General features: G+C 38.8%; 1 protein-coding gene across 1 annotated transcript; it reads left to right on the top strand.

Moving 5' to 3' along the window:
- Positions 1-41,982: 41,982 nt before the first annotated feature.
- On the top strand, positions 41,983-141,323 carry KCTD8 (potassium channel tetramerization domain containing 8). Its single transcript, XM_074154783.1, has 2 exons — positions 41,983-42,826; positions 140,866-141,323. Exons 1-2 carry the CDS (start codon positions 41,983-41,985, stop codon positions 141,321-141,323), a joined length of 1,302 nt encoding a protein of 433 aa, XP_074010884.1.
- Positions 141,324-144,055: the final 2,732 nt, after the last annotated feature.

Here is a 144,055-nt window from a genome sequence, read left to right as displayed (position 1 = left end):
GGCAGGCAGGTGTTTAGCCACCCCCAGGAGAGCAGGGCTCCATCACACACAGTGGTTACCTTGGAAGACAAAATGCCATGACCCTGAACACCCCCCTTCCTTCTTCCCCCAAATTTATATACTGAGCATGATGGCACATGGTATAGGATATCCCTTTGATCAGTTGGGATCAGCTTTCCCGACTGTGTCCCCCCTCCAGCTTCTTGTGCCCCTCCAGCCTACTCGCTGGTGGGGTGGTGTGAGGAGCAGAAAAAGCCTTGACTGCTCAGCAACAACCAAAACCATCAGTGTGCTATCAACACCGTTCTCATCCCAAATTCAGAACATAGCACTATACCAGCTGCTAGAAAGAAAGTTGACGTCACCCCAGCTGAAACCATGACATGAGTAAAACAAGTGAAAATACAAATTTATTTGTTTCAAAAAAAAAAAAAAAAACAGCTTGCCATCTTTTACGATTACTAATTGATAACCAGAATTTATGTGTGCAGGTTGTTTGGGTTTTTTTAACAGAAGACTGAGTGGCCCTGCTTTGTGATATTGAAGAATTTCCAAGAATAAGTAGCTACAACAGAGAAAGGAAACTAGAAATGTCATCTTGTTTTAAGAGGTGTTGCTGTCCAAAACACTATTGTACTGTTTGTAATGTACAGTAAAGTTATATTTTAAAATAGCCACTAAACCACCACCTGCTGTCACTGCAGAAAAGCACCACACAAAGCAAAGGCAACTCCTAAAAATGTCTCCTGAAAGGCAGAACTCTCTTTGAGCAAAGAAAATACAACTCTCCAGGATTTTATCTGTCCCCCCCAAAAAAAACCTATTTGATGCTTTTAGTTTTACAGGAACCTAACATTTTTATAATAGCAATGAAGCACAGAATGCACAAGATGATGTTTCAAAATATAATATTAGAAGTTTCAAGCCATCAAGAGGAAATGGAGACGTGTACTGTCATAACAGGAGCAAAATCCAGCAGGCAGTGGTAGAGAAAATGAATGTAGCTGTAGAAAGGGCTAGGGAAAAGAAATAGATGAAATAAAGGGAAATGTGAAGGAAATAAATGGCAGTAGATTATTTCGTCAATGGTTTAGGCTGTCTTCCTTCTTGATGAATATTTTTATGGTCTTGATTATACTGCAATATATTCACTATTTTGAACTCTTCGGTGAAATGCCTACAAAATATTTCTCTCCCTAGGCAGAGGAGCACTGATTCTGTGAGAGAGGTTCCTGATACAGCAAGCACTTACGCAGAGGCTTAGCGTGGCAAAACTGCTCAAGAATACGCAAAATTAATTGTCTTCTTAATCCTTTTCGGGTCAGAGGTAAATCAGATGATCAGCTTGTCCTCAAGCTACTGATTCTGCTTCTGAATTGAAAGAGCCTTTGGTAAAAATATTTCACATTGTTGGCGTATTTGTTTTTTTAAGAACTCTTGTGCAAACTGTTCTGGAATTCATTTTACTGAACTCCCCTCCGGACTAGGGGTCATGAGAAATAAATAAATGGTCATGTGTACTTAGCCAGTTCCTTAAAAAATCACAACTAATTTATGGAAAAATACTTGCTGCGTTTATCCATTTTTTTGTTGCAAGGCTAGGAACACAGGCACAGAGAGGCAAAGTTGGAGGCATGACCCTGGAGCAAATTGTGGCTATAACTAGGCAGGATCCAGTTGCATGTTAGTGGGAAGTGTGTGAATTTGGAAGATCAGCTTTTGCAAGTATGGCAGATTTGGCTCTGCTGTATCAGGGAGTAAATTTGCCACTAATGAGGCACAGATAAACATGTTAAGTGACTCCAGAGTATGGTTATAAAATCAGGCAGTTTGATTTACCATGCACCAATGGCATTCTCTGGTCTGAACACATAAAGATTCATATGGTTGCACTTCTTCTGAAGTTCAGAAAAGATGGTTTAGAAACATTAGATCCATTTTTGTCCTGCACTTCCCATTATCATTCATACTGCCTAAAATAAGTATAAAATGGCTCTGTTCTGCAGCACTTTATATTCATTTGCATCCCAATCTGCATGATATGAATGGCAGGGGAACCTGTGAATCAAACCATCGGTTTCTTTTGATGTCATAGACAAGTCAAATTATTTATGGGGAAAATGAACACCTTGAAATTTTGCCACAGCACTTACAAAGCAAATGCTAGTCTAATTATAGGTTTATGTTTATACTCTCAGAATTTATCACTTTTTTCTTTTCTTCACTGAGATGCATCTTCATCATTTTGAATGCTGACTTCTTAATTTCAATAACTTCCCTTGCTTTACCATGTAGCCATGCCGATTTCCTTTTACCTGTTCCCAAGGGATTTCCAGCAAGTGGTATGCACTGGTGCTGTGCTCCCAGTATGGTGTCCTGCAGGGGTCTCTATGCTGCCTGTGAGGATTTAAATCTCTTATCCATCCTTCTTCGACTTCTTTTAAACAAGATTCCTCATTTTTACATAGCTCTCCTTTCTGAAGGTCAGCATGGGCATGGTGATGCTTTTGGTCCTGTTATTCCTGTGTGCTTCCTGAATTTAAAAATGTTATTGTCACTATTATAAGCGGTTACTTCCTCAAAAATGAATGCTATTCTCATCTAAAATCATAGAATCATAGAATGGTTCGGGTTGGAAGGGACCTTAAAGATCATCCAGTTCCAACCCCCCTGCCATGGGCAGGGACACCTCCCGCTAGAGCAGGTTGCTCAAAGCCCCATCCAACCTGGTCTTGAACACCTCCAGGGATGGGCCATCCACAACTTCTCTGGGCACCCTGTTCCAGTGCCTCACCACCCTGACAGTAAAGAATTTCTTCCTAATATCTAATCTTAATCTCCCCTCTTTCAGTTTAAAACCATTACCCCTTGTCCTATCACTGCACTCCCTGATAAAGAGTCCCTCCCCATCTCTCCTGTAGGCCTTTAGGTACTGGAAGGGGCTATAAGGTCTCCCCAGAGAGGAGATCAAAACATCAGATCAAAAATCAGATCAAAACATGTATATTTGGTAATATACTCTTGTTCTGCCTCTCTGGAAAAGCCTTCTCAACAACACCTAGCTTTCCTATATTGTCTCTTGTCTGGGCCATTGTATTTCACTCCCTCACATCATTCTATGAAAGTTTAAGTACGCACCTGGCAAGCTGTTACTTTCAACTTGCCAAAGAGAGGATTATAAAGTAGTAATGGGTCACAGACTGATTTTTAATTCATGCTTCCCACTGCAATGAATTAAAAAAAATCACAAGACTTAAACACAAGCTTCAAAGAAAAAGGGGGGTGGGGGGTGGGGGGGGTGGGGAATCATGTTTTTGGTGGGTGAAAGTTTCTTACCAGTCTTTGGCTTCTTGATTTTCATAGCAGGCACATGAGACTCCAATTCTGAATGTGCATTCACACACAAAAATGGGCACTTACTTGGTTCCTTTCTGCTGTTTCAAGTGGTGATACCAGTGTTGGACACAGGTGGTATAGGAGAGGTATAGGAGACATAGTGCCTGCCCGTCTCCCCCAGCACTTCTGGTGTGCCAGAGGTACCCAAGGTCACACTCCGAAATGAGCTTGCAGCATTCTGCTGTAGCCTAAACGTTTTGCTGTTCTATTGCAACAAAATGCAGGCGCGTATGAAGGTGGACATATTTAATAGTTTAACTGTTGGTAAACTGGACTGAGGATTGAAAGCTGCTGACACGCTGAATTGGACACATGCTATGCTTCCTGGTGAAATAGCTCCATTAGCAAAGGGTAATATTTTCCCATTTTTTTTAGCATGGATTCCATAGAAAGCTTATATACAAAACCAGTGAAACCAATTTCATGACTGCATTGTTTATGTCATTTGAGAATGAGAGGTGACAACTCTGTGTCTTGTCTTAGACTTCTCTTGCCACAATGTTTATTTCAGCTCTTTGCTAAACAGCTATCTTCACACGTTGGCATTTTCTGTCCGCTGAATGGTCTTAAGCGAGTTTTGCAGTGATGTTGAATTACTGACCTTTATTCGTATCAGTAACGTGTATAAATGAAGCAAGAATTCAATAAATTCTGTCTGTTTTAAATTTCCTTTTCCTCCCCTATTGTCGCGAGCATATTTAGTGGTCAGGCTGTTGTGGGCTTTTTCCTGCTTTGCAGCCCAAAAAATATATATATATGATATACATAATTATATGTAAAAATAAAAATATACAGATATATGATAGGTTACAAGACACTGGAACTGCAACAAGTTCTGGGCACTACATTGCCACTTTTTGAGGGCATAACATTAGCAATCTGGTGACCCAGCCTGGGAGATGATGTATATCCTTTCAAAGAAATCAGCAATCACAGCATCTGGTAAGCCTTATGGAGAATCACTGCACATAATGGCAAAGCTCACAGTAACATGATGCATTTGGTGGTTAATATATTATCTGACAGATAACAAAAAGTTTCTGGATTGGCAAGTAGTGGGTTACTACAGCATAATAATAATTATTACAAAAATAAACTGGATAGTTGATGTCAACCTGCCTGGATCATTGTAATATGAAATTGATCTCTACCTGTATTGGCACTACTAATGGGTATGTTACTTTTCAAAATCTACTCTCTCTCAAAATTTGCCCTTCACTGATTCCATGTTCATTTAGCCTCCCGGAAGTGTATTCTAAGTAAACTGCAGCAGCGCTGTTAGAAGTACCCATTTTGTAGCTGTAGTCCATAACTTGTCTGCTTAAACAATCTCACCTCAGTGTTCCTGATGGTCTGTTCTTAGGAGAGGTCAGGGCATGCACAAGGGCTGTGTTTTGGTTGTGTTTGCCAAGTGATTTTGGACGAATAACATCTGCGACAATATGTTTGCTGTGATTACCAAGCACATTTATTAGACTTATGATCTCATCATTAGCTTAAAAATGCCTGGTGACCTTGGTGCTGCATCACTGAACTAGATGAATGATGCAATTCACAGTGATCTGCATAGAGTTGCATAATAAAGACCTTGGCCAACACACACCCTCTGCTATGGCAGCATTTTAGTTACAATTGCGAAAAAAAAAGAATCATAATCCTTCTTTTGCCACGATATTAAGTGCAGTGGTAGTGAGTGAAAAGAGGTCACAGAAACACCAAACGTGGATAATTACAAACGTAACAGACCACATGGGAAACCATCGCTTCGCAGAGAACAAGGGGTAGGTTTTTAAAGGCACAAAGGTCAGTCCGATCAAAAGTCACTGAGATCTGAGCTCAAGTGAGTAGTTTGGTGATTTTCCTGACAGCCTCTTGACAAGCACTCTTGAGCAATCAAAGTGCAACGAGCCACCAGACTACCACAGGCAGTCTCCCAGGGGACTGGTGGCACATATAATTCTAGGTAGAGACAGCAGCAGCAGTCAAGCATAAGAAGTTATCCCAATGCCTGGGTGCAAAATGTGATCCCTGGCAACAAAGGTGGGTTTTTTCCAGTTTATTTAACCCTCATCCCTGAACGTTGAGTGGCCACAGCTAGTCTAGTTCAAGCGCTAGCTGCTTCTTATCTCAGCTCTAAATGTATAATATGGAGTTTGACTGGGCTCTGGTGTTGCTCTTCAGCTTAGTAGGTTGTTGGTTGCTCTCAGTTCTGACCCTTAGCCCCTCTCCTGACTACGCTTCTTAGCCAAAATTTCTTCTTGTTCCTGATTTTTGGTTTCCTGGTTCCTGGTTCTGAGATCGTAGCTTTGGTCATAATCTTACCATTTACCAGCCTGCATCCTTGTTGTATTTCTTTGATACTCTACCTACCTTCTATAAAATAAAGCACACAGAGGAAGAAGGAGTGCTAGTGAACAATGTGGAAATATTTCTGAAATAAAATCCTGTCAGCACTTGGCCGTCATTAGTCCTGTCATTCTACGGCCGACTCTGAAATGAACTGTGCAGTTAGGATTATATGTCATCTAGGCAGTGGTGTTGGGAGAGAAACTTCTAATATGTTTTCTGAGTAAAAGTAGTATTTTTAATGCAAATACGTTGCTGAAATCCCAAATATGATCAGGGCCTCAGAAGTGACGCAACTGCTTATTTCAGTGGAAAGGCTCCAGAAAAGAATATCCTAACATTTAAAGAGGCATAAAGTGATGCACTAGATTTTATCTCTCCATTGTAGAACAATATGATAGTCATGCGTTACTGTTCAATCAGTCTTCTGAATTGCAAGCTGAATGGAGGAAGTACACTGTTGATGCACTGCAGAATGTGAAATAGTTTAGGCAGTTATTCCTTGTGAAAAGTAGTAATGGCACTTGGCTCTTCAGAAGAAGTAGGCGTGATAATGTGATCTACTTTAAAGTGCACTTGTGCATTTTGCTTGGTGAGTCAATTTGCTGGAGGAAGATGATACTAAATGACACTAATAACCACAAAAAGGATGAGTGCAGCATAAATTTGCTTATATTTCAGACATCATGCACATGGCGCATAGAGATCTGCAGAGTGTTGCAGAGTAGCAGCACTGCGATATATCTCACCTGCATAATGAGTTCTGCTGAATAACTCTTGGCACTGCGTAGGAAACCCTTTGACTGAGATATGAGCATACCTAATGCTTCCTGCCTTGTAAAAAGGACCACTTCTCAAAAGAGAAATCCGCCCTGGAGACACATGCATTTCTGAGGGCAGACATTGAGGTGATATGTTTAATGGAGCACTATGCAGTTTGCTTCACCACCACCGCTGCCTACAGACTTGTGTTCTCTCCTTCCGGCACAGCGTTCTGGTTATGGATGGGGTCCTGCTGCTAAGGAGGAGGCTCCGATGAGTTGCTAAGGTCAATTTGCCAAGAATGCCCTGAGGTGCAGCAAGGAGCTCCATATAAGTGTCCACCAGAGCCACAACCTGTGTTTGGTGAATAAAGTAGAGATGTTTTTGTTAAGGCAGATCACACCTGTGTTGCTGATGTCTCTCTCCCTACTGCTCCTGGCCAGAAGATATGCACAGCAGTTCAGCTCCTGTGCTATGGCTATGGCTTACCAAAGACGTAAGGTCGCCACTTGACCACAGCCCTTACAGGTCCTTAGTCTGGTTCCACCAGCTGAAATATTACATGTGTGTTATATGATCAAGCAGAAAGAAAGACATTTTCCTATTTCAGACTAACTAAAACTGAACTTTCTAACTGCTATAGCAGCTGAATAATCATAGATTCATAAAAAATCAATGTAGGAATGAACACTGAGAGGCCTTTTAAGCGCATGTTCTGCCTCAGAGAAGGTTTAACATAATTTCTGACACCATGATATGACAGAGTGACTTTCCTTTAGAACTTTAATCTTTCTCTCAGTATACCTTTCAAATTACCATACTGAAGATCTGTGCCTTTCTTTTAATGGTATGTGGCCTATACTGAACAGTGTATGGTTGTTTTGTGTATATAAGAATATATGTGTATATATATGTATGTAGTGGCAGGGATGTTAAAGGTACACTAACACTAGACTGTTGGTTATCTGGTTTTGAGTCATTAAGTTACAACAGAGATGATGATGCAAATCAAACTGCTAGAGGACACCTAGAGATTCAGATTTCACGTACATGCTGCTGATTGCTGGAAACTCAAAGGCCATACCAGGGAAAGAGTCATTCTATATCTGCCCAGTTTCTCACATTTTTCGCTTAAAAATATACTTCTGGCCACTGTCAGAAAAGGGATACTGAACCAGTTGGGGCTTTGGACTCACAGAAGAACGTAATGCTTATGTTTATAATTATTATCCTCATCCTCATGAATATTATGTAGTGCCTAATGGCTAATCTAGAATGATACCTAGGCGAGGTACAAGAGAGAATAGTGCCTCTTTCCCAGAACAGTTTATGGCAGTAAAACACGACTGCTGTAGCACTACACAACTGATGGCAAGATCGCATTAAAACATTGCAAAGCTTTCCCTCTGTATAGCCTGACTGGTGCACCACAGAAAGCATTTTGCTCTGTAATCACTGCAGTATGGTACTAATGAGCTTGTTAGGATTTGTGTACTTTACTGCACAGTTTGCATACTTTGTGTACTTGGGATACTTCAATGTTTTCTAGCTGTGCCAGTGGTATTTGCATTCTGATTGCTTAACAAAACAATGCTGCACATTTAAGGAAGGCCATAATGCAAACACAATGCATGGCAACAATAATAATACCCTGCGTGCCTGCAAATCCCATTGCACACCATGTCATGCATTCAGATGTGAATGAACTGGACCATGTGAAGCTACAGGCATCGTTTTGTACATAAATTCTGTATACGTGTGTTTACCAACATTTTTTAAACAGCTCGAGGAGTTAAGGGAAGAGGATTTTGTCTGTAAGAAAAAGGGGCTTGTGATTAACACACTGGATTGAGGCTTGGTCCACATGGGTTCAACTCAGGCACTTTACTGGATTGCCTATAGGACCCTGGCCAGTGATTTGGGCTTTGAATCCCAAAGGTGTTCAGTGACGTATGCCACTGATTTCCTTGGGAGACAGGCATCTCTCAGGATCTGGCCCTGTGGCTCCTCAGCAAGAATAACGATACTTCCACATTTCACAAACGTGCTCTAAGGAGAGATTAGTGCTTTAAAAATTACTGGCCACTCAAGTGATGCAGCCTAAATTCAACTTATAAAATAGTCATGAAGTGCCATTTCTCAGACTAGCAAGTTATCTTCTCACTGGGACACAAGCCCCTCATATGCTTGGCCCCCAACTTTTTCACCAAATGGACAGTGTATCAGTGTATCTGTCAGTCCTAATCATGAATGACTTGTTTCCTTTCTAGCCTGGTGGAGCCAGATGGCCAGCCTCATGCCAGCAAGGTGCTCTCCTGCCTGCCACGTCGTCCTCCTCCTCTGCCTTTACCTGTCACTGTACAACACTTCACTTCTTCCCAGTGGCTTCATCTCACTAGTGTGGGGAGATTAAAAAAAAAGACCTCAGAGACAGACTGTCTCTCTTTCTAGCTCTGAAAACCATTAAAACCTCCAGGAACTGCTGAAAACCAGACTCCAAGTCTGGGCTACTGAGTGGGTCTCACCCAGACATTCAGCGTCCCCAACATGTGATGGGTCCTGGTTTCTTGTGGGAAATTCAGTATGTCCTGCAGCTCTTCCTGACTTTTGGGTTCACACTCACTGTCTGCAGCCATGGGTCCCAGCGATGCAGCATAAGGCTGGCTGGCACTACTGGATCCAGTACGCTGCTCCCTGTCAGATGGAGCTTGGTAAATTACTCAAGTGTCCTCAACAAGGTATTAGTTCAGTAGTTGTGAGCTAACTCAATGAAGGGCTTTGTTTTATAAATAGTCTGTAATGTTTCAAATAATCAAATGTCTGTAAGTCTGTCAGTCAGTCCGTTTCTGCAGGTAGTAATCTGTTCAATGAGTTCTAGAAATATTTTTGCAGTAAAATCCACTAATACTTTTATTCTGCAGTCCAGTGTGGCAAGGCAATGTGCATGGTCAGCAATAACCCTTCACAACAGTTAATCCATCATATGCTTTTATATTCTGTTTATTACTGACTATTTATAGTAACTTCTTTGTCCTTGATAGGGTGTACTCCATTTTAGCAAATAGATGCACATGTGATTTTTTTGATACATCTGGTGGAAAGTTTTCACCTGAGATCATTTTATCTGACAAGTCTGCCTATTTCTTCAAAGCAGAGATACAAATCCCCATTTCATCTGAAAAAAAAAGCAATGCAACCTTAGTGTTGGGAATTTGAGGGAGAATTAGACTTTCAACAGTCATAGAAACTTTTGAAGAACTGGAAAATCTTTCCCTGGTTCACCTCAGTATGTCCTAAAATGTACTTAACAGGACCACATTTACAAAAAAAAAAAAAAAAAGAAAAAAACCCCAACCAACCAACCAAACAACCAAAAAAAAACCCCACTGGTGGACAGCAATTTTGGTGCAGGCATAGGCACAAGCAGATAAGATGACCAGAAGGAATCAAATGACAAGGTTGGGCTGTTTTCAATTTCAGAAATACAAAGCTGGCTTAAGCTGCTATGTCTCAGATTTCAGTTAACTCAGATCACTGAAAAGGCCTTGCATGGCTTTGTATTACTTAGAAGTATGGAGAAGAGGAAATTGTGCTATTCTCTGTACTTTTGAATACAAACACAAAGAACTGGGTCAATGCCTTAATCACAGGAGGGCTTGTATAATTTTGCTTATCCCTTTTCTTGTGCAGTGGGCATTTTATAAAGTTGCATTCCATTATTAAGTAATTTGAACTGAAATCAAATAGCAAGGAAAAGGGAAGATAAGATTTTCTGTCAGTCCAAAATGTTTCTTTCATACCAATTAATCTGATCCTAGACAAATATTTCTATAACATCAGAGCAATTAGACTGAATAAACTATTTTCATTATTTTCAAGTCAGCTGTTCTTTGATCAATTTCTAATACAGAGCAAGTAGAGAAAATAATTTTCTACCTCATTTGGATCCAGATCCATCACCCATCAAGGTCAATAGAAATCCTTTCTCCAGCATCACTGGTGTCAGGGTAGTGGTTTTATTGTTCGTTACGAAAACTGAGACGTATAAATTCCTGGTAGTGACAGTGAATACCATTTCAACTGTTCATAAACTGCACACCAAACACAGTATAGCAGATATCATCACATATCCCAATATTATTAAAACTTTTGCACAAGAAGAAGTCAGTGAACTTTGGAAAACTTTATGAGAGAGGAAGGGAGGTTTGTTTCTCTTTTTTTGTTCTGCTTGCTAATCAGTCTGATTGGTGGATAGGCTGGGACCAGTCCTTAGCATTTTTATACTGGTGATGACTGGTGACGCTCTTGTAACCCTGCTGTACTGGGTCATTTTGTTCAGGCACCATTAGGCATGCACAGAGATGCCGTCATCAAGATAAGTCTAGTTTCAACGTATAAAGCAATCATTCATTGTCTAACGGATGTAAGAGATGTCTAGGGGATTCAGTGAGCTGCTCGGCTGTGCATGCTCACTATGCCAAGAAGACACCTGAAGATACTCTGCTGGCCAGTCTTTCTCAGTCTCCAGGCTCCAACAATGAATTTCCTCAGCCATCTGAGCCAAAGTTTTGCAGTTTGGCTGATTAGAGCTAAGCATTGAGCCATTCAGATGAGCTGCTGGGAAGGTGGTTATGCTCCAGCTGAAACCACAAGAAGCTGCTGGATGCAAAGAAAATGTAACCATTCTTTTTCCTAGTCTTCTTTTTTCTCTTCTTCTGCAGTCCTTTATCCCCCTACTCTGTCACTACACTGCCCTTATCCACTGTCCTCCCTAGGGCAATGGGTCACCTTCCCCCTACCTCAGCCTACAACCACAAAGAAGTTCTTAGCAGGGTCCTGCGTTATGCTGGGGAGAGATGTGCCACCAACAGTCTGAGAAGGAAGGAAGCATTCCAGCCACGTCCCGTCTCTTCTCCTCCCCACCGCTGGTGGGTAGTACTGGGAAGCCATTTAGGCAGCACCATTCCAGGTCTGGTGAAAAGGATGGGCTGGACAAAAATGGAAACAGAGGCAGAATTACAGGGAGTGTGGGCAGGGCGAGGCTGGGCTCCCGGATACTGGATCATTTGGTATTGTTCAGTATCATGAAGGAGGGACTCTTTATCATGGAGTGCAGTGATAGAACAAGGGGTAACAGTTTTAAACCAAAAAAGGGTAGATTTAGATTAGATATGAAGAAGAAATTCTTTACTCAGGGTGGTGAGACACTGGAAGAAGTTGCCCAGAGAAGCTGTGGATGCCCCATCCCCGGAGATGTTCAAGGCCAGGCTGGATGGGGCTTTTAGCAACCTGGTCTAGTGGAAGGTGTCCCTGCCCATGGCAGGGGGGGATGGAACTAGATGACCTTTAAGACCTGTTCCAACTCTAACCATTCTATGATTCTATCATGTGCATTTACAACAGAAATGCTACTATGGTAGCAATGCCTTACTCACCAGCTGCGTCCTCTTTATATGTAAATCAGTGTATTCTGGTAACTCTGATGAAGCCACACCATCTACACTGTCTGTCAATCTGGCTTATCATTCTAAAGCAATAGGGAGCACTGATCATGTAGAGTGACCTCCAGACTGCTGCAGAACCTACAGTTCCATCCACAGGCTCCTGCAGTAAGGGGCATTACTCTTCCCTCCAAGTCCAAGAATGGTACTTAACACCATTTCTAGTGCTCAGGATCCGCAACTAGTGCAGAGAAGATGAAATTTTACTCTGTGTTACAGTTAAATTTGGAGTAGCATCATTAAAAAATATCAATGGGTTGATTTTAGGAATATCAAGGCCTGACATGTCTGGCCAACATCACATTGCTGGGCAACAGTGGCGTTTAGGTTTAAGGACATAAAAAAGGACAGTTTTCTACTTTCACTGGAATGTAAAACATCTGTGACATGCCTGACAAAGAACAGTTTGTGTTAGCAAAATTGCTTTCACATTTTTAATGAAAAAACTTGAAAGCAGATTCCTTCTGGTTCAGACAAACATTAATCAGTAGAAGCAGGTACTTGTAAATAAATTAACTGATGCCATAGCCTCCTCTACACCTTTTTCTCTTCACAAGCAGAGAAATGACAATATACCTCAGGGAAAATGGTCTTATTTGGTGTTAGAATCTAAAGAGGTCCTTGGGAAGAAATAAATACAAATCAGAGGTAAAATAAAATGCTTGTCTCTAATGAAAAGAGGGAGACTGATTGGTTTGTGATTCTTAGCATCTACAAAATTGAGGTCACTATTGTGAAGGGGATCAGCCAGTTTCTAATCTATTTCTTTAGTGCAGTACTACCAATTCCTCAGAAATTTATAGGGAAAGGTCCAACAGAGCTTGAGGCTTGGGCAGAATTCATTATTCAGTTCCCAACTTTCTCTTCATGAGATGCATATTTAGTGCAGTAACTATATTTTTATCCACCAAAGAGCTCTACTTGGATCCAAAAGCTTTTCCTTGCTAAAGCTCTGAAAGCTCTCTTGGAGGTGTCTACTCTATAGCAAGTCCATATATATCCTTAAGGGAATCATGAAGTATGTTCTTATTTACTTTTAAAGCTATTTTTATAAACTATCAATGCAATACAAAGATTTACAAGCATAGCGGCTGAAGTCAGTTTACTGATCCCATAAATCATGCCTGTAAAATCTCTTCCCCAAGCAATGTTTAATGTAAAAAGTACATATATTTAGTCTAAGGAAAAATTAATTATTTAACTTGATGTTTTTTGCTGTCTTAGTGAATGCCAGCCTTGATGTTTTCCTGCAGGTTTTATTTTCTTCTTCACATGAAACTTAAAAATAATGCACCCTATGCACACCTACTCTGTACAGCACATGGGGCAGCAAACACACACTGCTCCCAGCAGCATGGGCTCAGAGACTGGCCGTTACGTGCTGGGCTACCCCTGGCTGCCTAGTCTATGGAAACAATAAAATATTACATTATATGGTTGGAGGGAGTAGATGTGAGAAAGGAGGGAGACAGAGAACATATTTTCATTGCAGTATTCTCTCTGCCTGCTGCAGTAGTTTGTATTAGGTGCGAATGTAGAGGAAAGGATTTCATTGAATGCTTCTTTACTAGTATTGTCTCTCTTCACCCTTTAATAGAGGGAATAAAGATTTCAGTTTTGCTTAAGAAAGGAATTATGATCATTGACTAATAAGTCAGTCATGCTTCTTGAATAATGGGAGGGTAAGAGGCAAAAGAGGATTTTGGGCAGAGAATAAAACATCCTTCATAAACATCTAAGACTCCTAGGGTTTCAGTCAGTATTCCCTTTAGGACCTAAGACTCCACGTAGCTACTTCACAGTCTCTGCCTTTCCATCATCACCATGTTTTTCACATGCAAAATGGAAGAATGGATTTGAAGCTTTACTGTACAACCACACTCTTTGTTGCTTTTCATGTATGTGCTTATTTTTTGTAGAAAAAAATGCAGTTCTGTCAAACTACTTTAACAATGAGTGTAATAGTCCACTTTAAAAAAAAAAGTATGCATTTCCACTGAATTAAGACGAAAGAACGACAGAATCACATCACAGAGTCATAGAAATGTTGTCTGGAAGGGACATCAGAGGAGCACATTGTTCAGTCTCGCCCTCAAAGTGTTACTATCCCCAGCACTGGTTTATGTCAGCCATGGGTTTGTCTAGCCGGGTCTTGAAAACTTCCAAGTGTGTCCACATCATCCATGGGCAACCTGTTCCAATGCTGCACCATGCTCCTGATGTCCAACCTGAACCTCTTAACCCACAATTTGTGGCTGTTGCCTCTTGTAGTGATCTCTGCCATAGCTGAGGAGAGTTTGGCTCTGAATTTTTGTATTTGTCCTTCAGAAAGCTGTAGGGTGCTATTAGGTTTCTCCTTAACCATCTCCTTGTTAGACAATGCTGCTTCCACATCTCTTCATGTGCTGTAGGCCTGTGAATACATCTTCCATCTTCTAACATCAAGATCATAGAATCATAGAATACCAGGTTGGAAGGGACCTCCAGGATGGTCTGGTTGAACCTTTCTTGGCAAGAGCATGGTCTAGACAAGATGACCCAGCACCCTGTCCAGCTGAATCTTAAAAGTGTCCAATGTTGGGGAATCCACCACTTCCCTGGAGAGATTATTCCAATGGCTGATTGTTCTCATTGTGGAAATGTGAAGATAATTCTCAACATTTTGTTGAGAACATTTTGTTATTGGCAAAACTGCCAATAACTTGACTAAAGCAAACATCTGAGATGAGACATAAGGGTTTAACATCGGGGCCTGTACAGTATACAGAAATATCCAAAGAGGTCTGATTTAATGAGTCTAGCCTTACCACATTTTAGTGAACACTTAAAATTAGATTGTCTACTTTTCTTATGGGAAGTGGTTGTACAACACAAAAGATTGTTGGTTGAACAAAAAGCAAGAAATAAACTATGGCAGATACAGAAAATGTTCGGATGAGCACAAAAAGCAAGCCTCTGTCCCAGGAGGACATTATGAGAAGACTTCAGTTTTATCTGCTTGTAGATAGCAACGTGGAAGCCACTGGGAACATTATAGCAATTCTACAACTGTTTAATTTAGAAGACAATAAATGAAGTGTTATTTGGCTCCCTTTACAAGTGGAAGGGGGAAAACTTAAAACGGAGCTTGCTGCAAAGTATGCTGTTTCTGTAATTTCACAGCAGGACAATCAGAGACCACTTAAAACCACAAAGTTGTGGAAAACCTCAGTGCTTCTAAAGCACATATCACTCACTGGGGCCTTATTACAGTGAAGGTAAAGTAAAACTGTAAACAGCATATGCTAAACTTCTGGATTGTACAACAAAGTCTGTGTTGTGTATTGTCTTGTGTTTCAGAATGGCTGTAAGAAGTTCAGCTGTGATCAGCAAGGTATAAAATTCCTGCAGATTCCAGAAAATGGTGAACTCAACCCAAAAGTTTTCTGTACTCAAGACAAAGCGTCTGGGGTCTTTCACATTACAGCTGGAACTTTAACACGTACAAAAACTGGGCATGTGCTTGAGTTTTGACAATGAAGCTTACACGTTCAAAACTTACATACTCCAAATTTCCATATAACCCTGGCGAGGCTATCTAAGCAACTCTAGTCATAAATAGAAGACTGGTAAATGTTAATTCTGATCCAGTAAGTATATAAGTATTTTGCACAGAATCTCTTGGAAGAGGTCAAGAGGCTTCCACATGATATGCTTTCTTATTATGCTGTGGGAGATGTGGATCTAGTTCAGGTAAGGCACAGAACTGCCCCCGAGTCTCCCCCTCACATAAAACTGTTACAGGACTGAGTAAATATGTGCCATTACTACTTCCAGGCTAATACCCTGAGCGCAGCTAAGTGACAAGTGGTTTTGTCAGCTAACACCCATACTGAATTTGGCTTGGTATAAGGGACTGAATGTTTCTCAGTATTTAGGAATTGCTTGTTTAACTTTCTGGCCTCATGAGCCTATTTATTGTGAGCTTAGATGCATAACTCTGAATATGGATTCTGCTAAAAGTTAAATGCCGCAGCCATTAGGATTAGTCCACTCACTCATGTATTCCCTCATCTTTTTAGGGAAAACACCTCAGATACCCCAATTACCACAGAAAAAAGCCAGGCACACATATGATTAGAGCAATAATGGATTTATTTTCCTTCTCCAAGCAGTGTCAACAGAAGGCTGCCCTACAGGTACCCGTAAACAGCTAGTTAAATGATACTCTTCTGCTTATATTCCCTTTTTCTCCCCTTTCTGGTTCCCATATTCTTCCCTTTGCCACCCTCATGCACTCCCAAATAAACAACCTGTCCCTTTTTCACTCTTTCCTGTTGTCTCTAATTTTGGTACTTTATACCTCTTTAGTATTTGTGATATGGTTGTACTGGTAATTTCTACCTCCATCAGCAATTCCTTTAAGTTAGTGACCCCCGTTTTGTTATCAATCGTATTTCTTATTTCTACTACTTCTTATGTTGCTATCTTGTTAGTGTAGCCACAAGTCAGGATTAGATATCTGCATATATGTTACCCCCTTTTTGCTCTCTAATATTTTAGAAATTCTCATGTTATTTCATTAGTGTAGCTGCATGCCAGGGCCAGCCACCCTAACAAGGGTGCTAGGCTTGGCTGTGTTGAGAGTCCTAGTACAATTTACATACATTCCTTACTGCCGTGGAATATTAATTCCCTTACACAAGCAGTACTCTGGGAGTGCTCAGTTATTATCTCTTGTTGGTTAGCACATGAGATGTTGGTGCACACACCTTCAGAAAGTTTCTGACGGAGACAGAAAGGTTATTATCATCCCAAGGCGCCATGATACATTGAAGTGAAGTTAAAGTTACTTTAAGCTGATTTTCCATATAGAGGCAGAGTATTAATTCATGCATAGCAGAAGATTGTATTCAAAGGCCCATTATCTTTTTTTCTAAATCTCTTCCAGATTTGCCCAGATTGACAAAAAAAAAAGCCTATTAGGTTAGTCTGGGGAGTTAAAAAAAAAAATTGAGAATGTTTCTCTGCAAATAATCAGTTTTTGTGTCTTGGGGTTTTTTAATTTTAATAATAATGGAAAAAGATGAGCAGCTGTCTCTGTCATCATTGAACTGTCTCTGCTTGGAACACTACTGCTGCTAGCTTTGGCTCCCCAAAATTGACTGAATACTTGTGTTCATCCAAGCCTTGGGGCTCTGTCACCCTAAAACGTCTCCTCTGAATTCCCTTCAGAAATCAGTCCCAATGCCTAGCTCCACTGAAATTACATGGATCATTGCTAGAATATATATATATCTATCATACATATACATATATTTTTCTGTAGCAGATGACTAATGTAAATGGCTTGAATTATTCCATATGAATTCAGCTGATTCAGCCCAGATGGTGAATTCTTAAGACTCTTGTCTTCAAGGACAGAGAGCTTCTGAACAGATTATACATGACAATGGAAATCAATTCATGTTCAAAGAGTTTCTATTATTTGTCAAAAGAAATTATATCAAACATGTCACATCAGCTTTTTTACTGTCCTGCCACAAACTGGTTGACTGAAAGATCTACCCAGACATTTCAAGTAAGCTCTACCAATGGTAAAGCCCTCCTGGAGGTAGCTTGTGCTACCTTGTGGTTTGAGCTGTCTCTCTTCTCCTGTAGGAAAGCACTAGATAATTAGACAAATTATGTCTTAGAAGTGTTTTTATAGAGCATAATGTAAGGGTTTAAACATCTGATTAGCAGAGTGAGCAGTGATGTGTTCAACTAACTGAAGAACTGCAGGAAACTGAGTATTGTAATTTACTGGTCCGCTCTCTTGTATAATTTTGACATGGAGAAGGTACATAAAATATGTGGTTATGTTATTGGGATACTTTCTTTTTTTGTAAAACAAAAAATTCTGTGTTTCCATTCTTTGTACAGTATATCGAGTATGCTAAGATATGTGTTGCTATTGCAAGTAACATTGGTTGATGAATCTGCTGCAAATATGTTACGAGAAAAATTTATTAGGGTTTTTTTTGCTCATGATTGAGCTTCTAATTTGTTCACTCTGAACCCTAATATATATGACTTCAAAACGTCAACTCATATGCCTAAATTTTGAAATACTTTTGCTGAACTGCAGTTTTCTGTGACTGCATTATTCAGGATGAGTGTAAAAATCATAAGAATAACATTATGAATAAATGAGTGAATGAGAAAATGAATGAATCATACTGTTCCAGTAAATTAAAAATATACAGTGACTCTCGTTATGTCTACATGCCATCCTGAAGGACAGCTACATTTATGGACAAAAATTTAAGCACAGAGTTAACCAAACTGAATAAAGCAGCTGGGGGATGGGGAGGAGTGGCCGGGGAGGGAATTGTGAATGCTATTTTGTTGTATTTGATTGGCTGCAATAGAAAACTCTGGTCATATTTTATGGATAACATGATAGATCTCTAGACTGAAACATATGTAAGCTGAGCTTTCTTCTGAAGATGAACCTATGACCAAAGATCTCCAATAGCAGAAGAGGAGCCTGAATGCTCTGCTGAGCTATGTCTGCTTGTTTTGAGGTGAGTCTAGCAGATTTACATTTATTCCTCAGGATCTGCATCACCTCACCTTGAGAATGGAGCCACTGAAATCAGCCATATGTCTAAGACCTGCAAAAACAATAGTAAAAAACCCCCCAACCACCAATATTTTTTAATCTTGAATTTTCAAGCTCTATATTCAGTATTTATTAGTAAAAATATCAGAAGATTTATAATTAAAATAGTAATTTAAACCAGCAATTTTTACCACTGTCTATCTGACTATGAACATTAGCTGAACCTGTCTGGACACCACTTGAGCTGCTGAACCATAATGTTTAATGGGGAAGGGGTTCCACTGACTGACTAGAAGGAGAATGGATGTAACATACAGTCTTCTAAGAGCTTATCTGAAATCGTCATGCAGTGTATTTTAACATTAATTAACTGTATAAATACATTTCAGAAAATGGTGTATGCATAAAAGTAGAGTTTTAGTGATTTATAAGGTATGAAGTGTCTGCATTTATGATGATTCCAAAATTATATATTGCATCACTTAGAGTAAAAACAGAAAGGAACCATCTAACCCTGAGACATCAAGCTACTTTAATTAAAAGGAAATAAAATCACAGTTATGTATGATTTCATTTTTTCCAGGCACTCAAAAACTCCATCCAACTATGCACTGTGTAGCACTATTCCATCACTAAATCAAGATACCGAGAGGCATAAGTCATGACACACTCCTCTGCAAACACCTCTTCTCCATGCTGGTGCTTCCTGCAGTGGGAGGGCACGGGACAACGAGCTTGCTCAGTCTCACTGTGGTACTCTAACGATCAGATCAATTTCCATGAGGATCTTTTTACTTCTCATCACTTTTTATCAGGGGATACGTACGCTAATATTTTTTTTTTTTTGGAAAGTTAATCCAATAAGATCTTGGCCTTGGTTAGCAAAGAGAAGTTCAGAGTAGGGAAGAATCAAGTTGGGTATCTCAGGCTGTGTCTGCACGGTGGGATGTGGGAACCCTGCCCAGCCCTTGCATTGTGAGGGGTGACCTCCAGGCTTTCTGACTCCAGGCCAGGATGGGACCTGAGCGTACATCCCCTGCATTTGCACACCTTGATTTCGGCAGGGGCTGGCCAGGAGGGAGCTGCCAAGTGCTCTGCTGGGTGCCTGACCTAAACCCTCAGGGATCTCAGTGGCACATCAACGTCAGCTGCACTGAAGGCTGAAGGGATGTTTCCCTCCTATTTGTGTCCTCCCTTCCAGTGAGGTTTTTAAGTATATGGCTGCGTTCCTCCTTATTCCGAAAAGTCTATGAATATCAAATAGTTGTGGGTTGCAGAAATGGTTTTCTTTGTAAACATGGCCCATCCTTTTGACATCTGGGACAATGTAGCATTCCCTTAGAGGGAAGGGAGATAGTGTCCCATGCAGGGAGGAGAGGCTAAGAAATATTTCTGGTTCACAGTGGAAACTTTATAACATGATTTTGATTGGTTTGATTATAAATTGTCAAAAGATTTGATTAACTAGCTTGGGTCCCTACTTTCTTGATTTAAACAATTTGCTTAATTGCAAAATTAAAAACAATAATCACCTCTTTCTGTAGACAAAAAACTTACTAACACTATTTTAGGGAAACATTGAGAAAAAATAAAGCAGGGTATTTAATAAAAATACAATATTTAATAATATTGTTTTAGAGAAAAACAAACCCAAACAATAATGATCACCTCTGCTGAGAGGTGATTCTTGGTGAGAAGATGAAGTTCTTTTTTTTATAAGCATATTTATACTGATAATATTTGAACATGGCTCAATTCATAAAAGCAAACGTTGAAACCAGTCATTAAAACTCAGTCTCTCTCTCCCCAAAACCCATGTCTGGAAAATGATAATCTACTGTGGGATAATTTTGCATTGTATAATGTAAGGAATGTCATTCTTGTTACAATAACTCTTCATAGAAGTATTTTCAAGACAGTTACTTCTGTCAGTAGTTGCTCTGTCCTTTTTCACTACCAGGTAAAAGAGTCAGGTTCAGAAATATAAAAAATGGCATATATATGTAATTATTCATCTTGAAGTTGCTACAGAAGTGGTACATAGCAGCTAGTTTATACTCATTGGTAGTGGAAACTGATGGAAAGTACATTTAACATGGATAATTAGGTTGATTTGCCATTTTAAATATCTTGCTGTTTTTCTTTTAATCTTTGCAGGAATTATATGAAATAAACGACAAGCTGAAATAAAAAAATAATGCTTATGGCAGGACCAAATAAACAACTGAAAGCTAGTTCAAGGAGAGAAAAATTGTTTGCAATACATAACTATTTTTTAAATTCAGAATTATTTTTCTATCTGTTCTTTCTTCCAGTATAATCTGTGTATTGAATTCTACTCTGCTTCTCTCTGCTTCTGTTACTTTCACAATTGTTTTTTAATGCAAAACCTATGAAGGCACACACTTGTATTGCAAGGGATTAACAAAAAATATAACAAAAGACAAAAAGCAGTAATTTGTGCAGTCGTTTCATTTTGCTCAATAGAGCAGAATGGAGCTACTCAAAAATCCTATATTATTTGTGATGTGTATCACAAGAATAGTACGTGTCACCAGAACTACATAATAGGTAACACTCTGATATTGTGATGCTGTAACTGTCAGCTTTTACGTAACCCTCAATTAATTCAGTGTGTTGCTCCAAGTCATGAATTATTGGTGCTAAAAAAATTAACAAATTAGGTTTTGGATATTAACAAAGCAGAACACATACCGAAATTGTGGTGTTTTTGTTTTTGGTTTTGGTTTTTGGTGTGTGTGTGGTTTTTTTTTTTCCTGAGGAAATGGCATAGCAGGAACCAATCTAATACTTATGCAGAACAGTATCTATTTTTAGGAAAGCAGTTTTCGCTAGATATAATTTGGGCATTCTGAATAGAATATGTGAACCATTGCAAATTTAACTCCTCCGGGTAAGGAAATAAAGCCCATAGTGTATGTGATTAAGGTGATTTTCTAACTTTTGGATATGATCTTGGTTTTTGATCTGTTGTTGCAAGGTCAAAAATTGTAAGAGACTCCTGTATAAGCAAACAAACACACTATTCAGGTATGTACCCTGTACAGCAAGAATACACATAGGTAAACTGTGTGACCCAAATTCGTGTAAATTCACATAATTTGTTTTCATTAGAATAGACTGGTCCCAAATATCTGTGCATGGAGGAGGCATCCCAGCAAACCATAGATATTTTCATTTTGCAGAGCATGAGTGTTCTATGTACTCCACATCTGTTTCTTCCATCCCCAAATATAGTGTAAAAGAAGTGATTTGTGTTTGTCCATTGTGGGTTCAGCCTATTAACTCTTATCTGTTTATTTGCCTGTATACGTAGATTTTTCCTATGAAGCCTGTGAAAGTAGTATCCAAGCAACAGCCTGAACATTTCAGCTTTGTCCTGAGGACTCTATTCAGCATTTAGAATGGAGCATAAATGTAGGCAAGTTGTAATCGCTATGGGGAGTTTAACCACTATATTATCTTACCTTGGTTTGTGCTAAGCAGCTGTAAGCAATGTGTTATTTAAATGGTTACTATTTCCTGCTCGAAACAGCACTCTCGTTGTTGTTACCACTAATGAAACTACCCCAGAGGTGCTCACCTAGAGCAATGTTAGGAGAAAGACAATACTAGAAGCAAAATCACACAAGAAAAAAAGTAAAAATCAATGCTACACTCCGTCTCTGCATCTCGTTGCAGGCATATGTGGGATTTTGCAGGCTTTACTTTTCAGATATTCAAAGCAGGCTAATAAGTTTTGAGAGCTGATGATGGTATTTTGATTTTATTTTATTTATATATATATTTCAAGGATCTGCTGTATTTTTTCACCTATAGACCAGTGTGTTTCTTGGAAGGCTTTCCTTCTAACAGGGAATTAACCCCTGTTAATCCATGCCCCTTCCCCACCAATACCCCAGAGAGTGTGGTCCTCAGGTTTGTGGAGGATCTGCTTCTCTCAGCTAGAAGGACTATGTATGAAACATGAGCTCTTTTGCTTGGCCATACATCATGATGAAGTTATTTGGCAGAACCATCCTAAATTTTTACCAGTTGTGATAAAACACATAGGAAAAAGTTTTTGAAAGATGTCATGAAAATAATTACTAACACTGATGTGCGAAACTGAGTTTTCTGTTGGCTGATTCGGTTGCCACTGCTTTTGAAGAGAAAAACCCTGCAGTATGGATCGGGCAAGCAGCAAAACAATTCCCTATATGTAGATCTCACCTGTATGAGAAAAATCATACCGATTGTATTGCAACTTTGATAGTGCTTCCACAATTTTTGCTGCAAAATGTGGGGATATCAGATATGAAGCATTTTCAGTTTAGAGAAGGACTGAATATCATATTAAAAAAACCACCCTTGCCTTAGGCTAAAGCAAAGCTGAAGTTTAACAATATTAAAAGTGAGGGCATGAACTTAGCGGCTTAAAGCAAGAATTTCTTCCACAAACAGTGGGCTTTTCTGTTGGAAAGCAGTAGAAATACTTGCTGTTCTATTAAATAACTCATTGCATGCCACCAGATAAAGATAAGATTCCAATGTAATATTGCCATGAAAAAGAAATGGAAGATTTATCTACAAGAGGAATCTAAAAGACTCGGTTTGATGTTTTGGCCTGTAATAATGAGCAGCAAGAACTGATGTCCTGGGAATTTTCACCTGACAAATTCCCAGATACTACACACCTCTGGGACACTGGTGATTCTTGGACTCTCTGCTTTAGCCCTTATGATACAAATTCTTAGTTTCTGCATATTCTGAGAGGTATTTTGTAGTTTTGTGGTGGCAGAGCAGTACAGTTGTACATACAACCTTCTAAACTGAATGTTTATAACATATTTATTTGCAAAATTTTCTGAGAGAAAAAGTTGTTTACAAATGACCAATATTTTCAGGACTACAATGTCACCCTTGTGTGTGGGAGAACAAAAGATATTTCAGCAAAGCAGAGCAAACTTAAGGATAGTTAAGAGAAGTAAGGCTTGGAAAATTACTCTAATATCTTGGCAAAGGTCCACATTTTTACTGTGCCTAGTAATGTCTTTGTGTATATTGACAAACTTGGATTACAGCTGTACTCCCCTGTAATAATTAATACTTTTATGGAAGATGTCTGATTCAGAGTTATTGCCTATCCTTGACTATCCTGTACTTTTATTCCCAGATTAGTAATGAAAACTTTGTTATCATTTCAGATATCCAAAGGTAAGCAAGTTACTAGTAATTCTCATTTAATTTGGAATACAGATTGTTATTGTTTTTGTCCTCGTGAACAATTTGAGTCCCTGTTATTATTTTCCATCTCTTTGAACAGGAAAAAAAAATCACTTAAAAGAGATGTGTTAAAACTGATGATCATACTAGATAGCCAAAGACTCTGGTAAATCACTGCACTGATGCATAACGAAGGTTGATGCACCACAGCAAGAAAGTAGTAGTGAGAGGACGCCCCAATAATCTAGAAAAATACTGCTTAAGATAACTGACTCAAAAGGAAAAATGCAGTTAATCAAGTAAAAAAAAAAAAAAGTGTGGCAAAGAATTTATTTGGTACAGCGCAGGAAAATTCCAAGGAATGGGAAAAAATTAAAAATAAAAGGATGACAAGCTTTTCTTATCTTTTTGTCTCTCTGGCAATTGTGCGCCAACATAACACTATTTTAGGATTTAAAAAAAAATATTTCTCTTTTTTCTTCCCTAATAATTTCCATTTTAAGAATTTTTTCTTTTGGGGTTTTTATTTTCCTCACAAATTTTCTATTTCTTTCTCAGTGACTTATTTATCCTCCTGTGCTGTTGCCATATTTCTTTCCTTCTTTTCTATTTCTTTATTCCCTCCTCTGTCTCTCTTCTCAGTTTCTTCCCCTTACTCCAATCTTTTTTTTTTTTTTTGGCTGGCCTCCATAGAAAATACTGCAGTATTTTTTTTTCATACTATTCTTGCCAGTAAAACACTATCCTTGACAAAGAGAAAAAATAAGCTGCTGCTCTGGAGGTGGCTAGAAAACTGGCATAATACCAGTGAACATAATCCAAGCCTGGCATGGGACAGACTAGACGACCTAAAAACTTTTCCTTATATTGAACTTCAAGGCTTTTGTGGAAGTAGTAAGGGAAAGGAACAGATTCCAAAACACTAAAATCTGTCATGATGTTTTAATTGTGAAGGGCTTAAAGGACTCTGGAGATATTCTGTCCTAAAACACACATTTCACTCCCAGTGTTTATTTTGCATTTCATCTTGTTTTAAATTAAATAACTATGAGATGCCTGCTTTAACTACTTCAGCTCAACCCTTTACTTTTGCTAAGCAGCTGAGAAGAGTTTCTGTGCCAGGGGCAGAGGCAGTCACTCTGAAGTAGGCTTTCCTCTGGAAAAGAGCAGTGTAAGCCCCGGATCAGCCCTGTAGCGCACATGGGTAAGGCTTCCGGCAGTGCACCTCAGGCGGAGGAAGGGCAGAGACAAAGATTAAGGCAAAGCCCGGGGAAGTTAATACCTTGGGGACTGTAGCACATCCTTATATTTCCTTTCCTTCCTTGCTCGCCTGTTGTCAAGCTTGGCTGCATGTCCCATGCACCGGCTTCAAGACTGGGGACCTGTGTAGAGGGGTCTGAGGGGTTTCTTCTTGCCTTTGATTTGTGATCCATGATTTGTCTAGCCTTGAGGAAAAAGTACCTTTGGTACTTTGGAAAAAGTATGTTTGGGTACATTCATTTAATGATTTCAACTCGTTTCCAATTTTTTTGAAACACACGCTTCTGAAAGACTGCAGAGATATAATAGAAAACAAAATATCCTCTCTCATCCAAGGTCATACTGTGTCAATTCCTTGGGAGACATCAAGCTCATTTATTAGTACAGGAGCCAAATAAATACATGATAGAAGCTACCGCTGACACTGGCACATTAAACAGTCTTATAGAAAGTTCAACAAACCTTCAGACACAGTGATCTGACATCTTATTTTTCTTTCTCCTTGGTCACCTATCCATCTCTATGTAGTTGAAGTATAAAACAACCATTCGATTAAGAACCCTTATTAATAGAATTCCAAAACTAGAAACTGCAACAATAAAACTAACAGCACTTGAAAAAGTGAAGGATTCATCCCAGATTTGGAGCTAGTTTGCATTGCCATTTCTAACACATAGGGCTGAGCCTTTTATTTTCATATCTTGCTGTAAGTCTTTGCCAGCCTGCTTATATTCTCCAAATAGCTTCTGCTTCACTACATTTCCATCTGTACAGAAAGGGCATGGACATAAACACTGATAAACAGTGAATGAAATCTTCCCTACCTCCCAGCTAAGGCAGGATACTGGCAGGCCGTATTTTTCTTTTCAGAAAGTATTATGCTAGGGATTGAGTCTTTTATTGTGATTTAAGAGGGATTTTTACCAGGAAGCTGGCAGCATGAAGCGCTTTTTGCTAGATGTTGCACTGCCCTATGATGTATAGGTGTGAGGCTTTTGGCTGCTGTAACAACTTTCCTCAAAACTAACAAAGTACCATTAGCTATATCTTCCTCACTTAATCTCTGCAGTAGGTTGAAGTAAATTTCTGTTTTGCATTTTCGGTCTGGGTTTTCCTCTGATTAACAAGACGGAAGATTGTCATATATGTGCCTGCATAAAGGAGGGACCAATTGCACCAGGAAGGTATCATCTGGCTGTGAGTACAAAACAGTAGGGTGAGTGAGTAGGGATGTTATTTCCCACGTTAAATAAGCAAAACACTTGGAAGGTTAGGGTTTGTTGGAATCCTGACTTCTTTTGGCCTATACCGTTACTATACTGGTAACAACCGGTAGAAATTTATCTGAGCCTGTTGAACAATTAACACAGTTACCCCCTCACCCATCTACAGTAAAAATCAAACTCCTAAATTAGCAGAATTTTAGGGCAACACAGCTATGAGGTGTGGTTAGGGAATTATAACTCCAGATAATAACAATTTGATAGAGATTTTTAAAAATCAGTAGAAATAAATGAGTCACTGAAAAAAATCCACGTTGCATCTGCAGCTCTGTTTTCTATGGGAGGAAATCTTCAGTATGAGATCATTCCCACGAGGTACAGGTGTATCACATATTCAGAATCAAAATGTTCCAAGTGATAAGAACAATAAGGAAATAAGGATTGTCCATATTGTATGTTGAAATAAATACCATATTGTGTTTAGCAAGTGTTAGTGCAAACCACAGGCAAATCTATTGATGAAAAAAGGGTACATGTATGTCCTAGAAAATTAGTTAGACCGCTTAGAACAGAAAAATGTTTTTCTGTAACTAAATTAATATCACCATAACTAAGCTCACATAATTCTCATTAATATCAATAGGAAGTTGATGCCTAGAAAGAAGATAATAGAACCTTACGCACTTACAAGAAGCAGATTTGCAGCTGATTAATTAATAAAAATTATTAATCTTGCTTTTATCCTCTGATCCTACACAGCACACTTGCAAATGCATCTATAGTCTGTGTCTTGCGTTCATGTAAGTCAGTATTTATTCCTGTGTCCCGAACTGTCTTGTAACATAGTCTAACGGCAGAAAAGTAGGAAGAAGGGCAAATAATGTTCTCCTCCATTTGACTTTTCCCTTTTGCTTCCAGCCTGTTCATCAGGACTGCTTGAGCCTGCAGGTGCTTCCCCACACATTCTTCAGAGTCCTGTTCAGACCAGCCCTCAAAGAGCCCCACGACGAGCTGGGGAGGCAGCTGCGGGAACACAGGGTAGAACGCGCTGAAGGTGCCTGTAAGAATGGGAAAACCAGGCAAAACTGCAGTTAATACAGCGTTTGAGAAGATTATTTTCTTAGTTACTGTAATGAAGGAAAAACACACTTGGAAGCAGACTGCAAGAAAGAATTGTATCCTTTAATGCATGAATTCAAAAAATATCTATACTTCCACTCTGATTTTGGATGAAAATGAAATTGTAAGTGATTGGAGAGGCTAGGAGAGATAGCTATAGTGAGGGTTTTAAATTGTCTGAAAGATAGATGCCTGAACTGTTGCTGTTGTTGGCCATGACCTTATGATGGAACATGAATGAAAAGACCATAAGCCCTTTAGACATATCATCTTAGTGCTGTCCATTTTTCAAAACCATGGTGACTATAAATCCCCATACCAAAAATCAGTGTGGATCAACCTACCTTTTGGATGTGATTTGTAGTTATTGGGGGTATCCGAATCTCATTTAAACAGAGCTCTGACCTACACACGCTGCCTGAGTTTGTCTGAGCGTTATGTCCTCCTGCAGCTGCACCGGAGCAGAGTGCACGTGCAGTACGTTACAACATGTCATGGGGTGGTTTGACGTTGTGGACAACGGCACTTCATGAAGTCCTACAAGACTTCTGTTACATGCTGGTGAATCTTCAGGCTGTTGAAGCCAAAGAAATTAGGAGTGATCAAAATGCTTCAAGGGATAAAAAAAGCAGAAATCTCCCCACCCACTCCGTGAAATTTTGCATGCTTCACTGTCTGGTGAAGTGCCAGACAAAGTAATCCCAAAGTAAGAGCATTAAAAGGTTTCTGTGAAGGGTTTTTGGCTTCTCAGACTTCCTGCATGTATGTCATGAAGCTGTAGTCTGTGCTAAGAAAAGAAGAATTTCTTAATTTCTTCTTCTAGAACAACTTTCTGTCCTGTCTTGGTTCCTCCTGCTATGCAGGTCCAAAAGGAGGTGGGGATACTGAGGACGAGGAAGGATTTTCCCTTCTTACAAATATTTCCTCCAATTCTTAAAGTGAAGAAGCAAGAAAAATAGCATTTTCACCTGTTACTCCTATAGAAGGTCTCCGGAAGCTCCCGTAAAAGACTGGGAAATCCCTGAAACTTAAAGAAGAGGGGCAGGTAGTAATGGGGGACTGACAGGAGACAAAGGTGCAGAATAGGAGAACAGGTAAGGCAGGAACCAGAGAAAATGCAGAAAGGATCTTCTTATGCATTATATCATGCATCTTCCTGTTGGTTACCATCTTTCAGCATTCATTCATCACTTGCTAATTGATTATTTACTGTACTGATATACTAAGCATGCATGCAGGATCTGCTCATCAGAAAAAAACATATTCAGTTTGAAATTATTGTCTTTAAATGCTGAATTTGGACTTTAAATGGTTTGCCCATTTTCTTCCATACAGTACAACATACGTGCAATAATTAAACTTTTTATTTTTTTAGGTGTTTATGGCGAGCTATATCCTACGCTAGGAAAAATTTAAAAAGATAGGAAGAAATAGACAGAAAGAGGAAACATAAATTTCAGTGATTTACTCAGCAACTCTGTAAGAAAAATTCCATCCAAAATACAGATTTAATTGCCAGATAAAAAGCCCCATGGCAAAATCCTATGATAAAATATACCTGATGGACATAAGGTTCATGATTCAGTGGAGGAAAGGGGCTGACAGTCAGGCCATTTCTGGTAGATGAATAAAGAACATAGTTATTGATGCACACAAAGCAGGGGAAACCTTTTCCAGACTTCTAGAGTAGGGGTCCTCCTATTGGAAAGAGTGATCCATGTTTGTTGGCATCTCACTAGACACTAATTATATTCAGTCTTTATTTTTTATAAAATCTTTTTCCTGTACTATCTTAAAATCTCTCAAAACACAGGAAATTGCACTGCAATTGCAAGAATATCTAAATATAGCAAAGACAATTTTACTTCCCCATTTATCATACTTTTTTTTTTCTATAACAAGAATAAAGAAGATGGACTCATATGTAGTATTTTTCTATCTGATTTTCTAGACCTTTGCTTGATGAGATCTGATAATTAAGTTGGACTGAAAAGGGCTATTTTTCTGTTTAAGTGTTAAACTTCCATTTTTAAGAAGAGACTGTAGATTGTCTTGGTTTCCTTTATTTTTCTTTCAAATGGCTTTGTAAAAGGAGATCAGGCAAAGTGGGTCAATTAGGATTTTGAAGTTAAATACTCCTGGAAGTACATTAATTTAGTAGCTCTTTGGATTTATATTACTGTATAAAATATCCCCACTGCTTAATGATATAATGTTGCTGTAGATACTTTATGTTGATAGCATTCTGGACCATGCCTAAATTAATCCTGACCCTGTTTTTGTAGTTTTGAGAGCCAGTCTAGGTGGTTTTTGTAATTAGACCCTTCCAGGTAGTGGGAAGCTAGAGCTTTGGCTCCTTAGTTAGCAGCTGTGCTCCCAGCTGGGTGTGTTTATTATAAATGAAAAAGACTCCTCAAATTCCCATTCTCGGCATGACCATGCTTGGCTTCAGTCTCCGTTTCTGGACGTCACTGAAGATAAACATTAAAGACAGTCTGAATGCTGCCTCATAAAGATTTGGTTGACATAATGTACCATAATGATATATTTCTAATCAGGCTATTTAGCGCTATCAAAGGATCTTTTAAAAAATGAATCATGACTTGTCATTTGAATATAAATGTAACCTAACTCAGACAACTCTCTGTATAACGAGCCGATGCAGTATAGCAACTGAATATGAAATGAAATATTTGCCTAAAGCACGCAGGTGATAACAAAACAATGGGGCATTGCTGACCCATCTTAAGAGTATTTCACTGCTCGTTTGAAGAAAAAATTACTTGTATTTCAATCTCATTCTAAAAACTGGAAAATGCGCTCTGCGGCTTTACTCACAATAGCACACAGCATTTTATTGTCTCACACTCAGTTTGCAAGGTTTAAGTGAGATTTAAGGAGTACACAGACCCTGTACTGGTTCTTAACATGGGATGATTTCCTCTTTAATAGCTATAGATCAGATATAAGCCTCTATCAAAGCACGACATGGAGAAGCGTAATGTAAAATTAGTTTTCCCTAAAGTCTCTAGAGTATATTTTTGTAGAGCTGGAGGTTTTTGTTTCAGATGATATTTTTACATGTTCAAAGAATGATTCCTTTCTACTCTCCCTTCTATTTAATTCTCTAACAGGCAATCTTTCCCTCTGCACCTCCTAGCACTTTCACTGCTTTTTTGCATGATTCATTGAGCTTTTTGTCTCACATATTTCATCCAAGTGTAACAAATCCCCTCAAGCCAGCATTGGTCTAGAAAAGGCTGAGGGTGGGAAAGCAAGTTATTTCATATCAGGGTTAAAGTCTTTAGAATATTGTTCCGCATTATAATAACTATGAAGTTGTCTACCTAGATTTTTTTAAAAAAATCAGAGTCTAGTTGAGATACACTCTAGATTTCTTAGGCAAAATCCTGTCAGAGTTTTGCAGCCAATTTCAGGGAGGTTAGGTTTTCACTCAATTTCTTTGCTTTTCAAGTCTCTAAGAGAGAAATCTCTCTTCTGCTGTCCTATTTGGCTGCATTCTCCTTTTCTGTCTCCACACGGTTATCCTCATAGATCAGTGGAACACAGAGGTGCCTTCTTCCAAGGTGACTTCCATGCTACAGAAAGCAATCACCTTCTTCTCTAGAAATATGCCTCCCAATGACCAGGTAGTCTCAATCAACTATTTAGGAAGTATTATTACCCATCAGTATGAAAATGTATTTGATGCATTGCTCTATTAGGGATACATCTGGTCCACCACATAATTTATTACCTCTCCTCAATAGTAGGCTCCTCTGGGAAGTGTCCATTCTGATCTATGTCCTGAGCCCACTATCATCACTGAACTAATAGAGGTAACACTAAGCATAACCACAAGAAAACTAAACTGGGAAGCTTTCAAGAAGACCAAAGGTATTTTGTCTCTACCTCTTTCCAAATAAAAGAGTTTAAAGGTGTTGATCCTTTGGTCATGACACCGTTAAAATGTAGTGTTATGTGCTCCTAGGTAGGACACTCTCAACTAAAGATATTATGAATTTGACACCATCAATAAATTTTCTTCTAATGCAGTAAAATGCATGGATGGCAGCCAGTCTCTCTACTTCATCTGAAACCAGCCTCTATGATTAGCTATGTAGTAGAAATCTAATTATATGTTACAGCATAATGCTTAAAGGATGAATAAACCAGTTGAGGCCATATTCCTTCCACACGTGCAAAGTTTGGCCACGCTCACTCCTTGTTTAACATTACTGAAGAAGGTGTGCTTTTTCTCCCAGAGATAAACATGATTCCATAGGCCAAATTCTCCTCTCATTTAAATGCAATGCAGTGTTTCTGGGCTAAATAATTAGAATATGCTCTCTTATCATATTATGCCTTAGCACAATTCTCTTTTTTGCATCAAACATCTTAGAAATAATATCATGTATATCATTTTGGAAAAATGAAGTTGCTCTTGTGTGTGCCAGCAAAACCTGTCATGAGCTTGGCAGATAGGAATTAAACCAAGTAAGTGTGTAAGTATTCATGTAGGTCACGGTCTGAAAAATTAATCCGCAAAATTATACTGAAGGTTTTTTTTCTGTTTCCTTCTCCAACTCAGTTACAAAAGGTGTTCTTAGTAATTTGTTTCACAACACATGAGAACTAAAGTTAGTTTTAGGTCAATTTAAGCAATTGCACAATTTTAAACAGCCTCTGCACCACTCAGAATTATGCTACCCTTAAGGAACTACATACCATATCCTTGCAAGAATAGATGGGAGCAGTGAAGAATTGTCCAATAGACTCTTCTGCATAGAGTTGCCACAGCTGTTGCTACAGTACCTTTCGTTCCCTGAGTGGTGCGGACAACCCACAATAGAACTGAGGACCTTACTTGATAATTTTGCATTATAAAAAGCTCTGAAATTATAAAAATAGGCCACTTAACACCTGTTGTGAGGAAGACAGATCTTATATTCAGCTACAGTGGTGGTTTCAACTTCTTTTGATTAGCATCCCCTGCAAGGGAGTATGAACTACTATGTAGTAAACTTCAACCTCATAGCATTAATTCTTCTTATATTAGTTACCTTTTGGTGACCCCAAGAGCTGACAGAGCACCGGCTGCCAACCATAGGTCTAAGACACATTTGCATCATATGCAAAAACTAAATAAATAATGTATATAAAAAAAAAATGTCAGTTTGACAATTTGAATGTTTTATGGGTTTTAGGAATATGATCCTTCAATGCCCAGTTTCCAGCAGATGGAGAAAGAGCAACACCTGTAATGTTTCATGATTTATAATATAAGGGGCACTTCATAAAACTGAAACCAATGTTAAGACAAGGTTTATTAGTCAAACCTAAAATTATGTAGCCACGTTCTTAATTTTGTGTTAGTACTTCATTAGTATTTTATGTATAGGTATTTATATTACATTTATTACTTGCTTGAAGCACCAAGCACCTTCAGTATGTTTGATACATTGAAATGTGTTCTGTATTCCCAGGTACCTCAACCCATTGGATTTTAATTATTAGTTCCTGAAACATGTTGGTTTGATATTTAATAGGACATACCTCTGTTTCACCTCTATTTTTAGTTTTAATCTCAGGTTTATGCTTGACATCCTCCATACTTCTCCATATTTGTGGGTTTTGTCATTCTCAGCAGTATTTGTGCTAAAAGTGTTTTGAAACTTATTATGTAGAAAATAGCGGCTGTGTTTTATTTCCACATACGTACTACCAGCTTCATTTCTTCCACTTGATTCTCTCAAGCCTATGACTAGGTTAAGAAAATCTCCCATTACTCCTACAGCTCTCTTGACCTTTCCATATGCCTTTTCATTTACTCAGTCATTTCACACTCGAGCTGTTCTTTCTGGAGAAGGCTGAGTAGAGCATATTCCTGTAACTAGTTTATTCTCTGAAACCAATTCAAATTCAACCTCAAATGACACTGCAGCCTTGGGAATGACCAGGTCCCCACTGTCCTAAGCTCAAGAAACAAGCAAATCGATGGCCGTACGAACATGTACCCTGAGAAAGCATGAAGAGGGGAACCCTTTGACTCCCCTCTGCCTTTTCTCATAGCACGCAGTGGACCAGCTGGAAGAAAAACCCAAAGATCTCCTCTTCATATTGAATTTGCTGGTTGATTTAAGCTGATATTACAACACGGATTATCATTCTCCAGGTTCTCTGCCCCAAAGTAAATGGGGATGAAGTAACCTCATTCCTATGGGCTGTTGCTTATAAGGTGCAGGCTTCCCATCTCACAGACTTCCCATTTCAGATTTCTGCTGGCTCCATCTAACCTAACCTGTATCTTTTACTGTTAATTGCCCAGTTAATGTAATCTTCAAGCCAGATTTAAGTTATGCCCATAATATCATACTTTTCTTCATATGACTGGCTCTCTCATTCGCCTACCTACTTTGGTAGACTTCTTTCCATTTTTACATAGGCATTTTAACAGCCTTTTATTATTGTTGCATTACTGTATATTGATGTCTATAAATTCCCCATTAATCTCTTATCTAGCACATTTCCACCACAACAAAGAAAAAAACAAAAAAAAGCCCAACCAAAAACCAAACAAAAAACCCCAAACATTTTCCTGTTAGCATTTACTCTATCTTTTTGTTTTCATCTTCTCTATGTACGCATTTGTCAGAGAGGCCCCATTCAGGAAAGATTTGGGTTTGCTTGAATAGGTTTATCTGACTATCAGATACTACCTTACTGATCATAGGGTGTTCTTCTAACAGAGAATACCACAAACAAACCTGAGTTACTGGTGCACTCAGATAATTTCCAGAAGTCTTTCCTCCCCTATTCAATATATTAAATCGGAAAGGGTCAGCAGGAATTGAAGGATAATTCCCAGTAGACAGGGCAGTTGGGTGACTCTTAATATCTTACATATATAATTGCCTATTTTGATAGTAAAATCTTATAACAGTGAAGTAGTTATTTACAGGTCATTAACAGCATTTTACATCTCATCCTTTAATATAAAGAATATATATATCTATTTATATATGCTTATTAATATGTTTGTTCCTTACAAAAAAACTCCAGTTTGTCAATCACAACAGAGGACGGTTATAAACTATCCACATGACAGTAAGGAAAAAAACATGGTACAGCCTTTCAACTGAATATGTTTTTTACGGTGTTATGTGTTCATGTGTCTGTTTTTGTCTATTTTCCCTGACAGCTGTGAAAATCCCTACTTTTTTTTTATTGTCTTCTCAGGCGTGGGAGGCAGAATCTGTAAATCCTTTTGGGTAGTCCACCACTACAAATTTTACTTTATTCTTTTTCCGTTATGGCTTTTATGAATACTATTTTGAAAGTCACAACAATCTGATTGGCTGCAAAATCAAATGCATGTTGTTATTAGTACTTAATACTGACTTTTGCATTCACGTGTGTTAATTTACTGTGCTATTCTTTGGAGCCTTGTCACTTTCATAATTTTTCTTTTAAAGCTATCATTAATTTATCATTATCATGCCTTCTGCAGCTTTCTTTTGTGAATGCAGCCCCCTGCATGACAAAGAACTTCTATCTTTATATTCTGGTTTGGTTCTTCAGTGGAACATCCAGGAGAAAATATCAAGTACACAAAGAAAGAAGAAAAAATATATGGAAGTCACAAACAAATATTCACATTTCACTATGCTATTTTGTCTGTCGCAGAATGAAATGACTAGACAGTAAGCTCTAAAGCATTACAAATTATTATTTAATGCTCTATATAAATATTGTTTCATACTAATGAAACATTAGTATAACTGACACAGAAGCAAAGACTGGGTATAATCTCCGATCCCGCATTGCGTGTGAATACTTTTACATTGATCAGTACTCTCATCATACCCAATGGGGCTCTTCACAGATTGCAGAAGTGTTTATATGTCCAGCGCCAAAATGGTATTGAAGCACTTACCTCCCGTTTAGGCACTTCACTCACATTAATTTCAGAGAATCAGGATAGGTTCTTATATATCCTATTACAGATCTGGCCTTAAGTGTTCCGCAGAATCAGAGCCGTGCCCGACATTTCCTCTTCCTTTTTCACTTAGCCAACAGAAATGTTGACGTACAATAGGGCAAGTTACGGTATTACCAGAAACATGACATTTCTTAGGGTCGTGCATTTAAAGACTCAAGCATAATCCTATACTGAAAAAGTATTATGTATTATATTTTCTTTGATATTTTCTTCCTTAATGAAGAAGGAAAATATCATTATGATCGTCCATTCCAATACTAGATAACCTACAGCAAACAGGAAAAATCTATACTGAGTTTAGTGGAGCCATAATTTGTACCACTGTAGGGAGTTCCTGAAATAAACACTGCTGCATTAATTTCTGTGTGCTAGGCTGTAGATATATACCCACTCAGGCATTAAGTGCCTACTTATCAGAACTCCCGAATACCACAAACACACGGTGAAGCCAAAGGGAGCTGTGATTATGTAGACTCCATCAGAAACAGGAAAATCAACATTTTTATTAACAAAACAGTTCCAGTCAGACTGTAGCCGCTCCAGCACAAGTGAATACCACTACATGGATGTGCTAGCAGTACCTGATGGCTCTGGATTTGATTCAACTTAGGTTCATAAGGAAGTGGCGGTGAGAAAATATGAGGTTCCTTGTTCCAATGAAGGCAAAAGGGTGCATAATTACATAAAATCTGTTGCTATAGCAAGTGACCATTTCATATGCCTTAATATTCAGGAGCCAGGTGTTAATGAAATATAACTTAACTTAACTTCGCTATAATGAAACAATACAGTACCAGATATATACATTTGTTCCATCGAGCTGTTCATTTTAGCAGGCTCTGGGAAATTGCTGCTTGAGAATCAGAAAGAAATGAGCAGCTGAGCGGAACATCAATACGCAGTACTTCTATGGAGATCACTTCACATTGATCAACATTTAAAAGATGTTTTTTAAAAAGATAAATGAATGAAGAAGGAAAAAATAGTACATTCAAATGCTAAATACAGCCTACACTGAGAAAAGTGAGAAAAATGTCATTGTCATACTCAGGATACTTGCATAACTGTTCAGGCTATTAGGCCTAATTAACAGCAAGCTAACAGATTCCTGCTATGGGGGTGTTTATATGCAGAATATGCCAAATGTAGAGTTTGATACACTGAAGTTAAAATTTAGTTAGATTTAAGTTAGTGTAAATTCACATAGAAGACACATTTTTGCTCTGAAAAGGGACTATGAGCCTAAGTACTTCGTGAATGCTAATTCTGAGTGCTAACCTTAATGATGAAAAAGAAATTGTGCATTCTTCATTGAACAAATCCAATAACATAAAAAATCAAATTATTCTCATGTATGTTAGGAGAAAATAATATAATTCAAATATTTTAATGAAGCTGGACTGGCTTATAATTCCTGGGGTTGATTTTTCTATTGTTTTTGCTTTGGTGATGTAGCGTACTGTAGGGAATACTCCAGACAGCTACAGTATGAAAGAACAGGCTTTATTTAAACTTTCATAAATGATTCTGGACCCAAAGAACTCGTCAGGTAAAGCTAAGGCAGCTGTTGCCGTGAATAATTCAAAGAAATCACTTCAGCCACAGAACGACAGAGCTGACTTCACAGTGGTAACCTCCGTAAACACTGTCAGAAAACAGGTACATTAGCTATTAGTGACTCAAACTTCCAGTCCTTGAGAATAAAAACTCAGTATATTCTTTCTTGATTATCCTGACTGGGAAAACCTTCTCACCAAATTTTTTTTTTTTTTTTTTTCCTGAGAATGCATAATCTTTGAAACCTTAATAACTACTAGCTGTCTTTCAAAATGCAACTTAAATCAGAGCAATGAATTAAGGTAGACTGGAAAGAAGAAAGTTCCCACATTCTCAGAATCAAGCATGCAGACCAGATAATTCTGATTTCAGTCCCAGCTGTGCAACTAAATAATCTATAATACTAATCTAAATGTATGTAATGTTGTTTAGGCTCTGAATGTCCAAATTCCCACAGCACTAACTTTACACGTATGAGTGCTTCCATTTGACTCCGAGAATTAATTACATAAATAAAAGCATTTCAAATTCTTGTAGGACAGAGTTCCAATCATTTTGGAATAACGCAATGTTACATAGAAATACCTTTAAGGTTTAAAACATTAATTTGGGGACTAGAAGGAAAATGTAGAATGGAGAAGAGCTAATAAGTTGCAAACATTACATATATATTGAAATGACAACTGTTAGGTGGATGGAAAATTGACAAGCTCAGAGTCTTTAGAAAATCTGTTTCTCTGTGATGATGCTTTGTATCCAACGGAGAGTAAGATGTAAAGGAACAAGTAAGGTCTAAGAATTCTTAACAGGAATATTAATAACTGGGAAAATAACAGAAACTACAACCAAAAGGAGAGAACCATGAATGTGGCCAAGACTTTCAGGGCTTCCTGAGCCAGACTACGGTAGTGTTAGAAAAACGATTCTGCTGGCAGTTTGTCGCACTCTTGTCTACAATTTTAATGTCATTTTTTGGGCTGATGACTTTTTGAAAGACAACATAATAATCTTAAATGCTTATTAGGTGATTTCTGTAATTATTGCAGACCTGCTCATAGTAATCATCTGGAACTTTTTCTGCATGATGAACTACTCTTCCTGCCTGATCCTGCAATTCAGGACAGAGGAACAATTCCCTTTGACTTCACTGGGAGTCTGCCAGAAGAATCTTGTCCTTACTAAAAAAGTTCACCTAATTTATTCACTTGTCGTGATTACAGAGCTTTCATCATTCTCCTTCTAAGAACCTCCAATTAAGTGTCCGATTTCAGTGTTTGTTCTTCTCCTACACATTATCCTCTACTTTGTTCATTTCAGTAGAGAAATAAGATGTATTTTACAACTTATATTTGAAAAGTGATTATGTATCCTTCATTTCATGTTATCCAATGACATTAAAAAATAAGATTGTAATGGCAGGAATCACCTTGGATTGTATTTTTTTTTTAATATTTTAATGATACTGAAGTGTGTCTTTAAAACAAGTCACTTGGGAAGGAAACTCACTTCCGCCTCTCTCTTTCTCAGAAACCTTAAATGTTTTATTTAACAGTTTTTACCAAGTACAATTTCACAAGAGATTACTGAAACATTTTTAAAATGTAAAAAGTTACCTGCCAGGTATATCAGTTCAAAACTTGACTGAGCAATAAGCCAAGTAAATGTATTAATTCCTGATATCCTAATTTCCACTTCAGAACTGGACAGTCTGAGCAGCAGTAAATGCATACTTTTATCTACATGAATTTTTCATAAGGATGACCTGGCTGATCTACATGATGTGGTCTGGATGATCTTCCTGACCCTCCTTTCTGTCATTCTCCGCCCCCCCAGCATGATCTTCTCAGACAAATCTATATTTATCATGCTCAGACCAGCACACTGACTGACTCCAGGGCAGGAAGGACTACAGTGAAATGAAGGGTTTTTTTGCTGAGGAACATGTCCTGCCCATGCCCCTCCAGGCTGCTTTACAAGGAGGTGGTGGTGTTGCCTGCTGCTTGCACCAATGTGCCTACCCAAGGAGCTCTCTAAGAGAAACTCTCCCTTACATGAAGTCTTCAGCCCGATCTCAAAACACTCCCACAGATAAGGAAACAGATGATGGCAGATTTTCACCTGCCTTTTTTTTTTTTTCTCTGCTTTAAGCATCAGAAACCCTCACATAACTGAAGCTTAAGGATATTTACGTAGGTACTTGCAGATTTACTTGTTTCCATTGTACCGGCCTTAGACTGCACTCAAATGGCACTGCAGGATGAGGATGCTGTTATGCTGCGCATCATATAAGCGTGTCAGAAGATGCTTCTTACCCCACATAGCACAAATATGTTCTCTCTGGCTGTTCTCATGAAAAATTACCTTTGGAGCTTACATGAGCTTTTTTCAACTCAGACAAAGACATTGTTGGGCTTAGCATATACTTATTCATAGAGGAGACCATGAGCTAGCCAAATAATAGGAAGCATACAGGAGCTTAATACAGAAGTGGCTGCAAGCATTTGGTATAAGGATTTTTTAATTTAATTTTTTTAATTCTTCAATTTTAATTTCAGACAAAGGCTGCTGAGCCATTCTGTTGAGCAGAATGAAGTACTGATTCTCCCTTCTTTCCCCTATAATCCTGAGAAGAAATTCCTTCTTTTCCTGAGTAATACGTTAACATTTATTTTATGCATGACTTCTATGCAACCTGCCAAACTTGGGCAATCCTATGTGGTAAATGATCTCACTCTAACATTTGTCAAGCTACGTACCCTTAGATTACATATCTTACAAACACAAGTTGCTAGAGAGAAGGTTTAAGATACAGTTCTGCTGCAGCCGTGGGCTTCTGGGGGTGAGAAAGAAATGCAGTTGTCCCCTTGCTAATGGCACCGCGCTGGGTATGGTGGTATCTCAGTGGGGCTCATGGGTGCGATGCTGCAGTATCATGTCCATGCAGTGCTCTGGCACGAGTTGTCTTAGACATGGGCAAACTATCATTCCGTATTACAGAGAAGAGGGTGAATGTGAAACCTGTCCTCTTAGAAATCAGCAGAAATATTTCAGCTGAATCCTCAGGAGAAATGATATCCCCTGCAGGCAAGAACAAGACAATGAATACTGTCTCCTCTCATGCCTTAAGGATTTGAGCCTAAAGAAATATATGACAAAATGGTCAATAAACAATGATGCCCTGCTTTCTTGGTCCCCAGCAGTTTGAATGATTTTTCTGACCTTTAAGAGCATTTCAAACAAAGTAACCAAGGAAAGAGAAAATTTTGCTTAGTTTCTAGCAGTCATCCTCCTTTTCAAAACTATTCATCAGTTTCAGTGAGTGGTAAAGAAGAGGCATTGCAGAAATCTTTCCCGCACTTTTGTTCTGTGTTACAAGCCCTTTTACTCTCCCGTAATTCTTACGTTTGAAGCACAACCTATCTAGTTTTCTAGGAGTCTCTGCTCAGTCTTTCCAACACCCAATGGGTGAGCCACATAAAAGCTAGGAGTTGTCTCTAAGTGTAGATTTAGGGTTTGTCTACAGCAAATGGAGGGAGGAAGGTAGCGCCAAAGCGATGTCTAAGACAGGTGGGATGAAGTGCTGTAGAGACATCTATATTACTACTTTGAAAGTGAGAAGTCTACGCCAGCAGTTTAGAGAACGTGATGAAGCTTTGGATGACTGGTGGTTGTGATCGCCGCACACCAGTGAGGAGGTAACAGACTGCAGTTGTATCTGCCTGCAAACCGATTAAGGGTTTAAGCCTTAATTTTTAAGGGGTCATAAAACCCAAAGCTAAAGCATTCCCATGCACAAACCACCCAGCACAATGGAGTCACACTTAGATCTGGCACTGGTAGTCAGAGAAATGCAGCCAGGTTTAGGCCTCAGTTTCTACTGGCAAGAGCAATCCTACATCTCCCGTCCAACACATGGGCACAAGTCTGTGCTCTAATACATTCCAGCAGCACAGCCTGAAAGTACATGCATCAGAAATCTGGACGCAGGTGACTTGCGGCTCTGGCTAAAAACAAATAAATAAAAATTTAAAAATCTACTGCTTAAATAGAGTGCAAATTTAGTCACTTCATGGCCAAGAATCCAGACGCTAACGTGTTACAAATCAAAATCTGTGTCTGGCATCTGGATCCTCGTGGCAGCTGACTTTCTCTTCTGCTCTGAATCACCCCAGTTCCATTGTCAAGCCGGAGAGCCCATTAAGCTTCTCTGAAAATCAAGATCCCAGCGTGCCGTGCCCCAGCGAAGCAGCTGGACATCAAGTAGAGCATTTGTGTCCCACCAGGATCTGTTAGATTTGTACCACCAGCACAGCTGAACACCGGTTTCTTCTGTGCCCTCAATCAAATCCCCCTCTTCCCTCGTGGTAAAGGCACGCTGGTATTAGGGAAGATGGTGAAAAATGTTGTCACATGCATCCCACAGGATGCTGCTTTCTGATGAGCAACCATCACTCCGGCACTCCGCAACCGCCGAGCGGAGCGACTGCGTAAGGGAGGCAGAGGCATTTGGGAGGTTTTTAACGGGAAAAAAAACCAGAAATCCAAAAAGCCACCCAGCCGAGGCGAGGGGAGGAGCCGGGGTGGGGGCTTGGCTCATCCCTGGGCCGAGCCTGGCAGCGCTTTGCCAAGTGGCCGCCGGCTCCGGCGAACGCGCTCGGCTTTGAGGCCAGCGCGGCTGCTGGCCCCCTCGCCCCCCGCCGCCGGGCGAGGCGGGGCCAGGGCAGCGCTCGGGTCGGGTCCGGTGGGGGCAGCCCAGCCCAGCCCGTCCCGTCCGGTGCAGTCCCGCCGCCGGGGCAGCGCGGGGGGGCCGTGCCGGAGGGCGGCGGGAGCAGCGGCTCCGTCCAGGCGCTTCCGGGCGCGGCGGGCGGCGGGGGAAGGAGGAGGAGGAGGAGAAGGAGGAGGAGGAGGAGGAGGAGGGAGGAAGGGTGGGGTGGGTGGAGGGGAGGGAGGGAGGCCGGCTTTTTTAGGAGGGAGACCCTCCTTCGCTGCCGCCCGCTCGCAGCCATGGCTTTGAAGGAGGCGGGCGGCAGCATCCTGCCCATCAGCGACATGGTGTCGGGGCCGTCGGGCTCGCCGTTCCCCGAGGTGGTGGAGCTGAACGTGGGGGGCCAGGTGTACGTGACGAGGCACTCCACGCTGCTCAGCGTCCCGGACAGCACGCTGGCCACCATGTTCTCCCCTTGCCGGGGTGGCCCGGCGGCCACCCGCCAGCTGCCCAGGGACAGCCGGGCGCGCTTCTTCATCGACCGCGACGGCTTCCTCTTCAGGTACGTGCTGGATTACCTGCGGGACAAGCAGCTGGCGCTGCCCGAGCACTTCCCCGAGAAGGAGCGGCTCCTGCGGGAGGCCGAGTACTTCCAGCTGGGCGACCTGGTGAAGCTGCTGTCGCCCAAGGTCACCAAGCAGAGCTCGCTCAACGACGAGGGCTGCCAGAGCGACCTGGAGGACAGCAACTCGCAGGGCAGCAGCGACCGGCTGCAGCGGGCGGCGCTGGACAAGCGCTCGGGCTTCCTCACCGTGGGCTACCGCGGCTCCTACACCACGGTGCGGGACAACCAGGCGGACGCCAAGTTCCGCCGCGTCGCCCGCATCATGGTGTGCGGCAGGATCGCCCTGGCCAAGGAGGTCTTCGGGGAGACGCTCAACGAGAGCCGCGACCCCGACCGCCCCCCCGAGAAGTACACCTCCCGCTTCTACCTCAAGTTCACCTACCTGGAGCAAGCCTTCGACCGGCTCTCCGAGGCGGGCTTCCACATGGTGGCTTGCAACTCTACCGGCACCGCCGCCTTCATCAACCAGTACAGGGACGACAAGATCTGGAGCAGCTACACCGAGTACATCTTCTTCAGTAAGTGCTGACACCCCCCCGCCCCCGCCACGGTCCCCGTCCCCGGGGGGTGCATGGCGGTGTGCAGTTAAAAGTACATCTGCACACCCCCCCCCCCCCCCCCCTCGGCACTCCGACCCTGGCTGTCCCAAAGCAACATGTAGCTGGAGAGAAATTGGGGGCTGCCCCCTTTACCCCCTCCTTCGGCGCTGGTATCACCATAGTTCACATTTTTTGGGGGGGAGGAGTGGGGGGGGAGGGCTGCCAAATGCCCCGTCCGGAGCGGCTCTCCTCACTCCTTGCAGCAGTCGGGGGCTGCCCCCCCACCTTTCGGTGCCGACTGTGCCCGGGGTGTGTGTGGGGGGGGAGAACCAGCCCCCCCCTCCCCGCACCACCTGCCCCGTGTCGGGGTCTCCCGAGTGGACCGTGGGGCTGCGGCGGCGGTGGAAGCGGGGGGTCCCGGGCCGGGGGTGCGGGTGAGGTGGGGGCTCCGCGCTGGCTCCGCCGCGGAGGGTTGCGGAGCTGCGGTGCGGAGCCGGGAACGGCGGAGCCCGGAACGGCGGAGCCCCGGGCAAAGCAGGGTTTTAATATTTTATGGCCGCGTTTCCTTGCCAAGTGAGCGCACTGCGCCTGGGCACCGTCCCCGGGAGGGAGAGGGGAGGCGAGGGCACAGCCAACTTCCCGAGGAGCGAGAAAGAGTCTGGCTCCAGGGTGGGAAACAAAACAAAACAAAAAAAAAAAAAAAAAAAAAAAAAGAAAAATTAAAAAAGAAAATAAACCGCTCCGTAGCCAGCACGCAGCTCCAGCAACTTCGCTGGTGGGCTGTGGGTAGCCTTAAAGGTTTCAGGTCACTCGCGAATAGGAAAATCGAGCGATGACGAATGAGTTTCAATCTGGCAGAGCATGTAGTGCTATGTAGGGCACTGGCTGGGCAGCGGTTTTGGGCAATGAAACCGCAGCTGGATGGAGAACAACCGGCCCCTGCCGGAGATTTGTCTTTGAAAGGCAGAGGCAGCCTTAACCATCACAGATGTGTGGGAGAGTCTGTGGAAGAGAGAGGTGTTCTCCATTCACTTCTTTTCTTCTCCTGCCGCTGCCTGGTCTCACGCTCCCTGAGCGCAGGAGGGAGGCTTTGGTGGAGCCATCTGCCTGCCTCTGGGGTGAGGTGGGAGACACAGCCTCTAACTTCACCCGTAAGGACAGCTAAACCGAAGCAACCCATCTTGCATGCGAAAGTGGACCTAGGCACGGTATTTAATAGAGGAAGGAAATATGAATGGTCTTCTACTCGGAGAAGAACTATTAATTAAAAAGTTTACGTTGCTGTGTATTATATAGGTGATGACGACCCTTTGCTGAGCAGGCTTAAGTACTTCAGATCAATCTTCGAAACTCCATTAGAGCAGTTTTTGAAGATTCATTGCGTAACCTATCGCTGGTCACACTTCATTAGGAAATGCAAAACCTGAGCCCTAGAGGAGCTTTACCTTCTTCTGGGTGGACTTTTACCAAGTATTTTACATGATTATTAAATCTCCTTTCTGAGAAAAATGGACGTACTGATTTTCTAAATAGTAGAAATTCCTTATTGTTATTATCAAGACTATGAAATAGTCTGTTCTGTTTGCTCAGAAGTGGATCTGTAGGTGCATAATTATCTGTGTGCATTTGTGATGCTCATAATGTTTTGGGTTATTTTTTTATGTGTGGGTTACGATGAGGTTGCTGTATAGAACAGTGCTCTAATTCAGATCAGTGTTCCAAATTAATCCCTGGTGTAATACCACTGATTTACGTGGAATAATGCCAGGGATGAATTGGATGTCATACATCATGATTTTTTGTTTTGATTTTTAGTCTTCCAGCTTACGATGTTGTGAAAAGTAAAACAGTTAATTACTTAAATTGATACACTTAACTGAAAATTTATGTTGTTGCCTAATGTCTTTGGGTGTGTTTGTTTTTTTTTTTTTTACTTCTGAATGCAAAAAATGGCTAAGATAAAAGTAGGCTGAAAAGATGAGGAGCATATTTTAATTTTGGTTGCTCGTTATCCATTTAGCAACCTCTTTGTTTAACAATTTTATACATTTCTGTATGATTAGGTAGATTTTTCTGAAACATAGCAATATGGAGACAAAACTTGAAAAATCACCAAAACATGAAGAGAAACAAGCAAAACCCAACACCTGAAGTAATGCTTTAGGGTTTTTGTGGGTTTTGGTGGTATTTTTTTTTTGAAACTGACTAAATATCCAATTGATGGAGACCATTGATAAAACAGTACTTTACTATTATTATTAGTAGTAAATGCCCTGGATGGATTGACGTTGCTTTGCCGGACTGCTGCACAGGAATCCACCGAAGGGAGAGGAAACCTTGGAAGCCTTAGTGCTCTGCACCAGGGGTGGGAAGAGTAGTCAGGGTTACTGGCTGTAGGCTCTCCAGCAGCATTAGCCAGGACTGTATTCCTTCCTCACTCACAAACAAATCTTAATACGCAAAGAGAAAGAGCAGTCACTTTTCAATTTGTTCCTTGCCACATGTCCCCGTGAACCCCAGAAAGGAAACAGTTTGGGTGGTTGCTGATTTCAAGAGCTCTCATGGTGAATGTCCAACCCTGAACTGTGCCTTACAGACAAAAATATCAAGACAAAAAACTTTGGGGAGCCTGTTCCGGTTTTGGCCAGCACCTGGGACTTAATTCGGTGCTAGCAGAGAAGAAACCTAGTTTTATGTTCCATTGGAAAAAGCCCTACCTGCATTTGCATGTTACTCGCAGCATGAACATCTGCAACCAGCAACTGTATTAGTTGTTGGTCTGTAATTCTGTAGCAGCCACACAAACTTCTCTTTCACCCTTTTTCCTGAGGACTTGTGGACAAATCTGTTTTCTAGTGACGGTAGATAGCAAAGTGATTGGAAAAAATAAATGAGGATATATATGAGGATATATTCCATGCATTTCCTTAGGTAGTTAGTAGTAGTTAGGTCTTTAGTAGTTGAATGAATTTCTCATTGAGAGCTACTAAGGAATGTCTGAAGGCCAAAGGTTTAATCTATGGTTTGTGGAACAGATTTCAGGTCTGTTTCTAGTATCTTTCAAACTTCGGTAGGTATCTTGACTTGAAATAACCCTCCATTTAAAAAAATTGAAATGACTTTATATTCTTAAACGTTCCAGCGGATGAAATTCACCTTGGATACTACATATATATTTAATTAATTTATTAATTGCTTAATATCTAGGGGTGGATTAGTTGTTGCAGACTAACTCTGATTGAAGAACCAGAGGTCGTTTGAAACTGCTTACTGGGAAATAATGCTTCAGCCTTTGGCAACATGTCCTGACAAGTATACAGAGACAGACTTTCCTTCTTAGTATGCATAATTCCTATAAAAACCAGGAGACTCTGTGCCCCCAGTGGTGTACAAGCTATCATGTATGCAATGACAGCTTCATTTGTCTACACAATTACTACACGGTCAGAATTGCACCTTGCATCGGTGGCTTAGTTCTGAAAAGTGCTCGCAGATCTGTTCCACGTGCCCATTACAAATCCCCTCTCTTAATGGTCAATAAAAGGAGTAAGCTTTTTTTTTTTTTTTTTTTTTTTTGTGGTAGTGAAAAGTCTCTACCGTAGTGTACCACAAACTCCTCCTTTTTTGAGGATGACTTGGGTCAGTTAACACGACATGAAATTTATATGCAGTTTGGGAAAGAGGCTCAAACTCTTTTGCTGCTTAGTTTCAGGCTGCCGTAGAGGACCCCTGATTAATTACCTGCTGGTGCACAATAGGTGATGGCCTTCACAGAAGTTGCTTCTAGCTGGAGCCAGGAGACCAGGAGCCAGGAGACCTTGCTTCTCACGGCTGCAGGCAATGTAACATACCTTCTGTTAGCTGGTCCCTTTGTGAGGAAAGGGTGCGACTTACATGTTTAAGCTTTTGTCTTCACTGTATCTCTCAGTCCTGTTGTGTAATGCAGGATTGCCGGTGCGTGCTATTACTATTTTTTTTTTTTTTTCCCTTCTGTAGAATCTAACTGGTCTTAATGGATCTTACATTTAACATCTGCTACGCAATCTGACTTACGGATGTTGGGAGCATCGTGCTCAGCTGGAAGCTTTCTGTGCTGAGCTGACATGTTTATTGTAAGAAGAATGCAGTAATATTTAATGAAAAAACTTTGACATGTATTCTATTTTGACACCAGTGTTTCACATGTGACAATTTCTTTGTGTCTTGGTTTTGTTTGTAACAGGTGACATTTGCATGAATTTATGGTGCTTATTTTCCACTTGAAGTCACAGCACTCTGAGATTATATTGGTTGCTGTGGTAATTCTCATAAACAAGTGATAATAATTTTGTGATCAGTGGGGAATAAGCAGTTGGAAGAAATGAGCTTTTAGGAAACAATATGGTGTTTTGAAAAAAAAACACTTCAACCCCCCCCCCCGCCACTCAATCAAAACACCACCACCAAACCCCCAAAAAACAATACCCACAACAACAACAAACCCCAACCAACATTGTCTGTGTCTTTGCAATGAAAAGGAGAAAAAAACAGAAGGTGACAACTTGAAACACGGGGAACAAACATGTGCGTACGATACTTTGAGGTGTTAGTTGCTCTGTGAATGCCAAATCCAGTTCAACATCCCACTGGACAGTGAGGGGATGGAGGGTCAGCAGATAACCCTAAACTGCTCTTCTGAGGGCACAGTTGTACAAAAGCCATCCTGCAGGTGGTTTCTGTGACCACGCCAAGCTGCTCTCCATCCATCACTGCTGACCTGGTGGAGTTTTTGCTACGTGGAGTGTGTCTGTGCTATTTTATATGGAACAAATATATCTGAAATATGCTAGACTGAGGAGAGAAAGGAGACCAAGAAAAAACAGGGGTATTGCTTTTCTGTGGAACGTTGAGGTGAAGTTGCGCAACTTCTTTGGGCCTGAACCAGAGCCTCAAAGATTAGAATACAAATTTTTGGTGGTAGAGGCAGACGTGAAGGATTAAATCAGTATCACAAGCACAGTGAAGAAAAGCTGCAGGTTTCTGATGGTATCAAGTTCTAGGAACGTTGTTTCTGTAGGACGACTGTGCAAAGCCTTTCAAAGAGAGATTCTGTAGGCATTCCTGTGACTTTGGGAAACTGACATAAAACTTAAGGATATTTTGCTTTATGATTCCATCTCAACTCTAATACAGTTTAAAAATAAATAAATAATGGACTACTTTTAATCTTGTCATTCCTCCAGAATATATGTCCCTGAACATAAAGGGAAGAATCAAAGTGTACTGTCATAAATTACTAATAAGAGAATATCTTTCTTATGCCACCACTTGACATAACGTGTGATAATCCAGACTACTGAAACTGGTACTCTGACTTCAGTCATCATTTCAGCCAAGAGACTCTACTTGAGCAAGATTTTTAAAATGTGAGATTAAAAAGACGTTTGAACAAATTTGGCTTTTTAATAAATAAATAATGAAAGCAAGCTGTGTTCCTCTACAGCTGGTGTAAAGACACTGCTGCAGTGAAAAACTGTGCCAGGAAGCTTTTGATTTTTCATGTGCTTCAACAGAAATACGCAAGACTCAATACAATGATTTGAGATCAGATTTTAATCATTACATCCAGTCTCTGCTCTTACTATAATGAAATTATATTTTTAATTACTGTGGAGCTGAGGACTGGACTTGTTGTACAGCATTTTAAAAGTAAAAATTAGAGATTAACTGAGAAAATCAACTACCCTGGATATTATATACCAGGATCAATACTAGATAAGCAGTAAGTACCTTCATACAAGCAGCTGTTATTCCTGGTGTCAGGGAAATGGCAAACACTGGTTTTGATATTATCCCAGACCTGTACTTCTTGTGGATTACTTGGGAACAAAGTTATAGCATTGGAGAAGCTGACTTTGCTGGATCTGTAATATTTTGCAGGAAAACTGCTTCTTGGTGTCAGATCACTTCATACATTTTTTGGATTTATGACAGTAGTTGCAGGGAAGTGTTTACTTTTCCACAGTAGGATGAGCAAAACATATTTTTTTTCTTCTTTATTGTCAACATGAACTTCTAGTTATCTGCTGTTCAAGTGCAGAATTTATGTCTACAAAAGTTTTCCATATTTCCATGTGCCATTTCGTCCAGGCACATGATTTAAAATTAAGACACTGATGCTAATAAAATAAATTTTGCAATATATTTGCTTCTCAGCATGATATGGCTGGTATTTCACTGCTAGTTTTCTCCTTTGCAGCAAATACGAAATTTGTTATACTGTGATGGGAATTTGTGTGGAAAACAAAAATTAACTATGCATTGCACCAAGAGGGAGTTCATCGATTCTCACATTATCCTCTTTCTGCCACAGTTCCACATTTAAACATAAGTCTCCAGAAATGAGAAACTGCTCGGGCAGCTCTCATGGATGTCAAAAGTAAAATGCTACGGGCATGAGGAGAGAAGTGGCAGGAAGAATGGCCCCGCTCTTGGTTCAGCTAACAGCAACGTGGCCTGAAAAAAGTGACCAGAAGTAATCGGTCATGTTTAGGTGTGTTATCAGTTTAAGGGTGAGATCTTCGAGTGCTGTGTCCAGCTTTGGGCCCCTCACTACAAGAAATACATTGAGGTGCTGGAGCGGGTCCAGAGAAGGGCAACGAAGCTGGTGAGGGGTCTGGAGCACAGGTCTTATGAGGAGCGGCTGGGGGAGCTGGGGGTCTTCAGCCTGGAGAAAAGGAGGCTGAGGGGAGGAGACCTTACCGCTCTCTACAACTACCTGAAAGCAGGGTGTAGAGAGGTGGAGGTCAGTCTCCTCTCCCAAGTAACAAGGGACAGGAAAAGGAAATGGCCTCAAGTTGCGCCAGGGCAGGTTTAGATTGGATATGAGGAAAAATTTTTACACAGAAAGGGTTATCAAGTATTGGAACAGGCTGCCCAGGGAAGTGGTGGAATCGTCATCCCTGGAGGTATTTAAAAGACGGGTAGATATAGCGCTTAGTGTATGGTTTAGTGCTGGTTTTTCTCAGTGTTAGGTTGATGGTTGGACTCAATGATCTGAAAGGTCTCTTTAAACCTTGGCGATTCTATGATTCATTGATCTTTGGTGAGCCAGAGACCTAGATGGGCGAAGAAGGAAAGCGTGCAAGGTGGTGTGCGCCCACCTCATGTCTCTGGCATCCTGGGCTGCTCGAGCATTCCTTTGCTTTTTTTCTTTGACCTAAATGGGATTAACAGTATAAATAGGGACTAACACTGTGTGAAACTCATACTCAAGTCCCATTCACAGCTGCAAGATAGACCTTCACTGGGACTGAAGCCGCTGATAGTCTTGGGCTAGTCTTTCACATAAAAGTGAAATTTCTGCCACATGAGTGATTATTTGGTGTCATAACTGTTCCTAGTACACATAATCCTGGCAGGAGGTAAGCAGTGATGTTTTGTAATTTTCATGGCATTTGTAGAAACTAATGGCATTCCATTTTGGTTGCATTTTATCAGATTGTGGTAACAAAACTTGCCGTGTTTGTTGTATTTTGACAGAAGACATATAAATTGAGGAGTGCGTCTTGCTGCAAGGTGTTGCTCCATTTATATCACCCATCTCTAAATAATTTCAGGACTTCACCACACATACGTAAATATCACAGTGATGTTAATGACAGTTTCGTGGTTCTAGCAACAAGATGAATAGAATGCTTTAAAAAAGTTTATGCAAATATTATTTCTTCTTTATGGAATGACTTCTATCTTGATACTGTCTTTCCCAAAGTTGCTCAAAATGGGATTCAAAGGTAGGGAGCAGCATGCATACCCATTCTTTGCCCTGTGGGGCCTGCCTGGCCATAAGCAACATCAGGACTGCTCTGTTACAGCTGGTGCAATGATTCCTTCATCAACATTTTGCAGGTGGGTCAAAATTTAGCTGTTGCTCCTTTCTCGTTGCTCCCCTGAAGGCTGTGGCAGGGGCTCTGAGCAAAGGACTTGACGAGACAGGGGCTGCTGCCTCCGGGTGGCTGCCACCGCCTCTGGGCTGTGCGCACATCAGGTTTGCTCTCTGCTGCTCCAGTCATGCTGCCTGACCTGTTTTCTGTTCCAATGACATGCATAAAGAATATTAGAACAACTTATAGAATAAAAAAACAATGGTACTTCCTTTTGAAGGGAATACTACAACAGTTTTTACAAAAAAAAAAATTTTAATAACTCAATCCATAGACAACAACCCATAGACTTGCAAGTGAAAGTACACACAGCAACAGTAACTAATGCATTGAAGTAGATGTGCTGCACATCCCCTCTGGGGGACAAGGAGTGGGTTGAGAAACTGAAGGGAGGAATCAGCACCGTCATTAATTTTTATTAATGACATTAAATACTGCAGGACTTCACTTAGCATATGCATAGTCGTGTTATACACAATACATGCGGAAACATTCTCTTTGCATCAGCACAAAGATAGGTTTCAGAAATGAAAGAAGTCGGTGTATTTTATTTTTTATATAAGTCAACAACAGTAACCTTCAGATGCATTTTTATTTTCTATCTTTCATCCTTACTGGGTTTTACCCTTTAGTAGTATTAACAAATACTCCCAAAGAGAGATGAGTTGGTGCTCAGGGACTCTTGTCACATTTTGTTGTAAACAGTCTCCTGCAACTTAAGTTAATAGTGAAATTGTTTTATATTTTGTTGAACATAGATGTTTGTAGGTTCTTGTAAAGATTATGACTACGTCAGTGTGTTCCATAGAAGTTCTTAAAAGTGTACTATCATTCCAAAGGCTTTTTATCAGTGAATATTTTATATATGTTTCAGGTATATGTGAAGGTCTTTATATTTGTTAAATAATAGGAGGAAAAAAGGCCCAGAATGGCATATATGCGTGATTATATAAATAAATTGTGTGCAAAACAGTTACTTTCATAATCTCTAACAGTTTAATAAAACCAGACTTTTTTGTCCTGCCTGTTATTCAAGCCTCCATTAAAGCCACTATACCTGCCAGTCACTTCTCACTATTGTTCTCTTCAGACAGCTGTTACTATTTCTGTTGTTAATGCCTACTGTGGCTTTTCAGCTGATCTGAAACAAAGTGGAGGCATGGCTACTCTTGCCTTTCCACCTGTTTTTGTCTCTTTCCAGTGTTTGGGAAACTCATTTTGTCCTTCTAAAAACACCAAAATATAGCCTTATAAAAGTGTGATCAATATTGCTGAAGCTACATGGATTTTAGGGTGTGTGTGGAAAGAACAAAGTAATTCAGCTTTTTATGATGCAAGATAGAGTGGGACCGTTGTTCAAGTAAGGTTGTGTCTGTCCTCTCCTACTTCCAAAATTTTGGCATCAAATCTCACACCTGCCTTTCCGAGTGACTTACCCATTCAAAGTATTGCTTCTTCAGAGCAGGAACTGTCAGCATCTGTACGTGTAGATAAGCCTTATCATATTAAAAAGAGTAAACCAAAACTACATGAGGAATATAACTAAGACCACTGTAATTCTCAATCCTGCTTGGAATTTTTACTTTCCCAGTAGTTGTAGACTTTAATTTTCTCAGTTGGCAATCCCTCAGAAAGCTGTGCATATTTACCTGTTTCAGTGTTGTCATAGCTTGCAAACATCTATTTCTGATCATTTTGTTTCCTATGAAATTCCTTCATGCTGTGGGTTTGTTTCTGAGGATGTAATAAATTAATATAACGTTATAAATATTGTAGACAGAGATAGACAAAGTCTATGTGTTCTTGCTACCAGCCCCCAAAAAACATCTGGAATAACAGATAGTGATATCCTTTGGCTTCAAAATAATCCTGTAATCCTTTAGGATGGAAGGGACAAACTTTTCAGAAATGTTTCAGTTATTCAGTATGTGATATTTTGAGGACTGTTGAAATTTTTGAAGTTTTACCTCATAAGCTTCTAGGTTTCTAGTATCCTGTCACTTTTAGCTGCCTAGTAGTCCAGCCTCTAGTCATAAAAACACTCACATTTTTATTCCTGCCCTTTCAAAATTTACCTTTTCCACCTGCAGCTGAAGTAGTTTGGTGTCTAAATTGGTGAAATTATGCCCCTAAATAATTGCATCTGTGATCACATTTAATTACAGGAGGAAGAACGCGCTCGCGGTAGAGGAGATTAGGTTAAACGCTGCCTGTCTAATCAGATCCCTGGTGACTGACTTCTGGCAGTGCTTTCTCCCTAAATCCCGTCGCTGTGGATGTGATGACTAAAAGCTGCGCTGCCTGTGTGACTCCCATGTCTTCAGCAAATGGTTTTTGCTTTTCTGGTTTGAGAGGTACCTCCTCAGGGCCTTTGGGGAGAGCCCGAACGTCCTCCATCCCTGCCAAAAATAGGCATGGGCCTCATGGTGCCTTTGGCCGGGTCTGGTGTGGCGGGCCCCATTGCTGGGCAGGGCTGTGGGGAGATGGAGACCAGACTTGCTGGGGCCTTGGGGACTGCCAGGGGCTGAAATGGCGACCTGGGCAGGGTGTGGGGAGCCCCACAGGGTGTGTCAGGGCCAGTGCAGCCTGGAGGTGCCGCCTCAGGGCCTGGAGCTGTAGTGGCCATGTTCTCCAAGGACCCTTGGGCCAGGCGCCATAGTCACAGGTCGGTGTCAGGGCCTCAAAATACCAGAGCAGTGATTCAGGGTGGGGCCTTTTTCCACAATTGCATGAACTTTTTGTAACATAAAATGCATGGTAAATAACATCTTGAGTTATATTTATACAGGAAAAGCAAGGGGGTCAAAGACAACAGTAAGGCAAGAGTGGCATCTAACTAATATTTATTCAGTGGCACACGTGACACAATATTTGTCTTTCTGCACCATGTGGCTGAAGCGGTGTAAATTTAATAGTAGTCTTCAATTTAATACAGTTAATCCAAATATTCTTTAAATTTGGCTGCAAAATGTGGAGGGGGAAAAAAGCACCTGTTAGAAGCAGTTGGTAACCTGGAAGAAAACACATTGGAAAAGAATGATTTGCTTTTTAGACTATGTAAAAATGTTTAATTTTTAATTATTTTTTTATTATGTGACTATATGCAAGCCTTTCTATGTTGTCACACTTACAATGCATAAAAGGTACAAAGGAGCTTGGGGGATTGCTTAGCTGCACTTTCTGAAAACAGTAAAATTATTCTGAAGTTTGAGAAGATGCACTATTTTGTTTTTTAAATATTTTAACACGTTTTTGGAATCAGGGTTATACTCTATCATCAATAGTGAGGCTACTAGCAAAAATAGTTATCCTTTTTAATGGACCATATAACAAATCACATTTGAGAATAATACAAGTCTAAAACTGACCTCCAAATCAATGCTTGCGATTTTGACTGTATCTTCAGAAAATCTGGCCAAGTTCAGTGAGAATTTGCATCAGCACTTTGAATATTGGGCAAGCATCAGGAACTGACAAATTTAGATTTAGGCTGCTGGTTTGGAAAATTTAGTTCTTCTTATCATCTCCATGACTGGCAATAAACTGCACTGGTTTTGTTTCTTCCTTATCCTGTGGTTATATTAGAGGTTTAGCAGTACAGAAATTGACATTTTACCCAAGTTCACCTTGATTTCTAGCAGTGGTTAGCAACTCTCAGTCATTAATTTGCTCAATTAAATCAGCTTACAACAGTGAAAGCAATAGTGATAAAAGCTATTTACTGTATTATCAAGCAGTCATATAGCAAGTTACTGGATAATTACTGCTGGTTCAGAGTGGGTTGCCATAATTTCTATTCAAGAAGGTATGTGGTGTTGGTCTGTGGATCAGTAAATTAAGACTATTAAATGTTACATGTGGTGGCTGTATAACACACTCTGCTTTCAAGCTTCTTAATAGATTTACAAGTTCCTTGATAAAAGGAAAAACACTTCCCCCATTAAGGCAGTCAGGTGTTGGAACAGGCTGTGCAGTGATGCCATGCACGTTGTCCATCCTTGGAGATTTTTAAGACTGGTCTGGATCAAGCCCTGAGAACCTGGTCTGACCTCGTAGCTGACCATGCTTTTGAGCAGGGGGTTGGACTAGAGACCTCCTGTGATTCTCTCTCTGATGTGATTTAACTTGGTATTGGCTATTTGAAATCACTTCCCAGGAAAGGAAGAGTAAACTGCTGCAGGTAAATGAAGTAGTATGTGCTAGAGAGCTGTAAATTCTGATCATTTTGAAAACCATAAGCTTCAAAGCCTTAATTTTTATGTTATATTTTTACTTAGTTTTGTGTGTCCTACTTGTAGTAAGAATTGAAACAAATGCGTCAGGAGGAAGTTTCTTACAGTACTTTCTGGCCCAAATTCAAAACCATAGAATGTTAAATAGGCCACAGATAAGGAAGTTTCTGAAAAAATGTTCAAAATTAATTTTGGATAGCATACTGTAGTTGTTGATGACATATTGCCTGAAGAAAGAAATCTAAAAAATTTAGCAAGTCACCATAATTTGAACCTCTAACCATTTTTATTCTCATTCTTTGGATAGATTCTATAGGTGCTGTGTGTCACAAAGGTGTCAGACCACCTTGTATTTCTTTGGGTTTTCCCCATTTTGATATTTTTCATCAGTGTCGAGTTTCTTTAATGTGACATATTCTTTTGCTTGAGCTTTTCAGGCTCTGTATTTTTCCCCCAGCATAGCTTGAATCAGTTTACATAGCAACTGCAAAAATGCTGAACAGAATTTTTTTGGTAGCCTGGAAAACTTAAAAAAACCCCCATAAAGTAAATATAAACAATGCTGAATTACTTTTTACTAATTAATTGCTGAATGAATGCATGACATAATAGGAAGATAGTTAATTATTAGGATATTTAAACAATTTGCGTTTTTTTCTTCTTGAAATTTTAATGTATGAATGGAACATAATGCATTAATAATTATAGGATTAGTAGGATTATACCAAAAATGCTGAATGTACGTCTTGCTTTTGCCACATTACCAAAAAGATTGCTGAAGTGATCTGTCTGGAGACTCTTCTTACTGTTTAAAAATTCTCTTGTGACAACAAACTAAAACAGGAGTATTGCTTGCATTGATTGACACCTAATAGATAAATATTGTATAGTCATATGTATATGACTATACATATATAGTCATAGAGAAGCAGCATAATAGAAAGATTTTGAGACAGGTCTTATGTCAGTTGTAGATTGTCAAAACACTTTTGATGTCAATGAAATTCTGTCATTTTTGCCTGGTAATATGTTTTCTTCTCTAAAGTTATTCTCCTGGGCAGGGCATGTGTTGTTAAAGTACAGTATATTTACACTGGTATTCGTGATGATGGAGGGATCAGGCAGATTGGTACTAATATCCTTGTTATGAGCGCATTTACATCCACTTGGAGGAGGTTTGGATGTCTTGATTGTGTTAACTAGTCTGTCCCTTTATGTCCACACTAAATCTGATACAGAACTTACATGACATTGTATTCAAAACCCTGTGGCTTGGCTGTATTTTGCTTCTGGGAGAGTGGTGGATATGGCTTCCCTAGAGAGGGGAGGAAGGGATCCTGAGGAACAGCAGCCACAGGGATTCAGCACATCCCTTCTTCTCCATCTAAGCTGGTGCAGTGACCTAGAAGCAGCGGACCACAGAGCTTAGCCCCTCTGTGATTTGCATGGGCGGCCTCGTCATTTCAGGACTTCTTTCAGGCTCTTCTCCAGGCATTAATTGGTCTCATAACTCTGCTTATGGCTATCTCATGAGCTACAAGCTTTTCTTCACAACCTTGAGGGCCAGATAATTGCTTTATATTTTTAAAGTTGAAGGCTGAAATTCATGTATGATCATGTGAATCAGGAGCCTAGTATCTGCTGTGCTATGTTTTCACCATCTTTTCAGCACCCTCTTTCCACCCTTATTTTAGACTACCATTGGAACGACATTAGTAATTTAGCAACACTGTATTCCCAAATATTTCTTAAATCTAATATATCATAATCTTAAATCTATGTATCATATGTAATGTATGTATATCTATCTATAGTTAACAATCAAATCCCAAACAAAGCTAGTTTGGGATATCCTGGCTCAATATTGTAACCGAGTCATATTGTGGTGGCTTGGGAGGCCCATAAATATAGGTTTTTACGAAAAGTATTTTCCCCTATAATGCTATTGACAGGCTTTGAATACTTGGCAAGATACTTTATTTCTTTTTTATAACATCCACAAAATAGATGGTTGTACCAATATAATTCAGAATGGTATTGGCATATCATATATAATTGTCATTATTTTGTGCATTTTTTTGAAGTTAAACAAATACCTCAGTGATCCATGGCGATTATTAGAATGTTTAGAATGTTGAAATTGTTTGTTTTACAGTATGACTTGAAATACAAAATAATTCCTAAATTATTTTGCACAAACTAAGAACTGTTTATTTCATCTTGGTTCAAAGCTTCTTGAAGTCTTAGCATTCAGTTCAGTGATTTAATATGTATATGTAAAGATCCGGGGTATATACAGTTACCAAAATATAAGTATTGATTTAGTAATCATTTTATGTAGTGCTAAATCCTACATCAAATACATAAGAATTCTGTTATCAAGTATAGAAGATTATAGTAAAGTAACTCTTCTTTTTGTATAGTCTTCTTTCTCGGTTCTACTTTTTAAATAGGATTTTCCCTTTACATGTTTCTCTTTTAAGATTGTGATGTTCCAATCCTTATTGGCTAGGAAAGTAGTCTCACTGTCACATAAAGCTATTTTCTTTTAACTGCCTTGTTCTCCAGATTAGCAGTTTTTCTCCAACATTATTGGAGACAAAAATGGCTGTGTTTTTATCAGGGTGCAGAATCTTGCTATATGGACTTTCAGAGTCATTGATACAGTTTATATTCTAAACAGAGCTTTGTTGTGATGAGGATGATAAGGAATATCTGCACCAGCCAAATAATATATAATGCTATTGCTACAGTTCTGGAAAGAAGTAGACTACAGTCTTGGATACTTAAAAGCCTTGATTAGCACAGTGGTAGTAAAGAGGTTACAACAAGTTATAGAAAATTATAAGTAATAATAATAGAGGTGTTTATACTCGTTGATCTTAATGACAACTCTGCAAGTTTTGTAAAATTCTCATATCTGTGCTCCATTGGCTCATGTCACTTAACTTCGTCTGTACAAAGTTGGTCCAAAGGAAACAGGTCAGATCCTTCGCATGTTCATTGACCAATTGTAGGTAATTGCACAGGACATACAACCATGGAGACTTGGGGCTGTATGGGCAGAAGTGTTCTTGGAAGACGAGACAATCTTCAGCTAGTACAGATGCAGAGGCAAAACTCAAAAGTTCCTGATTTTCTGGTCCTGCAGACTGTCTATTGCAATGCTTTCCATATAATGTGAATTAGAGAATTAAGTCACAGAATCATGGAATGATATGGGGTTAGAAGGGACCTCTGGAGATCTAGTCCAACCCCCAAGTCTTGAAATTGTAAATTTGCAATAAAACAAGTGGTAATTAAGAAAAAGCTCTCTTCTACCAAGAGATTCCTTCCATTAAATACTGTAGAATTTTATTTTTAGTTTCACAGAGTTACTTCAAATGAGGCTACTGGGACAAAGGGCTCTGCTGAGCCCTTCTGACGTGACACAGTACAATCTAATGGAAGCCGTTGCAGTCTATCAAGTCAGGGAGTTTCCTGCAAAAGAGACGGCTTAGGTGTGTTTTCATAAAGTAGAATGACTGATGTTATGAATATGATGTGTAGGTGTTAAAAACGTTTGATGGAAGCCGATAGAATTTCATCTGCCATGTTGAAAATACTCTTTTTTATTTTTCTCTCTTTGTTATATTGATTTCCCACACTAGATGGCAGTGCCTTAGCACTAGTGCATGATAGGGGAATTGATTTAATTTGTCCAGGGGGGACAAAATCCTTCTATTTCATGTTTCCTTTTACATACACAGCTCAAAGAATTGCAGATAGGAGACTGGGTTATGATTAGCTGCGTATGGACAGGCAAAGAAAGATGCAAATGATTTTCCCTCTTCCTTTGTACAAACGAAAATCTATTCAGGCTGATCGAACCAGGCTTGCATTGGCCGTAGGTGATATGAATGGGGGCTGTCTCTCTGTGCTGTCCCCAAAGAACTGCGCTCATAGAAACTTCACGTGAAGCGCTGTATTGAGTTAGAGCTGAGAGTGCATCCAGACTCTGAGCAGATTGCCTCACAGTTTTAAGCCATATGTTGTCTATACTGAGAAGTCAGCAAGAGAAAAACACAGCTTCCTTCTCTTTCCAAGAAAACCAGGTGCTAGAGAGGTGGGGACGGAGAGCTGAAAGATGATGGGGTGCACCTAGATGTTGCTGTGTTAGAGCGAGAAGACAGCCAGGGCACATACACACGCCTGGGAGCTGGGATGCACTCCTGGACTGTGTGTTATGTGAATGACTGCAAGTTTACTAACTTGGAAGTATTTTGACTAACTTAAAAGTCTGTGAAACCCTGATGGTGAGGACTGGGGGAAGATCACAACTAGACAAATGGGTCTGGAAGTGTAAATGTGGCAGTAACAGGTGAAAGCTAAAAGCTGGAAGGTTGGAGTTGAAATTCAACTTCCAGCTGGAAGGCTGGGGTTGAAATTCAACTTGGATGAGGTCCTTGAAAACAAATGGTTATTAAAACAACCAACCAACCCCCCCCTTTGTCATTAGTTTTTTTGGGTCTCTAATGTTAATTCTTTCAATCTTGTGTTTGTAACCTTGAAAGAGAACCTCACCCTAATCCTGTGAAAGGAGGAGACAGGAGTTTGAAAAAAAGCAAATATCATTAGACTCTGCAGTTACAATAAGAAAAAAAATAGTCATGTAACATTATCAGGACAAATTCAATACCTTAAAAGACAAGTAGTAGTAGAAAAAAGAATATAAAGAAAAAGGAGGCCTGACATGGAAACAACTGATTTTATGAGAAACAGCTGAAAGAAAGAAGATACAAAAGAGCCTGAAAAAAAAAATATATGTCAGGAAGTCAAGAGCTGCCGAAGAAATAACTTTCTCTGTGTAAAATTCCTGAAGAGTCTCTTCATGGTGAGGTTTGCTCAAAAATAAGATCATTGTTTCAAGCTTCAGTCCAATTTATACTTAACACGAGGTAAATTTGATGCAATACCTTTATCTTGCTCACTGGAGTTAAACATTTTAAAATCAGGAAAGTTCTTGCCTGAGGCTGGGAAGAATACTGCCATGAATACATTTTCTTAAAGAAAATTTAACTAAACTTGGTGTCTCCTGGGACCTCGCTGTTTGCAGCTTCTGCCTTATTTATTCAGTTTTATTTTATTTTTTGCTACATCCCTACTGAATGAGCTGGGTAAAAACAAATTGCAATGCAGGAAAACAAATTTTCTTTTACTGTTTTTTACTGGATCTGCCATAGTAGCTGGAACTTCATTAATGCTGCTGGAAGGCAGGCAGGCAGGCCAAAGGAATGTTTACCTGTCTTCTACCACAGCATTCACAGAAACAAAATCTTTTTGCAAAATACACTGCTGTTATTTGCTGTCATTTTTTGCATGTCTGAGAAAGTGATAGTCCTGCCTATAATTTATTACATAATTCTGCCAGAGCAGAAGATGCAGGTGGCTTACCATAAAAATGCAATGCAGATTATATTTGATAGTGCCACTTAGGCAATTCCTTATTCATTAGGGGAAGCAACAAATGGTGCTAAGTTGGACTTTGTCAGGAATTTGGTGCTAGAGAGTGAGCCTTATGCTTGGGCCAGTTATGTGGGAGGTAGAAGTTGCCAGTTCTTTAAATCAGAGAGAAGAAATGATTCAATATAGACCTCCCACCTCCCAGATGAATTTTCTAATCACCAGGTTAGGTTGTCAAGGGAAATACCTATGCACTTTGCAACAATGATTTTTTCCTTTCTGAATTTGGTTATAAATATCTTGCCTTGAAGGTTTTCATGAAACAGAAGCTTGTTTTCCAGTTGGTCTTCTTCACGTAGGCAGGAAGTGTGAGACGGAGTTGTTTGAGGAAAAAGGTATGAGGTGTCTGGAGAAAAAATGAGTATTTACCTGAACAGCATTATGCAAAAATTTGAATTTGGGGAGGTTCATTGTTGGGTTCGGAAGGTTTTTTTGATATTCTGTCTTGGTTTGTTCTCTTTCATCTTGTGGTCAGATGATAAAGTGGGATTTTCCCTTTGTACAGATCTTGGGGAAGTCTGAGAAAAGGAAGTCATATGGAGAGTAAGTGGATTCCTTACAGAGTTTCAGTCTTCCTGACCCCACAGTTTCACAGACTGGATGATATACAGTATTTACAGATATAGGGGCCTACTGGGCACTCCAGTGCTAGAGTTTCTTTAGCATTAACATAATAGCACTTTCAGAGAGTCCTCTAACCAATATGCATAATATGCAGATCAAATTCCGGTTAAAAAGAAGAAAGGTAATTTGTAAACTTTTAATTTAAGTTCCAAAGGAACGTGTCATCTATATTTTAAAAATAATTGGAGAGTCTCATTAAAATCTGATTATCTCATCAGTCGTTCTGTAGCCATTTTCACTTTATTTAACAGCCATGCCCAGCACTTCAGGAAGCAACAGGAAACCTCTTTTTTTTTGTTCATTCAAGCCAAGAGCAACTCGCTCTAATGGGAGATTTTTATCTTGCTCGCATGGCAGTTCTGATTAAATCTGAAGAACAAATGAATGACAGGAGGCTTCAGACCACTCAGATGACTTGTCTTTACTCATAGCTGTGATTTAATTGTAAGCAGTAGGTTTGCCTTCAAGAATTGGGCTGTGTAAGCATACGGACTACCCTTATTTGTTAAATGTTAACACCCATAATTCAAACTTTATTTCCTCAAAAAGGCAATGTGCTCTTCCAGACTATTTTTTTGGGTTTACTGTGGCTGTGTTTTTGAAAAAGAAAAACAAACAAAATGTTAACTCTGTCCAGTTTTGATAATCTTGGCATTCATGAAGAAAATATTCAAGGTGTTCCCTTTAGACTGTTGTTTATGGGTTTGTACTGCTGGTTCCCCTCCCCAATATTTTGCTTGCCTCCTTCTGATACTGAAATGTCATCTCCACAACAGGAACAACAGAATTGATACTCTTGCTAAATTAATGTTAGCATTCCTCGTTGCAGCTTTTATGCCATCCAGTTGCTTATTATTCAAGTTTTGTGGATTGCACTTGAAGTACTCCAACCATCATCTGGAAGATATCCTTCTGACTTGTTGGACTTGGAAAAAGAATCCTGTCATAAATTCAATTTTGAATGGCTTTTCTTGTCATAGATACTCTTCCAAAACATTCATTAGGCACTGCTATCATCCTCCTGATTTTTGCCCTTTTCTTCCTTACTTGGACCTATACAGCTTTTTTCTCCTTTTGCCATCATCTTCCTCTTCATAGACTCATAAATGAATTCATTATCCTTTCCACTGTGATACCATTTTCTTTTACCTTTCTTTTCTTAGTTTTGATTTTTTTGTGTGCATTTTGAATTTTTTTTTTGGCTGTTACTATTAATGTCCACCAGTGTTTTGTCCTAGCTCTTCTTTTTCTGTTTCTTCAATTACTTTTAAGGGTTTTTTTTAAATTTAAAAATCTGTTTCTTTAAAAAGTGCTTCTAAATGGAATACATTGTTCTACCAGCAATTGAAGACTGTGTATTCATGTTTTTTTTTAACATGTAGTCCACTTTATCACATTTTATTTCATTTCTAGTGAAGTTAAAACCCTTACAAGACAGTAGCTTTGGTTGTTTCTTAATTGTCTGTTTTCTCATCTCCATCCTGCCAGACATATGGAAAACAGCTGGTTCCCTTGTTTCCATTCCTTAACTGTTACTTCCTATGGTCACATGCTGTTTCAAATCAATGCAAGTTCTTTGGGTGGCATAATAGAGATAAGAGATTGGTATTTTCTTTATAAAATGCCATGCTTCCTTTTTTTTTCCTCTTTCTTTCAATTCGTGTGTTTTAAAATAGGGGCTGAAACGCATAATTTCACTGTTTAGTGCTTTCTTATTGTACTGCATTCATGAGTAAAATTCTGCAACATCCTTTGCTTCCATTTATTGCGTTTGGTTGCTGCCGTAGATTCAAGTCCTCAGTCCAGCTGAAAAGCCAAACTGGTGGCTAGAGAGAAGGTTCAGGTGCAAGTGGAGAGGTGAGAAACTTCTGCTATAGTCTGCAGAGCTTCTGAGAATATGTTCTGCCAGGGGATCTACGACAGTAGCCAAATGGGCATTTTTCACACTATCATTTGAAGGAGGCCACATTAGTGAGGACTCACACTCTGACATTTCATCAGAGAAAGGTGATAGACGTTTAGAAATTACTGCTAGAGAACAATGGGAAAACCCTTTCCTAGAAGGGGAAAAGGGTACTAGGCTAAGAGTTAACAAAGCTCACGGACAGAGCTTTAAGCCAAAAGTTAAGGGGGATGGGGATAAAACCAGGCCCGCTGGTAATGAACCTGAGTGTCAAGGGCCAAAGATGGGGGTGAAATCAGTAGCCCAGGTCAAGTGCATCTACGCTAATGCACGTAGCATGGGCAACAAACAGGATGAGCTGGAAGCCATGGTGCGGCAGGACAACTACGACATAGTTGCCATCACGGAAACGTGGTGGGACGATGGTCATGACTGGAATGCTGCAATAAGTGGCTATAAGCTCTTCAGAAGGAATAGGCAAGGAAGGAGGGGGGGGGGTGTGGCTCTGTACATTAGGGAGTTGTTTGACTCTATAGAGATAGACTCCAGTGATGAAGAAGTGGAGTGTTTATGGGTAAGGGTGAAAGGGAAGGCTAACAAAGGTGATTTTGTGCTGGGAGTCTGCTATAGACCACCCAACCAGGATGAGCAGGTTGATGAGGTATTCTATAAGCGGCTGGCTGCAGTCTCGCAAACGCCAGCCCTTGTTCTAGTTGGGGACTTCAACTTACCAGACATCTGCTGGAAATATAACACAGCAGAGAGCAGGCAGGCTAGGAGGTTCCTCGAGTGTATGGAAGATAACTTCCTGACACAAATGGTAGGTGAGCCTACCAGGGGAGGTGCCTTGCTAGACCTACTGTTCACAAACAAAGAAGGGCTAGTTGGGGACGTGGAGGTTGGAGACAGTCTTGGGCTTAGTGATCATGAAATGGTTAAGTTTTCCATTCATAGTGAGGTAAGGAAGGGGATTAACAAAACCTCCATCTTGGACTTCCGGTGGGCAGACTTTAACCTGTTCAGAACCCTGGTTGGGAGAGTCCCGTGGGAGGTAGTCCTGAGAGACAAAGGAGCCCAGGAAGGCTGGACGCTCTTCAAGAGGGAAATCCTAAAGGCCCAGGAGCAGGCTGTCCCCATGAGGCGCAAAATTAAAGGGCGGGGAAAATGGCCGGCCTGGATGAACAAAGAGCTCTTGATGGGACTTAAGGAAAAAAGGAAGGTTTACCACCTTTGGAAGAGGGGACAGGCAACTCGGGAGGAGTACAGAGATTGTGTTAGGTCATACAGAGAAAAAATCAGGAAGGCAAAAGCCCAGCTAGAACTCAACCTGGCCATTAATATAAGGGACAACAAAAAAAGTTTCTATAAATACATCAACAAAAAGAGAGTGACAGAGAATGTCCATCCCTTACTGGATGCGGGGGGAAACCTTGCAACCAAGGATGAGGAGAAGGCTGAGATACTTAATGCCTTCTTTACCTCTGTCTTTAATAGTCAGACCAGCTACCCCCAGGGTGTTCAGCTTCTTGGGCTGGAAGATAAGAATGGAGAACAGAACAACTCCCCTGTAATCCAGGAGGAAGTAGTTAATGATTTGCTTATGCACCTGGACACGCATAAGTCTATGGGGCCGGATGGCATTCACCCAAAGGTTCTCAGGGAGCTGGCAGGAGAGCTCACCAAGCCTCTCTCCATTATTTATCAACAATCCTGGTCAACAGGAGAGGTGCCAGATGACTGGAGGGTGGCCAATGTGACGCCCATCTACAAGAAGGGCCGGAAGGAGGATCCTGGAAACTACAGGCCTGTCAGCCTGACCTCACTACCGGGAAAGATCATGGAGAGGATCATCCTGAGTGAGCTCTCAAGGCACGTGCAGGGCAGCCAAGGGATCAGGGCCAGCCAGCATGGGTTTATGAGAGAGAGGTCCTGCCTGACCAACTTGATCTCTTTCTATGACCATGTGACCTGCTTTCTCGATGAGGGGAAGGCTGTGGATGTTGTCTACCTGGACTTTGGTAAGGCCTTCGACACCGTCCCTCACGGCATTCTCCTGGAGAAACTGGAGAATCATGGCATAGACAAGTGTACCCTCCGCTGGATAAAAAACTGGCTGGATGGCCGTGCCCAGCGAGTTGTGATTAATGGAGCAAAATCTGGTTGGCGGCCGGTCATCAGTGGTGTCCCTCAGGGCTCAGTTTTGGGGCCAGTCTTGTTCAATATCTTCATTGATGATCTAGATAAGGGGATTGAGTGCACCCTCAGTAAGTTTGCGGATGACACCAAGCTAGGTGGGAGTGTTGATCTGCTTGAGGGTCGGCAGGCTCTACAGAGGGACCTGGACAGGTTGGACCAATGGGCCAAGGCCAACGGGATGAGGTTTAATAAGGCCAAGTGCCGGGTTCTGCATTTCGGCCACAACAACCCCAAGCAACGCTACAGGCTTGGGGAAGAGTGGCTGGAAAGCTGCCCGGCAGAAAAGGACCTGGGAGTGTTAGTGGACAGCCGGCTTAACATGAGCCAGCAGTGTGCCCAGGCAGCCAAGAAGGCCAACGGCATCCTGGCTTGTATCAGGAATAGCGTGGCCAGCAGGAGCAGGGAAGTCATCGTGCCTCTGTACTCGGCACTGGTGAGGCCTCACCTCGAGTACTGTGTTCAGTTTTGGGCCCCTCACTACAGGAAAGACATTGAAGTGCTGGAGCGTGTCCAGAGGAGAGCCACCAAGCTGGTGAGGGGTCTGGAGAACAAGTCCTATGAGGAGAGGCTGAGGGAACTGGGCATGTTTAGTTTGGAGAAGAGGAGGCTGAGGGGAGACCTCATTGCCCTCTACAACTACCTGAAAGGAAACTGTAGAGAGGCGGGGGTTGGCCTCTTCTCCCAAGGGAATAACGACAGGACCAGAGGAAATGGTATGAAGCTGCGGCAGGGGAGGTTTAGATTAGATATTAGGAAGAATTACTTTACTGAAAGAGTGGTCAAGCACTGGAACAGCCTGCCCAGGGAGGTGGTGGAGTCACCATCCCTGGAGGTATTTAAGAAACGTGTAGACGTGGCTCTTCAGGGCATGCTCTAGTGCCCGGGATTGTTGGTTTGTGGTGGGGTGTTGCGTGTGAGGTTGTGGGTGTGGGGTTTAGTTGGTGGGTGCTTTTTTTTTTTTTTTTTCTTTTGGGGGGGGGGGGTTGTTGTTTGTTTGGTTTTGTGTGTTGTGTTTTTTTGTTTGTTTGTGTGTTTTTTGTTTTTTTTTTTAATGTGGTTGGACTCGATGATCTCAAAGGTCCCTTCCAACCACTAAGATTCTGTGATTCTGTGATTTTAACTGTCCTGGATTAATCACAGAGCCAGTAGGCTTAGTTGGTGATACGTGCAGATGCCTCATTGTGTACATGAGGACAGTTTCTCAGGGGATACAGCCTCCTTTCTGAAAAATTGAAGGAAGCAGCTGATGGGCAGCAAGACCCCTTGGGATGTCTGAGTTCCCACCAACCCAGGCAGATGCTGGCAGCAGGTCCAGCAAGGCAAGTGTTTGGCCCTCAGATTTCCCATGCTTGCTATGGCTGCTCCTGTCATTCGAAAATCCACATTTAGCTGTTTTTTTATTTAGCAAATGCCTGTCTCCTACAGATGGAAAGCAGTGTGTCACCCTTCTATGTGGAGACATGAGCACTGACAGAACATACTGCTTAAAGGGTGGTACACGTGGTAAATTGTGGCTGCCCTTACACCACTCAAGTACTAAAGCTTTATGCTTTTTTATATCCTAGACAGACACACACACAAAAAGGCAAAAAGTTGAAATAACAGCTAATAAGATTTTTAGAGTCTATATTTTTTGTCCATTTTATTGTTTGTTGCAGTTTTTAAACTTTCTGCCTCATTTCAGAGATTCACCACAATTCATGCAAATATACTATATAATAATAGCAGTAGAGGTAGTGAGGTAGATTTATGTCCTTCCCACTGTTAGAGGCAATAACTTACAAAACTGAAATGCAATAATTTCTGTGTTAATATCACTACATAATTATGTAATGAATTTTCTTCTCTTTAAAGATGTCTCTAAGAAATTAAAGGGAAAATGGCTGATTTTACCCAACTTGAAAATTATTTTATTAAAAAAATTCACAAAAAAGACTATCCTAAAAATTAATATCCATCAGCTTTTTTTTATTCCCCACCCTGTATTCTATAGACTTGATTTTCCCATTTTAGGTGTGTAATTTTAGCATTGCCTCACTGTCATTTTAACTTTGTGAAATTTAATATTAAACTGAGTGTTTATGGAAAATACTGTTCTTTACGAAGATGGCAAGAGAATCATAAAGCATTAAAATTCAAGAGGAATTGTTTGAGGAGGAAGGGAACATCATATTCAATCATGCCATTTCTTAAGAAGCTGACAAGAAAAGACAGGATATTTATCTGGAATGATCACAGCACTGTATACAGACAGGAGGTAAAACCTGAACCAGCAATTTAATTTAAATATCCAAAATTGCTGGTCCTGAGGAACCCAGTTATCACTATTAAAATTATTCTTTTTCTTACTTTTGAAGCTCGTTACTGGCAGTCTTCAGTTTGGGATGCTGAGTGTTGTCATCGGCTGCACAGCTCACACTCCTCCATTTCTGACAGGGGAATACAGTGGGTAGCTGGCAGCAGCGCTGTTTCTCCTGGGGCTGGCACGGGCAAAGTGAGCTGGCGTCCGCAGGAAGGGAGGCGAGATACTTTTTAAAGACGAAAAAGTCAGAGCAGACATAGGAGGCTGAAAACGAAAACAAGGCAAGGTGAGAGCAAGCTTTTCCATTTTCTAAGTGGCTGAGGATGGTTTAATTGAACAACTGGTAGTACAAACCCCAGAACACAATGTATTCACACGTACATTCCTGCTGGATTTGATGGACATGCCTAATATTTTGTCATCTTGGTTCTTAGTGTACTCGCTTCACTATTTGACATTTAAAGTATCGGTTGAATTAAATCTTGTAAAATGGAACATTTGCCCTAAAACATTCTGTTCCGTTAGCTTCAATCCATACCTTTTAGTACGAATCGCTATTTATTTAATGTATCAGAGAGACCAATTGAAAATCCCTCTAAACAGCTACAGATTTTTGTATGATACAATGAAGAAAGAGACAAAATCCCAATTTCCCTATATTCTTTCCAGATCTCATCACAGATTTCCCTCCATTTGGAAACCATATATCATATATTTTTCCGCCTTTCTGTTTACATTTATTAAATCATTTGGGTGGGGGCGTGATGTTAATTTTTATTTGAACTATTTGCTAAAAGTCTTTAGGCAGAGGTTGGAGGTTGCTGAATCTCTGATCTGGTCAGTACCCTGAGTTTGTAATTCTCCTTTCCCTGGCTGGAGGGTGGAACTTGTTTCCGAGTATGATGGGTTTTCGAAAAGTCAGAAATGTTACCTCATTCTTCCAGCTTACAAATCATTTTGGATCTTCCTGAGGGACTTTAAAATACAATTTTCTAGCAAATGAAAATGGACTGTCAGAAAAGAAAAAGAAAGAACTGCTTACTAGGTTTCCATAGTAACACGTATAGAGTATTTGCAAAAGTTTGATTTTATTACGTGGTGCTGTTGTCTGGTATGAATAGATCAGTTTGGCATCATGAGTTTTGCTTCACGTTCTACTGGGTTCTGACTCGCCATGGCAATATAAACAGCAATCAGTGTGACGTGCAGATGAAGGCAGTAGTGTTTGGTGGTAGTCTGTATAGACAATTTAACTTCTCATTGTCATAAAAGTTTTATTCATCTACTGTATTTATTGAGTGGAAGAGCCTAGTGAAGAAAGCTGCAACCTTTAGCTTCATTTTGTTATAGACTCCATATGAAAAACAGCGTAATATATAGGGTTTGAAATTCTGTTTCTTTTCCTTAACTATTGGTGTTGCATATCTTCATGTTTTTAAATCGCCAATATATGTTGCCTGTTTGGCGACGTAAGGATACACCTTATTGATGTTCTGTTCTCTGGGAGTGAAATCTGTGAAAAGTAATGCCTGTGGGGCTGGTGGAATTCCTGGAAATGGAGGAGTGCGCCCAAAACCTGCACATTTGCAATTGCTTAAGTAGTTCTGCTGAGACGGAGTATGAAGGATTGGATCCAACTAAGGTCTGACAAGGAATCAGTCACAGTTGGATGCATTTATTTACATACTTTAAAGTGTATGTAAATTAATGGGATACAATAATAATAATTTTGTTTCTGTGAGCTGAAATAAAATTGATCACACTCATTATGATGTGGTCTGCAGAGATTAGAGGTTCTCAGTTCTTTCTAGGGCGGATGCACGGGAGTGGTGACAGTGCCTTTATTTCCTCTTGTCGCAGGGTCAGTCTTCCTGCAGGTTAGTAATGAACCTTAATGTTTGTATATAGTCTTGCATCCCCTTTTGTAGGAAAGGTAAGGTAACCCAAATATTACCCAAACATTTCATTAAATTAAAAAATATAGTTAGTAATCGAATATCACAAGGAGTTGGATGAGGTAAATTATTTGCTCTCTCAGCCTTCATTTAGAAATACATTCTGTATCTTAAGACCAAAGGTAAAAACAAAAGAAAGATTTCCTCTAGTAACCAGTTGAGACATCTTTAGCCTTCTGTTTTATTGCGCTTTCTGTGCAACTTTCTGCCATACTGGTTGGCTTGCGGGAAAGTAGGATATAAGCCTGGGAGTGACATCACGGGTGCTCAGATCCAGTCCTTTGCCTTAATAAATAAATGTACATCATCCTGCTAAGACGTCTGTATCAATTTAAAACCTATCACTTTGTCCACTATGGCTACTTCTGTTGGTTAGAAACCACTTTGAAATGTCCAGCCTTAGCTTTAGTCAGAGTCAATTTATTCTTCTTGTTATGTGCTGATACTGCTTTAGTTTAAATAGCTCTTCTTGTTCCATTATGAAGAACAATCACATTTTTTCTGTGCGTTGGTTCGGTAGGATGAGCAAGATATGATTTTGTCATGTACTATTATTTGATAGTGTTGCCATTCCTCAGATCTTTCTAGTAGCTTTATTTTCTTCATCTGATCCCGTTTAACTGTACATTCTCTGAAGAAGATAGCATTGTATAGAGTACATTCAATGAGATTTTATCATTGCTGTGGCATTTGCACATTTCAGGATAACATTCATTATTTTCACAAAGCCATATCCTGCAGACATTAGTTTACCAGATCTTTCTCTTCCTTTGTTGTCTCCAACTGAGGATTTCCTTGTCATTAGCCCGGCAATCAGCTCACTTGGTAGTATTGCATTTCACCCCATTACATTTCACACTACTTCAATTCTTCGTTTATGATATTCTGATCTTAGCTTATTGAATTGCCTGAACCCTCTAAACCCTGTATTGTCTGGAAGGTTTTTCTTGATCTGTTCTGTTTCTGCTTTTTTTTAAATTTTTTTTTTCTTTTTTTTTTTTTTTTCTATAAGCTGTTGTGTCTTTTTGCAACCGTGTTGCAACCGTGCTGCTGCCTTCACAACAACCAAGAGACCCAGGATAGCATGGCCAGAGTGAATGCAAAGCTTCTTCTCTTAAAAAAATGTTGCCTTCTACAAACTCTTTGACGTGTGGTTCTAGTGGTTACGGACACGCTGCTTTCAATCCAGTCTTGTTTGTCATCCTGTGCAGATGTTTCGACAGTCTTCGTTTTTTTTCTTGGCTTTATTTTTATAAGAATATAAACCAGATATTTTTGAAAAATATAGGGAATATGTTGGGGAGTAGAGGCCTTTAACAATAACTGTTGGATGTCTTTTTTATCTATGTATCTATCTATCTATCTGATCTCAACACTCGCTAACATTACAAAAGGAATTTTGGGAGGAAAGATTCTATAAAAGGCAACACAAATCACTGACTGTGGGTTTTTTTTGTTGTGCAGCAAAACATCAATATGTTACGATACACAGGCTCTACTCTCTGTGGTGTGTTTATTCCATCAGCAGATAATACTGACAGGCAGGACAGCTGACATTCTGATTAATCTCATTTTATTTTATGTAGAATTAAAAGCAACTGTAGATAAGACCAGCTGACTGTGGGATTTCAAAAGTTTCTTTTTGTCTATTCTGGTGCATAAACTGCTGAGCACTCCATAGCTATAAAATTTCCTTACACTTTGAAATTGCCGAACAATGTAAGAGGCGCTTTTTGAAAAAATGTAAATACTGTAAAACTAAATTCCTTACAACGTGATCATCATAAACATCAGAGACAAAATCAGTTTTCAAATTTTGAGTGCAATTTTGTTTTTCCTCAGGAAATACCATTTTCCTCTTTTGAGTTTTTCAGTGCACTGAACCGCTGATCTTGTATCTCAGGTGTTAACAAAAGGGGAAGAAGAGCCATGATGAATGCCAAAATGAGCTCTGGGTAAAGTTAGGCTGAGAAAAAAAGAACAGCATAACACTTAGTGGCATTTGTCACAGCTTGCTAATTGAATATTATGTTAAGATATGAAAATCTCATGATAAGTACAGTTTATTGTTTTTGAAGAGAATGCCTTGGTTATACAATTGGAGTAATCTAGAAGTTGAGCAGAGTGGCCTACTGTGCGTTACATTTGATTTTCAGTCTGTTACCAAACAATGTGCATTGTCACAAAGAAAACCTGTCGTCTTGTAGTGTAGAGTGGTGATGTTCAAAAGTGGAAGAAATAGCAGTGTGAGGCACCCTTTCCTATTCACAACAGCGTTGTTTTCTTGTTCTTCAAAAATCTAGAAAGTGCTTAAGATTGTCACTGATACTTTTTAGAGGACTTCTTTTTAAAAAAAGTAGGTTATCTGTGAGACCATAGTATATAATGGAATTTGATTTATAATCTCAGCATAAACTGAACTCATACACAGGTGTTTCCCCAAGTCTTTGTGCATTTTTTTCATTTTTTATGTGCTTATTTGTGTATTGCTGGTAACTAAGAGTCTTGCGTCATACATGTGGCTTGAATAATTTGTAACATTTTTGCTTTTCGTGATTTAATATTTGCTGCTCAGTGGATTGTTTTGTCCTTTAGCTTAATATGAAATTACTTTAATTATATCTTGAACTCTACTTGTTCTTCTTACTTGAAGCTAAAGCTACCCATTAGAAGGGAATGCTACATTTCCAACAGAAATTGAGCAACAAATTTGATACCTGCTGTGAGTGCTCAGAGAACTGCTCCCAACTGTGATATTAATATTGCATTGTTTATCAGGAAGGTAACTTGCTGAGTTATTTCAAGTTAAAGGCCAGGGTTATCTCCCACTGAGATAATAGCAGCATATTTCTTTCTACAAAAGTATTCGTCTAATTATGTTTTTAACTGTGCTACTAACTAGAGTGGCCATACAGCTACATACATTAGGGTTAAAATGACTTTACATTGTACATTTGGCCCTAAATTATCCTGATTTAAAAATATATTTGTAAATTTTTACACAGTAGCTTGTTGTCTTGCTTTTGAATTACTGTACTTAAATGTAGTGATTCAAGAAAATTAGCTGCGTAGATTTCTGAAAGATTTGAATGTTTTAAAAGGAAAATATATTTTTTGTGTGTTAAAGAACAGTACTAATTATACAATTTATTATATATTAGTAATTTTAAGGGAAGTTACAAATTTAGCATGTGCTATAGTGGAAAGAGCATTCTCAGTTGTAGTCTGTCAGAATTCTACATTTTGCAGAAGTGATAAAAAGTAACATTAAAACAGTCATCAGTCAACTAGGCAGGAAACTCAGCAGCACCTTTTGGTCATATTGTATGTTGGATACCTGTTTGCAAAGTCTGTGTTAAAAATGTTTCTAGATCCTTTAACTGAAGCTGCACAGATGGGTTGCCAGCATAGTTTGAGACAATGGCAGTATAATATTATGAGAAGGTATAACAGCAATTAGTCTTATTTCTCTTGGTGACTATTAGTAATAATATTTTAAACTTTTATAGTCCCTCACACCTGAAGATTTTAGTGTACTTCAAGTATATGATTTACGGCTCACATTTACTGCTAGGACATATGGGATTACCATGTCTTTAAATATAGTGTAATACAATCAAAGAAAATATGAATCTGCAAGGCACTTATAAGGGCTACACAGACATATGAGTAACTGGAGATTATAGTTCATTGCAAAATTAAAACTAAGGTAAGGAGTTACATGAATAAATTTAAGTGTTTGAAATAGAAAGGAAGAAAAGGAGAGTAGAAAAAAAAATGCTTTCAGTCAATTTTGTGCAAACTACTTCTCCATGCTGAGCTTATGTAAAAAAATTAATACCTAACAATAGCAAAATGGCAGGCTAAAGGAACATCCATAATACTGGGTGAAAGTTCGTTATGAGAAATGTTAACTTAGTCTTTAAATTGACTAAGCAGCTAATGCACTGAAGATCTGAGCATTTGAACCCCGTTCAATAGACAGCATATGGCAAGGAAAAACTTGCCTTCGCTTGCTGTAGCCACAGTTCCAGGTGACATGTTTAATAAGCAGACTCAGCTCACGCAGATACAGTCAACTCCTGATTATCCGAGGATGAATTATTCAGTCTCAGGGTTAGGTGTGCCGCTGATGCGCAGACAGGGGAGCGGGCTCTGCGTGAGCTGGTTTCATGTCAGGAGGAGAGCAGGCATGCCCAGGCTGAGCCCGCAGTATGTTCTTGACTGCTTGCCGGGTGCCAGCTGGGGGATGTCCCTGCTCCATGCTCATCAGCAACGCTGCCCTTTTCCCACTGCACCCTTGCTGTGTGTTCTTACAGCCAAATTTCACGTCTGTCTTCTATTGTATGTGGGTTCAGGTTACCCAGGTTATCCAACCCCTTCAGAGTCTGAGAGCGTATAATCAAGAGCTGATTGTTGCCTGCTGTTTCCTCCTTACGCTTTTTTATGTACTAATTTGCTAGGAAACGATATTAAAAGTAGGAATAAAATTAAAAATGCTAATTTTAAAGTTATAACTTCTATGTGACTTCAAAATTAGGCTTACTGCTGCGTTTTAGTAATAGGATTCATTATCTGTTCTAGTGGCAAAAAGACATTCCTACTACTAACTTAGACATTTTGCTTGCCTTGGGCTTTTGTTGCAAAGTGAATTTAAACCATTGCTGCAATGTAGTTGTTCTGCACAAAATTGATAAGACTGCCCACTTCAGAATTTTATGTGAAGTAGGTGCTCTCTGCTTACGTAGGACGTAGCATGAGATTTAAATTTCGTACGGTTTTATTTCACATCCCTTTCACAAAAAGTATTAATTATGTCCTACTTTATGGTATTTTCACATCTACATTCAGAATTTTAAAATCTTCATCAGTTGTTTTCAATGCTTTACTGTAACATACCGTAAGTATTGGAGTGGCAATTATACACATATATTCACATATGTAATTCTTGGCTGTGAACTATATTTTATTCTAACAGAAGGCATCGTTGGCACTGCCAGACCCATTGATTCTCAACCGCAAAGCCCAATCTGTGCTTTGTGGGTTGGCTTTCTATTTATAGACTTTATTAGACACAGTCATTTGGGAATAGTATAATGGAAATCAACTTATAGTCATGTTGCTTTTAAATTAAATTAAATTGTAAATTGTACTACTAAGATGTAGTTTTTAACTACGTTAAGAAAAACCAAACCCAACAAAAAAAGCAAAACCCAACAACATTTTAAATGCTTAGCATAGTCATTTATTCAGGATACTTGAATTATTTTCCAGATTTAATCAAGCTTCCACTTCTTGTAAAAAGCTTTAAGTTTTTCGGTTACTTCCATGATGGAAATAAGAACGTGTCAAAACACTCTGCCCAGGATGACTTTACCTACCAAGTTAAAGCTTTGAAATCTTCCAGATTTGCTCTGTGAAACTTCCTTAATTGAATTCTTGGTCAATCAGTGGCATTACCTGTGTAATCATAAGATGCCATTTGTTTCATCAACATCATCAGTTGCCTCACAGAGAAATATGACAGTGTAATATTACACTCAGTGAAATCATGTGAAGTAGATATCTGAAAGGTTAAAATCTACATTTTCACCGTTTCTGCCAGAGAGTATCTGAGTAAGAAAAAAAAAGAAGAGCATTTTGAATAGTAATCTTTTCCTCTGGCCTTTAGTTCCACATAATATGCTAAAATGATAGTTGCTTTTAAGATACCAAGCAAATTTTTCTTTGAAAGATTTCCAACTTTTTCATCTAATATGTAATATCAGGCTCCTGTTGAAACGGAAATAAGCTGGTATCAGTATTTTTGCCTATTAGTCCACCTGTAATTCAATCTATTGGACTTGGCTATAATGTGCAAGCTCAACTTTTTGTTAGAAGGCCAGGGCATTTTCTTATTAATATATGTAACTGTGCTTGTGATATATTCCTAAAGGCTTTGAAGAGCCTTCCTCTGTGTCTTTGAGCCAAATGGAAAATGGAAGACTTCCACAAAATTTTCAAAAGCTTTGATGTTGCTAGTAAGACCATAGGTAGCATTTGTTTTTGGAACATGTGGCAAGAAAGATAAGGTGTTTCACATTTAAATCTTTAGTTTTCAGAATTCCTCATTACCAGCATGCAACCAGCAGTAAAGTCAGTAAAGTTTCTGCTCTTGAACTATTTGTCTTCAATTTCTTAGACACTTTCATTGTCATCTTTAGCAAATGATTATATATAAAAGAAGAATGGAGGGAGGATATATATACTTATTTGTGTTATGAGAGCACTTCAGTGGTATTTCGCACTCATACATCTGCTCAGATTTTAGACTTCTGACTCTGCCTCACAGTAGAACGTGCTCATCTCATTTTTCCTGTGCTACTTCAGGCTGTTGCAGTTGTGACCTATTTTAGCAGTTGTTACAAGCAGATTTTGAACAAATAATAAGTTCATTTGAGCTGTGCGTTCGCAAAGATTGTCTCTTGCTGAGTAGCTCTCAGTCACTGAGTCATTGTCCTTCCCAAGCATAACCAGCTGCCTTTCATCTATCCCAGTTTGTTTAATCTGCCTTTTCTCTTCCATCTCTACTTAACAGCCTGTCAGCGTTAGTGACTACTCTTCCAACCTCAGCCTTCTCATTCCCATTAACTGTTGGTAAAAATAATTGTTTTACTACATTTTATGCCTTCCTGTGCCCTTCCCTCCTGTTAAGGTCAATCTACTATCACTGTCCTCAGCAGTACCCATCCAGCACACGTATTTGCAACTCCTGTTGACTCTGTATTTTAAGATCTCCTCTATGTTGATTTTGAGAAGGTTTAACTTGCTTCAGTCCGAAGACAGAAATATGGGAAATTAACTTTTAGTGATGCAATTAAATACCTCATGCAAGCTAAGTGCCTACATTTGATCATTATGCAGCTGCTTCAGACCAGGGGGGCTAATTTCACTGTAAACAAGATGTACTTGAGAGACCTAGGCATCCACCTCAAGTAATACTGCTTCCGTTAGGCTCACCAAAATGTGTATGCTGCTACAAGCATGTAAAGTGTTCACAAAACACAAAGAAAGCAGAGATGCAGCTCTCTGTCTCAGCAGTTAGATGGGGAAGGGCAGACTGATCAGCTTCACCTTATGGACACTGCCCCACCGGATTGGTGAGCTCCATACCATGAAGGTGTCACCATAAGAGTACAGGGCATGGCCAAGCTGGCAGGAATAGGAGAAGCAGGGTGGAGAAAGAGGAGGGAGAAGGCAGAGGTGGAATAAGAGCTCTGAAGGACCCTGGACCATGATCCTCACTTTTTTTCCCAGTCTTTAGAAGCAGCCCAAAAAAATTCATAGAGATATAAATCTTATCAAAAGTTTCCATCAATAACAACCCTTCCAAACAATGACTTTTATTCCTTCTTTCTTGCACTCAGTCTCAATACTTGTATCTTCAGCTTTCACTGCAACTCCTCAAGACTGCTACGGGGTTTGCCACAGGTATCTTGATTTGCCTTAAAGCCTGTTGTTTCTGTCTACTGATTCCTGCAATGATCTCCTGCCTGCCAACAGCTGGTAGAAAGGCATGCATTAAACTCCGCTCATTCCTCCTGGCTCTGAAACTATATGGGGCTGAAATGTGTATCTCTCATCAGCACACGTTTGGCAGAGGCCCCTTACTGAAAGAAAAAGTGGGTGGGAATTGGAATAGATGGAGTTCTCTCTGCACTCGCCCCAAGTATTTCCATGCTCAACACCATAAGCACAGAAAAAGAATATGAATCATCTGGACAGTCTTTGGTTCCCCTAAACTGTGCTCCCAGATTCTTTGAAACCTGTAGTGCACACGCTGAGGGGTTTCCTGCAGTAGTGGGAATAAAACCTCTCCACCTCTAGTCTCTCATATCTTAGCCAGGACCTTGGCCATTGACGACAGGAGTGGCTCTGCTGCAGATCCACGGAGCTGCTTTACTAGAGCAACTTGGTGATTAACCCATGTGCAGTGAAGCTCAAACATCTGCACAGGGTGATTCCATGCATAGCCAACTCTACACCACCACTGAGATGGTCAGCAGTTGTACAATTGCTCACAGCATGCAAAACCATACATACTAGGTAGGCATAACTTCCTATCTCCTGCCTCTACTGCCTGGTCTAAGAAGTTTCTGGGACAATCTTTAAATCCGGTTTCACCTCTTCTATCTGCCTCTCCCTACATGCTGTATAAACTTTCATTCTATCAACCAAAATTGTAGTCTCCCTTGCATAGATACACTCCTTCTCCTTATATAAAATACCCATCTCTACAACATGGACATAGAGCATATATCTAGAATAATTCTATCTCCTTCAACTGGGCACGTTTCGTGGGAGATTGCAACTTCCCATCTACTCCAAGCACAGCATCAATGTGTCTCTCCTGAGTAACAAGAATGAGGACAGTCGGGCTGTGAACTGGGGCCGCTCAGTGGTGGAATAAAACACTCTACATTAAACAGAGGTGCAGGTGGAGTCCACATTGTAGCGCTGCTGCTCAGAGATTGTCCTTACCCAGCTGTGGACATGACCTGCTGCTGGTGAGGGATCTGTCAAACCTTGTTGGCCAATCTCCCTTGGGAGTTCTTTGTAAGGCACTTGCAACTGTCTGCATCATTTATTCAGCCTGACTGTTTGATGGTGATAGCTTAAATGAGTGAGATTTTTGGCAAAGTTCTCAAATTCATTAGAAATGAAGGTCTGTTGCTGGATATGACAGGACCTGGGAACTCATTAGTCACACCTGACAAAGAGCAGAAACTGCTACAGTAGGTGTTTGTGATCTTGACTCATTTCGAGTCTGCCACAGTCTGGGGGTTCTTTTTTGAAAAACACAGTGGCATGAACACAAATTCGAGACAACAGCTTCTTGGATGGCATCTTGCACGTCACACAGAATAATCTGTCTAGTGATACACTCATTTATCACTTTATTCTGGATATGCTTTCAAACTCAGAATTTTTTGGAAATGCTGCAACAAGGCTGAGATTGCTCAACATTCTTCTTCAAGCATAGTGATATGATTTTCCCCTTCTGAATAGTTTTTCAAACAGTTTTTCCTCTTAGTGTTCTGAGAGAACATGTTCTGTGGTGGATATGTGGTGGTCATTTCTAGAACCTGGTTGGCCAAGGAGGGAAGTGAATATCCAGAATTGCTACAGGTAGAATAGCATGATCTGGCAGCGTGTTGCAGTGGTGCATCACGAGGATGATGATGATGAAGTACTTCACAGGTGAACCACAGACTTCACAACATGTAGTTGAAGGAATAGCCAATGTTGTAGCATTCAGTGATTGATCAGAGCTCAGCAGTGAGGGCAGCAGTACCCTCATCAGTTTGCTGAATTTGGGGAATTGAAATATCCAGTCAACGGCAGATGATACAGGTGGAAATGTAACTGGCTATGGGATCATCTTAGGCCTTGTTCTTCAGCACAGCAGGCGCAATAAGCACTTATAATGGCCAACATGGGCGGCTGAAAGAACAGCATGTTTTGGTTTGGGAATAATCTCTCTTGTTTCAAAATTATTCTTGAATTCAGAGAATTCTGAAAATGAATCCCATGATGCAGAAGCACTTATGTTGAGTTGCTCAATGCATCCCAGCTGTGCTGATCTAACTTCCAGGCAAGGATGTTGTTGCAGTGACTGCAGCAGCCCTTGACGCTCTGAGTGCTTGCTGCTTGTCCTCAGGAGCACAGCTTCCTTCTCTGAGGAGCAGTGCCACACTCCCACTGGTTGCGCTTATTCTTCCACAGGATTACATCCTTTCTGTCAGAGCCCCGGAGTTGTGTCTGTGGACTGGGACACCTCTTGCAGAAGAAGCCAGCAGCAAACAAGTGTGACTTTTTGTGGTGAGCAATGTGAACAAAACCACACCAGCTGCGCCTTCGCAGGGAGGAACTGTGCCTGACGTTATTTCCTCGTAGGCCAGAAACAATATTCTGCGTATACAGCAGTGGCATCTCATCTGGATATTCATACCTCAAATAATTTAAAGTGGCCTTTTATGCATACATCACATTTTCTGCCTCCTGCCTTCATTTCCCCATCTGTGTAGGAGTCTGCTGTCTTTTTCTGAGAGAAGATCAGCAAGTCCAACATTATCACTTTTGCCTTTTTCTTTGCATTTACCAATACTAAGGTTTCTTTTCACTTTTCCTTCTTTAGTCCTTGAGTCTCTTCAGAAACCTATCAACAGCCTGACATGGCAAACGCTGACTTTAATTGTTATAATGTTGTCCTCTTTATTGCTCACTTACCTGGTTGCCAGCTAGCAGCCTGTCTGGTTCTGTCCATGTATCATTTCTTGATTGGCACTGAAAAGCAAACTGTTGGCAATAGGTATATTTGCTGCTTACTAATTACCTCTTGTAATTCTTTGAAACTTGGCTGGTTTTTATAAGTTCATGAAAAAAGAATATATAGTGTTGCAGTTAATATTACTGACGCTGCTTTTTTTTAAAATGCTTAGCTAACAACACCAGTAGATCATTACTATAGCTGGGCACATGCTCTACATCAAAAGTAACGCTATTAAATTAAACAATATACAAAATATAGCTAAGATAGTACACTATGTCATTGTGAATATATCACCAACAGTGATCCATAGTAAAGTATGTAAATGTCAATTCTTGCCACTGAAAACTACACTCTGTTCCTAAATAACAATATTTCTGGAAGGTATTATATCTGCTTTGTTGAACTGTTGTTACAGACACCTGGGTATCATGTGGTCATGGCTGTTTGGAAATACCCTGAAATAAACTTAGTGGCTTTTTCCTTTAGAAGACTAAAATTTAAGATACTTGGGTGATTTTACTTGTTTATATACAAAATAACATTCCTAGGTGGGAATAACTAATGGTTTCTGTTTCCAAGAGGTCCATAATGAATAAAAGGAAAGCTTCTCATTTGAAAAGTATGAGATTCCTGGGGAAATTTGCAAAATGTCAGGGCTTAGTAATTTAAGTCCACTCAAGAATTAATTTCACTCATGGTTTAGAAAACTGGAATGCCAAAGATGTTCAGTTTAGTAGCTTCGGAGATGAGATGTAAGCTTTAGTGACAGCAGTGTTACTAAAGAACAATTTACTAAATTGTTTCAACAACAGTCTCTGTTGCCTTCATGAACTGTGTTTATAAAGATTTACTTTTTATTCTGTTTACTCCAATACATTATTGTTTTTAGCACTGCTGGAGCTGTCTTTTTTACTTGTGACCTTTTTGCTATATCTTTCAATATGTAAGAGTGAACCAGCAGAATAGGGAGAGAAATGGGAAGTACAAAGGAAATCAAAAGTTCAAAGCTTTCAGAGAATGCCTCTAGGTTCTTGAAATCTTTCAAGTAGAAAAGTATGATGAAAATTAATTACTTGCTGGTGCCAAAACATAATTAAGAAATAATAAGGGATAGCACAATATACAAAATTTAAACAACAGTCATAATATATTATTAATATCTAAAATACTTATCTAGAAGCAGTTTTTCAACCACATCCCAGTATTTTGTTTTTGGGTACATGAATATAAATTTAATGATCTGAAATAAAGGCTTGCTAGTGAGAGCAGATGGCCTTGGTGCTATGATTGGTTAGCAACCCGCTGCACCACTTAGACACATACAAGTCTGTGAGGCTGGATGGGATCCACCCAAGGGTACTGAGGGAGCTGTGGAAGTGCTCACCAACCCACTTTCCATCATTTACCAGCAGCCCTACCTAAATGGGGAGGTCCAAGTTGACTGGTGGCTAGCAAATGTTAATGCCCATCCACAAGAAGGGCCAGAAGGAGGATCCAGGGAACTACAGGCCTGTCAGTCTGACCTCGGTGCCGGGGAAGGCTATGGAGCAGATCATCCCGAGTGTGACTCTGCAGAGTGTGACTCTACCGGTTCTCTTTAATATCTTTATCAATGATCTGGACGATGTGATCGAGTGCACCCTCAGTAAATTTACAGAGGACACCAAGTTGGAGTGGGAATATGACCTGCTTGAGGGAAGAAAGCATTGCAGAGGGATCTGGACAGGCTGGAGGGATGGGCCGAGGCCGATGGTATGAGGTTCAACAAGGTCAAGTGCCGGGTCCTGGACTTGTGTCACACCAACCCCATGCAGCACTGCAGGCCTGGAGAAGAGTGGCTGGAGAGCTGCCCCGGAGAAAAGGACCTGGGGGTGTTGGTCAGTGGCTGGCTGAACATGAGCCAGCAGTGTGCCCAGGTGGCCAAGAAGGCCAACAGCATCCGGGCTTGTATCAGAAATATTGTGGCCAGCAGGATGAGGAAGGTGATTGTCCCCCTATACTCAGCACTGGTGAGCCCCCGCCTCGAGTGCTGTGTCCAGTTTTGGGCCCCACACTAGAAGAAAGAGATTGAGGTGCTGGAGTGTGTCCAGAGAAGAGCAATGAAGCTGGTGAGGGGTCTGGAGAACAAGTCTTATAAGGAGTGGCTGAGGGAGCTGGGGTTGTTCATCCTGGAGGAAAGGATGCTAAGGGGATGCTTTCTTGCTCTCTACAACTATCTGAAAGGAGGTTGTAGCGAGGTGGGGGTCGGTCTCTTCTCCCAAGTAACAGGTGATAGGACAAGAGGGAACAGCCTCAAGTTGCACCAGGGGAGGTTTAGATTGAATATTAGGAAAAATTTCTACACTGAAGTGTTATCAAACATTGGAACAGGCTGCCCAGGGAAGTGGTTGAGTCACCATCGCTGGAGGTATTAAAAGATGTGTAGATGTGGCACTTCGGGACGTGGCAGTGTTAGGCTAGCCGTTGGACTCAATGATCTTAAAGGTCCTTTCAAACCTAAATGATTCTATGGCTCTATGACATTGTTGCATTTAGGTGACAGTTCAGATGCAGTCTTCGTCACTAGTAAATTCTATCCATTGAAAGTTTGCTATTCTGTTTTAATTTGGATTTTAAAATCTTTTTGTTGTATCTGAGCTTGTCCAGTCCTCAATTTTTGCCAAATACCAACAACTGTATCTGGAATAATGTTCAAAGACATGGTTATGGCTTGAGTGTGTGCATGGTGAAGCTTCACACTGCAAATTTTAGGCCACCTTTAAGTACCTTATCTAGGTAAGGTTTAAAGCATCCGTGTTTACTTTTGTCTAGCCGATGGAAAGAGATACCTCCAGAGGAACCTGGAAGGATTGAAGTTGCATGCCTATTTTAAGATTATGAGATTAACTCCTTTAGTTTTAACTTGATTTCAACTGGGTGTAGGTTCACGCTCTCATGTGTAAAACTTTGTCTGAATGAAACTGTAATTTTTTTAATAGGTCTTAAATATTTCTAAGAAGTGGTATGAAACTAATCACAATGTTGTAATACAGAATGAGCCGTTTAGACATTTAGAAGAGACAGTTTGGAAGTATCGAAAAGGAGAAGATCTGCTGGCGAAAAGTGTCGTGTAGGAAAATGAAGTACACCTTTGAGTGACCTGGTCTAGTGGGAGGTGTCCCTGCCCAGGGCAGGGGGGTTGGAACTAGATGATGTTTAAGGTCCCTTCCAACTTGAACCATTCTATGATTGTGTGATTAAAGCTTATGCTACAAAAGAGCATAGTGGCTGTGCTGCCTCAAACCAAACATCAGTGTAGGCCAAGAACAGCAGCCAGTAGCCCCTTTTTTGTGCACGGAGAGGGTATTTAGTCAGAGATGCATATGGATGGTGCAGGTATTTAGAGAGAGGCATGAAGAACAGGTAAGATCAATGTCTAATAGCAAATGCCCAGAAAAGCGTATGAGTACTGGTGATCCCATAGTGATACTTCCTCTTGTTATATATAAAGACAGAGAAATATTCTGCAGTTCATTATTGAAATGTAGAGGCTGGCACACCAAATCACGAGGCCTGGAAGCAGATGTCTGGATATACTTTGGGAAATAATTTTGCAAACTATGTATTTTCCCTAGAATTTAATACATCTTGCCCAAAACAAGATGTCTAACCAACAAAAGGTAGACGATTTTGTTGGTTAATGATAAACTACTTATTTCAAAACCAACATTAAACTTTACCTACCTAAAATACTTTTGAGGTAACTGTTATTCACAGATCCTTTGTAACATCTTTATGACTTCTTCATTAAATTTTAAAATATGATAATGTTTTATGTTTAAAGCAGAGAAAACTTTGAGACACCAAAGCACATCACTTGGTGTCCTGAAAGGAGCTGAGAAAATAATTCATAATTTATTTTGCAGGATTTTAATTTTTTTTCTCTCCTTCATGAGTACTTCACATAGAACAGTTCCCTAGTATCGAATTTTTAGGTGTTGAGAACTGGGTTAGTTTTAAGTTAAGTTCATAATTTTTAGTCAATAGGGGTTTTTTGTGTCAACAGTCATTGAATTTACAAATGCTTCATATGTTTGGACTGATAGGATATTTTTGTCCCTTAGCTCTAACTCTGTACACCACTCTTCTAGTAAAATGAGAATAAATAATGATTTCTTTTTCAGACATTAGCATCTCAGGCTTCACATGTCTCTCTGATTTCCCATCTGGAGTTCTGCAGACAATGACCAATGATACTGAAATTCTGTCATTGCAGAATGTTAATTAAAAATGGGATATATCTTTTCCTCTAAAGATGAGTAAACACTGTAATGTTTGTGACAGTGAAAAAGGGTGTTAAGTGTAGATGCTTATAAAATTTGAAAAAGTTTGTTATGGGATCAGTGACAGCATGAAAGGTAGCAGAAGGGAAAAAATTATAATCAAATTATAGAGACCAGTAACAGGAAACTACAAGTGCTTTTATAGAATTCAGGAGAGATGACGTTTCCCACCCTCATGTTTTCTCCATAGTATGAAAGTGAATCCACAGTCTGAGACGTTTATTCTCACAGAGCAGTGGTGCTGATTAAAGTCTAGTGGGTTGTAAATAAACATCTGACCTTGAGAATGATAAATAGTCTCCTAGTTCTAAATAATATTGCTTGTGTGCTTGAAAGTTTTAAATGGCAATAAGGTGGTGAAGGATATTAACATAGTCTGCATAAGAAAAAAAATTACACCCCTTTCTGCATTTGATTGTAAAAATATTTGTAAGCTCTCTGGCCTTACTTATATAGTTATTTAAATTGTGTGTATCTTTTTTCAGGCACCTACTTTTATTTAGAAAACTAGGCACATAGTGTTTGCTCCTGTGCAGTGTTTCCACTAGCATTGAGTATTTCTTCACTTTGCTACCAATCAGAGATTTATTTCATTTATTTGTTTTGTTCTAAATGCTCAAGGGCAAAGTGGGAAATAATTGTTTCTTGCTTCAGCTGGTTGAAAATCTCTGACTTCAGGGGCAGCCCATCTGCGCTGAAAGGCTTGCCCAGAGCGATAGCTTGCACTTTATACCTTAACAATGATTGCAACACCTCTTGCAAGGACTACTTCTAACATAAACTAACCCTAGTGTTCTTGGACATGTGTGATCTTACAGCATGAAATACTTTGTACTACGGGTGATCTGAAATATCAGTAGCATGCACAGTACTTGTTCGTTTGTTGAAGTGCACTTACTTAAAAACTAAACCTATTTTGAAAAACCCAGCTTTTGAAATAGAAGACGCGTAATGGACAAAGTGACTTGTAAAGAATTAGCTGTGTGAAGCAAATTATGCATGGTTTCCCCTCTCACAGATTAGAAAACATTTGCCCAGGAAAAATGTATGCCTTGGCAACTGGATTCAACTGACAAGGTATTAAATGCAGAGCGGTATAAACCCCAAGTAACATCTACTGTTGCAGTGTTTGAGAGAACCTATTTCTGAAAGCTGTATAAATTCTGTACCACTTTAAAAATTGTGTATCATTAGAAAGAATAAAAAATCTGGGATTTAATACTGGGTGGGAAAATTTTTTTTAGCTAAATCTCCCTGTTAAAAGAGTGTTTCTGGGATAAATCGGATGTGAAAAAAAAAGAATGAAGCAATCTAAAATATAGAAGTGCAATTATTTTCTTTGCAGGTACAGGTAAAGATGTTAACAAGTTACTTTAGGGTAGATGAAAAAGATGAAGTAGCTTTTTCTTCTATTAATTCTTGTCATGGTCATGCTTATGGGAGTTTGATGAAGATGGTGCTGATGTGTTGTCCCAGCTCACTGGTACAGGCGGTTCCTTTGGGACCTTGCGTTTCTGTAATGCGCCACAGCTAGGTCTGGGCTGGTGCCATGCAAACATAGGAATGGGGGGCTGTCATCAACGATCGGAGACTTCTCTGTCCTCTCATTCTGTACTGAGCCCACTTAGTTTCACAGTTGATTTCAATGAATGTAGAAAGAAAAATCTCATGCAATTAAAGGTTATGGCTTTGGAAATGTGTCTACAATTACTGTAACAGAGTTTTCCCTAAACTTCTGTGGGTGTATATTTGCCTTACTATTGAAAACTTGATGTCTCTGAGTATTATCTCATGAGACCGTATGCAGAAGACCCCCTTATGACTTCTGAATTGAAGTCGGTGGTGCTTTGCACCATTGCAGCTTTACATTTCATTTGTTTGTTTGTTTGCATATGCTGCTTTAATATTGTCAGACCAATGCACTTTTTTACCCAAACCTTTTCTTTGCTGTAGGTGACAGAGATTATTCCATCATTAAAGAAATTTTCAGGGTGGAAAGAAACCCAGTGCTTTATATACCTTGTTTCTGTTTTCAGCTGCTTGTTTTTGTTATGGCTTTGCCTGCTGTAACTAAAAGCATAGTGTTGTCAGCGTAATTATTCCATACACCTCTTTCCATTTTCTGTAATTTTCAAATTAAAACACATGAAAACTTTCCTTTTGTAGGATTTCATGACACCTCATTTCTTACCCCTAGAGCCAAATTCACCATTGTGAATAAGCTTATCTGCCAACGGTGAATTGCCTGCCAGAGTCTTTCTATCTTGACTGAGCTTCCCAGCTTAATTGCTGTGAGTCAGCAGTAGGAAATTAGAAGCACACTCCATAATGAACGGAAGCTGTCTGTGAATACCGTCTTTTTGAAGGAGAGTTGAGTCTTTACAAATATAAGCTGATTTTTATGCTTTGGGTATGCTTCCATTCAAATGTTTTTTCACTTTCAGAACTTAACCTCTTGGCATATGTGATAGGTCGTAGCTGGGCAAGAGTTATTAAGGCCTTATTTATTCTATTTTGAAATGAGTACTGGCTTTTGTAGGTTACAAAGAAAAGATTGACAAGTACACCTCAGTAGGGTGAACAAAAGGAGTCAAATCCTATTCTTTTCTTCCTGTCAAGACATTAAAGTCATAAATGTTATAACTATAGACTTACCATTTGAATTTAGATGCTTGTAATTCTAAGTCTAATACTTCACTGGTGGTCAGTCACTGGAACAGGCTCCCCAGGGAAGTATTGATGGCACTAAGCCTGTCAGAGTTCAGGGAGTGTCTGGACAACACTCTTAATCATATGGTTTAGTTTGAGGTAGTCCTGTGAGGAGCTGGGGGTTGCACTCGATGATCCCTGTGGGTCCCTTCCAACTTCAGATATTCTATGATTCTGTGGTTCTATGAATTAGTATTATTTGTTTAAAAATCCTTTGTCTATCCAGACTAGTCATTAAATACCTGACTTCTAGGTACGGTTTGCCTTTTTGAACTTAAGTCCCTCATAGATGAGGCAGAACCTAAAAGTTCACCTACAGAGTAATTCTGTCGGTTAAAATATACCAGAATAGCTCCATCATGTAGGGACAATGTATTGAGAATTGAAATATATATTCCATAATATTTTCATAATCCAGAATGGTCACACCACTGTGGAAAAACAGTAATTACTAGGGAGTAAATACACTTTAAGGGAGAAAGACACTTTCAGATGACTAGAACTAATAACTAGTTTCTAGAACTAGAAACTAATGTTTCATGTTATGTTATGTATTCAGTCACGTCTGTTTCTGCAGAATTGACAGATTCTACATTAAATTGTAAGAAGGGTCATAATAACGCAGAGCTATATTTTCATTGTTTCCAAAGAAGCATCAGGTAATTGACCTTTCTGGGTGCTACAGTTCTAAGGCTTTTAGCTTCACTTCCTTTTTTTGGCAATGCGGTGAGCTGTGAGTGGTATCAGCTACCTGCAGACCACTGAAAACCTTGGTGAAATTGGGCTGAGTTGCTTCAGTGTGTTTGCTTGAATGCAACAAGAAGCAAAATTTAGCTGCAGGCATCTGGTTTTCCTTTATTTCTCTTCCTTCTCTTTTTACTTCTGGCTTTCACTCGCTGCAGGGGTGGGGGGGCCTTTAATTGTGGTTTAGTATCTGTCCAGGCCAACACCAGAAACTTTAAGCAACTTGACCCAGGCTGAAACAGCAAACCTTGCTGTGAAATTTTGTAATGATTACTGAACTGAAACTTACTTGAAAAACAGCCATATTCATATGACTTCTGAAACTTTGGGGTTTCAGGAAAATCTGTGTGCCCATGGAAACAGAAGTGGATACATATACTGAGAGACAAAAAAATGGTATAAAAAATTTTTCTTGAAATGGCGATCTAAAACTGGAAAAATGGCATTCCAGAAACCCTACTTAAAATCAAGGCGATTATACACAATCCTATGAAAACAAGGAGGAAAACAAGTCATCACAAGCTCCCACAATGAGTGAAATTTACGGTACAAGCAACAAGTTCTGAAGTCAAAGGCAGGCTTTTCCAAATTTAGTAAAATTTATTTGAATATTCCATTAATGTTAGAATCTTGAATTGACACAACACTGATGCTCCTGTTTTTACCGAGGTGGAACCCAGCCTCCTTTTCTTGGCAACTATTTCATGCTAGATTCAGTTCTTTGTAATGAGGTTTCATTAGAGGTGCCCTCTTACTCAGGCTTTGGTTCAGATCAAAGCATTTACTCTTTCATGATCTGTCCTTGCCTGTGTCAAAATGTGTCCATTTGGCTCTACTCATCTTAATTGGCTCTCCTGAGCTTCAGTTGCCTGCAAGTACCACAGATACAACTTTTTATGGCGAGTATGTGGAAGTCTGAGGCATTAAAAAGAAGGCTGGTTTCATTTGCTGGCAATTAAGATAAGGTTATTCATGCATGTAATAAATTGCTTTTTTTACTTCTTCTAACTAATTATCAAAGGTCAGTTTTAGCATCAAAGTCCTGAGTGTCTCCATAGTCACTGACTTTCCACAAAGTCAAAGAAGTTCACGTCCTCGCAGGCAGTGATCAGCAGCACTGAATGAATGGTCCCAAGGCTTCCCTTGAACCTCTCAGAAGAATAAATCTTCCCTGAAAAGGGAATATACATTCAGTTCCATTTCTGTATAGGTTTGTTTCTAACTTGAGAACTACTCAAGAGTACATCAGAAATGAGTGATGAATACATGAACAAGACTTATATTACTTTGGGAAGTTTTCCAGCCACTAAAACGGATGAAGGCAGCCATTCTTAGGTATGTATGTGTTCATCAGTTCTATCTGCTGTACACTGATAGTAGGCCTTTGGGATTTGTTTCGGAATAAAATATTAGCCTAATGGACAACAAAAATACAGTGCATGTATCTAATGTATCGTAAAGAAGCATCATTCATTCTTTAGAAAAATAGCAAAAGGAAGTGGCTATATTAGCAGAAAACGATGTTAATAAAAACAGTAAGTGTAACAAGATTAAATGAGATATGAGATTTGTCATTTGTAACTATCACCAAAATGTTTGGCTTGCATTGAGGAATTCTGCAGTAAGGTTGCTGTCAGTGGGACATGGTTTGTAGGCATTCCTGGCTAGTACTGTTACCTATGTTTCTCCAATTTCTTCTTAATTCTAAGTTTTCCATCTTTGGAAGAGACCTGCTAGTTGTTGCTAAACCTTGCTCTCCACCCTACAGAACGGCACAAAGACCTGTTTCAGTGTAATGATCCGTGTATGGGAAAATATATATTCTTTCTTGCAAACTTTTTCTAATGCATGTTTGGAATTCCGTGATTTATAGAAATGCTGCAAAGAACTTGTCAAAATTGAAAAAGGTGGAGTTTATGACCATTTGAGATAGTTAAGGTATCCTAAGTGGGAAACTAAGGATTCCTCTTAACAGAGATTCCCAATTTGACAGGGAGATGACTCTGGTACAGCTAAGAATTAAATCTCAAGTGTTGTAAAAAAGAATTAATTATAAAATTATATGTACTTTTTTTTTTTTAGAATGCATTTCAAGTATTTGTATTCATTTCCAAGAGACTGAAAACAGTCCAATGTGTTTGTACTTTCATGTATATGTATTACACCAGATGTTTCTGCATGCACGCAGAGACAGTGAGGATGAACCAAGGAAAAGAATTGATTTTGCACTTTCTTGTCGCTGTGACCCACAATCATTTTCTGTTTCTTCAGATAGTGAGTTCATTTATCTTTTTCTAGTTCCAGTGAATGTGTAGTGTCTTGTATTCAGAAGACTTCTCCTCTTAGTGTACAGTTGTCCCGGTTTGAGGTAGAACCGAACCAATTTTCTGTTCTGTAACTTTACATCCTAGCTAGGCCTCCTCTAACTCTCTGAAATTAACGGCATAGTGTGGAGAAAACTGCTCGTTCTCAGAATGATAAGACCAATGTTTGTGCTCCATGCCAAGGGATGGTGTGCAGGGAGGCCCTTGCTTATACTTGTTGCTATAACAACCAAGGTCAGCCAATCTCGTTATTTGCCCCCTTAGGGGGTCGGAAACGGAAAAAACGTAGAGGGGTCACATCGGTGGGGAGGAGCGGACAGGACAGGTGACCCAAACCTGACCAACTGGGGTATTCCATCCCATCTGCCCCAAGCTTAGTGTAAAGGCTGAGGGATCAAAGGGTCAGTTCCCTTCCTGTGATGGCCGACGTCCAGAGAGGACTCTGTCTGTTCATCTGCCTTTGATCCCGATCCGTGTGTTCCTGACTCCAGAGCTGGAATCCAGTTCCCATTCGTCACTGAGTCCAGTCTGGGACTTCCCCAGTGCCTGCGGTGATGTGACTGTCATCCTGGGAGCTTGATACGGTTTTGTATATATTGTATCTATTTCATTATTTTCTTCTTTATTTTTATTTTAATATTAATTCTTCATTAAAGTAGTTTAGTTCATTCTAAACTTCTGAATCTCCTTATCTCTTTCTCCTCCTCTCTCCTCTTTTAGGGGGAGGAAGGGGGGGGAAGGGCCATTTGCCGGTCCGGTTTTGGTAAATTCAGCCGAAACCACGACAACAGTTTCACCATTTCAGTGGAACAGAGCTATTGTGGAAAATCACCATGCTTGGGAAGGGAAGAAGGGGAACAGTGGGAAAAGTCTTACAGGGCTGCTTAAATGCCAGGAGACAGCAGATGACTGAGACAATGTTCGGTGAAGACAATACACAGGGAGCAGATAATTACCGTAGCATCTTCATAGTCTTATGTTACAATGTGAAGTTTTTATATGAATTGGAATAGCTAAGTCTGTAGCCCGCAGCTGTGGTTGATCACTGTCTCCAGCAGATCATGTGAGAGATGAAGCATCAGTTACCTGAGCAGTCACGTCTAGAAATGAGCACCTTTATTGCTATTGTGGATGTCTAGATGACTTGTTAGCATGCTGGAATCCAAAAGATTGAGCTGATTGATGTAAAAGTGGATTTGTCAGTTATTTGTCAAAGTATAGGAATGATTATGTTCTGTTCAAACCAGTTTTGGTAGGAAAGTAAATAGTTGTATTAGAAATTAATGGGAACAATGATATTTGCTTCCTATATAAAGCATTTTAAAAGATGTATTTCATACCTACTCTGGAACCTTATAGAAAAAACCTAGTGATTAATGAATTACAGGGAAGTTACAGTAGATTGGTACCAGTATAGCTGAGGTCATAAACTAGTCGTAAGATTTTTTTAAAAAATATTGCATTTAATAATCCATTAGTTTATTATTGAATTAGATAGTTACCTCTGTATCAGGAACTATATTCAATTATCTGTTTACGGGATACCCAGGACAGTATGGCCTGAACTGTGGGGTTCAGAGCCATTAGTATTCAGTGCTGTAGTGACATATTATCAATTTAAAGCTCTTTTAGTGGCCATAGAGGCATCATGCCTCCACAGGTGACAGAAAACCAGTCTAACACCACGTCTGTGCTTCTAAGCTTAGGAGTGCTGGGGGCTTTCCTATACCTCATTAACTGTGAATAGTTTAAAGTTGCTGACAGCTATCATAATTGAGAGGGTGAACCCAGTCCACACCAAAGCAAACACTGGGAGAGTTCAAGGAAACCTTTGCAGATGCTCTGTGAAATCTTAACTGGATTTATTGTATAGAATGAGTGACAAAATTTTATATTTAATATTGGCTTCATGTCTTTCTGTTGCAATTATGCAAATGCTCTTTTGTATCAAAACATCATTAAAGTTTTAATCATATATATAAAGTTACTCAACAAAATGAATCATGCTAGGACTACAAGATGTTTCAGCCATAAGGAGAAAAAATCTGGGGAGAAAGCTTGTTTTGGGGGGAGACAAGCATTGTACATAGTTACAAGTTGGTTACATGAGAAATTTTTAAGCCAGACTCCTTTTATATTTTGTCCTGCATCTCAGTGAATGCTATATGAGAGCTCATGGGAGGCATTTTGATTATAGCTTTATCCTATGGCAGATGTGGCAAAGAAGCATTTTGTACTGAGCAGCATTGGCCTGTTGGGCAAACACACTGCTCGTGTTTCTGGGCACAGCATCTCCTGAGACTCAACAATTTGCTAGTATCTGCTTCCTGGCATCTGTGGGCCCAGGATGACTGCTGAGTTTATAATTATTTTTTTTGATGGGAAAGAGGAAATACAGAAAGGAAGGAATAAGAAGAAATTTAAAGACATATGAGAACCTCCTCATCTTTTACTTCCTTGCCTTCCTTGCCTTCTTAACTTCAGTCACAGTACTTCATAACCTGCTCTGACTTATACTTTTGACTGGAGAAATGTTGCCTGCATCAGGAAAGGAGACATATGCCAGGGGACATGTAAACACCTAGGCAGAGAGGGAAGTATTCAACTGTAAAGTGTCCGCTACAATGATTGCTTTTAATTGGGTTGTAAAACTAGTGTTGCTTTGTCCTGGAAAATGAAAAATAAACCTGACTTTTAGGGATAAAACGCACACAAAATATTTAATTTAAATGTCATTAGATAAAGTATGTTAATAGCAGAATTGCACATTAGCATCACATTTTTTAATTCCTCAGGCACAATTAGGGGAAATTCATAAGCTTTGTAAATATTTGAGGCCAAGACAATAAAAACAACTTCAGTTTTAATAATTGATTTGATATCATTAAGGAAAAATTTTCCCCCATGTTTTGATCTCCGATGTATAATTGTATTAGAGGCTAAAGATACTGAGTGGAAATATGAAAATAAAATAGCTGTTCTTAATGAGCAGAAAGGAAAAGATGAGTGAACTCTGCAGTCCCAATTCACCACTATATCGCCGCAGGCTTAGTCCACGGAAGTAAGAATTTTCCTGGTTAAAGCAGTTACTCAGATTTAGAGCTACTTCACTGCAACTCATTTTTAAGAATGCACTGGTGCTTTCTAGTTTCTTGTCTTCTTCAATAAGCAGTAGTGCTGTATATTTTTGGTGGTATAGTGCCAATCTGCGATATAACCAAAATGGAAATCTGTCTGGCACTGTACTATGAATACACACATACCAAAAAAATATGGCTAGGGACTCAGCTGAAGGAAGTTGATATCTGGATATTCTGGCAAAAGAAGTGCACAGAATATGAAAGAGCAGCGTTAACCTTTCCTGTAGTTCATAACAAATGAGAAATTGTTAAAGGGTGCTACATAGGGAGCTATGGGATGCGCAGGGAATAGTTATACAGTTAGGGATATAAGTAAAGTTTAAAACGCCTCCATGAATAAAAGTTAAAGCTATAGTGGTGTTATTTCTATGTCAAAATACTCATTATCTGTGATTACACAGAAACTTTCCAGTTGCATGTGAAAAATTCTTGAGACTTAGGAATATTTTTTTAGCTTATTAGTTGCCTAAAATTCATATCAAAATCACATTACTTGTATCTGTTATTCACGATACAAAGTTTGTACAGGGAAAAATGCACATCTTAAATCTTAATCTCAGGATGTGTGCATTTTGGTAGGTACTTCTCGGAAAGCAGTTACATAGTCTCATTCTGTATTTTCTGCTCCTTGGTTTTATTATTGACAAATATTTCCAAGAATTATGCCAAAAATAAGGAACAAAAACAGTCCAGGTAGGCTGTTCATTATTTTTTCCAGCAAAAATGTTCTCAGCTAAATTGTCTGAATAATGAAAAAATGAACATGTTTGGAAAATGTACACCAACAAATGCTTCATTGCCTCAAAAAGGGGTTACTTACATTTGTAATGCATTTATTCTCTAATGAATATTTAGCTCTGTGGTTTCAGCCACCCAAAAGTGTCAACGCACACTGCCTGTGAGAATAAAAGCACAAGGTAGCTTTTTTCCCTTGACTCAGCCAGATGTGGCTGTGTTTATTTCCAACACAGGGTGTATGAACACATTTAGTTTGTTGCCCATATGATATGATCTACTATTCTTCTGGGGGTCTACAGGAGACAATTTTGTTCTCAGCTCATCGTTTTTTTCTCTACAGTACAATCTTTCATTCATTCTTCTTTAACGCTTTGCCATAGCTGACAGATGCTCTGTGATTGTGAGCTTAATTAATAAAACCATTGGCCTAAAATAGCATCCAAAAGTGACTTGCTCTCCCTCTGCTTGCTGTGTTACATACTTGGCTATCTTTTCTCACTGTCCTTAAGGTCTTTCTCTTCACTGTAAAAGTTCTTGGCACAAAATTCTTTTTGACATAGGAAGATGATATAGATGCAAGGGTCCATTCAGAAAAAAATGAACGTACATTGTTGCTTTTCTTAGAAAGGTTTGAGCATTTGTGGATTTTCATTGTAATCCTGCATGAGGAAAAAAGCTGCCCTACTGCCAGCTTCAGTAAATTTTTGATGGATCTTTTGGGTAGGCAGTCCCAGAACCTGTGTCCTAAAAATGCTGAACCTGTATTTGCTGGTTGCTGTGAGAGATTTTCATTGTCAATCTGAGCTGTCTCATTTGCCTTGAGGGTAAAGACTGTGCTAATATTTGTAACGTATTTAGAAGTGATGAATTGTCCTTTCTTTCACTTAGTCATGAAACAAAAAATTGCCTCTTTCCTTATCTTCCCAATTTTCTTTCTCTTTTTTTCATGTAGCTAGAGATTTACTTTTCTCCCAGATTCCTTTACACAGGAACATCTGAAAGGGGGGAGGTCAGATATATTTACACTTGGCTCTTACAAGAAACAGTCTTTTAGCAAACCCAGCTTGCCAGTTTACTTCCCTTTCTTCTTTTGAATCCTGCTGAAAAATCCATGTCCTTTCAATGACCTCCCAAAGGCACAGCATGTAGATAATGTGCACCTCAAGCAACATCTGTTAAAAGGGACCAGAAAATGCACTTTCTTCTGCCTTCCCAAGGATTGTCCAAGCAGCCCAGAGACTTCGCTCAGGGCAAAAATGCAGAAGGGACAGCTGTGTTAGTGTTGGAGCTGCTCTTCTTCCCAGATGGGTGCACAAGAGAAGATACAGAGGATTTACTTCTGCACCTCTATGCAGCTTCACAGAAGCCAGGCATCATTTGACCCATAATTGCTCTTAAATAAAATATATATGTAATGTAAATTCCTAAGAAGGTGCCACATTTTTGTTTGAAATGTTCGTGTGTGTCTCCTGAAACATCTAAAAGCAACGGACAATACAAGTCTGCATTAAAAGAAAAAGCTGTAAGCATTAAGATGGTTTCATTATCAATACATCTTTCCCCACAAATTTTCTGATTACGTGTAATGACTGGCGAGTCAGTCAGGCAGCCTTGGCCTCAGGTTGATCACAGATCTTAAAAAAAAAGGAGGAATCTTTCTTATCTCTCTATGAAATGATTAACATGATTAATGATTTTTTCATGGGACTTTCTTTTCATTTTATCTCACTGTAGGTAATAGTCATCTTTTCTGCTTCAGAGTTAGGGAAAAGGTCGTAAAATTGAACAGAGAAGACCTTGCCAGAATGAAAATACAGAAGACACTCAATGGATGACTAAGTTTTTAAAAATTAATTGAATTTCAGATATTTTTATTTAAATAAGTACTGTTAACAGGGTAGCATGACAAAGCTGTTTCCTGAGTAGACATCAGTGTGGTAGTATCAACTATAGCTGCAAATAATTTTATCCTGTCTTCGTAACTTCTTGGCATTTTACATGCCCCCGAACCTCTCCAAATACCTATCGGTTTATCCACTCAAGAACAAAAGGCAAACTCTTACTATGTTAAATTACAGCATTTCAGAAGGACTGATAAAAGACAAATTCATAAAAATATAACGATTGCTCTGAGGTGAACTAAGAATATGATTTCTCCTAGGTGTTTCTGACAAGTCTCACAGGGACAAAACATGAATATGAATAAATATATAATGCATAGGTTCCAAAATAGCTTTGTATGAAGAATTAGTGTAGCTTAATTTTTTTTTAATTGTCTCTGCTTTATATACTTCTAATAGGAATAGAGAAAATAATATTTTGCATAAAGTAATCATAATTATGTTTTTTAATATATCATTGATAGATTTAAATTCCATGGACATCAAATGAAGTCTCCATAATTATTACATTGAAATTTATCTTTCCAAGCTTTTGGTTCTTACATAATTACACAGCAGTTTCTAGAAGGGATGAGATATTTATTGGCAGATTTATTTATGGAAAGAGAATAATTTCAGAGATTCTTTTGAAAATATTTCTGTTGTAAAGAACTTTCTAAGTAGACAAGAGAAAAGGAAATTCATAAATTGAAATTGATTGAATTACAAGCAAAATTATCACTTGCAAAAGTTCACTGTCCTGCCTGATGTGTTCTTGAAGATTTCCTTCCAGGCTGAAAGACCTCTGTCCATTTTTGACTATTCTCTTGAACAAAGATTTCTGTAAGAATTACAGAAGGCATAATCCTTATTACTTAAATTCAAGTAGTTGTTCCTTGAATGGATTCTGAATCTGCTACATATTCAAGTCTCTGGAGTTGCATGAAATAGCCATTTCTGTAGCTCTGTCAGTTGTGTTGCTTCCTGTCCCATAAGACTGAGTAATTACTTAAAGGTTTTTTTTTTTTTTTTTGAATCAATAGGACAATCAGAACAGTGGGTTATAATTGATGCTTGTGTCCCAAAGACTTTATTGAAATTCAGGACTGATATTTTTATATTGTAAAAAAACAAACCAATGGATCAAAATTTTAGAACTAAGGTTTAGCTCTAAGTACACAAAAAATATCAATACTGTATACAAATACCTTTAAGTGCCTATCATGGTAATTTCAAAACAGCGTTCAAACTTAAAATTTAATTGAAGTTATATCCTTTTGGGTATATATTAATTTCTTAACTTTGTTTGACTTTTCCTATTATTACAATTAAATTTTATGAAACACTCTTTAAACCTATACTCTTAAAACCTGTTAAAAACTTCTAGTGCTTGTCCCATAATGTTATATATATTTGAGGTGAAAGAATGTTCTTTTTAATCCTCATTTATGTTGCTAGATCTGCAATATAGTTCAGGCATGACATTTTAATCATCTGATGGAACATAAGATTTATTTTTCATTAAAGTGTTACTCATCAGCAAATTGACTAAATCCTTTAGTGACCTTTCTTTTTAATTTTTTTTGAGTTTTCAGAAGCTTTAAAGAGTTGCAGTTCATCATCCTGATCTACCAAGATCAGATTCATCTGACCTTTACTCTGTTTAACATTACTTTAATTCTTTGATTCAAAGAATCCTGTATTGCGAAATACTGCTTTATTTTTTTCTTTTCCTGTCAGTCAAAGCTAATATCTGCAAACCAGATCGATAAGAAGACAGAGGTCTTTCCACAGAATTAATTTGTTCGTGTTCGTACTGTTATTATGTTAAGATGCTCCTGTGCAATGGTTCTCTATTCTGCTTATGCAGAGTGAAAAGTGGGGTTTGAAATAGCCGTGTCCTGAAATAACCTGAGATCCGAGAGTTGCTCGGTCTTATCTTACTTTGGTAAGACAGTCTGACATTAGATACTGATGTTAATTTTTCAATTTACTCCCACCGTTAAGTTCCTTGATTGTTTTACAGAGGATAATGAATTCTGTCAGACAGTACTTTGATAAATCTTCAGCTGAAAACTACTGTCTACTGGCATAACGAGAAAGTCCATTCAAAGGTCTGCCATTCTCTCCGTAGCTTTTGACATGAGTATCAAGTCAGTCTAAATTTTGTGTAAGTATTTGTTCTTCCACCTTCCCTTGTTATTAGTAAGAAAAGTGGATAATTTAGAGTGAACAAAAAGAATTGTAGTGAACAAATTCCTTTTGTATTTGTTGTCCTGGTTGTCAGGCACTAATTTCACTGCAGTCACCACTTCTACTGTTACCTGTTGCAATAACTTCAAGGGAATCTGCAGATAGCACCGGCTCTGAGGAGCCTTTATTTTTAGCCAGTAACCTCCTTGTAGTTGTTAGCATTAGTTCAGATCACATTCTGCATTATAATTTTGTTCAGCATGCAGAACAAAACTTTGGTTCTGGGTCAGGAAAAAAGTATCTTTTCAAACTGGGTATCTATACCCGTTCAAAGAGTTCTTGCAGGGAAATCACATTAGTATTATCAGTGTTTGATGAAATGCAAAAGCGGTACTCGGTCCTCCATGTCCGCTTGCTCTTCCTCAGGCATCCTCAAGCTGTCAGAGCCATGTGTTACTGAGCATGGGAGGGGGAAAGCCAGTCTGTTGCTGTGTATTGAGCCCAAAATCCAGCAGATGAAGTCTTTTAGGGTGCTAAAATAAAAGAATGTCCAATTCAGGCTAAACGCGTACCAGTGGATCTGAGCTCAGAACAGTGAGTTTAGGCATCCTCAGTCACCAAAGAGAATTTTTGGGATGAAGCGTTGGGTGGAAACACCTCCACTGTGCTCAAGTCCCATTCTGGAGGACCATTTTCATGGGAGAGCAAAACTCCAGAAAACCAGTCCAGCTCTATCATTATGCTTGTATAATGAATGCACACATGAAAATGTTATACTTGCAAGCTAGAAACAAGTATGACCAATCAACAACCCACTAGAGCCAGAGAAATGGTAAACAGCGGAACAGGCTTATCAAAGATTTCTGAGAAGGATTATTGTGATTGTCCTCTGAGCCCTAAACATGGAAGCTCTCTGGGATATAGAGCAGCAGTGTCCCCAGGTTTGTTCCCAAACATCCTTAAGGTGTACCTTGGCATTGCTATTTCTGCAGCTGAGATTAGGTCCTTTCTATCTTCCCTTCTCTTGCAGTAGCTAACTTTCTGTGGTAAAGAAATTTATCTAGATAGTGGCCAGCTGTGGTGGTAGCCCAAATGAATCTGATTATGGGCTGCCTTCTCCACATTCCCTTCCCGTACCTGTCTGCTTCTAGATGTTGTTGACTGTAGTATCCATTTAGCTACATGTTAAATCAGGAGTGGGGAAGGATTAACTGTAGAAGGCCATTTCAGTTCACTTCTAACCTTAATGCAACAGCAGTGCTTTCAGAGTGTAATGCTTGCAGACACGGGTTTCAAAATTACTCAAGGGAAAGCCTGGGAATTGTTTAAGAAACAACTACAAATCATCTGCTTTGTTTTAAAAGCAGAGTTGCTGATTTTTTTAATTCTTTTGAAATTCAACCTGATGGTTCCCGGAATTACTTGCAAATGAATTCCACTGTGGTTTAGTATCATCAGTGGGAAGAGGAGTGTGAAGCTGAGCAGATCTCTTGCCATCTGGAATGTAACCCAAGCACCTGATAGTTCCATTCTGAGTCCCCTCAGGAAGCTTACAATTATATAAAATGTTTAATCAAAGCTGTTATGCCAAGTATAACTGCAAAGCTGACATCAACATAGGAAAAGAAAAGTTAAATGGCTCCACATGAGCTGTTCTTTTCACTAGAATTTTTAAAAGACGGGAAGAAGAGATAATCCCAACTTTCCTTCCTTTATCTGTGAGTTATTAAAATCACTCTTTTAGTAAACATTGTCCTTCGGCTACTCCACGTTGTTATTGTCACTTATGTTAATTACAGAATTAATGCCCATGGATATATGGCTCTGTTTCATGAAGACTGAATGTTTATTCAGTTGCTTACAAGCGTGCTAATTTCTCTGTTCTAACAGTTAATCATGCAAAGTTGACTTAAACCCAACTGGCTTAAAGTGCATATTTTTATTTTTTCATTTCAGTTCTTAAACAGAAAAGACTGAAACATTAGAAGCAGTGATTAAAAATGAACACATCTATTGAGCAATCTTCATGTAATATGTATTTTAATAGAAAATTGATATTTGGGTATTACATATATTTTATCTGAGGGGGGAGAGAAAAAAAACACTCCTTGAAAAAGTTCTATGTAAACCCTACTTTTAATGTATTTCTTAAAATATTTTGTTGGAATTTATGTATACTTAGAGTGAATTTGCATTTATAAAAGTGTTGGAATGTAGGCTTGTCATATTTGGGGATAGCGTTTTTTTCATAACAGCCTGGAAAAGTGTGCAAAAGCAAGTGATATTTTGAATAAATTTAGTTGGAAATTGCTTGCATAAGCAATCTTTCACTAAAAAATTTGTTAAATTTGTTAAAATTTGTTTACTTGATAGAATCAAGTTCAAAATATTTTTAAAATATCACTTATTTTCAAAAAAATAGTTCTAGATTTCCAAAGCAAAATATAAATTAGTGGAGAAAAATATTAGCGAAAGAGAAGTGGTCTTCTGAATTATTATTCTTTTCGGAATGGAATTCTATGAAGCTTGTAACTTCATAACACGTTAGACGTGCTTCAGGGTATTTAAAAATTGCTACTACTTAACTGAAAATGCTTCAAGAAAAGTCAGAATCTTTTAAATACTTGCTAAAATAATTGTAAAATATAATATATATGTCTTCTGCATTTTCTTTATTCTTATATTTGCAATGTTTGCCACAAAATCTTGTGGTGCTAAAGTCTCTCCACAGCAAGAGACTGAAAATGCAGAAAATCATTTATGTTCAGTAGTATACATAAATTTCAGCTAGGCTATTCAATGAATTGTCTTTATTCAAATTTAAAATAGGGATAAATGTTCCATAAGATGGGGGTGTTATGCCATCAGCTGAGGCTTTGACTACCATATTATATCTAGTAATTGTTAAAATATGGCTATGAGAAATTCCAATTTAGGAAAATAAAATTCTCTGTTACCTTTTTGCACTGTAACACACTGTGGCACTGATGATGGTTTTAAAAACATGAGAAAGGAATGCAGATTTCTCAAACTCACTACGGGAGCTACAAATTCCTTAAAGCTAAAGCTTTATTATGCTAACAAGCCTAATAGCCCATTATCACTGTTTGATGAATATCAGGACATACTTAAAGGACCTAGTTAGAAATAAATCCATAATCCCAAAGGTCCCACAGGTAAGGAACAGATTCATATGCCTCTGTACTGTTTGACAGTTTGACAAATGTGGTTCCATTTGTTGCCTTAAGGCATCCAACTTGACCTCTCTAGGTGTATAATGCTCACAGAATGTTAGAAGTATTGGTTGGAAGGAACCTCCCGTGGTCATTTAGCTCAACCTGCTGCCTGAAGCAGGACTGTCGCCAGCCGCATACAAGGTTTGTCCAATTGAGTCTTGAAAACTGCAAAGAAAGAGGTTTCACAGCTTCTCTGAACAATGTGTGCCAGTGCTGCCCTGTGCTCCTGGTGCAAAAATTTCTCCTCGCCTGCAGTCTCCCAGACTGCAACATGTTGCTGCAAGGTTACAGCATCTTATTACACTATCTGTCTCTATCAGGAGGGGTTTTGTTCCATCACATATATACCTAACCATCAAATAGCTGTGGGGTCAGTCATTCTCTTCTCCTTTATAGGTGATGGAGGAGATGACAGCTATTGCTAAAGTCCTTTCTCTCCTCAAACTATAAGTGAAGGCATAGCACCATGACTTTTATAATTCTTTGTAGGAAGGCAGAGGAGGAATCCATACAGAATTATAAGAAGATGGAGTAGTGACTCTGGTTTTGTGGGATGTTCTTTCTTTCCATCAGGAAAAAATCATTTGTCCCAGGCAGCAAGGAAATCTTCACCTTCGTCTTGAGACTGTTTCAGAGGGAAAGGAGCATGGTTAGATCCCACCATGTGGTGGGTGGAGTGTTCCATCTGTGCTTATTTTGAATAGGAGATTGAATTGACATTTTCTAAGCCCTTACAGCTCCCTGGGAAATTACATTAGACTAATTAGAGCTGTACCAGAACTTCACCTACCACCATTTCTTTCTACCTACCTCCATTTCTTTTTCAATAAGCAGGCTGAAATTTCTGTTAAGCTAGTCTAAAAGCAGGTTTATCCTGCTGCTTGAAGGATTGCTTGCATTTCAGCCAGCGTGAACTCTGAAGACAAACTAACAGCTTTCAGATCAGCTGGAGAAGGTGCATTAGGACATCTGTACTACAAGGAAGCGGGCTGCTTTAATGGGCTTACAAAGAGACCTATGCATACTGAAGGAATGTAGGTTAGCACCCACCTGTCGTGAAGCTGTATTTGAGAATTACCAATATTAATAGAAACTTTATATAATTCTCCTGTTGTTACCACCTAGAATTTGTGTCTTTTTGGTTTGTGTCTGTTTGTGGGTGGGTGTGGTGTGTGGTTGTGGGTGTTTGTTTTGTGTGGGGTTTTTTTTGTTTTGGTTTTGGTGTTTGGGTTTTTGTTTGGTTGTGGGTTTTTTTGTTTTTTTTTGTGGTTGGACTCGATGATCTCAAAGGTCCCTTCCAACCAAGAAGATTCTGTGATTCTGTAATTTGAAACATTAAACTAGTTAATTGGAAGAAACAGAAGCGTGGCTTGTGGAATTTGGGCAAGAAAAGTGAAAAAACTCAAATAACATCTCTGTCTTATTTTTTAAAATGTGAAACACCTGATCCCCATGCTAGTAAATATCCATTAAATGGTGCAGAAGGTAAATGCTATCATTTCTCTCTTTCATGTCTATGTGCCCTTTCAGAAACTCTCCAAAGATTTGTGAAGTGGCCCATTCATCTTAATGAGATACTGCCAGGCAAATGAGAACATCTCAGGGACGTGGGTACAGATAGAAGCCAGACCTGGGATGCCTCTCGGCTTCATTCGTTTTTCCCTACTCTAGTTTCATCTCTTGTGAGCTTGCTGGTAATTAGAGCATAAAGCTTTATATTTAGATAAACAATTTTACAGCATTTTGATATTTCTTCTGCTGTTCCAATAAGACTGATGTGTGCATGTGCATGCATTGGAGAGAGGAAAAAGAACTGGGTTTATTTACCATTAACAAATCAAATAAAACACCTGAGACAATGTTACACAGTATTGCACAAAACCCCTCAAGAAATTAGTGGAAAAATCAGAATTTAAGCTACTCCATTTTCACTTGCATGATGTCTTCATACAGCATCATTTTGCTGACACTTATACAAGGCCTTGTGAGCTGTGTAAGATCCCCTACATGTTTTCTCAGAACTTCAACTACTAAAAGAACCTCAGCTTATAACTGAAATATTGTTTGCAGGCTACCCCATCTTCTTTTCTAAGTATTTTGGTTCTTTGAGTTTCTATCTTTCAATTCTCCCTTTTATTATACTGTTAATAACTATTTTATCCTAATTGGCAATTATTTTTTATTTGTAAAATACTGGAAATGTGCTAGGCCATCAAAGAAGTGATTAAGTGATTTTACATCTATCTCTAACTACTTTTGTTTCCATTACCCTTTCTTTTACCTAGGGTTTTAATCCTTCTCATTTAACTCTACCAACTGCATTCGATTCCTTAAATTCTATTCAATTTGCTTCATAGCCTTGTCATATTCCTTGACAGTCCTTTGTATAAAACATTCTGTCATTTAAATTAAGAATGCTTCTATTGCTTCTCTGTAGCACTTACTCTTTTGAGTTTTACAGGCTACACCTTCAGGTAAAATAAATTCAACCTTGTTTAGTGTGATCAAAGAGCAAGCAAGGCTTTAACTGGAATTAAGATCAGCTTCATCACTAATGCTGCCAACAGCAAGGTTAGACCATCTGGATAGTTCCCTACAAAATAAAGTCAAAGAAGTCAACTTCTGAGCCAATAATGAAACCTCCTCTCTGCTAAAGAGCTGAGGTGATCATAGCAATTAGAAGGAGTTGTTTATTTCATATATATCTATATTTAAGGAAATAACATCAAACAAACTAAAATCTCGGCCAGGCATTCTTTTCTGCCTAATCCCACCAATCAGTGATCATAGGAGTTGACTCAGTCTTTTCTAAACACACTGGAATCAGTCCTGCAAAGACACATAATTGAGGTCATAGGATCAATTCAGTTTTTTAGGAACTTAAACTCTCTGATCATCCAAAGTGGTCATCTGCCTATGTGAATCGTAATTAGCACATGACGGCCATTTGTTTTAAGAGATTTTAAGAGATTATTCAGACTTTACAGAGCAGTTGTTAATTACTAGTCTCTTCATCTGGGTAGTGTAACAGGACTTTAAAATTGGAATTTACTTATGAGGATTTTGCTATCATTAACTTCAGAGACCCTGATAAGAGCTTGAATTCACCTAAAACTTCCTTGGAAGTTTATGGAAATCCAGAGCCAAATGGTAGAGATTGAAAAGCTTGAAAATCTTTAGGCCATGATTTTCAAGCAGCATATACTTTTCTTTAAAAATTATTGCAGTGTTGTATTCCAATATGTAAAGGATCAGCTACCTCTCTCAAGCTTACAAGGGGACACAGAAAACTGCTGCCCTGTTTTATCTTTTGCCTCCATCAGCTAATGTCTAGATTTCCCAGGGAAAATCCTGAATTTTCAAGGGTACATCTTGCCTTGCCTTCATGAAATATTTTGCAATTTTAATATGACATCGCCAAATGGAAGAGGTTGAAAAGAAATTATATAGGAAATCTTACCAAAAAGGAAATGCAATTCTAACAAAGGCTATCATAGGTGTTTTTTTTTAATACAATGAAGTATTGTTGATCCTTATCCTGAGGAAATGTTTTAAACAAAATATTCTACCACTTTAACATGGAAATACTTGAAAATGCATTGCAGCCTACACTGAGCACTGTGTAAAGAAAAACATCAGAAGTAGCTATCACATTAAAAATATAACTCTTTAGGCCAGATACGTTTAGAGACTGTCTGGTTTTTTTTCCATTTTAAGGATTAAGAGATTTTGCACTGCATGAAAGAATTCTTATTTCAGGCCATCTGCCCCTATTGCTTTTTTGGTTTTGATTGAGTGTCTAGACTTGTATCTCTTCGCTTGTAATTAGGATTCTAAAATTGATTTGTCTTCTGGTTCCAGTAGATAAAGATAGAATTTATCTGAACATGATATTGTTTCTTCAAGGGTGCTCATAAATCTTCTTATAAAATAAAACGAAACATATTAAGACTTTAGTGAAATAAAACACGTGAAAAATTTAGGGTTAGCCTGTTAGGCTCCTTCTGTAGCACTTGCTGCTGTTCGGTTGGACTTTTTAAAAATCTTCTATGAAGAAACACTTGCATAACTTCTCTGACAGAAGAATCTTTACCAGTATGTATTTTGAGACTGAAAATTGCACAGGTAGAGTTGCTGATTTTCAGAAGTCATTTAAAGGTGGGTGGTGGTGACTCTGGGGTATCTTGAAGTGAGTAAGATTGAGGCCATTAAAGAGCCCGTTGTCTGCGCATCCCTATTGCAGGTGGTCTCTGTATCAGGGCAATTTTCCCTCTTAGACCACAGGTGGTAGATTTCAGGCTGATGCAGATGGATGCTTCCTAAGTTCTGAGCAAGCTCCCATCCAAACATTGCTCAGCGTTTGGCATTGCAACATGTGTGGAGTCTGGTTTAACAGAAATGCACACTCTCAGCAAAGCAAAGATCGTTATCTTGGACACATGTTCCTCTGACCCCGCAGTTTCCCCTCTGGTTTTGGCTCGAAGCACAGGTGACAAGTGCAATGGGTGTGTGCGCCTGTGTGTATCAGTAGGAAATCTGCCAGTCTGCCATTAGTGGTTCTCGACCTTTTGCAGGGAGGCTTCACATGACAAAATTGGCAAAGTCATATAGTGGATTGAAAATCAATATCTAATGCTACATTCCTATATCTAGCAATTTATACTGCTCTGACTTTGCTGGAGGCCTGCTTATTATATGTCGTTCGAGTTTAGCCAACACTTGAATAGTAAGATATGAATAGATTTTTGCCTCCTTTACAGGCAATAAAATCCAGAATCATCTATTTAAGGGTTATGAATATAACCCTGTCCATATTCCACTTTGTTCCCTGTTTTATGTTGTTGGTTTGGTTTGGCGTTTTTTGTTTGAGTTTTAGCTCCTTCTCTCCAGCAAATTCCTTCCTTGTGGGTATATATTGTTCCTTTAAAATGTTTTTGCATTTCATGATACAGCAGAGATGTGAAATATTTCTCATTCCACTTGAAGTACAGGTTATTTTCAGGCACACTCCATAGACTCACCAGTTTTTATCAAACTGTACTATGTTAATCTTCTTCCTTACAATGAAGTGGGCAGAAAACTATCAAAATATTATTTGGAGACATCCAAAAGGGTTATTGTTAAGCTTTATTATTACATTATGTGTAATCATGGGGGGTTTTAACTGTATAAATAAAAAAAAATGGAAACCCTTTCCTGAAGTTTGCCACTTAATTTCTGTTTCTATACTTTCTTTAAAGAAACATAATACTAATAAAACAGGTTATAGAAAGATATAAGTTAAGATACATTTCTTGTGCTGGTAAAATGACATCATTTCTTGGTTATGTCAATATTGGCTTGGAATTCAGAATTTTTTTTATAATTTGAATATGTATTGACTGTTTTTGTAAAGTGGAAGTGACAGCAGTAAGCATTCATGAAGCCTCTGGTTTAGGAGGGAAACGTGTCAGCGACCTATTGCTGAAAGACTGTCCTGTGTTTGGGGCTGAGGTGCAGTGGGGAACAGGAAAAAGAAGTTGAGAGAAAAACCCTGGAAACACTGTTTCAGAGCTGTCTGCCAAGTACTTGATCATTTTGGGTTATAAATTGTACTTTGTAATTCCTTTATTTAGCATATTATATAGAAAAGAAAAGAAAAAACTCGATCTATCATCTGCTCTTCAAGACCTGCCAGTCTAAACTAAAACTAATCAAATCTATTTCTTTCAAAAGATGGTTGATTATACTGCCTGATCTGAGAGGATGCTTCCTTATTGCTTGAATAGCAAGAGCCAATTTCAGCACTGCTGGGATGGAGTGGACGAGTAACTATTCTTCCTGAATCAATTCTCAAGGGAAGGACAGCCTGAAGCATTAATGAAAGTGAATTATTCCTCTTTTATGGTTTTTATTTACTTATGATAATTTAAGCGTTCTTGATCTATCAGTTTTCATTCCAAAAGTGTAAATCTGTTTTGAATTACTGTGTTTTGATAAGAAGATAAAACTTAACATACCCTCCTAGCAAACAGTGCTCCTTGAGAGTTAAATCTCTCTGACAACTATTTTGCTTCTGACTGCAACACAAGTTGGAATTTACTTCAGAAAGTGCCATTTCATAGACCTCAACTGAACCACTCATTCATTTATCAGCACTATTAAGTCAATAGTTGTCTCTTATGCACCAGAAAGGAGAATAGGAGGAATTTCAGGGTGAATTAATATTTTTTCCTGCCTCTCAAACTGACGATGTTGAGATGATGCTGCAAGATTTATATACCTCTTCATTGCTCTAGTAAATTTAACACCTTCAGTGCCTTCTTCCAGGAATAGGGTCTATTTCTTTTGCAGCCTTTGCTGTTCACTGCCCTGACTGTGATACAGGGTTTGTAGCTGTGGCGTTTGCAGCATCGCTCACGGAACCGAATAAATTCTGTGGTGTGAGGCTGGGCTGAGCTCTGTGCTAATGTAATTAGATGTCTAACGGAATATGATTTCAGTAGCTTAAAGTTAACTGAAGCTAAACTATGTGCTTCTACGCTATAGTGCAGTCAATCATTGACTTTTGTATTGATATCTAATGGCGGCTTTTCCATTCCCTTGCAATGTTTAGCATCAGTCGTTTATTACGCAGAGTTGGTTGGGTCAGCTGGATAGCTCAATCTGGGTCACACGTCTGTTAGGTTACATCAGGTAGAAAGCTCTTTTTTTTTTTTTTTTTTGATCTGATGGATATATAGTTACAAATTTAGTAAAGGAAATGTGTTTTCTCCTATTCTGAAAAGAGTGTTCCACAACTGGAGTTCATGGGATTCACAAAACTGAGAATTTGAAGCTATATGCAGAAAATTCGGACTCTCAGGGACTGCTTTTATAACCTGATTCTGAAGAAGGCAAAGTACTATTTTGTCTCACTTGTAGCCACTCTTCAGGAAGTAGTTCAGTATTCAGTCCATTTCTGCTGGTTTTCTTCTATTTGTGTTCTTGTCTCCTGAAGCCTTAGCTTACCTGCTGCAGGTGAGTGAACTGTGGCAACAAGTGGGACAGTCAGGAGAAATGGGGTATCTAGCATTAAGCATTTTGGTGGCTGTGAAAAGCATAAGATTATTGTGCTTCAGTTCCCCGTTACTGCTCTGGTCTAGCAGGAGACTGGTATTCTCTGACTCTTCATCAATAAAGCCCTTTGTGTCCATGTGCTTCCAAGAACAAATGATGCTTTATTTTCTTGAGAAAGTAGAAAAGCTTCACCTCTGTATGGATGACAAGGTTGTCAGACCAGAAAAGGGTTGTATTTCAAACAGTCTCATCATACAGGCTGGAAATACATCTGTATCAAACAGAAACAGAAAAATATGATTGCCGCTGCTGGTTACTGGCACAATATAGTGGCAGCCATGAAGTAGATGTGTGTATAACAGAGATCACTTGAACAGGATTTTGAATTGCTCTGTTTTATATAAAAGTGAAATAATTCTTTCCAAAATATGTCTTTTTTATTTTGGTGCTTCTCATGCTACTGACTTCAAGTATTATAATAAAGGAATTAGCATTCCTGCCTTTTATTCCAATTATATCATATTATTTTGCTATTTTCGGCATCCAGAATATAACCACAGTAACTGTAAAATTCCTGAGGAGGATACTTATAATGACTAGAAACTAGATTTTTTTATAGTTAGTATTCACTGTAAAATTCAATAAGTTAACTAGGGTTCTTTCTGTAAGTTTCTATTATCAGACAGTTTATCAGTCCCTTAAAGGAGATTTGGTTATTGGTATTATTAAGTATTGTTTTGAATTAAAAAAAAAAAAATCAGTATCAGTTTTTCTTGGTCCCCACTATGGGGATGGAGATTTCTTATTTATTCTGTTCAGAAGCTTTTTAAGTAAATAGACTGCATCAGAGATGTAAGGACTGCCTGTGCAGTATGGCGCTACCCATCGCAATTGGGATGGGTGGCATCTGGCTCAATAAACAATTATAATAACTTTTCTGTAAATATCTATAAGCAATCTTTGTGTATTACATTTTCACTTTTCAAAGGTTAGGATGTTTAGGATTTACAGGCTAGAACATAGCCTGTAAAATTTTGTTTATATATCAAAGCATATAACTGTTTGACTTTCAATAGTCAAAGGAGTTTATCCACAGCAGAGAAATTCCAGCTCAAGCTTTTCCACACAATTAAGTTAATAATGAGCCAGTTAGCCTGTCTATGTATAATTAGTAAGAAGGAAGGAAACACACATTTCACCAAATCAGTGCTCATTTTCTGGTGTTTATTCTGCACTAGTTGTTGAAAAAATTTGGATTGAGGTCCTAAAAGTCAGAGTGCTGATACCCTAGTCCTGTGACTCCTTCGATCTGTAGTCACTGGGGTAAGTTCTGTAGACTGGAAGGTGTTCAGTAAATAGCCTTCTTCCTTCAAAAAGGACCTTTCTAAATAGTTGTAAATTTAAATATTTTCTGTGTCCAAAGAAGAGCAGCAAAGCTAGTGAGAGAACTAGAGCACAAGTCTTATGAGGAGCGGCTGAGGGAGCTGGGATTGTTCAGTCTGGAGAAAAGGAGGCTGAGGGGAGACCTTCTCGCTCCCTACAACTACCTGGAAGGATGTTGTAGCAAGGTGGAGGTTGGTCTCTTCTCCCAAGTAACAGGTGATAGGACAAGAGGAAACGGCCTCAAGTTGCACCAGGGGAGGTTTTGGATGGATATTAGGAAAAATTTGGTCACAGAAAGGGTTGTCAAGCATTGGAACAGACTGCTCAGGGGAGTGATACTCCACCCTGGAGGTATTTAAAAGATGGGTAGATGTGGTGCTGAGGGATATGGTTAAGTGGTGGTTTTGGCAGCGTCAGGTTGATGGTTGGACTTGATGATCTTAAAGGTCTTTTCCAACCTAAATGATTCTATGATTCTATAAAACTATTTTCTCATTAATCTTTTTGCTCCTTGTACTTGTAACTTTCTCTATAGAATTCAGTCTATTACATCTAGAAAAATGGACCTATATCTATATATTGTTTGTGCACTTGATTGCGTGCTTATTAATATTTTCTCATTTATTTGAAAAGGCACGAGATACTGAGACTTTTATAAAGTCTGTATTTGATTAACAGATTAAATGAAAATATCCACAAAGTATAATGATTTATCATCAAAGGGTACAGCTGTCAACCTTTTTTTACTCCTATATGGTTGTGTGACTCAAAATGTTTAAAAAATTGAAAGTATAAAAAGCAAGCCTCAAAGAATTCAAAATATTAGCCTGTACCTTGTACATATAACTTTGAAGTCATGGTCTGCAGCCTACTTCATGTCATCCAGCCTAAAAAAACTCTTTCAGTCTTCCTGTACCTTGCAATTTTTTATTAAAAATTTCTTTAAGCTTTAAAACCTTCAAGACTTCAGAAAATACTAACCTTCAGAAATCATCAGTTTCTTATAGAAGGAGCAGTACTGGGAAATCAATGTCTCGTATCTATAAAAAATAGTATTCAGTCACAAATTACAAACTTTACACCACATATGGGTAATATCAATTTCTCTTCATGGAATTTGTCTGGATGCTGATACTAGTTAGGTAGAACAAATGAATGACTACGTGCCCCAAAGGAAAAGCATTTTCCTTCTGAATATTTATAGGTATTAAGTTTAGTTTTATTAGAACATATTCATATTATTTAGATGAACAGTTGATGAATAAAAGAAATGAACTGTTATGTGTAACATAAGTCACTTATTTTCCATTTTCTAAATAGATGTTTATCACCCATGTTCCTCTAGTAGTAAATAAAACACTTCTCTTTACAGTACAGTAGTGATGCCATAATAAGCAGTGATGCAGCGACACACGGGTACCACAGATAGCAAAAAAAATACTTAAACCAGGGATACTTTGAACTCTTTTCTGGAGCTCATATTTCTGATGAGCACATGCAGGGTTGGAGAAATACATAATAATTTGAAAGAAATAATCTTAGGTACGAGGTTGTCCACATGCACACACTGTTCCTCATCTTTGTATTTATCAAGTATGACTGTTAAGAATGGTTTCATATTTTGACAGAATTGACAAAAGTTTTCCTTTCCTTTTTAGAAATATCAAAGCCTTTGCCTTCGTCTGAAAGAATGGTTAAGGAAAGCATAGGTGATAGGGAGTACACTAATAGAAGAATAGAAAGCTTTGAAGCAAACACAGTAACTGTGACAACATATTAAGTTGTAAAGTTTCTTGAGATAAATAACGTAATAACCTTTTAGGACACTCCTATATCTCCTGCCCTTTCCCATGTTCTCTACTAGAAATGGAGACTAGAATAATCTGCTCCTCCTTACTCTCCCCAAAGCTAATTTACCTGGTTCGTAAATTTTGATGAATTGCCAGCAGCCTGACAAATGGTAAGAAGCAGCTACTTTGGTGGCCGCCTCTGTCATGAATCTCCATGAGGAAGTTGTCAAGAAACCTCTTCCTTCTCTCCCCCATCCCAGCTTTTATATTAACATGGGTGCAGCTTCTGCGCTGGAAATAGAAAGGTTTTCTATCTGTGTGCATGCTGTCTGCTAAGGGTGGCCCAATGCTGACTGAAAACCAATGTATGTCACTGGTTTTCACTTCAAGCCTGTAGAAACCACTACAAGCCTGTAAGCCTCACCTGAGTGCATTGGCTTGTTGGCACACGTGCTTTCTTATCGTCTTCTGAGGCACCCTCTGAGCAGAAGGTGAGCAGGCTGTGGAGAACAGGATGCTTAGAGCTACTCTGGAGGATGGTCTCTAAGTGTACTAGGCATTCACCTGATTGCTGTTGTTGATGTAACCTACGCAAAAGCAGTGGAGAAAATGTATTCTCCACAACCCGATTCAAAAGAACAGTCCTGATGCAGGGGGAGGTTGCACCCTCCTCTCACAGCAAAGCAGCCCCTTTTTTAAAGGAATTTTAGTAAGCCGCATTCGGATCCAGGAGGTGATGGGGAGGCACTAACTAGGATTGCATATTCCGGGTGGTACCTGGGTGGTTTTGGCAGCTCTTCTGTGAGTCCCTTCTGGTTTTCTGCATGGTTCTCTCCATAAAGATCCATAAAGAAAATTTAATTTAAAATTATTTATCAATTATGAGAAATAGTTTGCATGGTATTTTATTATTCCCATTCTGAGTAAGAGAAGTAGTGCCCTTGTACCTTTACTGCTTAATTCAGAGGTTTTATAGTTTTCTGCCAGTGTGATACAGAATTCTGGATACACAAGTAAAAGTGGGAATGGTTGAACACTGGCACAGGTTGCTCAAGAGAGGTTGTGGAGTCTCCCTTGTGGGAGATACTAAAAACCTGACTGGATGTGGCCCTGGACAACCTAGTGTAGTTGATGCTGCTTTGAGCAGGAGTTTGGACTAGGTGATACCCAGAGGTCCCTTCCAGCTTCAGCAATCCTGTAAATTTACTTCAGTCTTGCTGAGGATTATGAAGGTAACCTCTAAGGGTTAGCTAAACAGCTCTGGATCATACAGGCGCACCTTATATTCACTCCTCTAGTTTTTGTAGCCTAAATAGCTTTTCTTCCGTTACCAGCAAATGCTTCGAAGGTACCACTGGAGGTGCTTTGGGTGGTACATGCTGTTCATTGTCTGAATACAGACTCACTTTCAGAAAACACCAAATAAGCTTTCTTTTGAGGTAGCTTATTAAAAGGCTCAATATATGCATCAACGGAAATGTATGAGCAATTTTCAGTAACCGTGACCAAAGTGCTTTCTCAGCTGGGTTACTCTATCATGTATTGATCAAGTCTAATGGTGCTCTTTGTTTACGTTTTTTCTTCTACATAAACAGCTTGAAACAGAATTTAAATACCAAATTCTCCCTTAAATAGCCAATTCCCACTACACAAATAATTTTTAATAATTAATATATTTAATTATTTTACTGGATAGTTTGCAAGCATCAAATTATACTTAATTCTTGTTCTGTAACTTTGTCAAGAAAAGTTCAGTGCAAGATTTTTGCTAGAACCAGAGACTGATTTAGGTGAGAATTTAATGTCCTTTTGTCCCTCAAAAGTTATAGACCAAATTATTTATCTCACAAAATGTGACAGTATTGGTAGGATTTAATAGAACACTTATGAAAAGACATCACCAAACCTAGGCTACTGTACATAATTTTAAACTGAGCAAATATAAAGCACTCTATCACAGCAAGGTCAAATCAGCAAATTATTCTCCACTGAACTGGAATTAGATAATCAAACTAATTAAATCCTCAAGTTAATACCACAAATATCCTATCTTTATATGTATTCTAAGTGCGTCTAAGGAAGTGGCTGCATGTGTGTGTTGCAGATCCTAACTAAAGAATTTTCCCAGAATTGTTTCACTGAATAATTTGAATAGCTAATTGCTTAAATACTGCCAGAAGGCTATTCTTTTAACATCCAAATTGCATTCTTAAAGGTAATAATAAAAAAAATCCATCAAATAAACTTTGGTGGAGATTTAAACCTTTCCCATATATTTATCCAATAAGAAAAAACACCAACTTTACCCAGAAACTTATTGAAAAATAGAAGTTTAGCAGACCTTGTTTATCAGAAAATGCCAGGTGACGAGCTCCAGTCTTCCAAAAACTGCACGATACCAAAGTAATCATTGAGCAGATTTTACCCCCCTGTGTGGACTCACTGGTTGCTGGCACAATAGTAATGCATATAAAACATAGTAACCATGCAGAGGTTGCATGGACACACTTCCATTTCTATAAATTGAAAATATATAATAAATCTCCAAATTATTAAAAAAAAAATGAAGATGAATGAGCTGCTTAAGGCATAGCGGAGCTCGGACACTCTTTCCCTCCCGTAGGACAGGTCTACACAGTGCAGTGGAGCACATCTCCAGGCAGGCGCTGATGAAGCTTGTCTGATGCCAGAAGCGATACACTTGATGCGTGTTAGCACTGCCCCGGTGCTCAGGTGTAGCACTGAAAATATGCCATAGATAATTCTCGGTGTAATGCGTTAGCTGTCAGTCACTTGGATAGTCTCAAACCGAAGCACAGCACAGAGCTGGTGGTTGTTACAATGGTGAAAGAGTTTAGTACATAAGCTAACAAAATAAATCCGTATTCCTGTGTGGAGCACATTGCATTAATCACTACTTTTGCTCTTAAAGTAGTGTTGTAGACTTAGTGATCCATGTGGTTTTGACTTCTGGGTTTGGAATATGGGACTCACTATGTGAAGTCTGGCACATCTGGAAAAACAGCAGCCATGGGAGCCTGTTCTTCCGAGCAGCCAGAGCATATACTTTGTAAAGCATGGAGTTAACAGTCCAGACCTGCTCAGTGTACGGGCTACCCAGTCCACATCTATACTGAACTCTCCAGGACTGCTTTTTCCTTGGTAAATATGGCTTCTTTTGAGAGGTCAGGGTTGCACAGAGGAAATCACACTGGCATCCAACAGAGAGAGACTTGGTGTTTACAGGAAACAGATGAAAATTTGTTCATTATTTTAAAAACAGGGTAAAAAATTTCTCTTCCTTAATTGACTTTATGCAGACATCAAGCACAACTATTAAAAAGGAAAATATTCAACTTGTTTTTACAGCAGCTAAAGAAAGTTAATAGAGATGGGTTATTAACCTTCAGTTTTAAATATTTTTGATGTGACATTAGGCAGTCTCACACAGAGAGACACAAATTGGGAGTTTACAAGATTACAAATGGAAAGCTTATTTGCTGCTGCTTTTTTCCATTATTCACTGCTAATCACTGTTCCAGTTAGAGCTCTTACCAGTGAGCTAATTTCATAGAATATTAATATACAGTTAAAAAAAGGCAAACACAAAGTAATAGTTAAATCCATAACCACTTGTAAAACATTGCCTCTCCTTCTCCCTGTAATTTCACAGAGGGCAGATTTGGACCAGAAATGTAAAAGAATATAGAATTTTTCCTGAAAGCCTAAATACCCAGAAACTTCTCTTCAGCCTCCCTCTCTCACCAGTCCGATCCTATTTGTAACGTGAAGACTAAATGCCTGTCTCAGAGCTTAATGCAAAATGTCATGGCATCACTTTTGAATAAATGAAGACTATTTATTGTGCTTTGCATGTGACTAGAGCAGGTCTAGCTTATGGGAAATGGTGCTCTGTGTCAGTTCTCTCCTACCCCAGTTTCACCAGATCCATTTTAAATAGAGCAGAAATGGTGACTATTGCGATTAGTTTGTAAAAAAAAAAAAATTAAAAAAAATCAGTTGCTATTTTCAGATTTTATCAGAAGCTGTGTTTTCTTGTGTCCTCATATTCCTATCACGCCTTGTCTTCCACCAAACAGTAACACAAAACCTCACCTTTTTTTGTTTCTGTGTGGCCTGTGTTTCATTTGCTTTTAAAGCTTTTTAAAATGTCACATGCTCCTTTTCAGACATCTTTTTAATGAAGAGCTGAGAAGAGCCATGGAAACATAAAATCCCATCATTGATCTCAACCTAAAAGCAGAATTTTAATTGAGAGAGATGTTTTAAAGTCTGTGAGCCTTTCACTCTTCTGTGTTGCATTAATCCAAAAAATACTGCTTTTATTTTCTCATAGTCATGTCCCCTCTGTCTACTTGGTTTTGTGTGTTCAGCCAACGTGTGTTGCACTTACTGCTCTCCTGCCCCGATTCTGCAAATGAGGCCACTGATTCATTTGCATTTCATTTTCCATTCATGCCCTGTGAACTATGGGGTTTAATCCAGTTGATGGTGTGCACGGAGGCAGCTACAGGGAGCCCTGCTGAACACAGGGTGAAGCTTCGGCATCCGCGAGCTGCACACTAATTGTTATCAGTTTCTAGAACAGGGCTGTGCATAAGCAGCCCTGTTTTCCAGTCTAGTGCTTCCTTTCATTTGAATCTTTCTTAATACTGTTTTATGATATCAATAAATGAGATCATAATTAAAACCTGAGCAGATCAACAGTGCCTTTAGATTTTCATGTGTAATCTCTTAATCCTGTGCTAATATTAGACATTGGTCTTTTTTTTTTTTTTCAAATCCTGTGTTTAACATGTCTGTGCTAGTTCTAATTTACCCAAAGATTAACTTTGGTAAACCAACCCATGAGTGTTTCACAGCAGTCAGCTGATTTCCTTTTCAATTCGTCTTTTACGTGATTTATTGCCTGCTGAGAGACCCTAATTAAAACTAGTGGACCGCTTGTATACATCTATTGGAATATTGACATTTTATCACCAATTATACTGTATTCCTTATCTTATTATCCTGTTGGCTGCCTTTTTATCACTTTACCTTACAGGATTAGGAAATGCTTCTTCCTCTGTTTTTCAACATATTTGTTTTCAATTAAGGTGTTGAGGTTTTTTATTTGGAAAATAGAAGCTTTACATGTCAGAAGATAAGTATAAAGGGCATGAAGATGTAGGTAACTGGAAGGCATAATTATATTAAATAGCCGTCTCTTTTCCTCCACCTGTATTTTCTCTCTTTCCAAAATACATCCCACAGTTTGACAAATTAAGCTCCTGTATGGAAATCTGCTTTCATGCTAGAATTGCTTTCTTTTTTCCAAACCATTTTGCACCAAGAAGCTTCTAATGATTTCAGCTGTAAGATCTTGCTAAACTGTAATGCACACTTGTTTCATTTGGAGGTAGTGCTGCAGAAAAGACTGTCCCCTCACTTCTCATCCTGAGTGTCTTACACCAGTAGGTATCTTGGGGCTTCAGAAGAGCGCTGATGTGGCACGCTGCACTGTTAAAGGCTTGGGGGGGTGCTGTGGGAAGCTTAACCCAAAGCAATAGTTATATCAGAGCTGCTGTGGGGTTGCTTAATGCCTGTTAAATATCTGTCTCTTCAGCTGGTCAGTAGAGAAAAACAGCATCAAAGCAGACATGGGCAGATGTGCTTGTACAATGCCATTTAGGTGGTATGGTTTTGATCCCTCATGAAGTATTTCTGAGGCTCCTCAGCAAAGGAATGGAAGAAAGCTAAGCAGAAGTGAGTGCTCAGTCAATTTTGGACCTCTGGACTGCGTTCATTGTACCAACTAAGAAAACAGTAAGAGCTGTGCCTGGAATCAAAAGTCCCCATTTATACACCAAAGTTTCTTCACCCTGAACCACTGTGGCCATGTGCAACCAACCTGGTGGGAACAGACCCCAACCCATGCTCTTTCCAAAACCATGTCCAAACATTGTCTGGAAAAGAGCTTGTTGGCATTGGGTATAACTGTTCAAAGAGGACTGCTAGCAGTTATACACTCTGCACAATCCTTGACCAGTAGCTGAGTTTTCTTATATTTACTAGCATGTATTTATCTGTAGAGGTTTTCTTCGCACAATTCAACCTTATACTACAATCCGAAGATTGCATTGTGTTTCATTAATTTAGGCTATAGGGTGAAGAAAATCAACACTGAAATGTCTGTGCAGATTAGTAAAAGTGGGACTGGGCTACATAAAAATTTGAAAAAGAAAAATAAGGCCAAATGGATTCCTGCAACAAACAGCTATAACAGCACTGATATCTGTAAAACTGAACTATTTTACATAGGCACTATCCAATATTTAGCAGCCTGATACAAGTCATAATAGCTAATCTTCACAAAATCTTTCAATAATATACAATATCTTGCATTTGTGTGGGGTTTTTTGCACACACTGCGGTCCTAATTAACACCTTTCTGCATTTTCTCTTAATTTTCAGTAAGTGTTAATGATGAAATTACAGCAAATGTGAAGCCACTATATTAAATATATTCTTTTAGGGTTAAAGTATTTTCTACATATCAGGAGACTTGCTTACGAAGATTGTTATCTATGGACTACAGAATTATTGAGCAAAAGAGCCTGTAAAAAATAGAGGGTATAAATTAACAGGCTAGACTGTTGTTTACATTAGAAATACATGGCATCTCAGTGACACAAGGAACATCTCTGATGTATGATGGAACCAAACAAGAATGATACTTATTAGTGATAATTACTTTAAACCAACACTGAAATTGTTTTTTATTAATAGATTTGGTTATTGGACTGTGATCTGAGGGAGCTGAAGTGCCAGCACATTATTTTCTTTACTGTTTCAGGGGGCAATAACCTCTTCCAGAGGTGCACAGAGAACAAGAAAGAGTTTTAGAAAGAAAGTTTTAAATCTTCTGTCTGTCAGCATGTCCCCCCTCCCAGGATGTACCAGAGGATGTCTGTCCTTGTTACTTTTATATGTCCCTTGAATTCTGCCCCTGCTGATGACCGCTTGTGTTGATATATGCTGGCAGCTGCCCTAAAAAGAAGAGAAGAATTACTTTGGCTTCCAGAGGGATTGGGAAGTCTAAGTTTCCCCCCTGGAATCATACCACTGGTGGATAAACGTAGGGTTTTCAGGATGAACATGGAAGAAACCTTTAAGGTTCCTCTCCCATAAACAGATATTTAGGATCCAGTGGCAGTGAATATTGTATTCTACTCGGTTGCTGCTGGAATCTTCAAAGGAGCAAAGTATGATACATTTTGCCCCAGAAGTGGACACAGTATACTACTATTTTTTCTAAAGTAACTGATACCTAATGCAGATAAACCAGTAAAATGTACAGGTTATTAACATAACCAAAAGAGTTACTTTACTGAAATGCAAGAAAGGTTTTCATACGTGTTTATGAAATAACTTCATAACCTGTAGCACTAATGACATTGGAATACAATTATTTGGTTTTGTTCTAGACTTTCAGCTGGCTCCGTGCAGATTGCAATGATGACGGGAAATTAACTGTACATTAAAAATACCATTACTGAATAGTTCTTATATAATATAGTAGCCTGCTTCATAATGTGTTATTATTCTCATGATGATTTAACAACTTGTATCACAGATGCGTTAGTTGAAGTAGCAACAGCAGCAGAGATAGCAGCATAAACATCATGCTCCACTGCCTGCCCTGTGCTAAAGAAATTAGAGTGTGGGAGGAAGAAACATAACATTGCAAGCGCTGAGACTGACAGCCATGGAAGTGATGAAGTCTTACAAAATCAACGGCATGTAGGATACATACTCACCAATTATGGTGACAGGGTTTCACTGAAAGGTGGACCCACTATCATTACACCCAAACAGAGCTGTTAAGAGAGTTTCCAAGAGATCAAGAGCAGCACATATAGATTTAAATAGAAAATAAAAGTTGGTTGAATCCAGCAGCTCTTCTAGTGCAATCTCATGCTGTGTCCCATCAGTATGAAGTTTGAACCGTGAAATTTTTTTTCCATTGTGGGTTTGGATTATTATTCTTCTCTGGCTTCAAAATATTTTGTAGACCCTTCTTCTCAGGGGTGGCATGCTGTCTTGCTCCCACATGCAGTACCGAGAGCTTGGCTGGTATCGCCATGTTCATAGCACCACATGTGTAATACGTCTGCTACTGCCAACTGCAGAGCAAATTATCAGGAAGACCAGTTGGGTAGGGATTTTTTTCTTAGTTTGTTTTTCTGAGCAGAATGCAGGATTTATAAAAATTATTTTGTGTATAACTGCTCAGCTTCCTTGTGAGGTGTGACAGAGTGCACGTTGCATTTATTTGCTGAGCTCTCATAAGGGGCTGGGAGAAGGGAGGAAAGATTGCTGCTGGCTGGTTCCCTTACTGAGTGTCCTGGGGGTGGAAAAGGTGTGAAAAGTTGCTAGGTGTGCAATTCCCAGAAAAATTGGTAGCCTACAGCACAAGCGATTCAAGGAAAACCTGGTTTTGTTTGTTCTTTTTTCTTCTCCTCTCATTTATCAAAAGCCTTTGAGAAGTACCTATAAGGAAATAAGGAAATCATCATGGCAGATCCACCCCAAAGCTGTACCTGATTTGGGAGCCTCATCATAGATGTGGCTGGAAGACAATTCCCAGTTTACTGAATTACTGAATTTGTACTATCACAAGCAACCACACATAATCCTGTTTATAAACCTATCAAAATGCAAAACCTTGTTGTTTTGCGTGTTAAAAAGGTTCTGAATTCATAATTGGTTAAAATCAACTTATTTTTGTACCAACACTGTCATTTCTGTTTGCATTGCTTTTTCTTCTTTTGGGCTTTCAAATTAAAAAAAAAAAAAAAAAAAAGAAAAAAGCTAGAAGCGCTTTCTTTAGTTTGAAATTGTCTTTCATAAGCGTGGGAAGCCGTAATTAAACACAATATTCTGGGTCAGGTCTTACCTTTATCTTGTAGAGCAGTACAGTATTTCCTTCTGGGTATGCCTCACTTGTCATGTTCTGGAATCGCATACAACTTTTTCTTTAATGACTGTATTACTTTGTTCAGAGGAACTGTGATCAATTAGCACAAACAATTCTTTCCTCTCCTTCTATTTCCACTCAGATCCTTAAAGAAGAAATTCTTTTTAATAGTGTCCAAGATGCATTTTATACCATTACATGTCATAGAATCATAGAATGGTTAGAGTTGGAAGGGACCTTAAAGATCTTCCAGTTCCAACCCCCCTGCCATGGGCAGGGACACCTTCCGCTAGAGCAGGTTGCTCAAAGGCCCATCCAGCCTGGTCTGATACCACTTCAAGGGATGGGGCATCCACAGCTTCTCTGGGCAACCTGTTCCAGTGTCCCACCACCCTCACAGTAAAGAATTTGTTCTAATATCTAATCTAAATCTCCCCTCTTTCAGTTTAAAACCGTTACCCCGTGTCCTATCGCTACACTCCCTGATAAAGAGCCCCTCCCCGTCTTTTCCATAGGCTTCTTTTAGGCACTCAAAGGTCCTGTTTCTGTCATTTAGGGCTTCAGCACCATTTCATTTCTCTGGTATGATATCTTGATCTTCCCTCTTAACAGTAATATCTTACAGCCTTGTGTCAACACCATGTCATAGCAGCATGCTTCTGTGCAGAGGTCATTGCTACAGACATTAAAGGAGACTCATCTCAAGAATGATTCCTAACAAAAAACACTTGGAACTTTTCTCGAACTCAACAGTTCAATTTTCAGTGCATCTTCACCTCCCATTTACTTAAGTCTGTAGCTACCTTTGTATTCCTGTATCTGTCCTCTTCTTGTCTGGCTTTTTGCAGATCATTGCTGCACAAGTTTCACAATATGAGGGAGAAGTTGTACCAATGTCTTAGCAAAATATTTATTGCTCAGAATTCTGCAGCTGCAGATTCTATTCCCATCAAAGTATTTATAGCCCACCCATCAACAAAGTCCAAGAAACCCGTGGCAAGCAGAAAAAAAAAATACATATTTACACAAAACCTACTCAGAGGACTACTGCATTTAAACACTGAAAGTTTTTCCTTCACATATATAATTTTGCAAAGCACTTAAGGATTCTTCATACTTAAATGCCCAAGGAAAGTAAAGGATTATTTATATTAGTTCTTGTGTTAAGCAGTAGGAAAATTCAGTGAAATCCTGGAATATCTCAAATGGCTTTGTTTAATTTTTGCTTATACCAAGCCACACACGTGAGGCTGTATTCATTTTACAATCACAGTTAAAAAAAGTTCAATCAAAAACACTTTAATAATAATAATAAGGGAAAATTAAGGGAGTTTAAATTTTTAGGCTTATCTTGTATTTTTAAGCTCCATGACAAAACTGGTTAGTACCATTTTACAGCACAGAGAATAACGCTGCCACTGTTTTATATACAGTCCCAACTGAGAAGCAGCTTTTTTCCCCTTTACTTGGTGACATTTTCTTTTTGGTTATTAAAAATAGAACAGGACAGCTGCATACTTAGATGTGCATTAACTTCATAAATTGTTAATCCTGAAAAGACAGGCCGCTCACAGAGGGGGTTAGTTTAATGCTTCGGACTGCCATTCAGTGACTGTTGCTGTTTCTTACATCTGAAATTGTTCACGTCAGGCAATATTTGCTTCTTTATAAATTGAGCCCATTCTCAGGGTGTCCCTCGATGCAAGGAAGACGTTCATTTATTTTTAAAAAAAAAGCTGGAGTGAAAACACTAGACATAACTGAAATGGCTGTCTACCTTGTGTCCCTGAGCTGAAATGAGTGGGAAGCAGGTCTGAAGGTCAGCACCGATGCTACTCCTTAGGGAGCGTTAGTTCCCATCTCTCCCCTGAGAGGGCTCTCGCCTTGGGTGACCCTGTCCCCGCACCCAGGCTGGGCAAGCATGAGGGCATCCAGCCACGTGTTGAAGATGCTGAGCAGGACGCCTGGCCCTGCCACCCATACGGCCAGTGCTGAAGTGGACCTCTTTGTGGGAGACAGGGGCCTGTTTTCCTTACATGGATGCTTCAAAGCAGGGTTGGACCTGCACCAAGTGATGTTAGGAACCTGCAGTGGTGGGCAGGATGGGAAAGGAGCACCACGCATTCTTGGGGATACTTATGTCCCAGTTAAGAGCAGGATTTTGTGATGGGTTTCATCCCATGTTACTTTTGTTAGCTTTGTCTCTGGTCAGCTACTGCATATACTACTATTTCCAAACCTCTGTCACTCATTCAGTTTCCAGTCATAAGCTTTTGCTTGTATTTTTGTTAAACTAAAATGCTCAGTCTGCTTAGCAAAGTCTTTGTCAAAGTAAAATTGCATGGGGAGACCTTGAAATTTTTCATTGCTTACGTGACAGGAGAGTAGCAAATGTCCCTAAGCTGTGTTCCAGCTAGGGGAAGATCGAAAAAAGAAGATTTAGGTATATGCTGTAACTTAGACAGCTAAATCCAAAATGTCATCCTAGGAGACCTGACTCAGCTATCACTTCACTCTGGAAACACTTGCAATCTCTAGCAGAGTTTCCCACTTTCCAGGCTTTTAGCTTTCCATGTGCGTGTGCCTGGGCCACCTCCTGAGGTTGTTCCACAAGGCAGAATATAATTCATCATCTAAAAATGATGAATCCTTTCCTAGCAGCTATGTTTTATAAAACATATCTAAATACAGGAACTGTAAGAAATGAACTGCAAGAGCAACACAATGGTTCCAATACAGAATATATGACTGTAAAAACATTTCCAAGTTTTTGGAAACCAAGAGTTTTTAGAAGGTGCTAAAAAGAAGAGGAGCCGAGAACTTGCAGGTCCAACTGTAGCATTGCTGAAAATAGGAGCGTGGCTCCCTTGCACATATTCAGGTTAATACACACGAGTAAAGGGGATGTGCTCACTGAGCCAAGCTCCTGTTCTCTTGTGAACGCCGTGAAAGACCAGAGCACCTTCATCAGCACAGCTAATGTGAAGCTGGATTCACAGCCCTGTGACTCCGCTCCGAATCTGAGCCACGCTATCAGAAATGTATCCATATGAATGTGCCAGAATTGAAATTCTCGTTATCCAGAGTGACAAAAGCAGTAGGAAGCAAAGGAGATGGTGATTGTAAAATAATTGCCTGCCCCCACCTGCTGAGGAAAAAAGCGGTATTTTTTTATCTTACATGGATATATTATATAATGTCTTGCCATTAGTAGAAATGTATTTCTATATCTATATTTTTAGTACTGTATGCATTATCCATAGATACTGCATAATCCGTAGATACTCTTATTCAAATTACTTTACCATACATGTTACAATTATTCCTATTTTTTGTCCCTTTCTCCCTTTTATTCTTTTGTATAAAGACATTAAATAGCTTCAGACAAATACCATAAAAGTGATCTGGGGAACTATTGGTTTGGTTGTGTCACAGACATAGGGTGATGTAGGATGGGGAGGATGTATTTATAGCACTGACTGTGTTCAGAAAAATCTGCTGAAATATTTTTTCCGTGAAGAATATGGGTTTTATCCAAAGCTAAAGGATTTTAAGCATCTGGATTTAAATATTTTTTTCCTAGAAAAAGTAATTTTAAGAAGAGAAACAGGTAATTTCCAAAAACATTGGAAGTTAATTTAATAACTTTGAATTATTTTTTTTACTTATATAGTTTTCACCACTTTCTTTACATATATGAAAATACAACAAGCATCCAACTTGCTGAAATGGCAAAGCTTATGTCTTAAAACAAGAAACAAAATCAAAAAGCCATCCTGAGCAAGAATAGAAGCAATTCTGTTCTAGACCTTTATATATTTTTAAAAATGCAATATCTCTACTATGATTAGAATATTACAAATACACCCGTTTTCTGATTTCTTATTATGAACATCAGCTGAAGATGATAAATTATAAGCAAAAAATATCAATGGCAGAAGGTTGAAAAGTAAAGCCACAGAAATAATTAAGTTTACTGTGAAGGGACTTTCATTTTATTTTGCCTTTTTTTTAATACAAGGAATGGTGGCATTTGTATCAGAAAACGTTTCACAACTGATTTAAAGAACCCGGTTTAAAGTCTTTCTCTGAAGAAACAGAACAAGATTGTGCCTCTTGATTCATGTTAATATAATTACGAAGAGTGCACCCAGCTAGAATAATGAAATACCACCGTATTACAGTCACCACTCCCAGTTCATAAACCCCCTAAGCTGCAATTGTGGGGAAAGGGAATAATATATCAGGAAAGGGAGCTCTCTTTACACATTTCCTTTTTTTTTTTTTCTTTTTTTTTTTTCTTTTCTTTTTAAATGCAGACAGTCTCTTTCAAAGGAAATCTCTAAGTTTTTGTTCTGTCAATAAAATTCCCTGCCAGTGTTCATCTCTCATCTGTGACCTTGCCTGGAATACAGGCAGCTCTAAAGCTCTGCCGTTCGTGCATACTAAGGATAACACAAAAGCTAGATGTTAAGTAAGTTACAATATCCTGTGTGAAGAATGTAGGACTCTGTATCTGCACTTTTTTCTTCCTCTTTTCCACATTTGTTTACACTCTTTAAGGCTAATAAAAAAACCAAGAAGGGATAATTTCATAAACTTTTGACTGCAGAGTGAAAATCAGAGACAACCAGAAGGAGCCAGAAGAACCAACATTGCGATCACTGGATCTTCATTCAACTCTTCCACTAAGGACTTTGATTTCCTTTGCTTTCCTAAATTTGTCAAACCACAACAATACTGTGGCACACCATGCAGCACCAGCCCAGAAATACTAGTAAGGACGTAAAGGGGGGACCTCTTCTACAGTCTCATCAGAGAAACCTGTTACCTAGTTTATCATCTTGATTTTACTTTCTCTTGCCTTGTACTTTATTTTCTAAGCCCAAAATAAATTTGGAATTCCTTTTTCAAGAATTCTGTGGGACTTATTCTACTGTATTATTAGTTTTTAGTTGTCATTATATTTTCAGCAGTAGATCTTGAAGCATTTTAGACAAGGGACGACTCACGTTTTACAGATGGGGAAAATCAGGCACTGAGGTAGAAGCACCATGACTTTCATATTGACATTGAAAAGCAGAAGAAAATTACATTTTCAGAGAAAAAAACCAATTTGTTCAGGGTAACTGCCTTGTTTTATTTGGAAGCTCAACATACAGCTGAATAGGAAAGATACCCTATCACTGGTAAAGCTTGCTTAAATTAAGCTAGTTTATAAGGGAATCAACATAGTAATAGTAGGAGAAACAGGACATCAATGAAAGTTACAAAAGAGGGGTGTTTTGATCCTGAGTCCCTTTTTGAGAAATAAAAAATGCGAGAAGAAAGGGCACACATAACCCTTTCCCTGATTACTAACGGTACAGATACCACTTGGAAATCTCTCACTAAAGTCATGTCATTGGCCCCTGACAGTCCTTACACATATAGACTGGTCTTTTTTGTCAGCCCTGGATGGTGACAGAAAAGAAGGACCATCTCAGCTGTCATCAGAAGCAGGTTTCAGTTTGGATTGCTGTTGGAAACTTCCAGATGCGGAACTGCTGCTGTTATTGTTGACTTATGTCGACATCTGTAAGGCAACAAATGAGTCTTGCAGTCTGAAATGTAAATATTCCCAAGCCTTATGGCTATTAGAAGAAAGATGTGTTTTCATATCAATTGCCGTTTATCTTTTTCTTAATTTTCTGCAGTTTAGTTTTTTGTACAACTAAGATATGATAGCTTTTACATGAATGGAATGAAAATGCCAATTAATACAGAACAAGATTATATTCATCATAAGTGATCAGTCGCTAAAATGCATCAAATGCTGCTTTTCTATGTCAATGACCTTTTTTTGTGATAATATTCCAAAGTAATTATTCCATCTGGTCAATCCTCTGTTGAGCTGGTCAAAGGTGGGAAAAGAAAATAAAACAAAGTAAATTACTTTAGCTTTAATGAAACAGTAGTAAAACAATTATTGACTGTGCCTTTGGTCAAACTGAGGCAGAACTATTAGCGATAATCAGAGTGAGGTTATTACTTTATGTGTAATGTTTTTACTATAAGGTAGGTTATTATAATGAAATGAAAATTGTGCAGGTTTGGCAAATGAAATTTGATGTAAAAATTTTCGTTAGTACTGTCTGTTCACTCTCCCAGATGAATTTTAATACATTTTTCCTTCATGCTCTCATTCTTTTTGTTACTGTTCAAAGCTACAAAAGCCATTCAGCTCCTAATTGAAACATTCTCCAGATAATTTACTGGAATGTAGGATTGTGGTGAAATGTATAAGAAAATGTGTATTTCTCCTCTAAAATTCTCATACTTTTTCTTGGTTTTTTCTCATATTTTTTCTCATATTTTTTTGTTGTTTTCGCTGTCTCCATTAGGGCTAAGTTAGATACCAATTAATAGTACCTATGTTTCAGTACTGCTAAGACATGTTTTATGAGTATCTCAAGATTTGATATATTTTATTTTAAAAAATTATAAGAATAATATAAGAAATGAAATTTTCACTAAAGAACACTGTCACCCTCTTCTGTACTCATCTGATATTCAAATTGCAGGATAATAGAAATCAGTCCATGTTTTAATATTTAACATTTTTATTATTTAAAAACTTTGCAAATGTAGTTAATATTTCAAGAAACAATTGAGTCTGAACAAACACATTTCAGTCTGAGCTGGGCATAATTTATTCATTGCAAACTGTAGTAAGTGATTAAATATCTCAGTTATGTATAGTAATTGTATTTCCTGATAGATACCTGAAACATTCAGAATAAGAGGAGGATGAATTCTTCTTACCCTTTCTAATGCCGGTTTCACCTGGGCTGGGATCCAGAGTCTTTGTTACTTGGTCAGGGATGGAAACATCATATGTAAATGCAACTGTTGAGCACAACTAGTAGTCACCTTACAAAAAATATTTCTGATGACGGATTTAAGGAATAAATAAATACTGCAGGCAAGGTCTCTCTGCTTACAAATTATGCATTGCATGTGTAAGTAAATTTGGATTAGAAGGGTATATAGTATCTGCAGGACTAATCTTACAAGCCTAAAGTTGCTCAAAACAGGTCTGATGTCATTTGTCCCTTCATTTCTGCTGCAAGAGGATAGGAGGAGTTAGTTGGGAAGAGTTAGGGTGAGGCAAGAAAGTGTTATAGGAAGTGTTGAGGAAAGCATGGAAAAGCCAACCAGGACCTGGCTTGCTCCATAGACCTGTGTAGCTGCTTGACCGAGGACGCGGAAAAGTCTTCTGGAAAATAGTGTTTTCAGCTATATCCGAATGAGACTCGGATACACTGAAGAAGCAGGGCCTTGGGTTGGGTGGAAATTGCTCTTGGGCGCTTTTGTGTACATTGAAAGCAATGTGGATTTTTAAGTCTTAAATGGTCTTTCTTGGAAATATGAAAAATTAAATATTTCTAAGAAAGATCTTCATTTCCATCTCTTCCATGCAGACTTTTGCTGTGGAAAACACAACTTTTTCTCCTTCCAGACCATCTGCTTTTTGTTGATAAAAAAAATTTAAAATTTTGTAGTTTATTGCTTTGACCCTTGTTTCTCAGTCCCTACATTAAATCGCTCAGTTTTATGTCAAACATGGGTTGCTGATCTTCACGCTCAAGGCTTTTGGTTGCCTATCCTCACTTAGCTCCTATCATTTGCTGTTGCAATGTTACCTCTTAGCCCCAACCAGACTGTGGTGACTTTCTCCATTGCTCACATTGATGTCACCTCTGATGCTGCTTCTTAATTGAGGGAGAAGGCACCACTAACAACTGCAAAGCTATTGTGTTATTATCCTTCAAAATCCTCCTTAAAACTCTCTGGTTTTCTGCTGCTCTTATAAATTTTGACAAAAGATTAGACAGCTGGAGGTCTGAGACAACCAGCCTATCATGCTGACCAATACTGCATTTTTTGATACTTTCCCATCTGTCTGTCTCTTCCCATCTGTTGTTTCATGTCTTGTTCTTAGAGTTTAACCTGTTCAGGGCAAAGTTCATCTATTAATTAATGATGATGCCGTTCAACTACATTATGCACAATGCAGCCTATTACTAGAGCATATAGTCTGCAAGAGAAATAGAATGAATACTAATAACAACAACCACCTCAGTAATAGCAGTAAATCCTTTTTAGATTTACCTTTTAATTACTCTTATAGGGTTAAGTGAAGAGGAAACATTTAGGTTAGTTCAAGATTCTTAACACCACTTTTGTCTTCAAGTATTATCTAGGAAGCATCTGAGGAAATTTTGCAATATTTCAAATATTGCTGTTACGAAACCCTGTGTGATTTGATTTTCTAAATATGACCAGTGTAGTCCTGTCTCTTAAATGCTGTTGGTTCTGTCTTGCCAAAAATGTAGTTTGTTCTGCAAATACTCAGGATTTCTGTTAAGATCTTCACATTGCCTTTACTATACTGCAGTTGTAACCTCTGTGGTTTCACTGTTTCCCAAGGACAACTCATTTAATGAATTCAACCTTCAGGTTTTTTATCTGTTTGTGGGTTTATGTCATATAGTCATAATATTTTGTTTGTGTAAGTATGGATATATAATATTTTTAGATGCAGATGATTTGCAAACTATTTTGCTTTTTGCCGAAGACAAGGTGTTGTGTGCAGAGTGAATTCACTATCGTTTACGTATTCAATAGTTTTTATTTTACTTAGGTCTTTACCATATAAATAAAATTGGTTTTATGCATATGTTTTCATATTTTCTGTAGCTATTTACTTGGAGTGAATGCTTTGACAGTTCCATAAGGCTGATCTAGGAATTTGGATCTAAAGATAGTGTGTTACTATCAGCATGTGTTTACATAGTTTAGGATGCAGTGCCCCATTAATTTCATATTGTTTTACTTTATTTTTTGTGTACCAGACCTTAATGATAAAATAGATGAATGGCACCGCTATAGTTGAAATGGTAGTCTGAAATGTACTTCATGCTATGTACACAGAAGTGAGGAAGACCTCATTGATGGCCATCACTGTTACTTAGGGAAAGCTTTCAGCAAACATTTCTGGTCTTTTCACAGAATTCTTGCAGATTTAGAAGTTTCTTTTATCCCAGGAACCAACAAGGAAAGGCATAAAACTATACAAATATAATCTGAGTATATTCTGAATTGCTGCCCTCTTATGCTTGAACCCTTAGGATAATTCACTGTGGGCTCTTACCCAGTTTTTATCATGTGCTGCTAGTTCTCAGTAATCAAAAGTAAAATGCAGACTTGATTCAAGTGTGCATTTCCCATTATTTCACACTTGCTTATTGCCTAAAGGGCTGTTGTAAGTATCATGTAAGCCTGCCGAGATTCCTGGTGTCTGAAATATTTCTTTAATGGGAGACTTTTTCTAATACCAAAGCCAGTGCATGGTATTTTGACAACATTCTGCTAGCATGTTCTATACACATTCTGTAAATTCACATTAGCATTCATTTCTTTTGCATGCTGGTAGGGAAGAAACCTGTAAAATTGAAAGAGCTGGAAAGAAGGAATGAAGATTACACATTTTATCTAAAGTGATTGGCAAAGTAATTGACAAAACAAAGTAATGTGAGATGATACTAGACAAACAGAAATAAGGATTATGGAGGAAAAAATTTGGTTTAGTATCTGAAATTGAATGGGGAAGCAAGCCACAAAGGTGATGGTTGATTCTGTCCCTTTTTTATTGCTTTTTTTTTTTTTTACTTCCACTAGAAAGAAAATTAACTGTCCCGGGTGAAACCAGGCCACTGAAACACGTTTCTGATGAGAAGATCTTATTTGACGTCACATTTTTTTACATTCCATGTAAACTTTTATTGAAAGTAAACAATATTAAGTCATTATTGAGTATATTTAGTGTATGTGTGTGTCACAAGAAGGCAAGTAGTTGCTTCACGTGTGTTTCAAATTGCCATAAGCCATCACTGAAAAGTGCAGTCTCTTCCCTTGAATACTCTTTCCCATCCCTCTGGTGCCTTTTGTTCTGGCACAAGCATTTATGTGGCCACACAGGGAGCCACGCCTGACAGCTGAGAAGTTAAAACTAATTTGGGAAAAACAAAATGTGAGTGGTTCAAAGACGAGCATTGTTTATCTGGGTGGAAAGAGATTCAGCTTCACGTTGCCTAAAACTCTGATTGGGGCTTTGCCAAACGCAGACCCGGTGGCTAAAAGACTATTTCACAGTTGAGCAGATGCCCAACCAATATTAATATTTACAAAGCAGAAGGCAGCTGCCAGCAACGCAGTTGACAACAGACTGAAATTCTTGAATGACTTACAAATAAATACGGCCTTAGAAGAAAGGGGAAGGGAGGGAGGAAGGGGCATGAATAACATCTGTCAACCTCAGAGGGACCCCCAAAGATCGGGGGCTATATCAGGGATAAACAAGGATATAAAAGTCAATGTCTTTCCCCAGCCCAACAGCTGTTTTCTCTGAATGCAGTCTGAGGACACCGAGTAGGAAATAGAAATGAGTCACTGAACCCACAGGTTAAGCAGTCATTTATAGTTATCCTATGAATCCTGGGAGGGAGACACATCTGGGATGTGTTTCTGCAATGTGAAGATGGAGTGATTGTCTTTTTGTTACTTCTGCCCTTATAAAGCGATTGCGAGTACGTCTTTGGCTTTGTTTTTTTCTTCTTGTAACTTTAAGCCTGTGTTAGAGGTGATTTCAAGGAAATGGTTAAGAAAGAACAACTTAGAGCCATTTGAATCCTTGACCCCGAGATTCTCTAGTAGTGACCAGTGTCCTGGAGTTGAAAGAATAAGAATGTTCTTTTCCTTTTAGCTGCAAGGGCCAGGTTGGGAGCTGGAAGTCTGGCATCCGGGTCACTCTTCCAGTGATCAGCATTAACGAACTAAACTTTCTGCCAGCACCAGTTTGGGGAAAAAGCATTGAAGTCTTAAGGGAGCAATATGATAAAATGTCCTGCTTTTGATGCCATTCTCCTGACTCCATTTTGTGGTAAATTGAGAATATCACTCCAGATAATTCTAATTAACTTTCAGGCACCAAATTATTAATTTGAAGATAATTTTGTGGAGTTTAATATCAATTAACTATTTCTTCAAGGGGAAATATTACATCTAATAAGCAACTAATGAGCATTTTTCATGGGCAGAACAAAAGATTTTAGGTCTTAACTGACAGGCACTGCAAAATAAATAGTCAAAAAAAGGCAAATAATATTAGCACACAGAACTGAATATGAACCTACTTGACAGTTTGGAAATGATAGACAAGCTCATATACCAGATGTTGCTGAGATATACAAACAGTTTGAGCTGCTTACTGTAGCAAGTGAAGTTATGGAAGAGGTCTGCTTTTTATGAAAGTTGTTCTCATTTGTCATGTATACCAATGCACTCATTTCTGAGCTTTCCTTCAAGCATCAAAATTATTTTAAGTACCTACATTTTCAGATTTGGGGCAAGGGAAAAATATTTCTACGGGTGGAGAAACAACAAACCAAGCCTTCTACATGTAAAATGCATTTGTGTCAAATTGCTTTCATCCTGAAATAACCAGACACCTTCAATCTCAAGAAGAAGCTCAGTCTTACTGCAACCAATACAATATTTGGGGTTTTTTGCTATTACTCTGCTGTTAGTGGAGATTAATACAGCATGTGACCATCACTGGAAAATGTGATGACTTATCCAGAGCTTCCTTCAGGAGGGAAATTCTATACTGCTTCAGTGAGTCCTCTCTCCACATAACTTACATACGAAATGTGAAGCATCTGGTTGACTCTGGGAGTTTGTGCTGTCTGCTAGGAACTTGTCAGATAACTTTACAATATTCCTTTTGCTGTGAGCCTTGTGGGGACTTGTTAAAATTTGCTTCTGGGATTTTGCAGAAGGTCTTGCAATCTGTTTGCTAAACAGTGGACTCTTCAAGGATAATTAGGAAGGTTGACATCTTTGTCTGTAAAGTATTGACCTAGAGACGTAGACTTGAAGCAGATAAAATCTGTCATGCATTATACAGAGTGGATGGATATTGGTGATTTTCTGACTTTCAGTCTTTTGATGTTGATTCAGCTTGTATCTGATCTATTCCAAACATTTCATTTTCTTCATGTGTCTCCAGCACAGCATTAATGCGGTAGCCATCTCTAAGTCCACAAAATAAAAGTACCTTCTTCAATATTTGACTCTGTTTGTAGTTGGATATGAAAAACTACTGATCTTTCCTGTTATCTTTAGCTTACAGCCAAGAAAAGACACTTCTCAGAATGACGACAAAATTTTCAGATTAATATATTTAATAAAAAGCTCTGGACTCTTCATTGGTTTTGCTGAAATGCAACAAATTGTCTACGTCAGGATTTCATGGGGTCTCTCCTATTTAAGTCTGTTTTGCTTACCATGAAACTCAGTTGGAAAAGTAACAAATGGAAGGAGTAGGGTTTTGTTATTTGTTCAAAACAAGATTAGGGTGAAGTATCTAATGAATTCAGGTTGGGCACAGGACTTTTTATTGTATATCTCCTGTCATTCCCAATAACAAAAGTAGTTCCCTCTCTATATATTAATTAGTCCTTTCATATCGTAAAAAATGTTAATATTTAAAATACATCCTGACTGGAAAAAAACAAAGAAATTTTCCTCATTAATTTATTTAACTCATTCTATGCTACCCTTTCTAGAAGGTAGTTTAACAACAGGTGGTAGTAAATGTGACAGAAAAATATTTTTATGTTGTATTCTTTTTTTTTTTTTCTTTGGAGACAAAGCACTTATCACTTACAGGCATGTGGTCCTAATCTGAAAGATGAATTGGTTCATTCACTTCAAGTACCACATAACCATTCACACGCCATCGAGCTTAACACTATTAAAGGGTAATTTCCCCTGTGGGAGCTATGCCCAATACAGCCGCAATCTCTACACAGTGTCTTTTTATCTTTCCATGGCAGGTAAGGAGATTTAAATAAAAGGCTTCATCAAGAGTGCAATCACAGACATATTCTTCCTATTGAAATACCCATGAAACAGCAAATAAACACTCCTAAAAATCTTAATGCTCCTAAACATTACCAAGAAGACTTCAGTGCACAGTTCTCACGTTGAAATTTTGTGTTGGAATCAAAGCACATGAGATGCCTCATGGGCTTGGCAGTAGAGGACAGGAAATATTATGGGGAAATTTGCATTTGTGATTAAATTCTGAATGTAGTAAAATGTTTCAGAATAATCAATATTTTGCTTTCATCTCCCATAATCGCCATGGTTTTTTTTGTAATTTCTCGTCATTTCTTTGGTTTCTCTACAATGACTCATTGGACACACTATTATAATAGGTTATATATTCTGTCAAAGATAACAGTTAAGTCTATAATGAGGTTTTCTTTAGAACATAGTATTTTTACATGTTCTTCCTCAAATATTTGGGGACTAAAATATTATCTGCAATAATTTTCTTGGTTTCACCTAAAGATGAATTATCCAGGGATGCCAGTAAGAAGATACTTTCTGAGTAAAGTACTCAAAAGTTATAGAAATCGTTCTATCTTTTTTTTTTTCTTTAAGAGGAGACTATTTTTTCACCCTTTCTGCTTTCACCATTAAATTGCTTTCCTTCTAAGGTCTTCTTTTTGCATTCACACTAGAATGAACAGGCATTATTTTTGAATTAATCTTATGGAATTTAAGGTCACAGAGTGTGTTGTCTTTGACTTGAATGGGGTAAACATTTAAGTCTAAAACTTTTTTTTAAATTAATGCAGTTTTGGACCCAGACTCGCAGCTCGGAATCAGCTTGTTAGTGAAGCCAAACCAATTTACATGCCTTGTAGATACAAATTTGAAGCTTCACCAGAGCATAGGGCATATTTACAAAACTGTTTTGGTGGAATGTGAGTAGCCTAAGTGCTGTTCTTCATGTCAGGGAATCCCTGCTGAGATTTGCAAGACCTCTCTGTGGCAGTCTCATCTGGAAGCTGCCTTGCTTGGCTTTCTTAAATCACATAAATTTCAGGTTCTGCTCAAAGTACTGAAGTTGATATGTCAATAGTGCTGGCCTTTTACTCAAGAGTTCAGGGCTTAGCACATTAATAAATCAAAGCCTCCCAGATACTAATTCTCTCTTGTGCCTGAGGGAAGTTAAGTCACTTCTTCCAAATGAATATGTTACCCTGAAGCAATCGAAGGTGAAGGGAACATTCTCTTCATTTTATTGAAGCTATTCCACTTTGCATTGACTAAAACCAAGCTTCAGTTGGGTCAAAGAACATGAAAATGTGAGCATTTGGCTATCCATAGCAATTTGTCACTCACCTGAAAGGAGGAAGAAAAATAGGAAATGTGAGTTTCAGTCCTCCTTTCTGAAAAATTCTTCACTATTATATACTAAGCATTCGTTGGATCAAGACTTTAATCCAAAAAATGGCTGGAAATTTTGCACCAGATGAGACCCAAATTGGAAACTGAATATCTATTTTTTTTTACTAGAAGTGATTTGAAACCACACAGCATGACAACTCCCACACAAAGTTTTGTTCCACTGAAATCTCTACACTGAATTCTTCATTTTTTCCCATAAATGCAAGCTGTCAAGAGCAGAGCTTGTCAAGAGCCCTTGGATATTTCTCACATTATATACTTAGTATTGTTTGCTTGGGATGTTCATAATGGATAAAATTCATGCATAGGCAGAGGGGCAGCTAAGGACTGTGTGCCACTTAATTCCTGTGTAAACCTGCATATTAGCCTTAAAATAGAAATTAAGTGGGGCACGGCCTCCCTCTCTCCTGGCTCCCAATAGGACTAAGTCAGATGTAAATTTCAACGCCTAAAATAATTAGAAAAGTTTCCTTGACAAACTGTATGGAGTTAAAAAAACTACGTAAACTCTCATTGCTAAATCCAACCAGTGGATTTAGCTTGCTTTTGTAGTGCGTTAAAGAGGACAGATTGCAGTAGTCAGGAAGTGCCTTGTAAATTTGCCTGCCATAAAGCTAGTTTTAACTTACAGCTCCAGTGGCAAGAGGCAAGCTGAATCCCTTGCTGGTCTCAGGGAGAGAATTCTTGTCTTCAGCTGAGCTCTAAAAACAGGATTTTCTTCTAAAACTGGAAGTATCATTAATATGCCTCAGAAAATGTCAGGGGGTTAGAGCTATCCTTTTATAGCTCTTAAAAATAATCTTTTTTAAAAATAAAATCAAAGTGAAATTAGACATAAAAGATAATCATTTACCATTGAAGTGTGATATTAAGTACTCAAAAGTCTGGTAATGAAAATGTTCCCACAGTAGCCATAACCTGTCATCAGATTTCACAGCTGACTTCTCTCTAAGCATTCAGTGTGGTGTAATACTTTGAATGTTGGTGAAAGGTAATAAAAAACCCTAGATATGTAAGATGCATAAGTCAAGTCCCTCATAATGTGAGATTTGATGAGCATTTTTTCTACAATTGTATATTAATTATAGTTAATTTTACTTAGATTCTTAAGATTAAATCATAAAACAATAGGATTGTTTTATATTCACTCTGAATATCATGTAATTTCAAGATAGTAGGTAGAAGAAAAGTTCATTCAGGGATTTAATGTAGCTGTGGACCGGACTGAAGGTCCTGTGTAGCCTCTAAAAATAAGGATTTTTTGCCTATGCAAAACAATGTGAAAAAAATTGCATTTCATGCAAAATCATGTGCAAATCACATACTACTAATACTCTCGAGCATGCAAAAATTATCAATCAAACTGCAAATAGTATTGTTGGATTAGATATCATTTCTTTTACAGATAAAAATAAACTCATTTTTTTTCTTCTTGCTGTTATGTTTATGAGCCTTCCAATATAATCAGTCTGTTTAAAACCATGTTTCCCTCCTGATTTCATTTTTTATTAAATCACTTAAAAACATGGAATTTTTTTACATCATAATATTATTAATGGGTTTGTGACATTATTTTTAAGATGCTTTCTCAATAAATATAAATATTTGCTAACAGTTTTGGGCCTGTGCAAGAGTTAGTTCTGTTTATAACTATATCAGTTCAGAGGAACCCTTAATTGGATTATTTGATTAATTCAATATTCTATGCCTAGTAGAGCTGGGTTGTTTTTTTTAAGAAAATACATTTGAAGAAACAGAAAATTATGAAGATAAAATACCCCCAAGAACTTAGTTTTCACTAAAATTACATCATCATAGAAAAACTCAAGATTTTGGTTTTGTTTGGTTGGGGTTTTTTAAGTTTTAGTTTTTTACTTCAATCAATAAACAGGCTTAATTTTATAATGCCGGCAAGGAGATTGATAAAACTCAAATCATTTCACTTTTTTAATATATATTTTCTGGACCAACAGTAAAAGATAGCATCTCTCTAACAGATTCCATTCTTCCCGATTGAGGTACTGCATACTGAACACATTTAACGTGTTGGTTATGTTTTTTTCTAAATGACTGTTTTTATATCAGTTTCAACTCTTACCTACGTGTCTTAACATCCAGCTATAAATGTTGTAGGCCACAGCTAAGATTTTCCATTCTTCATGTCAGTACAGTTATTAAAATAGCTAACCTCATCAATCTGTGCGTATGTTCAGAACTTCTTTTACATTCTGCAGTAAAAATAAACTGATTTATAAACAAATGAATGATCTTTGAGACGCTGTAGGAATAAAGTGGCTGAATGAGGAAGAAGTTAATTCGTGCATCTGCTGCTGCACGTACAATAAACCGGGTATTTGACCTCGGAGAGAGAGGAGAATGGAGCAGTCAGGTTAATTGGATTTGAATGTAATTTCCTTTATTTTAAGCCTGTTGTATTATTATTTAATGAAATAATAATTATTATTTAATACAATGAAATACAGATAAACAGGATATCGTTATTTTATGCTTTTAATCTTTCCGGTGTGGTAGTTTTCTCTGTTGCAGGAGGTAGAGCTAAAGAAATCTTCAAGTAGTTATTCAGATTGTACTTTATGAATATCCACAAGCAATTTAGACCTATATAAGTTTTATTTGACTTTCTGAAGTACTTGATTACAATTTTCAACCAATAGTTACTGGCCAGTGGGTGGTTTGCTGTGGTATTTGTCATATTCTGTTCCTGACTTGAGCTCTGTTGCTCAGTTGTTGTTCAACAGAGAAGCCAGAGAGAACTTCTTGGTCCTGTTTTGATTGTTGTAATTGGTGGGAGCAGATTTTTCACTGCAGAGAATTAGGTTTATAAGTTTCTTGTTCATTTTCCAGGAATATTTTGTAGTAATTGCTTATCCGTCTGTTCAGCCAGGAAATGTTGTCTAAAATGTGTCCAGAGAGCAACATAGATGAGGAATAAGTACAGTGAAAGAAAGTGTAACGTGCCTTTCTGATCAGAGAAATGTGTCTGAGAGATTCTCTCAAGCCTACTAGATTAGGAGGCTAGTAGCCGCTGTGGTAGAGGTGGTTAAGTGAGCCCAGGTAAAGGGAGAGATTACTTTCTAATATTCTAAGAGAAAGGAAGTCATTTAAGAGCAATGAGGGAAAAAAAAAAAAAAAGGAGTGGGAAGTTCAGTGTCTACTGGAACTGCCTGGAGGAGAAGTTGGAGAGCCAGCGGCAGGTGGGAGATCCTAGAAGGTGCAGGAGCAGGAGAGACAGATTTTAAGTCCATGAGGTTTTTTAGAGTTACATGCATGGTAGACCAAATATACTTTCTCTGAGTTTTTAAGAACTATTCTGCACTCCTGAAAAATAAGTAGTTTCAGGTAGACTGAGCTATTTGGACTTATTGTGAAAGCGCTGAGAAGGTGCAGTGGAGACAGTATCCCATCACACGATCCCAGCCACAAATGAGTATGCCAGAATAGAAGGCAATAAGGGGATGCTTTCCAAATTAGAGATATATCTTAATTTATCTGATAATCCCCGATGTTGAAAATTAAAAAAAAAAAAAAAAGTAGCATTTGATGACCCTATCTTATGTATTTATAAATTCTTTTGGGTTTCAGCAGGCAGAAAATATTGTGAGAAAAATCTCCTCTCTAGCAATACTGTTGCTTCTGTTAATAACACATTATTGAGAAAGAAGTGCAGGAGCATATAAAGAATTCTTTGTGAGGGAGGATTTGTTAATTTTTAAAAGGAGAGGTGTGGGAGAAACCTGTGTTTGGATTAAAGTCATTGTGAATTTAGGCGATTCAGTGAAGCGTGCAGAGCCCAGTGCTGTAAGGTACTGAACCTTGGGGCTCTGATCCAAAAAAGCATTTAAATACCTGCCTGTTGTCAGGCTCCTGAATAATCTTGTAGCAGGAAATGGAATTTTTTATATTCTTGAAGGTGTATTTCAGTGCATTTTTGAAATAGATCCTTAGCACATTGCAGGTTTGAGCCCTTGAGAATCAAGGATTACCAATAAAGAAGTAAGCATAAATAGGCCAAGTAGAAATAATCTCTTGATTTATGAAGTTACAGCAAAAAAAAAAATGGGCAGAAAAGACAGAGTTGAAGACTACAGGGTGTTGCTAACGGAAAACTTTAGTTTCTTAGTCACAGAATATGTTGTTAGATTTGAAGAAGTTAAGATTGTAAACTAGATTAGATTTTCATGTTAATGATGTTATTTAAAACCAGATACTGAAATCACTATCTGATTAACTGCTCAGTTTTATAATCATGTGCTGCAAAGCCACAGTAAATCCATAATGCCAACGGACTCTAGATTTAGCATATTCATATAATGGTTTGAGGTAAGAAATGAAATGCCAGATACAACAACAGAAGGAAGGCATGTAAATCTATTTAAGAAGGTGAACATATTTCTGGAAGAGAAAGAGGAGGGAAATTGCTGCATCCATGCACTAAATATTTGGTTTGAATATAATGAAGTAGAAAATAATTTGTGTTTTTCTCTCTGAATAATGTAAGTGCAAGTCATGACGGATCGTTGCCTCTCCTCTTAGGATCTTGATTATTCATGGGTTTCTGTAGGTGGACTACAGAAGTGGGACACTTCATCCTGGGATGCTGGCTAAAACAAAAGAAGAACAGGTTGTTGAGTGCTGTTGTTGTTAGATTATTATTAATTTGCTTTTGTGTTTTGTTTTGTTTTGTTTTCCCCTGTGTCATTTAAAATATCGCAGTCTTCTCAGATTCCTTTGAATCATAGAAGTGCACTGTCAAGAAGACACTAGAGTGTTCATATTGCTCCTGCATTCTTTATAATTGTAATTACATTTCTTATTTGTAATTCTGAAAAAGAGAATACTAAGTGACTCAAAAATCTCCATGCAACTCTCTCCCAGTAACTCAAGGTTGAGCTGTTATACCCTGAGTTTTGGTACCAGCAAAAGTGGTTAGTGCTGATGTTTGGGTAAACTAGTTTTTGTTAATTTAGATTGAATTGGATAATCTAGTTTTTGTGAGATATTTAGATACCTAAACTGTTTGGAGTCCTTCAGGATTCATAGCAGACACACAACTGCCGCTGAAGTCCCATGCTTCATTTTCATTGAGGTGTTTAAACATCTTGGAAAATTTTCCCCTTGGTCTGATCCAACGCCTATTGAACTCGGTAGATATTTCTGTGAGCTTTAGATAGTGTCCTAAATTAAGATTGTGACGTTTATATGATGTCAGCAAAGCATCATTTCATTTCACAGCTGGAGTTTTGAAATAAGGCTTCAGAAATGAAAATGCCAGTAGAGATTTCGCGGCTACCGCCTAATTTTCACATTCATATTCTGCTTAAGACTTCAAAGCAGAAGTGATATCTGGAGAGACTACCAGCCTAGATCTGATTTTCAGGCGTGTGAAGTGGTGAGCAGTGCCTGCTGATAGGCCAGCAGACCGCTCTCCCTGCTGCTGCAGAGTGCCTCTCTGCTGATAACTTCATAACCACCTTCTCCCTGCCATCTTCAGCAGTAAGAGCTGAATTCTGAGCTTGCACTGAGGCAAGTCTGGGATAATAACTGACAGTAAGAAGTGCGGGGAAATCACTGTGGGATCAAAATAATAATAAAAAAAAGCCTAAAGACTCTGTCAGTAGTGAGAGATATCTCTGTTAGTCTAGGATTAATACTCCTTTTCCTGTCTAGGGCTTCTGCAGAGTTGACATCTGCAGAGCCTAATATCAGTAGACTGTTCTGGGAAGGTGAGCTAGAGCTTCCAAAAAAAAAAAAAAAAATAGAAGACCTCAGAATATTTTTATTTAAGCAAAGAGTTTGAAAATTGTATGGTAGCATTTTCCTAATACTACAAAATCTAATTTCTCATAAAAATCTTCTTAGGGTGTAATGGCAAACTAGATCATTTAAACTTGCCTGCAGGGATTTCCAGTGCAGATAATCTGGGAGCATGATGCACGTTTCATTACGTGGATTCTCAGGCAGGCAGCAAAGTTATTCTTGCCGTAAACATTTTCAGGAGTGAGAATTTTGACAACTGAACATGCATGTAGGACCAGACCTTTAAACTGTGCACCTGTCCAGTATATATAATTCTTTCAGCTGAAAGGAAACACCACCAATTTATGCCAGCTGAGACTCTGAGTTGTGTTTTTCTAAATGGTAGCTGATCTGTTTTCTGTGTAAAGCGGTGCTTGTTTAATACTTTTTTTTCCCTGCCTTGTATTAGGACCCCCCCAGCGAACCGTTTCCCCCAAGCAAGACCATGAAGAAAGGAAGCACGACAAAGTCTTGGACAAGGGCAGTGAAAGTGGGACTTCCTGTAACGAGTTGTCCACCTCAAGCTGTGACAGCCACTCGGAAGCGAGCACCCCTCAAGAAAATGCCAGCACTCAGCCATCCACAGCCCACCAGCCAAATACTCTGACTTTGGATCGCCCATCTAAGAAGGCCCCGGTGCAGTGGATGCCACCACCAGACAAACGCAGGAACAGTGAACTCTTTCAAACTCTCATTAGCAAGTCCAGAGAAACAAATCTTTCCAAAAAGAAGGTATGCGAGAAGCTGAGTGTTGAGGAAGAAATGAGAAAATGTATCCAAGATTTTAAAAAAATCCACATTCCGGATTACTTTCCAGAGCGCAAACGTCCCTGGCAGTCTGAACTCTTACAGAAATATGGGTTATAATAATCAACTCTTTCATGACCTATCTCTGGGGCATTTGATGTTACATTAAGTTGCCACTAACTTAACTGATGTCCCCCTTCTGGCCAACTCTGCCACCAGAGCTATTCCTGCTGCTTTTTTCTTTCTGTGAACAGTGGATGTTGGATAGTACATGGTTTCTTTAAATATATATATAAAAAGATAGAAACTTAAAAAAATACAAAAGGCGTCTCATCTAAACCACCTCATAATAGCAAAGAAAAGTGTGCATGGTCAAGAAAGATGGTTTTTGAACTGTAGTCCTTTGAGCTTCATTATCGTTTTGGAATTTACCGAATAAAAATCTCAATCATCGGTTAACACCTCGTTTTATGTCACCAATAAAAATGACTCAGACTTGCTACGGATGAAGAGAAACAGGGTTTAAAATTTGATTGAACTGGTTTCAGAACTAATTCCCAATGTTCTTTCAATGTTAATGCAATAAAGCAAATACCTATTTTGCATGAGCACAATGTTACAAATAAATCACACAAGAACAAGAGGTTGTCTGTTGCTTGGAGAATTATTTGTTTGATACCAAGCCTATAAACGTGTAAAACGTCAAAGGGATTGAATTTACTTCATTCTGGATCTGTGATTTTTTTGTGTGTACAGTGTTCTGTATGTAAGGATGGTGTAAATATGCCTTATACTGTTTTATTATTGCACCAACAACATTCATCTATTAGTGCTTGTCAGGATTATTTCTGTGAAATGCGAATTTATGGCAGATTGTGAAAACTGGTTTGATGGTCTGAAAGTTTCTGTTATGTTAGTCGCTAAAACTGGAGAAAAATAAAAGAGACTTTAATGTATTTATTAAAAGAACCATCTGGTAGATTTTCTTGGCTATCGTTATCTCCTCTCTTTTTTAAAAATAGAATCAAGCAAATTGTTACTTTTTGTTTAATGTTTTCATAACTACTCTGCTGAAAAAAACCAACCAAAACAAGAACCATGTTGCAAGAGTGGGTGAAAAATATTTAGGGTAGTGCCATTTAGTTGGAACCACCATGCAGACTCTCCAAGAGGAAGCGAGTGACGCTAAGAAGCAGCAGGGAATGAACTGAAAAACCCAGTGGTTTTACTAACAGAGCCGAAAGCAGTTGCAATTTGACAAGTTCACGAAAATCAGCTTAGAAATAGAAGATTTAAAATATCACAGCAGAGTTTGCTACATTTACAAATGAGAAGTTTTCTATGAATAGTCAACTCTATATGACAAAGCTATTTTCTCAGCCCAGACACAGGAAAATCAGTACCTTTCTCGTTACAGCGACACCAAGAAGACGACTGTGGTTCAGACAGCCATAGCGGGAATGGGTAAGGACCGCTGGAGTTTGCAAGAGAGTTGCTGAGTTCTTACAGCCTTGAAATTATTACTGTGAACACACACACACGAACATACATATTTTGAAGGGTTCGTCCCCATACGTGTTCTGTAGCAGGAACCATACAACTGCATCAGAAGAGATGTTTTACATCTGATGGTAATTTTAACTGTTTAGCTAAACTAAATAGAACTTTATGTGTTGTAATTTCCAGGGCTATTCCTAATGCCTGTATTGCTTTTCAGTCTTCTAACAGGCCACTTTAGGAAAAGACTGCATACTTTTGATAGGAGCTCAGTGACTTCATTCACTGTTTTTTAAACCTATCTAGAGATGGTTACTCTCCTACTCAGTTACAGTTGGCTCCAGCATTTCATCTTTTGATAACATCTCTATAGCTTGAAAGAGTGTATCTGGGATAAGTCTAGTCTGAACTGTTGCAGTCCAGTGTGAAATCATGTGGTTTCTCAGCTCTGCTCTTCTGTTCCTTGGTTACTTCTTTCTCTGAGGTCCAAAAGACCCATTCCTTCCTTTGCAAGTTTCTTGCTTTTAAGACACCTATAGCATTCTTGTTCTCTCTTCTTTAGTCTTTGTCTTCCTAGTCTTTACCTGATGAAATCTCCAACTATTTAACCATGATTTACTAACCTCCAGTGGATACGATTCTGTTTTATTTAGTCTAAAGTTAGACTATTATTGAGAGCTTTCAAAACTCACACTGAGTATTCTTCCAGCCTTTTGAATCTGTCTTCATTGCACTTCTCACACCTTATGCTGTTTTCTGTTACCTTTGTTTAGGCTAGATTTCCATCTGAGATGGTATCTTTTAGATTCAGACAGATCTCAGACCTTCCCATTAAACCTTACCATTGAGTTTGGGGATATCTCTTGCCTTCCTAGTTATTCTCAGTACTCCAGACTGTACCTGCCTGTCGTGGTTTAACCCCAGCCAGCAACTGGGACCACACAGCTACTCACTCACTCCCCCACCCTAGCGTAGGGGAGAAGAGGGAGAAAAGTGTTGGGGGGGGGAGGGGGTGGTGGGGGAAGCTTACGGGTTGAGATAAAGACAATTAAATAGAACAGTTACAGAAGAGGAAAGTAGTAGTAGTAGTAATGATAATAATAGTAAAAGAATATACAAAATAAAGCGATACAAGACAAGTCGCTCTCAGTACACGATAACTGGTTGGCCAGCCCATCTCTAGCAGTGATTGTGGATTCCTGTCCCCAGCCAAACCCCCATTTATACACTCAGCATGATGCCTGTGTTATGGAGTATTCCTTAGGCCAGCTTCTCCTGTCTATGCTCCCTCTCAGCTTCTATGAGAAGCTGAAAAAGTCTGTGACTAATATAAACATCACTTAGCAGCAACTAAA

Source organism: Numenius arquata, chromosome 10 (assembly GCF_964106895.1).
Source record: "Numenius arquata chromosome 10, bNumArq3.hap1.1, whole genome shotgun sequence".
NCBI lineage: Eukaryota > Metazoa > Chordata > Aves > Charadriiformes > Scolopacidae > Numenius > Numenius arquata.
The sequence above is the reverse complement of the archived record's forward strand: the minus strand, read 5'-3'. Positions and strand labels throughout refer to the sequence as shown.

Coding starts and splice junctions, on each gene's coding strand:
- KCTD8 (XM_074154783.1), top strand. CDS start 41,983: ATGGCTTTGAAGGAGGCGGGCGGCAGCATCCTGCCCATCAGCGACATG. Junction 42,827..140,865: donor CACCGAGTACATCTTCTTCA/GTAAGTGCTGAC, acceptor GCCTTGTATTAG/GACCCCCCCAGCGAACCGTT.